Genomic DNA, 144,179 nt, shown 5'->3' with positions numbered 1-144,179 from the left:
TCCAAATTCTTCTCTAGCGCAGAAATGTTATCCATCTCGTCATCACTTTCGTCGTTGGAAGAGGTATCCTAATCAAAGTTAACAATCCTCTCAATATCGTCATCTGACAATCATTTCCCTTTCGGTCGCATAACTACATAAGATACAAAAACATTTATTACCACAATGGTCCAAGGTTGCCCACAAGCAACATTGCAGCTTTGAAAATTACTCACCTGGTTAATATTTTTTACTAATCAAACTTAAATTCAGTTTCGTAAAGATAAATCCTTGGTAAAAAACATGGCATATAAAGGTTTTAAATTTTTTCATTATTATAAAAGTTAATCACTCACTATAAAAACTCTTTTGAATTTCACAACAATATTTTCTGCGCTGCACTTGCTGTTTATGCAACATAACTTCGCTAAATAATCTACATATGATATTTTTTTTTTTTTGATATTTTGAGTAGATACATAAAAGTACCGTTATCATTTATAACGAACAGACAAAAACAAAACGAACGCTTTCCGTAAGCTGTTAAACTGCCGAAGTTGCTCACAGGCAACGTTGGCGTCGAAAGGGTTAATATAGATATATGCATGTACATACAACCGCACCCACAAGGCACTCATTTTATTCCTCTAAATGCGTATGCCGTTCAAAGCTAAAATTCTATGCCAAGCGACTACATGAACAAAATTCATTCATAGGCGCAGCCGTAGCGGCCATCAGTCTAGTTGTCATGGCGCTGAACAGTCTAAAATAGTCGCGGTGGCACTGAACAGTTTAAACTATTGTACACAACAAAAACTCATCATCAAAAAATCCATTGATAAATTCGAGCTCATAGTTCTAAGAGCAAAGTTATTACATTCATAAAACGAGCCGCTCATATGGTCCTCCTTCTGTGTTAATCTCGTATCTACAAAATCATAATTTTCAGTAAATCGATAAAAATGTTTGAGTTACTTAACTTCTATCAGAAGTTATAACTTATTTTATAAGATACTTATAGTAGATACGAGGTTTTTGAATTCGAACATGTAGATACGAGAAAAATCTAAACGCTCTGAAAAAAATTCAATAATCATTATGAACATTGTACGTTTTGTTTTAAGTAACAGGAGTGCTAAGGAGTGTATTTCACTAAAAATCTCAATTTCGAAAAAAATGAAGTTACAAGGTTAACACAGAAAGGGGACGATATGCCACACATGACAAAAATTTACATCTATGATTGAGCATATCAAATCAAAATATTTGCCAATATTTGGTAAATCGTAATTTTTTGTCTTGTCGAGTGGTTGCGGCTCCGTATATATCGCACCCTAAATACAAAAGGGTCACAACTCAAAATGTACTTCTGCTCAAATATGAACGAGACGTTATCAATAAAACGGTCCGCGGATGACATATGGCAAAAATAAATTGTTTGTTTTTTGGTAGGACTGTTACAAGCAAATTTCAGCGTGATATGTCACATAGTTTGTTTTCTGTGTTACTGTAAACAAGTCAAGCTCGAGTGTGGAAAATTTTGAGTTGTGCCCCTTTTGTATTTAGGGTGCGATATGTTTGCGAATATGTCTTCTAAATGCTCGACGACCGCAGCTGTGCAGCGCCTATGAATGATGTGCCTGTGAATGTGCTCTGGATTTCTTGAGAAGTTTTACCGTAATATTTTTTGCTGTGGCTAGTACACATACATACACACAGCATATATATAGGTTTTTAACTTAAAATTAAAATTTTTGAATTTACAGTTTAATTTTTTTTAAATAAAGTTAAAGATTTTTAATTTCAAATTAAAGTTTATTAATGTAGTATTGAATATTTACAATAAAAAAAGGAATACTAACGCGAATAAGAATCAAGAAAAGTTAAATAAAGCAATTTGGACAAAGCATTTAATGCAACGGTTGTTCAGCTACAGCCAGCGGTAGTTTCCTAAACATGTCAAATAGTTATAATCAGTAGAAGTAACAGTAGTCATTGATTCTTTAATAATCTGTACCAAATTTTGATAATTTTGTGGATCGGCCAGCAAATTTCTTACAGACAATTTTATTTTTTACCTTTTCTATAGGATTTAACATGGGGGAATATGGTGATAGAAAAATTAACGTATAATTAGTCTCACTAATCTTTTCGCGTACTTCCTGAGTTTTATGGATGCGGGCTTTGTCCAGAACCAACCATGCTTCTATGAATTTACTTTCAGCAAGTTTATCAAAGAATCCATTAAGAAATGTAATAAAAACATTTGAATTTACTGTTGAGTTAGAAATTACTTGAGAATGTATAATACCATTTAAATTCATGGTCAAAATTAATGAAACATTTCTTCCTCTTGTTGCTAGAACTATTACATGGGCTGACATATTTATCATCGGTCGAGCTTTATTTCTGCGAAGAACCCTTTGAACCCGCATTTATCAACAAAAATTATTTTCTCATGTGTTTGTGGAGCATTTTGTGAAAAATTGAGTGCATAATTTTTGCGTTGTTCAGTTGTTAATTTGGAGTCCAGGTCCAGGTAGATTATAGCGGTTTTTAATGTTATTTTTAAAGCTTTTAATGCATTAAATAACGTATATTAGTAACAAAGTAATTGATGGATTTTCTTCAATTAACTTCTCCACATAGTTTAAAATCTCATCACTTAGTTTAACATTTCTTTTTCCACCACGATTTCGTCTAATAATCTCACATCCATCCTTCTTACAGGTATACCTTCTAATTATAGAAGTGGCTCTGTTTTTATTTATTCGAGCTAATTCTACTGACTCTGCAATAGCTTTATCTTCTTCATAGCATTTTATCAAAATCTCCGTTTTAACATAATTTCCCCTGCGGTTTCTGCAACAAGGAATAGGTAAGTTCTCTTCGTTTTCTAAATTGCTATCATCAGATCTTCTGTGGCCTGCATTATTCGCCGATAATGGCGTTTATTTACCGAACTTCCTCTATTATCTTCAACAGCTACTTCAGGTGATGTGTTGCTGTTCATTATCATAAACTTATTTAAGGGTTTTAAGGATTTTGAATTTCAAATATTTATTTTAAAATAAATAATAATTACACAACAAGAAAAGAAAAGTTTTATTTTGCGTTTACTGCGATTTCAAAAACAAGTTTTACTTTGTGATTACTGCAATTGCTAAGCTTTAAACGAGTGTTTAACCTTATTATCAGCAAAGTAAATATATTTGGAAAATGATAATTAGTTATCATATCTTTTTTCATAAACTTTAATTTAAAATTAAAAATCTTTAATTTGAATTAAAAAACAATTTAATTTGAAATAAAAAAACTTTAATTTGAATTAAAAGAAATTTAATTTGAAATTAAAAAACTTTAACTTGAAGTTGAAAACCTACATATGCGCATACCTATGTTCATATATAAATTCACATATTTAAATTTGCATATGCCATCTTCCTGTGTGCCTGGTAATGAAGCGTTTTCTATAAAGGATTTTGAAAACTTTAATTTGAATTAAAAGAAATTTAATTTGAAATTAAAAAACTTTAACTTGAAGTTGAAAACCTACATACGCGCATAGGTATGTTCATATATAAATTCACATATTTAAATTTGCATATGCCATCTTCCTGTGTGCCTGGTAATGAAGCGTTTTCTATAAAGGATTTTGATTTGGTTGAAGTGAATTCAACTAAATTTAGCAGACACAATATATGTATATGTTTTGAATTTAGCATACTTGTTTTAGAAAAATTTTAAATACAATACATATGTCATAGCTAGCCTACATCGCTAACATTCTTTGTTTCTAATCACCAACAAATTCTAATCTAATTGGAAATCAGACGTTCGCCAAAAATTTCACGCAGCAGGGCCATAGATTACCTAGCAGTATGCGCAGTTGTTCCATCTTGTTGAAACCACAAATTAGGATACTGCTCCGCCATTGGCCGCAAAAAGTTTTCAATCAATGTTCTGTAAGAAGCTCCAGAAATCGATTCCGGCGTTTCATCCTCATTTTCGAAGAGATATGGACCGATTACTCTAGTAGCCATAACACCGCACCAAACAGTACATTTAGATGGGTGAAACTGATTTTGGTGTGTTGCCCTTGGATTTTCAGAGCCCCAATCTACAGTTTTGTTTGTTGACATAACCTTTTAAATGGAAATGCGCTTCATCAGACACCAAAACTTTATTTAAAAAATCAATTTGTGTGGCTAATTGAATAAATCGAAAAACAATTATAACCTACAGAAAGAGAAAAATAAATATGTCAAGAAATAAAAAAGTTATTTGTGCTTAACATTAGAAGGTCTTATTTGGCCCACCCTGTACATTGACCCTGCACAGTTTTTGGCTTCTGTATGTAATCAAATTGCCGACGACATTTGAATATGCATTTATTTGTTCCTTTGGCAAACGAAATTTTATTCAATTTACATATTATTATAGGGAATAATATATGTGGAATTGACAGACGAACGAAGGACTACCAGAAGTGGGCATAACTTTTAGATTATTAGTAAATGTGTCTCTGCATATCGAACGAACTTAATTGTAATGGGCATCACTGACCGAACGAAAAGGTCTCGGAACTAAAACGTTAGAAAAACGGGAATTCTTTTCAAATAGAAGCACAGGACTGGTCGGACGCGTTTGTAAAATTAAATTATATAAAGATTGTAAACTTGATCCCATTTTTATTTGAATAACGGAAACGAGTCCCACATATATGTATGCATTTTCTAGATAATGTAAAACTTTGAAATTAAAAAAAAAGAAAGAATTGAAGAAAAATTAAAAGAAACTTTTTAGCATATGTATATGTATGCATTGAAGCAACCATGACCTACTTTACGAGGCCTTAACATATTTAAATACAATAATCAGGGAATAAATACCCGAATGATGGAATTCCTGCCTAACACATACTAAAACAATTCTCTTTTGCTAATGCATGTCGTCCTCTAAATGCATAAGTCGTCCAAAGCTAAAATTCTATGCCTAGCGACTACAAGAACAAAATACATTCATAGGCGGAACCGAAGCAGCCTTAATTCTAGTTGCCATGGCGCTGAACAGTTTCAAATATTGTTCAGCACAAAAAACAAAAAAACAAATTCATCGATAAGAAGCAAAATACTTTCATTCGTAAAACTAGCCGCCGATATGCCAATTTTTCTGAAGGATGAAAAAAATTTATATCTAAGATTAAAGAAATTAAATCAAAATAGTCAATACTGGAAAATTTCTTACAGAAATGTTTGCCAATATTTGGAGAATCGTGAATTTTCGTCATGTCGAATGGTCGCGGCTCCGTATATATGTTTGCACCCACATATATACAGTAGTCAACAATTTATTCATACCCCCTGTGTAGTACGTAAAAAAAAATGGTCCGCTATGAGTCCATTGCGGTATACCAAACCATGCATTGACTATGACTTTATACACAATGTGTCCAATTTTCACTAATAGTCTTCTACCTTTTAAGAAACTGGCGAAAAAATTCAAGAGACTTCCTCCACTCCCATTTTGTTCCAACTTATACAAAAGTATTGAGTGGTCCACCTTGTCAAAGGCCTTCGAAAAGTCTGTATAAATTACGTCTAATTGGGAACAGTTTTTAAATGCACTTATTTTTTCATTTGTGGCTAAAACAAGATTAGAGCAGGTAGATCTGCCGGGGAAAAATCCATGCTGGGAATGTGATATAACCTGATTTATATGATCAAATAACTTTATTTGTATTATTTGATCGAATAACTTTGTAATAGTGCTCTGCTAGACAATAGGCCTATAGTTACAGACGTCATTCCTATCACCTGATTTATAGACTGGTTCAATCCAGCAAAGTTTACATGAGTCGATAAAAGCTCCACTATATGAACACATTTTGAATATCAATAAAATAGGACGAGCTAGTAAATCAGCGCAAGTTTTAAGGAGATGTGGTAAGAATCCTTCACTATCTGACCTAGCGCTGGGCTTAAGTTTAGAAATCGCTAGAAGCACATCATCGAGACTAATCTCAAAGGAGCTGATAGTTTGCAAAGGTGAAGCTGATAGGGTAGGAAAAAGCGTGGTGCTATATCTATCATACTCTTTCTGAAAAAATTGAGCAAATAAGTCACATGAACTTTGGGTATTATCAGAAACAATTCCATCATATTCTAAACTAGCAAGAAACCCCGTAGTTTTTCTTTTGGTTTTAATGTAATGCCAGAAACTCGAGGGATTGGATTTTAGCCTAGTTTCAATAGAAAGCCTATGTTGCGTGAATAAAAGATTGTGCAAGGAGTTGAACTCCTTCCTCAAGATAGTTGTCTTTTGAATTACTAGCCTTAGACTTTTTAAAAGCTTTGCTTTTTCTGAATTTCAAGTTCAATAAACAATGGTGGCTTATTGTTGGTTACTGATTTCTTTAAAGAAACAAATTTTGAAACTGCATTTGTAAGATTTCGACATAAAATCTCATAGGAATCAGCAGGAGCACTTGCTGAATCCAAACAGCTCCAGTCGGTTTCATCAAAGAAACTCTTAATGCCTTTACAATCGGCCTTTAAATAATTGTATTCTGCCACATCAACAGCTGTTTGAGTATCAAAATTATAAAATTTAAAATTAATACATAAAGCTTTGTGATGCAAAGTATTCTTTGAAATTGGAGTGACACACTCCATGAAAGTGATCTTCAAGTCATTGGAAGCAAACACAAGGTCTAAAACTTTACCGTTGTTGTTTAAAATAGAGTTATATTACATTAGAATTTGGGAAAGTAATGTACTTATAACTAAAATATCGACATCCGCTTTGATATTAATTGGTAACAAACGTTTACTATGGTAAGACCAAGTTATAGTACTTAAATTAAAATCTTCAAAGTGCATTACTTCATCGTATTTAACAACATCCAAAATATTAATTAAATTATCTAAGTCTTTCCGATAAGTAATTATGTCATTATAATCAGGCATACAAGGCAACATAAATATAATTGACTTATTATTAGAAAATACACTCACGCAGATTTGATCAATTGTGGCTCCAAAACTATCCAGTTCTACAATTTACTGCATAAGTCCGCTCGAATCGCAAGTAGCACTCCACCACCTTTTTAAAGACCAGTAGCGGTCATCTCATTATACGTGATAGTAACTATCAAAATATTCGGCTGAGCAATAGTTGTCATTCAGCCCAGTCTCAGTTTTGGCAATAATGTCATAATCGTGTAAAGACGCAATACGATAAAACTGCGATTTAGTACGCATTCCACTCACATTTTGATAGCACAAATAGAATAGCTTGTTAACAAATCATTTGCAGGAGACAGAACGTAAGTTACCTCATCTTACTGTTTTAGGTACACGACTTGTATATTAGTTTCTTTGTTTGCTGTTTAGGAAAAACATGTTTATCTCTTGTTATTCTTAAAATACATATGTTTATCTTTTGTTTTTCTTAAAACATGTTTATCTTTTGGTATTCTTAAAATATGTTTGGATTTGCTCAGCCCTGCATGATTATATGTACTTAGAATTTACTTAACTATTTTTATTTATTATTTGTGAATGAAATCATTCTTCAACTAGCTCTGACTTAAGCTGTCATAATGATTTGAGGAGACCTAGTTTAAAGTTCAGGAGGATGGTTCCATGTGTAGAAGTCCACGCAAGTGGGGAAAGTTACTGATCGCCATTCACTTGGGAGTGGCCAGGACGATTCTTCTACATATGGTTCAAGCAGCTCACAATGGCCGGGATTAGCCCACGTATCCTCTGGGTAGCTTCCGAACACCCGTTTGGGAGTGAGCTAACGTGAGAAGGCGAAGCATTTCAGGATAGCTGGTTGTGCGCTGGGTTTGGGACCCGCCACTTAAAAATCGCCCCCAATGAAAGCATATACAAAGCCTCGGATGAGAACTTCCGACACTGATGACGACCCCTGCAAACGAACTAAGGATTATGATTTGAGGGCATGCACCTGGAATGTCCGGTCCCTTAATGGGGAAGGTGCCTCTGCCCGGCTGGTTGATGTTCTCGTGAGAGTAAAGGCTGACATCACTGCCATCCAAGAGATGCGATGGACGGGGCAAGGTAAGAAAACCATAGGACCTTGCGACGTCTACTACAGCTGCCATGTAAAGGAGCGCAAATTCGGTGTCGGATTTGTTGTGGGAGAGAGACTTCGTCGCCAAGTACTGTCGTTCACTCCGGTGGACGAGCGTCTCGCAATAATCCGCATCAAAGCGCGATTTTTTAACATCTCGCTAATTTGCGCCCACGCCCCGACGGAAGAGAAGGACGATGCGACCAAAGATTCCTTCTATGAGCGCTTGGAACGTTCCTATGAGCGCTGCTCCCCCCACGACATAAAAATTGTGCTTGGCTACTTCAACGCCAGGGTGGGCAAGGAGGGAATTTTTGGTCCCACAGTCGGAAAATTCAGCCTGCACAACGATACATCCGGTAATGGACAGAGGCTGATCGACTTCGCCGGGGCTCGAAACATGGTAGTCTGCAGCACCAGATTCCAGCATAAAAAGATACACCAAGCTACCTGGCTGTCTCCTGATCGAAAAACGCGAAACCAAATCGATCATGTTGTGATAGATGGAAGACACGCTTCTAGTGTATTAGATGTACGTACGATCCGAGGACCCAACATCGACTCGGATCATTACCTTGTTGCAGCCAAACTGCGCACCCGCCTCTGTGCAGCAAAAAATGTATATCTGCTTACGCAAAGAAAAGCTGCAATCACAACAGACAGCCAGAAGATTCGCCACTCGACTCTCACTCCTGCTCTCGGAGAGCACTGCCCAACAAACCGGCATGCGCGAGCAATGGAGCAACATTTCTCGTTCCCTACGTACCGCCGCCGAAGAAGAAATCGGATTCCGGCGAGCCCGAAAAAACAATTGGTACGACGAGGAATGTCATGCTGCCGCGGAAAGAAAGGATTCCGCCTATAGAGCCACGCTGCGATCGGGCGCAACGCGAGCCATGTGGGATCGCTACAGAGAGCTGAAAAAGGAAGAGAGACGTATTATCCGACAGAAGAAATGAGAGGCCGAAATACCTGAGTGCGAGGAGCTTGAGATGCTGGCCAATAGGAACAACGCCCGAAAATTCTACCAGAAAGTTCGGCGGCTTACAGAAGGTTTTAAGACCGGGGCGTTTTCCTGTAAGAACAAAGGTGGTGGTGACTGACGTACAGAGCAATCTTAAATTATGGAGGGAACACTTCTCGAGCCTGTTAAACGGTGACAGCTGCGCATGTCACCGAGAATGTGAAGATCCCGATACCCCAATCGTTGACGACGGAATTGTCGTTCCGTTACCCGACCATGACGAGGTGAGAATAGCAATATCACGGCTAAAGAACAACAAAGCCGCGGGCGCCGACGGACTGCCGGCTGAGCTATTCAAACATGGCGGCGAGGAGCTGGTAAGGTGCATGCATCAGCTCCTATGCAAAATATGGTCGGATGAAAGCATGCCTGCCGATTGGAATTTAAGTGTGCTCTGCCCAATCCATAAGAAGAGCGATCCTGCAATTTGTGCCAATTACCGCGGGATTAGTCTTCTAAATATCGCCTATAAGGTTCTAGCGAGCGTATTGTGTGAAATGCTGAAGCCCACCGTCAACCAACTGATTGGACTTTATCAGTGTAGCTTCAGACCTGGAAAGTCTACCATCGACCAAATATTCTCAATACGCCAAATCTTGGAAAAGACCCATGAAAGGAGAATCGACACACACCATCTTTTCGTCGACTTCAAAGCTGCATTCGACAGTACGGAAAGGAGTTACCTGTATGCCGCGATGTCTGAATTTGGTATCCCCGCAAAACTAATACGGCTATGTAAGGTGACGTTGCTCAACACCAGCAGCGCCGTCAGAATTGGGAAGGACCTCTTCAGACAGGGTGACTCGCTGTCATGTGACTTCTTTAACCTGATGTTGGAGAGCATCCTACGAGCCGCAGAACTTAATCGCTCAGGCACAATTTTTTATAAGAGCGTACAATTGTTGGCGTATGCCGATGATATTGACATCATCGGCCTTAACAACCGCGCTGTTAGTTCTGCCTTCTCCAAACTGGACAAAGAGCCAAAGCGAATGGGTCTGGTGGTGAACGAGGACAAAACGAAGTACCTCCTGTCTTCAAACAAACAGTCGGCGCACTCGCGTATCGGCACCCACGTCACTGTAGACAGTTATAATTTCGAGGTTGTAAAAGACTTCGTCTATTTAGGAACCAGCATTAACACCGATAACAATGTCAGCCTTGAAATCCAACGTAGAATCTCTCTTGCCAACAAGTGCTACTTTGGACTAAGTAGGCAACTGAGCAGTAAATTCCTCTCTCGACGAACAAAACTAACACTCTACAAGACTCTCATCATGCCCGTCCTAACGTATGGCGCAGAAGCTTGGCCGATGACAACATCCGATGAAGCGACGCTTGGAGTGTTCGAGAGAAAGATTCTGCGTAAGATTTTTGGACCTTTGCACGTTGGCAACGGCGAATATCGCCATCGTCTGCGATGAGCTGTATGAGCTTTACGACGACATAGACATAGCGCAGCGAATAAAGATCCAGCGGCTTCGTTGGCTGGGCCATGTCGTCCGAATGGATACAAACGCTCCGGCTTTGAAAGTATTCGATGCGGTACCAGCTGGTGGTAGCAGAGGAAGAGGAAGGCCTCCTCTGCGTTGGAAAGATCAGGTGGAGAAGGACTTAGCTTCACTTGGTGTGTCCAATTGACGCCGGTTAGCACGAGAAAGAAATGACTGGCGCGCTTTGTTAATCTCGGCCAAAATCGCGTAAGCGGTTATCGCGCCAATTAAGAAGAAGAAGAAGTTTAAAGTTCACTCGCTTTAGCTTGCACTTTTGATTTATTCGAAGTACCTATAGCATGAGCAGACGCAGTGTTGGTAGCAGAATCAGAGATATCTGCTGCATATGCATTTTGTTCGGCATGTGAAATTAATTTGACTACGTCGGCGTAGGATGCAGTCACAGACGCAGCAGAGTCCACCACCGTTGGTGCGCACGACACTTTGTTAGAATTGCGTTGCTCGACTGGCTGAGCTGTTTGTAAGAGATGATTAGATTTATTTCCCTCTTCGACAGCTGGTAGAGGATTTATTTGAAGAGAAAGCGAAGAAGCGGTACAAATGGCAGATACCACATTTTCGGCGTATGATTTTTTCAACTAAGAGCTGCTTTTCTGTTTGTAAAATATTTAGCATTGTCACCCCGCTCTTGTATTCTATTTTAAGGGCAAAAATTCAATTAGGAAGGTTAACAAAGAAACTTGCTGGTTATGCTGAAAACAGTAAACGACGTAAACCCTGTCAGCTGAGCTCTATCACCATACACTGTTGCCAGTACATTTCGAAATCATTTACAAAATAAACTTAGAAAAATTATAATTTTTATTAAAATAACTTAAAAGCACTGTTGAATAAAGTTAATTATAAATAAATGAACTATTTGCATTTGTTGGTTTTTGGTTTTGGCTTATTAAACAATGAAAAATTGTAACTGATAACGCGGATGTGTGAAAAAGTGTGTAAGCAAAAGTATCAATGGCAACATTGTGTAGACACAATCAAACACATACACACACAAACCGATGTATTGTGTAAATATGTAACTAAAAGAACGCAGTTGTTCTCACGGGATGAGTTTTTGTGCTCGTTAGGGGCTGCGGTAAGGGACTGCGTACGGCGTTCACTGTTTTCAGCATTATTGTCGGCAACGTTTGCTGATTTGAGATATGCACATTTTGATTTTGTGTATTAGATAAACACCAACTTTTCATTTTATTCATTATGCCCTCAGTTGGGGAAGGGCATAGGGGAGCTGAGCGTATAGACGCCCGACGAGTAGCCTGACAGTCCTTGCACAAATGTTCGCTGTTAGAGCTAAGCAAAAACTCTAAGCCGGATAGCAAAATCCCAATACAATCCAAATGGAAAAATTCGCCGCACTTAGCGCATTGAACTTTGGCATTAACTATGTTGCGATCAACTCTCTGCCCAGAAACACACGGCATTTTACAGCAAATATGCAATTTATGTTTTATATTTTAATAAAGGAGTCACTGTCTCTATAACATTGGTTTATATATTTAGATTACTTATTTTTAAACAAAGTATATTAGATAATAAAGAAACTACCATAAGAAGCACGGAGCTCGATGAAAACACGTCAATACCGCATGAACGTTGATTTTTTTTAACAAATAAAAAATAGTTTAAAAAAACTAAAAAACACGCTTTTATTGCTAATCGAACTAAAAAGTAGAAAATAAATTTTAATGACAAAGGGACCTATAATGAAGTAATAGCAAATCGAACGATCAGTCATTGTCAACTACCTCAGAACAGAATTATAACAAAAATTAAGATACAAATAGAATAATTCAAATTAGAGTTAAAAGCGTGGGATGCATTTTGCTTCACTTTCATAACCCACTGTACATAGGTAGTTGCCAATAGAATGATTGTAATATTTACTATATCAAGCATCCCACGCTTTTAACTCTAATTTGAATTATTATATTTGTATCTTAATTTTTGTTATAATTCTGTTCTGAGGTAGTTGACTATGACTGATCGTTCGATTTGCTATTACTTCATTATAGGTCCCTTTGTCATTAAAATTTATTTTCTACTTCTTAGTTCGATTAGCAATAAAAGCGTGTTTTTTAGTTTTTTTAAACTATTTTTTATTTTCTACTTTTTAGTTCGATTAGCAATCAAAGCGTGTTTTTTAGTTTTTTTTTAACTATTTTTTATTTTCTAATTTTTTAGTTTGATTAGCAGTAACAACGTGCTTTTTTAGTTTTTTTACACTATTATGTATTTAGTTTGATTTATCAATCCGTCTTATGGTGGACATGTGGTATTGAAATGTCTTACGAATCATTTCGTAAACTAATCATTTCATTTAAAGCCTCACTGTTGCATGGAGTTTTTCCAGTTAGCTTAGAGCAATCAAGTTCTTCGATCCGCATACCGTCTAAAGATCTTACACGACTAAGTGCTACATAGGCCTGTCCAGCAGCAAACAGTCGCGAGCCTAGATAAATGACTGCATGATCAACTGTAAAATCTTGCATCTTGTGAACGGTCGAAGCCCAACTCAGGATTAAGGGCAACATCCGTCTCTCAGCAGTTCCATAGCTATATTTCGCTGGGAACTGTATCGATATCGGTTTAATCATGTGCACACCATCAGAACCGAAGTCGATACGGACTGACGGGATGTCTTCCGCGTATAGTTGGTCTCTGCGAAAATTTGGCCAGATAATTTCAATGATAAAACCCATATTGCCATTCACTAAACCTTTTGACACGTCAATGTTCGACCTCAACATCACTTTAGCCCCTACGAATATTTTCAGTACTTTCGGAAGACCTCCTGTTTTATTAATATCATTAGGTATCACAGAATTTAAGTCCTTGTTATCTAAATTACGAGTGGCATCAATAAGTTGGTCTTGTGCTTTTATTGTATAAATAACTGTCCCTTTATTCTCAAAACTCTGGAGAACTTTTTCGTTGTGTCTAGCAACTTGATCATTCGTTGGATAAATTCTTAATGCTTTCTCAATCGAAAATTCATTAGTCGCATCCGTTGAAACTTTTTCAAGAAGGATTTCAACTTGTCTAGACGTCATTTCTCCAACTCGTAGGGCATTAAGTACATCTATAAATGTTGTGTCTCCTTGTTGACGCATGTTTTGTTTAAGTTCAACCAGACCGAACTGTCACCACAAATGTATAGCTGGCTTCATATGATCTGGTTGTTGAAAAACTTGATGTCCTCTAACAGGTGGTAACTGCATTAGATCACCAAAGAGTATCACGTTTATGCCACCAAAACAAGCGTCTGGGATTTTCAGTTGTCGCAAACGAGAGTCGATCATACAAAGCATCTCATAGGGTATCATAGAAATTTCATCTATGAATAGAAACTCAATATTTTGCCATAATTGACGCATTCCTCTCAAATAATTACCGTTAAGAAGTGGCATGCTTACAATTACTCCATCTTTTTGTACTGGTAGATTTAACTGCCGGTGTAGCGTTGTACCACCGATTAACCGTGCTGCAACTCCAGTGAGAGCACCGACTTTTACCACCGGTTTTCCATAACATCGGTTGACAAGGTTTTTCAATAGATTAAAGAGGAATGTTTTCCCGGTGCCTGCTCCACCAGTTACGAAAATTTTCTCCCGTTTCATATCACCATTGAGTTGCTTCTTAATACTCTCTGTGACAAGAACAACTAATTGTCTTTGATCAATATTCATCGCATTTGGCCCTCTTTGGAATTGATCATTGCTCATTTCTTTCTCTGGTAACTCTTCCTCTTCAAGTACAGGATTTATAATCTCTGGCTGCTCCAAAATTTCGAAAGCATGTATCTGATTGAATGCATTTTCAAGCTGTTGGTCCCGCTCTCGATGTTGGCACATATGTCTACTTGTTTCCCTTAAACGACTCTCTCGAGCTACAAAAGCTTCTTTGGCATTATCGAAGCCTTCAAGTATTTCAGTTTCCGAACGATAAGGCATATATTGAAGAAGTAAGCTGTAGGAAAAGTTTTCTGGATCCGAAGCTGCTATAAAATATGGCACTCTGACAACTGCAGGAACATTTCTCACAACCATTTTGCTTTTATCCAACAGAGTAATGAGTGGGCGACGCATGTTTGTTTGTTCCTCATAGGCATCATGGTCTACGCTTTCCTCGGTATCGCTTAACTTTTTCGGAAAGTGTGGTTCAAACAACATAGCAAACTCTGTAAGGCTCATGTTCGCAAAATCTTAGTCAGGATGTTGTAATGGACGTTTTTCATATCGTTCAAAGATATTGCTGTAGTAACCAATTGCGTGTCCGCTTCTATCGAATTGCAATACTCTGTAACGCTGTTCTGGCTTTCTTGTGTTTAGGAAGACACAATGTCGCGAACTCTTTCGTAATGGGATATGACAAAGCCGATATGCACATTCGGCAGCTGATACTTGTCGTTCATGAAGAATCTTCATACATATCTTGAGGAGTTTGCGTGAAAGGTCAGTCTCTTCGCGTTGGATTTGTTGTATTGCCTGTGCAATTCCAGCATCGACACCCTCTGGTTCTGCTTTCGACAGATACTTTGCAATATAGTATGCTATCGCTTCGTTCGATCCGCACGGTTGAATATCGATATTACCTGTCCACAGTCTCAATAACTCTGGGTGGTAATTATTTACCCAAGCATCTTCTTTACGACGCTTAAGTAAGGAAATTCTGCCCCCATTGCGGAGAAAATCGTCTGAAGAATGTGATATTATTCGTGTCTCATGCCATTCTTGACGTGGAAAATTGAATCGACATCTTACAGAGGTAATATTCTTCATACAAGTTTGTGTATGTCAATGAATTTGACATTTTTTCACAAGCTCGAAGAGCTCTGGATCTTCTTCTTCTGTTGGAATTTTACACCAGCAGTTACGATCAAGTAGAAGTATTCCTTCTTCTGTATCAAATGCTGGATGATTCTCTATCCAAACTACCATATGAAGGTGAGGACTACCACGATTCTGAAACTCAATACGCCACCAGAAGTCTTTTACTTTTCCTCCAAATACTGCATCATTATTTTAAATGAATTTCATTAGAGCATTGACTCTGATCATAAAATGTCGACTCAAAATCACTGGGTACTTTTCGATAAGACGTTGGGTCTCATAAATGTCAATTGTACTTGGATCAACATCAAGTCTACCGTCGGCTATTAATAAAGCCTTTCGTTGGTCTAACAAGTGGAGATCATTTGAGCTAAATGTCACAAAATAGGTTGGAGCTCCTATACATCTAATTTGGGCCAATAGTTCATTTAAAGCTGATCTCCAATAGGCTGCAGAACCTCTCAAATTTGTGAGATAAAGGTGGACATCTTCAACAGCACTTTCTTGATTTACAATTTTCGTGCCACATGCTGATATCGTGCTTTTGATTCGATAATATTCGAAGAACGATAAAGCGTAAAAAAGATAATCGTTACGTTGGAATCTTGTGTCACTTCCCAAAATTCTAGACTGATAGTAGTCTAATGCTGTAATTTTAACAGGCCTCTCTTCTGCGAAACCATTCTTCCCATAGGGAAACAAAAAGTACCAGGCAAATTCTTCTGCTTTAAGTTCATGGCCCACATTGACGATGTTATCTTTAGTCTTGCGGGTAATTTCATTAAGGTTTCGTGAGACCTGTATCTCATCTTCGACATTAGGAGGCATTACATCAATCGGTGCCATCATTGATGTCGGCAGCGGAATAGTTTGTTCAGTTAAATTCTGATGAAAAGTGATTATTTGGGATACTGCTGCTACCATCTCACTACTCTCACGGGTTTCTACCTCTTTAGAATCATCATGTATATCCAAGACTTCAACATTGATGTAATCAAGAGTAAACTGTACATTTTTGCTGCCTGTTGTGCGTTTACATATCGAATTCGTCCAAATTATCACATTCAATAACGCAAGCTTTTCCATTATTGCCCTTTGCTTTAGCTCCCTTTTGGCCACAAGAATGTGAGTTGCTGAAGTAATATTTGTTATTATAATGCATTACTCCAAATGAATAACCCTCTGTTATTAGTATGCCTGCGTTATATACAATGAACATATCCTCCAAACCTTGGCGAAGAGCACTTCCAAGATTTCTTTCATTTCATTTGTCATTCAAGCTTCCAAATATACCTGGTTCTTCGTCAAAAGTGATCTGAAATCTTTTGCCGAATGGACCAAGTCATTTTGGATGACTGTGAAGTTTCTTACTAATAGGTAGCCATCATTTTCTATAGGATGCGCCGCAAATTTTCTCTCCGTTTGAAATCTTATATTGCTATAGATTTGGTCACCTGTTATCATATTTAAATTAAGAATGTTTGTAGACCAATGTTGTGGTGAAAGAATGCGAGCCCGGAGAATGTTAGCTAATGCCATCGCACAACATTGAATTCCTGCGAATCCTGATGTGAATATGAGATCGTTGCTTTGATGCCATGATGCACGTACAATTCTCGAAGAGTCACTAATTTCCATGTAAGCACTAGCATCCTCAGTAGGTTCATCATTGGTCTCTACAGCAATCTCGGCAGGTGCTTCTTCTACTCTTATAATATCATTTTCTTCAATTACGACGTTCTGATCGACTGTAACATCTTTGTAAAGTGGATTGTTCAAAATTAGCCAATTGAGTGCATCGTATACTTTTTGTTTAGATATCGAAAACTGTCGTGTTATGTTAATATTCTCTAAACGCTCAGTAATGACGACTATTCCAGCATTATTTGCGGCTCTGGCTAACATGTTTGCAAGGTTTTCGGTAACCTCAAAAACATCTTGTGCGAACAATACCGCTTGGCCACGAAAACTATATTTCCCGAATACGCCACTTAGCTTGATAATTTTTACAAATGGAATAATGCGTGAAATCAGCCGTTGTTCGGCGTGTGATAATTCCGCTATTACATTTGGAACGGATCCTGGGTCCAAATTGTTCCAATAAGATCTGGACGGTGCAAAATTTTTCTTTGAACTCAAATGAGTCCTACACCGTTTACAAACCATCAAGCAATTTGTTTGTTTTAATTCGCTAGGCAAATATGGTGCTGATTTGGTGTCTACCATCCACTTAGAGATCTGATTTGGATAGCACCGTTTCGTGCAAATCTCACAGATCTTGTCACAAAACGTGTTAATTGACTGCATGAAGCCGGTTATGCTGGCTCTATTTAATCTCCTCGCCTCTGCGTTTCGTTGACGCATTTGCAGCAAACGAATTAATTTGTCTCTTTCTGACTGTGAGGCTCGATATTCAGCGCTATGTTGCCGCATGTGCTGTAGTCGAGCCGCTCTGTCCTCTTCAGACTGTGCGGCTCGATATTCAGCGCTATGTTGCCTCATTTGCTGTAATCGGGCAACTCTGTCCTCTTCTGACTGTGAGGCTCTATATTGTTTCATATATAGTCGCCTTTTGGTTTTCCTCTCGACGATTTCGTCATTCGTCCATCCTGAACATTTTTCTTTCAATTTTTGTCTCTTTTTCGCTAATCTCCTCTTTCTTTGTGTTGCAGTTTCAAGTGTTCTTTTTTCCGCCAATCTCCTCTTATTTTGTGTTGTAGTTTCAAGCGTCATTTTTATTCCCACAAATAGGTGTTGAGTCGTTAAGCATAGATGACTAGATGTGAAACTCTTTTTCTCGTGAGAGCGCTGAAAAATGTGCATTTTTTATAACATTTTCCAATATTGCCACACCGGTAGAAACATGAATTGGATATTTTTGAACCAAAGGTCTGGAATTTTTAGTTTCCATACCACCATTGAGGTTAGTATTTAGTGTGCGGTTGCCCAATAGCCTTATATCACTCGTAACCCCCAACATATACTAAAAATAAGCACAGTCCGTATGAAATATGTACATAAATAAGCAAAAAATTTAAAAATTTATATGTAAATGAAATTATTTAAAACTGATATTCATAAGTAATTTAATAATAATAAAGTTATGAACCCGAAAAACATAAGTTATAATTAAAAACATGACTTATTGCGATTTTTTAATATAACACAGAAAGTGGGTAACAAAAAACAAAAATTCTCAAACAACGAACAGAATAAGTTAAAGCAGATTACTTTTAATCTTCGTAAAATATCTCAAACTCAAATTAAATTCCCTTACCTACGCTTTTCACTCATAGAATATTTACGTATATACCAATTTACAGACATAAACCAACATACAGATTTCAATAAATGTACATGTATGTATGAGTAAAATGTATTCATATGCATATGTGCATAAGACTAATTAAAGTAGAAGTTGAAAAGGATATAAAAGGCTTTGAAAAATTCTAAAACTCCCTTCAATTTAAATTATTACGTTTCAATTGAATTAATTTTAAGACAAATAATTATATACATTTCAACACGTCATTTCTCCATTAAGCAAAAACGAACTGTTTTCGTCAGTTATTTTCGGCGCGTTTCTTCTGGCAGTCTGCCATTTCGCCTATCAGCTGTTCAAAATCCCATAATGTGTGAGTGCTGCCAAGTTTGGAAACGTCCTCATGGGCGCGCTCTCTCTCAAAATGAATAAGTTTCACATCTAGTTATCTATGTCGTTAAGCGCAAAAGATCGAATATCACGTGAAATCTGTATTGCATAGATAATAAGATGTGAAACTCTTACATTTTTAGAAAGAGCGCGCCCATGAGGACGTTTCAAAACTTGGCAGCACTCACACATTATGGGATTTTGAACAGCTGATAGGCGAAATGGCAGGCCGCCAGAAGAAACGCGCTAAAAATAACTGACGAAAACAGTTCGTTTTTGCTTAATGGAGAAATGACGTGTTGAATTGTTTATAACTATTTGTCTTAAAATTAATTCAATTGAAATGTTATAATTTGAATTGAAGTGAGTTTGTAGAATCCAAAGCTCGTTATATCCTTTTCGACTTCTACTTTTAATTAGTCTTATGTACATAATGTAATTTTATTTAAATCTGTGTAAATTTGTATATATGTAAATATTCTATGGTTGAAAAGTGTAGGTAAGGGAACTGAATTTGTGTTTGAGATATTTTACAAAAATTAAAGGTAATCTGCTTTAACTTATTCTGTTCGTTGTTTGCGAATTTTGTTTTTTTTGTTACCCACTTTCTGTGTTACATTAAAAAATCGCAATAAGTCATGTTTTTATGGGTTCATAACTTTATTATTATTAAATTACTTATGTATATCAGTTTTAAATAATTTCATTTACATATAATGGTGTGGAAACTATTAATTCCAGACCTTTGTTTAAAAAATACCCAATTCATGTTTCTACCGGTGGGGCAATATTGGCGAATGTTATAAAAAATGAACATTTTTCAGCGCTCTCACGAGAAAAAGAGGTTCACATCTTGTCATCTATGCTGTATTATGTGTCATAGACAATAAAATGTGAAACTCTTACATTTTGAGAGAGAGAGCGCTCATGAGGACGTTTCAAAACTTGGCAACACATTATGGGATTTTGAACAGCTGATAGGCGAAATGGCAGGCTGCCAGAAGAAACGCGCCAAAAATAACTGACGAAAACAGTTCCTTTTTGCTTAATGGAGTAATGACGTGTTGAAATGTTTATAAATATTTGTCTGAAAATTAATTCAATTGAAATGTAATAATTAGAATTGAAGTGAGTTTGTAGAATCCAAAGCTCGTTATATCCTTTTCGACTTCCACTTTTAATTAGTCTTATGTACATAATGCAATTGTATTGAAAACTGTGTGTTGGTTTATTTAAATTTGTATAAGTTAAGGCATGATACCGAAACCTAATATAGCAACAGCATTTCGTTGCACATACCCTACCGTTTTTTCTGTCAGCCCAGTGCTGACATCTAAGCTCAGTCGATGCAGCCTGACAACAGACTAGTATGATGTGATCACTTGCCTACAAAAACCCCATTGCCAAAAGCCCCAATATGCTCGCCACCTGCCTAACAAAATTCATTGTGATATTGTTGCCTTTTATAATAACAACAAATTATAACAGCATAGCAACATCAATGCTCGAGTTTGATATGCAGCCCAACACCAACATACATGATGATCACTACCTGCGCTTACCTTAGCAACAGCATGCTGGGCAGGCAGCGCAAATAGAAAGACTCTCGCCTGTCCTCACAAAACAACCCACTGCATAACAACAAACAGTGATCACTGCTTGCGCTTGGCTTGGCAACAGCATGTTAGGCAGGCAGACCAAAACACAACAATTGTTGTCTGGCCCAACTAACCACCCTCTGCATAGCAACACATGGTTGACATGCTTGGTAGGCAGGCCAACGGTACCACACAATTGTCTATACTGGACTATTTGGCATGTTTCGGGGATTGGAAAAATCGTTGGCATAAGTGTATTTCATCGAGAGGGGATTATTTTGAAGAGGATGAAATTGATTTACAAGAATAAATAAAGATTTTTCATTTTACAACCAAATTCACCTTACTTTTTGCCCACAGGTAAAAAAAGAAAATATTTATCCTGGCAATCCTAATAAGGATAATGGAAAACTTTTATCAAATTATTGCGTTGTTATCGGTCCTTGATAGGTGTGCAAAATTCCAAGTCGATCAGATTTTTAGAAGCCAGTGAAAATTAAGCTCAAAGATTCCGTTACATACATACATACAACCCGAGCTAATAAAAGTGTGTTAAAAATAGAGATTAGAGTTCGCCAAGCGCTATATCAATGAGCCAGATTATTTTAAGGAAAACGTCATATTCAACGAGAAGTCGAAATTTAATGTTTTCGGATCAGATGACCCTCCAAAAGTTTGACGAAAAGAAAATACAGAACTGGACTTAAAAAATCCTACTCCTACCGTTAAGCATGGAAGAGGAAATACAGTGGTTTGGGGGTGCATAGTTGCATCTGGAGTAGGAAAAACGGTTTTTATGAATGATAAAATGGACAAACATCTGTACTTAAACATTTTGAAAAATAATTTGCATGCTAGTGCCGTTAAACTCGGATTGGATGCTAAAGGGTTCTTGTTTCAATAAGACAATGGCCTTCTCAATGGCACTCATCTTATCTCGTTCAAGAACGGCTTATTTACCACTATAAGCACCTTAAAACTCCATCTTAATTACTGGACGTGAACTCAATTGAGGAGGTATTTAAAGGCGGCCCAACAAAGTACTGAATACTCTTTTTTTTCTATAATTTTTTTAATAAAATATTCTTTATATGGCTATGTACGAATAATATTTTTGCATAAAATTGTGCCTTATTTCGTTATTGCCTTAAGTTCTCTAGTTCCAGAAATGAATTTAGAGGGTTTTAATCCTTAAATATTGAATAAAAATTTTTTTTACGAATATATTAAAATTGTGTATAAATTGTGTTAAGTATCAGGTGTATCTGTTTACAAACTATAGGTGTATGTATGTTTGTAAATATATCTTCTTGATGCTGGACAGTCGCAGCTGCTGTTCGTCAAGTACGCGCATGAGAAAGCAGAAAGCAGCAACAAGTAACTTATAAAAAAGTTCTGTCCCGGACATTTTGATACTAGAGAGAATTTCGAAACAAATATTTCTTGTTCCAGCCTTCGGATGAAGCCAAAGTGCTATTGAAGCTTCTGTGAGCTGTGCAGCGCTGTTCATGACAACAGGGACTAAAGCCGCAAATTTTTAAACTAATATTTTTCAATCAATATGTATTTTTTTTGTCTAAAATGTACTACATACTTCTTCTCTTGCACATTAAAATTCACATTTCGAATAATAATGTACTACTTCATGGTAAAGACCTAAAATGTTGTTTAAGTAGATTACGAAGCAATATTGTTGACGTTTCATAATTCATAATTTTTGGCACAATGCTGTGCCTAAGAATGTACGCTGGATTCCTTGGGCTTTTTTCGCGAATCGTAATATTCTTGTTGTGCCAAGTGCGCACAGTCACATACATATATATATGAATTTACACATTTGAATTTGCACATGCCATCTTCCTGAGTGCCTGGTAATGAAGCGTTTCTCCATAAAGGACTTTGAGAGGAAAGTTTTCTACAGAACACCTTAGACAGACTTAATATATGAATATAATTAGGATGATTTGGAAAAAATTCAAATACATATAAAAATAGGATATATTTAAGCTAACCTTCTTTGCTTCTAATAAATTCCAATCGACTGCTGCTAAAATTAAATAATTCAGTCCCTTACTGTTAAGTTTTGGTGAAAAATGTATCCTTACGTTCCTGTCATTGAGACTTCTCTATACATTAATGTTCTCTGGTTTTCGTTTTCTTAATATGTTCCTTGTTCTCTCCAGTAACTTCGGACTGATCTTTTACTATTGCCGCTTCTTGTGTAACAACAACTGGTGCAGTAAAAGTTTCGCTATCACAAGGCTGAGATAACTTGTTTTTGAAAACTTCATCAAACTCAAGCATCTTGTGATATTACTATGCTTCTTCGCTCATTGTCATACAACCTGTATGCTTTGCTTCCATTCGCATATCCAACGAAAACTAATTTACGACTCTTTGGCATAAACTTTGACTGATTTTGTTGCTTTTGTAGTGGTACGGTATCGCATCCAAACGTTTTTAAGTGTGAAACCAATGATTTTCTACCAAACCAGCATTCGTATGACGTTTTACCGTGAAGAACTTTTGTGAGTGCACGATTTCGTAAATAAATCCATATTTACAGCTTCAGACCACAAATTGTTTGCCACTTTCGACTCCTTTAGCATACAAGGTCTCATTTCGACCATCATGCTATTTGCTCTTTCAGCAGTTCCATTTTGCTGAGGTGTGTAAGCTACTGACGTTTGATGGACTATTCCATTTTTTTTCAAAAATAAATAAAATTCAGGTATTTTCCACCATTGTCGCTGCGCAAAACTTTTATGAAAGATCCGGCCTCTCTTTCGGCTTTAGCTTTTAATTCTTAAATGCATTTCATGCTTCAGACTTGTGTTTCAAACAAAAATGTTGACATATATATCTTGTATAGTCGTCAATAAAAGTTATGAAATATAGAGATCCACTTTTCGAAGCGTTTTTAATGGCCAAATCGCCGATGCCACAAATTAAAGTTTGTCATCTTCTCACAATTCATTAACGCATATTCTTCGATATATAAAATTCGCAAAAAATATAGCACAGCTTTTATCACCTACAAAAATGAAAGCACCATATTTCGTGTAAGCGAAAGCTTTATTCTCTGTGAATTTCACGGAATTTCCATTTCTAATAATTTTTCCCACGAACAAGAAATTGGATTTCAATTCAGGCACAAAGAGTACATCCGATAGTATAATGTCAGCTTTCGCTGATTTAACTTTCACATTTTTTCTAAAGCGGTCACCCTCGGCAGGCAATGGCAAACCTCCGAGTGAATTTCTGCTATGAAAAAGCTTCTCATAAAAATATCTGCCGTTCGGAGTCGGCTTGAAACTGTAGGTCACTCCATTTGTTGAACAACATCAAGATATGTATATATATGCTCTCTGTATGACGTGAATATATTTTTGTTCTTGCAGATATGTGACGATGTTCCGCTGTCCAAAATCCACCTGTTGTTGTTGACCGTTAATCCATTGTCATACGAACCAAACACGACCTCAGAATTTGCTGTTTTTCTGCATTGGGCTCGTACATGTCCCCTCTTTCCACATGCATAACACTTAATGTAGTTTTTACTACGTCTGTCCCATGCATTCGCATTGGTATGCCCATTGTGTTTCCCATCGTTTATGCAACCTGTTCACCTTCATTGACCTTGCCTTTTTGTCATTCTTCTTCTACAAAAATCTTGATCTTTAAAGTTTCGATCTTTGGTTAGTCATCGCGACTTTCAATCGCAGACTACAAAGTATATCGTCAGGAATTGATACGACAATTTCCTTGAGGCTTTCCGCGATGGAACAAAAATGGCTAACTTGCATACTGTAATTTACGCTCCGTTGAAATTGAAAACGCATCATTTTCTTGAATACGTTCATATTCAGGGCCTCTAGCTCGATACCTGTCAGATAACTTAATCCAAACACCTCTCGCTGAAATGCAATTTTTTATGTGCAATAATTCTGATGGCCTGACACAGACCGTTATGGTCGCAAGTTCCTTCCGGTCGCTTTCTGTTCTGCGGTTAGGGACACGATATCGAATGTGAAGTATCGGTCATGTACCCATGAGTAGTATCAGAAGAAAAGCATCGTACTCATTAAAATATCGGAACTTAAGTATCGATGTTGCAAGGTATCGAGTATTTATTTATTTGCGCTAAATCTATTTTTTACATTATTTTTAAATATCCCACTCCTCCTCCGTACAATCCCCTAGAAACAGCAGCTTGTCAAGCCTTTTCGGTGAAAGTCGGTTGCGAGTTTTTGTCACAGTACTCCGAGCTCGTCGCTGTTGTTACAGGCAAAACTGCCATCACGCGAAACATCTGGTTAACATTTGGAAACGCATCTTCATTACAAATATCGAGTGCTTCAAGTGAGTTTTTTATTTCCTTTCCGGCAATGAGCTTCCGCGAAAGTTGTACTTCGTTCACCCAGATTTCACGGGAATCGTCGTGCAAAATTGAACAGTATGGTTGGAATAGTTGAGCGCAGGACTCTTCCTCGAAAATTTGCATTTTGTTGGGAAAAAGGCAAGCGAAATTTGATAAAATATTGCGGTGATTTAAGAATCGAGATTGCAATTGTACCAGAAACGATAAATAGAGCATAAATTAGCTTTTAGCGTATCAACGCTTGGAATTTTAAATGATGGGCAGGCTTTCTTCATCAATTTGTTAAATCCACGCCCTTTTTACGATATCAAATGGTCTTTTGTCGGCGCAAATAAAGTAAAGCAACAACTTGCAGAGTTTTGAATGATCTTTTCCGCCATCCGAATACGAAAATTTGCGTTCCATTGATTGTGTAATGGACAGTTGCCTCTTTTTTTTAGGTGACTCACATATTTTTTCCGCATAGATGTCATTTTCGGCATCAAGTGGTGTATGAGCTTTTACAAATTTTTCCAAAGCAGATTTTTTGATAAAATTATTGATGGTTGCGGCTCAGTTTCATGTCTTGATGGACTCAGCAGATCAAGATCTCTTGTAAAAGTGGTTTGTTGTTTTCCAGTTACTGTTGGACTAAAAAAAATATAAAACATAACATAATTTGTTTTGTGCACATGAGGCAACAATATACATACATCCCATCGGGGTGGCTCTTTATATGCTTATGCATGTTTGAGGTGTTTCCTGATGATTTGATAGATTTAAGGCAAGTCTTGCACCTCACCTCGCCGTTGGATAATTTGGTAAAATATCCCGAAACATTGCTTCGGCTTGGCATTATTCTTCTAACGACACAAATTTCAATAAAGTGCACATAATAATAGCTTTAACACTTACTTTAACTTTAAATCAAGTTTACTTAAATGATAATTCACTTTTTTCCTGTCGTTTATGAAGTGGCGTCGCAAATTGAGTGGCGTGGTTCACGTAGTCCCGCGTAATTTTTTTACTCGATACCGCTCCAGAGATACTTGTTAAGTACAAATATTGAAACAAAAGTATCAAGTATAAAATATCGGTATCAATAACGAATATACTTGATACCAATAAGTATCGATATTTTTTTCGTGTCTCTATCTGCGGTTGCAGTACTGCTACAACATACTGTCTCAACTGCGTGCCAATAATGCAATGCCATCATTTGGATAGACAAAACTGCATAGTTTTCACCATTCAATTTTTCTATATGTGAAAATAAATTCGACCAACGATAAAAACTTTTAATCAGCGATATAACTTCTAATTTCGAGACCACGTGTATTTTATGATGGCACCTAACACTGGATCCACAATCAATATTAGCGAAATAAAGTTTCCAAGGAATAAAACACACGACCGTCTTGTTTAAGCAAGTTTAACTGAATGAACGGAATGTGTTAAATGACAATATGCAATAGCTGTACTTGAAGAGAACATTTGGAAGCAACAGTTATGCAGTTGTTCAATGAAAATATACAATAACAATTCTTGAAGAGGACATTAGGAAAAGAACAGTTATGTAGTTAAGTTGTAATACAGGGTAACAAGGCGTATCTATACAAGGTGATAGCAGTTGTACAAAAGCAAAAAGTAACATATATTTTGTTTTTGCTTTTTTGGCACAAGTGTCAAAATAATTATTTGCAAGGCGAATTGGATTGTGAATAGTAAATAAACGCAAACAAAATTTTTGAGTGCATTTGTGTTATTAATAGCAAAAATAATTAACAACTAGGACTATTATTTACTCCTGAGCAAAAAGTTACAGCATTCATAATAACAAAGAGTTCAATTTTGTTATTAAATGAAAATGGAGAGCGGTAAAACGAAATTTGCGGAGACATATGTAGGTATAAAAGTACATTTTGAATTTTATTAATATCTTGCAGACACAGATTATATATAACCAACATTTGTGGGTCTGCGTTGTGGTGATGTGCATGTAAATGCAAGTAAGCAAGGGAATACTTTCCTCTGCATTCATTTAGATAGTATTTTTACCTAGGAAGGAGGATTTCAAAACTCCAAATTAAAAAGCTGCCGAAAGCTAGTGAATAAAAGGACGCTATAGAAATTCCTGACAAATGTTATTCATATAAATTAAAGACTAAAAATTAAATAGATTTTGTTTTTTATATCAGCTGTGAAATTCGTTATTATGTCATACAATGTCATTAAACCCATAATTTATTACATACTATGTAATATATATGAAAAAGAAAAGACGAAATAAAATGGTATTATCAAGCAAATAATTTCTTTCTGAACGGTTAGTAAAAAGGATATAATTAATATGTCAAATTAGCAAGTTTTATTTAAGCTTAAAGGTTTACAAACTACTTTTGTCTTTTTATTTCAATTTCTTTACTTAGCTTATAGACTTGATGTTGACTATGACTATGAAGTTGTCGGATAACTAATATCTTTATACCTATATAAAAATTAATGTTTGTCTGTATGTCCTCGATGAACTCAAAAACTACTGGACCAATTATTATAAAGGTTGGTACATATATGTATGTATGTATTTTTCCACGGAGAATGTTTGTAGGATATGCTCATTGATGCCACTCGCCACCAGGTGGCGCTACAGAGTAGCAACTTCTGTCCCGTTCAACGGATTGTCATTGTCCATGTATTTTTACACAGAGGAAATGATTAAAAAAAATTTTACTGATTAATACTGATAATAATATTGCCAAGCCCGTGCAATCAAAAATAAAACCAAGCTATTTCGAAAACTTTTGTGCCGCCCTTTAACTGACGATTACAAAATAACCGTTAAATACAAAAATCGGTTGCTCAAATATCTTAAAACGGGAAGCTTAAAGTTTCAAATTCCTTTTTTTCGAGACTCCGTGCGAACATTTTTCACCGAGGTATAGCTTTTCAAAAATCACTAAGAAATTAAGGAACAGTAATTCCCTTAATTTTTGTGAGAAGTTTATTATTGCTTATCAATAATCAGTTTACCATCTATTTAAGTTACAGCTCTTCTTCTTCTTGAAGATAACCGCTTAAACGATTTTAGCCGAGTTTAACAAAGTGCACCAGTCATTTCTTACTCGTGTTAATCGGTGCCAGTTGGACCAACCAAGTGAAGCCAAGTCCTTCTCCACCTGATCTTTCCAACACAGAGGAGATCTTCCTATTCCTTTGCTACCACCAGCTGGTACCGCATCGAATACTTTCAAAGCCGGAGCGTTTGCATCCATTCGGACGACATGGCCCAGGCAGCGTAGCCGCTGGGTCTTTATTCGCTGCGCTATGTCTATGTCGTCACAAGGCTCATACAGTTTATCGTTCCATCGCCTGTGATATTCGCCGTTGCCAACGTGCAGAGGTCCAAAAAGCATGTAATCCAAAAATCCAGAATCTCACACACTCCAAGCGTCGCTTCATCGGATGTTGTCATCGTCTACGCTTCTGCGATATACGTTAGGACGGGTATGATGACAGCCTTGTAGAGTATTAGTTTTGTTCATCGAGAGAGATGTTTAACTACCCATTTGTCTACTTAGTCAAAGTAGCACTTGTTGGCAAGAGAGAATGTATGTTCGATTTCCAGGCTGACATTGTTATGGATGTTAATGCTGGTTCCTAAATAAACGAAATCTTTTACAACCTCGACATCACAGTGACATGGGTGCCGATACGCGGGTGCACAGGCTGTTTCACCACCAGATCAATTGGCTTTGTTTTTTGTTCAGTTTGAAAAAAAAACAGAACTAACAGTTCAGTTATTAACATCGATGATATCAATATAAGCCAACTATTCCACGCTCTTATAAAAAATTGTGACAGAGCTTAATCTGTGGCTAATACGATATTTGCAGCATCAGGTTAAAGATGTCTCACGACAGTAAGTACCGTTTCTGAAACCTCGTTTGGTATTAAACCGCGTGGAGAGGTCCTTCCCAATTCTGTCGGCGTTGCTAATATTGAGTAACGTCATCTTGCATAGTCGGATTAGAAATAGCGAGGATACCAAATTCAGACATCGCGGTATACAGGCAACTTCTTTTCGTCCTGCCGAATGTAGCTTTGAAGTCGACGAAAAGATGGTGTGTGTCGATTCTCCTTTCATGGGTCTTTTCCAAGACTCGGCGTATTGCGAATATCTGGTCGATGGCGGATATTCCAAGTGTAAAGCCACACTGATAAGGTCCAATGCGCTCGCTAGAAGCTTTTAGGCGATATTTAGAAGACTAATCCCGTGGCACAGATTGCAGTATGACTCTTCTTATGGATTGGGCAGAGCACACTTAAATTCCATTCGGTTGGCATGCGATCCATATCCATTTCCATTTCATTCGACCATATTTTGCATGGAAGCTATTGCAAGCATATTACCAGCTCCTCGGAGTCATGTTTCAATATCTGAGTAACCTGTCCGAAATGTTTTTCCATTGCTCGTACCATCCAGATTGTTGGGTAGTACTCTTCGAGGGCAAGATTGAGAGTCGAGCGGCGAATGTTTTGGGGCAGTAGCACCTTCCCCATTAAGGGACCGGACATTCCAGGTGCATGGCCTCAAATCGTAGTAATTAGTTCGTTTGCAGGGATCGTCATCAGTATAGGAAGTTCTCTTCCGAGGCTTTGTGCATCTTTTCATTGGGGAGGATTTTTAAGTTGCTATTCCCAAAACCAGCGCACAACCAGCTATCCTGGGATGTCTCGCCTTCTCACGTTTGCTACCCAGAGGATACTTAGAGTAATTCCGGAGGTTGTGAGCTGCTTGAACCAAATGTAAATCAAATCCTGGCCAGTTCCAAGTGAATGGCGATCGGTAACTTTTTCCACATGCGTTGACTACAGCTCTAGTTTCATAATATGTCCAAATGAATTTAATTTTCGAACTCAATTATATCATTTTTTTTGGAAAAGTTTAAATACTAAAATTTCCATTACGTCTGGAGTCGCCATCGTACCGTGCTGGTAGTGGGTGATATGTTCTAATTCATCAAAATGTAAAATAGTCGGATTTAGAATTCCTATTTTCTAGAATGTAATCGTATTTATCATGTTCTGCAGCTCATGCATAATGAACTGATTTCTTTTCTTTGTTATTGTTTTAGCTAGTGTGTCTCCTTTAATATTTTATATTGTACTATTTAGTTCTGCTATTGTTTTTAAAATTTCTGAATTTGTTGTAAGCTCCTTATTGTTATTTGTAACTTATTCATCTAATTTACCCTTAAAGTGTTGCTCGTCAAAGGCTTTGCAACCGCCTCATAATCTTTAATGAATTTGTGATTCCCAAAACACCTCTTAATTCCCTTAAATTTTTAGGTCGCGCATAATTAAACAGTAATTCAATTTTATGGGGCTCTGTTTTGATTGTATTTCGGGCTTTAATGTAGTCCAGAAATTCTGTTTCGGTTCTGAAAAATTTTGATTTTTCAAGAGAGATTTTCATATTAACTTTTCTCAATATTTCTATTACTATCTCTAGATCTTCTATGTGTTGTTCTAAATTATATCTATATATCCGTCCATATAAGCATGGCATACTTTTTGTCAAAACAGTACTGGGAATTGTTCAATAAAACGCAAAATAGTTGTTTAATCATCAAAATATATTTTGTCGCCTTCAAAAAGGGCTCCATTCGAAGCAATTCACATATGCCAACGATTAGTCCAGTCATCAAAGCACCTTTTAAACGTGTTTGAGGAGATCTTCTTCAGCTCTTTCAGCGAATTCTCCTTAATGGCTTCTTTCGACTCAAAGCGGCGTCCACGGAGTGGCAATTTAAGATTTGCGGAAAGGAAAAAATCACAGAGGGCTAAATCCGGCGAATACAATGGTTGTTCCATAATATTTGTTGTAAAATTGAAATTTGAAAAGGTCGAGCCAAAGAGCACCAGGAGATTTGGTGGCTCCTAAAACACTCAGGCTAAAAAACCCATTGCATGTAAAGCTCTGGAAAGATGGTTGATAGTCAAGGCGGGAAGGAGAAAAGTATCAGTGAAAGAGATAGGAAAGAATAGAGACAAAGATAGTTAGTCCTGTGAGAATTTTCCAGATTTTTTGGCAAATCTGTAAATATCCTCCAGTTTTAGAGAACAAATATTACTCATTCCCATGGCATCGGAACCCAAAACTCGTAGCCGTGCTCTAGCAAAGGCAGGAGACTCACAGAGAAAGTGCTCAGCGCTATGCGCCTCCTCCGACCATCAACCGAATGTCTTTCCTTCTAAGTTTTAGTAGAAAGTGTGACAGTTTTCTGTCCGGACTTGTCACAAAACACTAGTTCTAGACCGGACCATCGTTCTTTATGTAGATTCCCTACATAATCGCTGATCCAATTGATTCCGATTATTGGCTCTGGCCCCTGAGGGGGCACCGCTGATCCACGCTTGGCCAACGCGTCGGCGATTTTATTTCCTTGAACACCGGAGTGTCCCGGAACCCATATAAGTACAAGCCTGATTTGTCTTGCGACAGAATTGAGCTTCTTCTTACATTCTTGAACAATCTTTGAGGTTTACTTCGCGTTCTCTAGGGTCTTCAATGCAGCCTGACAGTCACTGAAAACCCCAATCTGTTTCTCGCTCCATCTCCTCTCGATTATCCATTCGGCTACTTTCAGAATGGCAAAAACTTCTGTTTGGAAAACAGTTTCCATTTCCCCCATAGCATGGGGATACTTATTACTATCGTTTAAGTACCATCCGGCTCCAGACCCTATTTCATTCTTGGACCCATCGGTAAAGAAAATATCCGTCAAACCTCCCTGCATGCATTCTGGATTGCACTATTCATCACGCAATGGAAATCTGACATCAAATTTCCTTCCAAATGAAACTGTGGGTATCAGGTCGTCTTCAGGTGCCAAAAACAGTGGATACTGCTCAAAGAACAACTTAAAGATTCCTCTGTGTCCCGAAGTTCCGTCTTCGTGCCAGAAACCATATTTATGGAGTCTACACATTGCTTCCTGTTGTATCTTAAGATACAGGGGGAGCCAATCAAGCATAGCACTTAGGGCATCACCAGAGGTTGTACTCATGGCACCCGGGATGCATGAATATACACTTCCTTGCAGCCTGTATAGTTCCCGGATTGTGGACTTAACCATGCTCCGTCGCCACCAGACCACAGAAGCGTAAGTGATGATTGGCCTGACAAGTGCTGTGTTTATCCATAGGACCGCAGCAGGTTTCAGACCCCAGGTTTTACCAAAGGCTCTACGGCATTGCTGAAAAAACCTCAATGCGCGATTCACCTTCAGTGAAACGTGTGTCTCCTCTCCCTAGTCAGCTTCTTATCCAAGATTACTCCTAGATATTGAACTTCATTGGAAAGACCAAGTGTCACACCTTTCAGTGTTGGAAGACTGAGTCCATCCAATTTTCATTTTCTCGCAAACATGACTATGGTTGTTTTGTTCGGATTAACAGAAGGACCTTGTCTAATGCACCAGTCATCGATTTTGTCAGACAATGTCCGGATATGCTTGGACATTAAAACCGAGTTCCTGCATCTCCGCTAGTCGAGAGTCTATGACGAAGCACCACAGCAGCGGAGAACCCTTGGGGACATACTTGCCTGGCCCTGACTGTAATTTGCTCGTCACCGCTCCCACCAGCGGTTAACAGCCTCTCAGAGAGCATGGAATTGATCTATTTTACTGTGGCTTGTTTAACTCCGTGTCGTTCGGCAGAAGAATATACCGAGCCGAAAGTGGCATTATCAAAAGCCCCCTCAATGTCCACGGACACGCCCATTGTGTATTCGTCAGCTTCCAGCCTGGCTACAATCTTGCTAACAAGATCGTGTAAGGCTGATTCACATGACTTTCCACTCTGGTAAGCGAGTTGGTTTCTACTAAGTGGACTTTTCGGCAATACCCCCACTCGTTCTAGACCTTTCAACACGAATAATGTCAAACTGATTGGTCTAAAACTCTTTGCTAGGGAATAGTCATCTTTTCCTGGTTTCGGAATAAATAATACTCTGACGCGTCGCCATTGGGATGGTATATAACCAAATGCAAGACAGGCTGTGAAGATCCTTTTCAGGGCCTCAATCAGCCTGTCTCCTCCTTTTTTAAGCATTGCTGGATATATTCCGTCAGGTCCAGGGGACTTAAGTACTCAAAGGAAGTTAAGGAAAACATTATATATTCTTTTGTCACTATCCGACTAGCAATATACCTGCTGTACCTAAAGTTCCTATTGTTCATGCGACTCTCTTCTTCAGAGAGAGTTCTACTGCTCAGAAACTGGGTTTCGAGTAGAGCATTAAACGTTTCCGATTTGGAAATGGTGTATGAACCATCAGGTTTTAGAATGGAATCCAGCCTTACTGAGTGGTCTAGATGAAAGACCTTATAAAGTCTCGCTGTTTCCCTCACTCCCTCCCTTACTGCAGAAATTTCTATAGGACTCAAGTTTGGCTTTCCGTACTTTTTTCTTATATTCTCTCTGTGTAAGTCGATGATTAGCCCAGTCCTCTTCTGTTTGGGTCTTTAAGGCCTTATTAAGAAGTTTTCTGAACCGTAGACGAAGCTTCGACAGTTCAGGGTTCCACCAGGGAACCGCTTTCCCCTGTCTACTTTGCCTGAGTGGGCACAGTTCTTCAAAGCATTTGATTAAAGTACCTTTTAATTTCCTAGTAGCATCTTCAATCATTTCTACTGACTTGAGTTTTTTCAGGTTTGGTAGTGGCTCTGTTACAAGCTCACCATACCTGTTCCAGCCCACATTTCGAGAATTCCTACCGGAAGGTATTGATATTGTATCAATTCCCAGTCGGAATTCGATAAGATGATGATCAGAAAGAGAGTCCTCTTCCAAAACTCGCCATCGGTTGATTTGATTTCCAACTGACCTATTGGTAAGTGTTAAATCAATCACCTGTTGTCTCCTCTTGGTCACAAAAGTTGGTTTGTTACCAGTGTTTTGAATGACCAAATTGGATGACAGGATAAAATCCAGTAACTTGAGACCTCTGGGGTTGCATTTGCTGCTTCCCCATACAATGTTCTGTGAATTTGCATCACAGCCCACTATTAGCCCCAGATTATTGGATTCTGCATACTTGACAACTTCTCTTAGCTCCCTCGAAGGAGGTGGCTGTTAAGAGACGTAGGGTAGGTAGGCCGAAACTATGATAGCTTCGACACTGTTCCCACTTTTCCAGTACTTTATTTTTGCAGCAACGATATCTCCGGAGTATAGCTCTTTTAACATCGTGTGTTCCATCAACCTCGGCATGGTAATACATGCTCGCGGTCTCACATTCCCTTCACAATGAAGTGTTTGTCCCCACGACATAGCATTTAGACCACAGATGCGCTTGTGACATACCCATGGCTCTTGTATTAGTATTATGAGTGGGTTTGTTTGCAGTTTTGCATGCCTATGACACAGGAGAACTGTAGACGGTTTGCTATGCTGCAGATTTATCAGTGTAAATATTACTTCAGTCATGAGACTGAGTATATTTACGCTTTGTCCTCTACCTTATCCTGGACACGGAAATGGATTCGCCCCAGATGTAAGTGAGGACGGCACCCGTACTTCGACTTCAGCAGCTTGAGGGACACTCGCTTGTACCAGCCTTTCTTTGCTACTCTCAACAAGAATGAACTTGCTGTTTGCACAGGCTGGAACTTTTGCTATCTCCTTTTTCAGCCATTATAGTGAAAAAACATTGGGAAAGTGCACTTTTACAATGCCGTCCACCGACGGCGCGTCTTTTGACTCACCGATAGCTTTCCAAAGATAGATGTCAAAATAGTCTTGTTTCCCTTTGGAGAATAGACCGTCTTGTTTGTCGGTATGTATCTCTACCGTCTTTGCCTTTGCTGACATTCTCGCGAATGATTCGCCAGGCATTGACGGGAGAGTGTCATTCGACATTTGAGGTCCCCTAGCCTTTGCCTTGTCAGGTAAAGGTTTATCTGCCTTGGGTTGGGTCGAGGATGCAGGCATTTCCGAACTCTCTCGACTTTCCTCTTCTTTGCCTTTCTTCTGCAACGTTACAGAGGAATCCTCTATTCTGCCACGCTTTCCCGTCTCCATTACAAGTGTCGAAGTTGACGGAGCTTGAGTATTTACCTTAGCTGATGCTTCAACTTTCTTCGCCTTCAGTCTTCTTCGTTTGATCTGCCTTGCGGATAGACCAACACCTGCTTTCGTATCTCCAATGACTTAAGGCTTTTTACCGTTACTTACCCGATTCGCACCAGGTTTAACCGTTGTCAAAGACTTACCATGGCAGCCGGTTCTACGTTACCGGAATGACTCGGGTTTTTCCCGACCAAGGGCTGCCGCACCAGTATACTAGCCCTGTCTAGTGTATTGCATATCGGAGCAACACAACTCCCCTTCAACCCCTCCCCTCCCTCCCAGCCCCAACCCCAGTGCGGGGACAAAGCAGCAGCTCCTGCTCCCCCGTACAGTCTGTTCCGTGTGTCAGACCGTAATACCTCGGAGTCTGGTATCAGTCCAGTGCAATTCCTGCAATGGCTGGTGCCATTTTCGGAGATGTTCCGGCCTGCGCACCATCCGTGAGTGGACAACTGCCTACGTTGCCCCCTGCTGCAGAGCTCTGCCCCCACTACCGCCCCCGGAGGCGCGGCCGCCTATTACCATTAGGCCACAACAACCACAGTGGATTGTGCAGCAGGTCCAACGTAGACAACCCCACGCGTCCCTCACCACCCGAATTACACAGACCTCACCGAGAAGCTTCAAGCTTCTCCAGTTTAACTGCAACGGACTTACGAGTAAGGTCGACGAGATAGTTGACTTTATGAGCCGGCACAGTATTAAAATAGCTGCGGTACAAGAAACAAAGTTGCACGCTAGGTCATCTCTGATCACCAGGGATGGTTATAACGTGCACAGACACGATCGCGAGCGAGACAATGGTGGTGGCCTAGCGTTTATAGTCCACCACACAGTGCAGTATCGTCTCATCGATGAAGGAATCGACCACAGGGACAGCACCTTAGAATGTCAAGGCAAAGCTGTCCGGTCAGGCGATTCCGAGGTCGAAATATTTAACATATATATACGCCCTGTCACCTGCTGCCCGGCAGGATGTCACCCTGATATAGGTGCGCTCATCAGAGGGGAAACCCGATTGGTTGTAGGTGACTTCGATGCGCATCACGATCTTTGGCATTCAAGCCTGCCAAATGATCGTAGGGGACAGCAACTGGCAGATCAGATAGACGACTCGACATTCAACACTGTGAACGACGACGCCCCCACCAGGATAGTGGGCAATTGCAGCAGCTCGCCTGACCTAACAATAGCTAGCGCGGGTCTGATAAATAGCATAACGTGGCGACCTATGCTATCGCTCGCATCAGACCACTTGCCCATTATCGTCTCGATTGAGAGACCTGCCGACTTCGTTTCTGCGAATCACCGGTCCTATTTTAACTTTAAAAAGCTAATTGGGCCGGCTTCACGGAATTCACCGAGGACACCTTCGCCGCTCTTCCCATCCCCACTGATGTGCGCGTGGGCGAACGCGCATTCCGCAAGGTGCTCACAGCTGCTGCTGCTCGCTTCTTTCCAGCTGGAAGTTATAAGGACATTCGTCCCCATTTCCCAGCCGAAGCAGCCAGCTTAGCAAACGAGCGTGGCCACCTACGCCAGGCCGATCCCGGGGATCCCCGCATAAGGGATCTCAATTTGGAGATCCGGCAACTGGTAAATCAACATAAGCGGACCAAATGGATTGAGCACCTGAAGACCTGCAACCTCACCTCTGGGGTGAGTAAGCTCTGGTTCACCGTTAGGTCCCTGTCGAACCCGACGAAGCACAACGACAATGTGGCTATCACCTTCAACGGTTGCACTTCGTCGGACCCGAAGAGATGCGCGAGCTATTTTAGCCGGCTTTTCATATTGCATCCTCCGGGCGAGAGAACCAAACGTCGTGTTACTAGAAGGCTGCACAAACTGACGAACGACAGTGCGCCACTTACTTCCTCCGGTGATGAGGTTCAGGGGGCCATCAACAAGTCGAAATCATCGAAAGCCATTGGCCCTGACGGATTAAACGCGCTGATGCCGAAGCATCTGGGACTCCTGGGAGTAGGATTCCTCACAAGGGTCTTCAATTTGTCCTTGGCCACTCTCATCATCCCTGACAAGTGGAAAGCAGGGAGAGTGGTCCCACTACTGAAACCTGGGAAACCCGCCAACCAAGGGGAATCATATTGGCCGATAACTCTCCTTTCCTCAGTAGTGAAGACACTTGAAGCCCTCCTACTCCCACTCTTCATGAAACACCTGACCCCAGCCCCACATCAGCACGGATTCCGACGAGTGCATAGCACCACCACTGCACTCACCGCCATAAACGCCCAGATAAATCGCGGGCTTAACCAAAGCCGCCCCTGCGAGAGGACTGTCCTAGTAGCGTTGGACCTAAAGAAGACTTTCGATACAGTCAGCCATTCCACGCTACTAGATGACATTTATCAGTCGACACTCCCGCCAAGGCTGAAGAGGTGGTCCGCGAACTAGCGGTCGGCACTCGTCAGTGATTTTTCGAGATCAAATATCAAAGCAGAGGAAGATTAAGTAAGGTGTACCGCAGGGTGGTTTCCTTTCTCCCTTGCTTTTTAACTTCTACATCTCGAAGCTCCCCCAACCACCAGCGGGAGTTTTCCTGATCTCATACGCTGTCGACTGCACGATAATGGCGTCGGGCAATGACATCGATGGCCTGTGTTCCAAAGTGAACAACTACCTCACCGACCTTTCTCGCTTTTTCACTGCGAGGAATCTCCAACTCTGGCCCACCAAGTCCACGGCGACCCTTTTCACCACCTGGACAAAGGAGGTCAAGCTGTCCCTTAAGGTAAAAGTCGACGACACACCAATTCCGACTGTAAATAACCTCAAAATTTTGGGTGTAACCAGCTTGCTCTCCTTCTCTGCGCATACAACCGCAATTGCCACTAAGTCCAAAATCGCAACAAGGTCCTCAAATCGCTAGCCGGCAGCACTTGGGGCAAAGACAAAGAACTGCTGCTTTCGACAGGCCGGTTCTAAACTATGCTGTGCCTGTCTGGTCGCCTGGAACTAGTGACACGCAGTGGATAAAGCTACAGACATGTCAAAATACTGTCATTCGGACAGCGACCGGTTGCCTCCTGATGTCTCCCATTCAACACCTACATAACGAGGAACAAATGCTCCCAGTAGTGGAGCATAACAAACTGCTCAGCAAGCAGTTCCTGCTGGCATGTTACCTCAGGTTTCACCCCTGCAGACACCTGCTTGAGCCTGAGCCGCCTCCCAGGCACGTCAGGAAACACCTCTTAGACTACGCTGACGAAATCCAGGACAAAACTGACCGCAACCTACTGGACCGGACAGTATTAGACAGTCAGTAAACGACATCCACCGGGAGACCGTCACCACCTTCATGAACTCCCGTCCTGTGAATGCCGTAATCGGAGTCCAACCACCACCTATCGCAGATGAAGAGCTCCAGATTCCCCGTGAGACCCGTGTAACACTGGCACAATTACGTTCTGGATACTGTAGCAGGTTAAACTCCTACATATCCAGAATCGACCCCGACATTCCAAACACACGTCCGGCATGTGAAGGTACCCCGCACGACACTAACCACCTCTTCACAGGCCCCCTCAAACCGACTCATCTAACCCCCCTCTCCCAACAGCATGTTTTCTAGGCCTACCCCTAGATGAACTAGACGAAGACGACCGATGATATGCTTACACAGACAGGGCTACCAATGCTGTTAAAACAACAACAACTTACTCGGTACCAGAGATCCATCTGAGTCTACTGAAAGATTGTCCGCTATCTCCGGTCAGACAGTTACTGTGAATAGTGTTCGCTATCGAGAGATGATAACGAACTTCTTATGGCCCGAATTGGAAGATGTGGATGTGGACGATATGTGGTTTCAACAGGACGGTGCCACTTGTCACACAGCTAACGAAACAATGGCTCTTTTGCGCGAAAAACTTGATGGTCGAATAATCTCACGTCGCGGCGATGTCAATTGGCCGCCAAGATCATGTAATTTGACACCGTTGGACTTCTTTCTTTGGCGTTATTTGAAAGAAAAGGCGTGCGTCGATAAGCCAGCAACAATTCAAGAGCTAAAGGAAGAGATAATTCGGCACATTAACGGCATAGAACCTCAATTACGCCTCAGCGTCATCGAAAATTGGGACCATCGGATGGAGATGTGCCGCCGAAGCCGCGGCAGCCATTCGGCCAATATTTTATTCTATACGTAAATATTATCATAATAAAAAGAAATGATAATCATTTTCTAAAAAAATTGTATCTGATTCAAAATCAACATCGGCGCTTGAAACTTAACCACCCTTTAAAATGTACATAACAATTCCCGATATTTTTTTGACAGACATACATAGGTATGTATGTAAACATTCATGCGATCTTTTTGAAACATCTAATTTTATTGTTTTATGTATGGAGTATTACACGAATGCATTATTAGTTATTTTGGAGCTATTACTTACCTGCGAGGTGTGTTCAAAAAGTATCCCAATTTTTGAATTTTTGCAGGTTACATTTATTCGAACTTCGATTTTTTTGTGCCGATATGTTGGTACTCATGTCTCTCACTCATGCTGACGAGTTCGGCCATTTTGAACATTCAGTTAATTGTTGACAGCTGCTTTGCTTGCACGTGCTTCCGCTCGTCTCTAATTTTTACCTATTCAAAAAGATGGATCAAAGAACCTGTAGCAAATTGTGTGTGAAAAACGAAATTAAGTGCGCGGATGCATTCCGAATGTTGACTGTGTCATACGGAGAACCTACTTTGGACCAAAGCAACGTTTATCGGTGGTACAAAATGTTCTCAGAAGACCGAGAAGATGTGAAGGATGAAAAGTGTGCCGGACGCCCGAGCACTTCAACAACAGACGAAAAAATTGATGAAGTGAAGAAAATGGTATTGGCCAATCGTCGAATCACCGTTAGAGAAGTTGCTGAGGACCTAGGCATATCGATTGGCTCGTGCCATTCGATTTTTTTTCACGATTTGGGCATGAGACGGGTCGCCGCAAAATTCGTACCAAAATTGCTCAATTTCGACCAAAAGCAGCATCGCATGAACATTGCTAAGAGATGTTGGGCTCTGTCCGCGACGACCCAAACTTGCTCCAGAGGGTCATAACTGGGGTCGAATCGTGGGTTTATGGTTATGACGTGGAGACCAAAGCTCAATCATCTCAATGGAAGCTGCCGCTCGAGCCAAGACCGAAAAAACCGCGCCTAGTTCGGTCGAATGTAAAAGGTTTGCTTTCCGTTTTCTTCGACTGCAGGGGCGTTGTGAATCATGAGTTCTTGCCATAGGGTAAAACGTGAGAAGCCGAAACACTCCAGGATAGCTGGTTGTGCGTTGGGTTTGGGACCCGCCACTTAAAAATCGCCCCCAATGAAAAGTTTAAAGAAGCCTCGGATGAGACCTCCCTATACTGATGACGACCCCTGCAAACGAAATAAGGAATACGATTTGAGGGCATGCACCCGGAATGTCCGGTCCCTTAATGGGGAAGGTGCCTCTGCCCGGCTGGTTGATGTCCTCGTGAGAGTAAAGGCTGACATCACTGCCATCCAAGAGATGCGATGGACGGGGCAAGGAAAGAAAACCATGGGACCTTGCGACGTCTACTACAGCTGCCATGTAAAGGAGCGCAAATTCGGTGTCGGATTTGTTGTGGGAGAGAGACTTCGTCGCCAAGTACTGTCGTTCACTCCGGTGGACGAGCGTCTCGCAACAATCCGCATCAAAGCCCGTTTTTTCAACATATCGCTAATTTGCGCCCACGCCCCGACGAAAGAGAAGGACGATGCGACCAAAGATTCCTTCTATGAGCGGCTGGAACGTTCCTATGAGCGCTGCCCCCGCCACGACATAAAAATCGTGCTTGGCGACTTCAACGCCAGGGTGGGCAAGGAGGGAATTTTTGGTCCCACAGTCGGAAAATTCAGCCTGCACAACGAAACATCCGGCAACGGACAGAGGCTGATCGACTTCGCCGGGGCCCGAAACATGGTAGTCTGTAGCACCAGATTCCAGCATAAGAAGATTCACCAAGCCACCTGGCTGTCTCCTGATCGAAAAACACGAAACCAGATCGATCATGTTGTGATAGATGGAAGACACGCTTCTAGTGTATTATATGTACGTACGATCCGAGGACCCAACATCGACTCGGATCACTACCTTGTTGCAGCCAAACTGCGCACACGCCTCTGTGCAGCAAAAAACGTACATCTACCTACGCAAAGAATGTTCGACATCGAAAAGCTGCAATCACAACAGACAGTCAGAAGATTCGCCACTCGACTCTCACTCCTGCTCTCAGAGAGCACTGCCCAACAAACCGGCATGCATGAGCAATGGAGCAACATTTCTCGTTCTCTACGTACCGCCGCCGAAGAAGAAATCGGATTCCGGCGAGCCCGAAAAAACAATTGGTACAACGAGGAATGTCATGCTGCCGCAGAAAGAAAGGATGCCGCCTATAGAGCCACGCTGCGATCGGGCGCAACGCGAGCCATGTGGGATCGCTACAGAGAGCTGAAAAAGGAAGAGAGACGTATTACCCGAAAGAAAAAACGAGAGGCCGAAATACGTGAGTGCGAAGAGCTTGAGATGCTGGCCAACAGGAACAACGCCCGAAAATTCTACCAGAAAGTTCGGTGACTTACAGAAGGTTTCAAGACCGAGGCGTTTTCCTGTAAGAACAAAGACGGCGAACTGGTGACTGACGTACAGAGCAATCTTAAATTATGGAGGGAACACTTCTCGAACCTATTAAACAGTGACAGCTGCGCATGTCACCGAGAAAGTGAAGATCCCGATACCCCAATCGTTGACGACGGAATTGTCGTTCCGCTACCCGATCATGGCGAGGTGAGAATAGCCATAACGCGGCTAAAGAACAACTAATTCGCGGGCGCCGACGGACTGGCGGCTGAGCTATTCAAACATGGCGGCGAGGATCTGGTAAGGTGCATGCATCAGCTCCTATGCAAAATATGGTCGGATGAAAGCATGCCTGCCGATTGGAATTTAAGTGTGCTCTGCCCAATCCATAAGAAGAGCGATCCTGCAATTTGTGCCAATTACCGCGGGATTAGTCTTCTAAATATCGCCTATAAGGTTCCAGCGAGCGTATTGTGTGAAAGGCTGAAGCCCACCGTCAACCAACTGATTGGACCTTATCAGTGTGGCTTCAGACCTGGAAAGTCCACCATCGACCAAATATTCTCAATACGCCAAATCTTGGAAAAGACCCATGAAAGGAGAATCGACACACACCATCTTTTCGTCGACTTCAAAGCTGCATTCGACAGTACGGAAAGGAGTTACCTGTATGCCGCGATGTCTGAATTTGGTATCCCCGCAAAACTAATACGGCTATGTAAGATGACGATGCTCAACACCAGCAGCGCCATCAGAATTGGGAAGGACCTCTCCGAGCCGTTTGATACCAAACGAGGTTTCAGACAGGGTGACTCGCTGTCGTGTGACTTCTTTAACCTGATATTGGAGAGCATTGTACGAGTCGCAGAACTTAATCGCTCAGGCACAATTTTTTATAAGAGCGTACAATTGTTGGCGTATGCCGATGATATTGACATCATCGGCCTTAACAACCGCGCTGCTAGTTCTGCCTTCTCCAAACTGGATAAAGAGGCAAAGCGAATGGGTCTGGAGCTGAACGAGGACAAAACGAAGTAACTCCTGTCTTCAAACAAACAGTCGGCGCACTCGCGTATCGGCACCCACGTCACTGTTGACAGTTATAATTTCGAGGTTGTAAAAGACTTCGTTTATTTAGGAACCAGCATTAACACCGATAACAATGCCAGCCTTGAAATCCAACGTAGAATCTCTCTTGCCAACAAGTGCTTGGAGTGCTCGAGAGAAATATTATGCGTAAGATTTTTGGACCTTTGCACGTTGGCAACGGCGAATATCGCAGACGATGGAAAGATGAGCTGTATGAGCTTTACGACGACATAGACATAGCGCAGCGAATAAAGATCCAGCGGCTACGTTGGCTGGGTCATGTCGTCCGAATGGATACAAACGCTTCGGCTTTGAAAGTATTCGATGCGGTACCAGCTGGTGGTAGCAGAGGAAGAGGGCTCTGCGTTGGAAAGATCAGGTGGAGAAGGACTTGGCTTCACTTGGTGTGTCCAACTGGCGCCGGTTAGCACGAGAAAGAAACGACTGGCGCGCTTTGTTAAACTCGGCCAAAATCGCGTAAGCGGTTATAGCGCCAATTAAGAAGAGAAGAATCCTCCAGAAACACCCGAAATCGAAGAAGAACAAAAATTGCCTCTTGCATCATGATAACGCCTCTGCTCACACTTCGTTGCTCGGGCGCGACTGTTTGGCCAAAAGAAAAACACCACCGTATGCCCCTGATCTGGCCCCCTGAGAATTTTTCTTGTTCCCGTAACTTAAGACGCCCATGAAAGGACGACGCTACGCTACGATTGACGAGATAAAGACGGCATCGAAGGAGGAGCCGAACAAGATAAAAAAAATGAGATCTTGAAGTACTTCGAAGATTTGAAAAAGGGTTATTAATGAATAAATGAATAATTTTTGAAAAAACACAGAATTCGCGATACTTTTTGAACACACTTCGTATCTAACGAATATTTCGACTATTGAAAAGGTGCTATGAAAAATTGATCTATTACAAACTGATCTTTTAACATATTGTATTCGACTGGAAGAACTTTTCATTAACAGAAAGGATGATGAAATGGGTATTATTTGAGCAAATTCTAGCTAAGCATGTTAGAGAAGGCTACTTGTCGACTGAAAATATATCTACATATATGCATCATTTCTCCGGGATATGTAGGAATAGAAGTTTTTCCAATTTCTGGTCTAACTTAATGTCTTTTATAATTGTTTCCTTAACAGATTATGAAGTTTTTTGCAATGGTTTCAATACTTTTGTAATATCCGGAAAGTAGTATTCGCCTATTAACTGTTTATAATATTTATGTATAGAACGGTGCGCTCTATTCTGTCTGGTAATCGTGGCTTGAATTTGACCATATTTATTGGTTGAATCTGTTGCTAATTTTTATGTAAGAATGAATTTTGTGCCATGAAAATGAAATACAATCAGTGACTGGATTTTCCCCAAAATTTCAAGAGTACAGCATATTCAGTTAACAATATTTGGTTCACTCCATTTATGGTTTTCGAAAGGAAAATTTTGCTATGAGCTGTCCCTCCACTGTATCTAGACTCTTCAACATTAAGAATATACTGTCGAGATAAAGCGTCGGCTACTTTACAGGCTTATAAAAGTATTTTGGGTCATAAGAATTAATAAATGCTGTCCACTTCTTAATTTTTGAGCCTGTATTTTTTTCAGAAATAGCAAAGGTTGGTCGTTAGTGTTTATGTGAACATTTTTAATGGCCTAAAGATTATGTCGGAATTTTTGAAATGCCCAAACTATCACGAGGAGCTCACACTCCTTGGTTGCATACTTCTTTCCAGTTTTCGAGATAGTACGTGAAACTATTGTGATAAGCTTAACATTTTGCCAAAGGACAGCACCTAATGCGACGGAGGAAGCGTCAATTGTCAACTCGAATTCCTTTGCATCCTTCTCGGAAGTCAGAATGGCCTTCAGTTTACGAAATGCTTCTCTCGCTTGATCACCGAGTCTGACTTTTACATTTCTAGGTCGCCTTGTATGGCCATTATTGCCCCTTAAGTATTTGGTAAGAGATTTAGATATACATAGATAGATTATAAAACCGTCTATTCTAACCCGATAGATCCAAGAATGCGCGTAAAGATTAAGTTATTTAGGTTCCTGACAGTTAACGCTTGCCTCTACCTTGTCACTATATGTGGGTATGCCTTTCTCTGATTTCACAAAACCTAAAAACTGAATCTTATCTTAAAAAAATCGATTTTTCTAAAACGCGCTTTCCTGCTTTCGTCATTTTCTTTAGTAGAAAGTCGACATTGAAAGTGAGGGTGAAAACATAATATATGATAGAAATACCGTATATCATACATAGATATGGAATATCTTGTCAATACATGTGGGCTTTTCAGTGCATTTATTTTAACACGTCATCGAAGAAATTACTCTCATATCATAGGTTTGCGAAGACCATCCGGGATCTCCAGAATATGTAAACTGCATTCTTAAAATATTTTAATTAATAGGAGTAAGCGAGATTTAATCGCTCAGACTCAATTTTTTATAAGAGCGCCCAATTGCTGGCGTATGCCGATGATATTGACATTATCGGTTTTAACAACCGAGCTGCCTTTTCCAAACTGGATAAAGAGGCAAAGAGAATGGGTCTGGGGGTGAACGAGGACAAAACGAAGTACCTCCTGTCTTCAAACAAACAGTCGGTGCACTGGCGTATCGGCACCCACTTCACTGTTGACAGTTATGATTTCGAGGTTGTAAGAGATTTCGTATTTCGGTGTGATAACAATGTCAGCCTGGAAATACAACGTAAAATCTCTCCTGCCAGCTAGTGCTACTTTGGACTAAGTAAGAAATTGAGTAGTAAAGTTCTCTTCCGACGAACAAAACTAACACTCTACAAGGCTCTCATCATACCCGTCTTAACGTATGGCGTAGAAGTGTGGACGATGACAACATCTGTTGAGGCGTCACTTCAAGTGTTTGAGAGAAATATTCTGCGGAAGATTTTTGGACGTCAGTGACGGCGAGTATCGTAGGCGATGGAACAATAAGCTCTATGAGCTTTACGACAACATAGACGTAGTGCAGCGAATAAGAATCGAGCGTTATCGTTGGCTGTGTCATGTCGTACGAATAGATATAAACGTTTCGGCCCTGAAAGTATTCGATGCAGCACCAACTTATGGTAGCAGAGGAAAAGGAAGGCCTCCGCTGCATTGGAAAGATCAGGTGGAAAAGGATTTTGCTTCACTTGATGTTTCCAACTGGCACCGATTAACACGAGTAAGAAATGACTGGCGCGCTTTGTTAAACTCGGCTAAAATCGCTTAAGCGGTTATCGCGTCAATCAAGAAGAAGAAAAGAGTTTGCGCAAGCTTACAAATATTAGAGTAATAATATTATATTGTAAATATATATAATATTGGATATGGGTATAAGTTCCCGCCGTCGCTGCTGATACTATTTTTGTGCTCGGTCTAGTAATATAATGGTTATTAGAAGGTGTATACAGAGAAAGCTAATGATATAGAGAAGTCTCACAAGCTAAGATCTGTGTAAATTGTCAAAAATGAAGTGAAACCACGAAAACTTATTCACCTCGCCCAACTCGACAGCGGGGAAGTTCTTAACAGAGCTGATTACAGTGAATTCTGTAAAAGTACATTGACCCTGCACAGTTTTTGGTTCCGTATGAAATCAAATTGCCGACGGCAGTTGAATATGCATTTATTTATTGCTTAAGCAAACGATATTTTATTCAATTTACATTTAATTACAGGTAACAATACGAGGGGTGCCTTTTATATGTCGGAATTAGAGAACAAAAACAAATTTTAATCATCGAAAATCACTTTATTGTTTTTCAAAATATTCTCCATTAAGATCTATACACTTTTGCATGCTTTTGAACCAATTGTCGAAGCACTTTTGCCACTCTGAATGAGGTACCTCCAAAACATGCATTCTGAATGCCGCAACCGCTTCTTCAGGTGTCGAAAAACTTTGACCTCTCAGTTTGTTGTTTACGTACGGGAATAAAAAGAAGTCATTCGGTGCCAAGTCAGGACTATACGGCGGATGACCCATTAATTCGATGTTTTGGGTGCTCAAAAATGCAGTTGTTTGAGCCGATGTGTGAGAGCTCGCATTGTCCTGGTGAAGAGTACTCCGTCTTTGGCGATTGGTTTTCCTAATTTCTTGGAAGACAACTGGCAAACAAATGGTTGTGTACCACTCAGAATTTACTGTTCTGCGTTGTTCTAGTGGTACGGTTGCGACATGTCCAGTTTTTCCGATAAAACAGGCGACCATACAGTCGACTGCTATTTACTTTCGGGCTCATACGCGTAAATCCATGGTTCATCACCTGTCACGATGTCATACACGTGTTTCGAAGCCCCTCGATCGTATTTTTTGAGCATTTCCTTCGACCAATCGACACGAGCCTTTTTTTGAGCGATTGACAAATTGTGTGGGATCCAACGCGATCAAATTTTTTGACAGTCAAATGTTTATGCAATATTGAATGTATGCTGGTCCCACTAATGCCTAAGATTGTCTCAATCTCTCGATAGGTCACATGACGATCTTGCAACATCAGTTCGCGCACAGCATCAATGGTTTTCGGAACAACAACTGATTTTGGACGATCTTCACGAAATTCGTCTTGGAGTGAACTACGACCACGATTGAATTCACCATACCATCGATAAACACTGGTCCTTGATGGAGGTTCATCGCCAAAAAATGAATCAAGTTCATCCATGCAATGTCGCTGAGTTAATCCCGTCGAAAGTTGTAAAAAATAATCGCACTAAAATGTTCACGATTTAACTCCATCTTTTAAGTTACTGTAAACAACACAAATAGCGCTGGTATTTCAAAACTAGGTAAAAGCCAAAAAATGTCAAACTTTGTGATACAGCTGTGAGTTGCCAGATTGCAACACCAGGGTTGCCAAATCCCAAAATATAAAAGAATCCTAAGATAAAAACTTACAACTCTCTTTTGTTGTCTTGTAGTTGCAAGAACGATTCTGGAATAATCTCTTTGTTAGAATGAATACCGACGTAAAAATGAATTGTGAATAAAATTCATAATGAAATCAGTGTGACCACAACGATAGGTGTGTTCCCGTACGATACTTTTAGCTGTGTTCCCACACAACTCCTCCAAATGCGAACCTTATCTGGGGACCCATAAGGTTGAATTTAATGCTCATGACTAGCTCGTGTAGCGAATTTCCCTCTAGTGTTATACGGGTAGGCTCGTTGAGGTGCAAGGCTCCCGCGGGTTCCCTGGTCTGATGAGAACGCATCTATGGGATGTAGAGTCGAAAACTTTGCTACTGGCTAGATGGGATGGTTTCAGTCGTTCGATGTTTACGTTCTTTGCCATTCACTTCTATGGTGAAAATCCGTTCATCCAACTTCTTGATGACTTTGTGCGGACCTGAGTACGGTTGCTCGAGAGGTCGTTTGTTTGCATCGACTTTCAAAAATACATGCATGCATGCAGTCAACTCTTTGAAATAAAACGTTTTCTGTCGCCCGTGGTGCGTTGTAAGAGCTGGTCTGATTCTTCTCATATGTGGGCAGAAATCGAGGAAAAGCTGAAAATCTACTGGCGGGTTTCCGTCTGAAAATAACTTACCTGGAACTCGGAGGGTTGTTCCGTAGAGGTACTGTACGGGTGAAGCCGTAAAGTCTTCCTTATAGCAGGCCCTTAGCCCCAAAAGTACCGATGGCAGAACCTGAGTCCACTGTGGAATTTGGTGGCACATGATTGGCGCTTTAAGAGTACGGTGCTATATTTCCACCTGCCCGTTTGCTGCAGGGTGAAATGCCGTTGTACGAATCCGTTTTCCACCCGCTAAGCGAGATAGGGCCATTGTGTGCCCTGATCAGTCGAGAGCAGTTTGGGACAACCGTATCGAGTGATCCAGGTAGCGTAGAACGTATTGGCAACCGTGTTTGCCGTGATGTCTCTATTGGGTACTGCTTCGGGCCATTTTGTTGATCGGTCGACCATAATTATGCAGTATCTGTACCCCCGAGATTCCGGCAACGGTCCAACCAAATCCAGATGGACGTGGTCGAATCTTTCGTCTGGGCTAGGGAATTCGGCCGGAGTTGGGTGTACGTGGCGACCTACTTTGGAGCGCCGGCATGGAACACGCTCGCGAGCCCACTAATTCCTTTATTCATGCACGGTCACACATACCGTTGATTTTGACTGTTACCCTGCCGTTGGGGTGTGCGAGGTTGTATAAGGTTTGAAAGATCTGATGGGGTAGCGTTGCTGGCACAAATGGTCTGATGTTGTTGGTTGAGGCGTCACAGTCTGACAATTAGGGCCAAAAGTCAGTGTTAGGAGTTTAAGCGATGTTTCAGTGTGAGCTAGCAGGCGTTGCAGTTTTTCGCCCGATACCTGGGCGCGATAGTTCGTCGTAGTCATTAACTCCTGACAAGTGCATAGTCTTCCCGCGAGAAAACGTGTCTGCTACATTGTCGTCTGAACTGGAAATGTACTCGAAGTTGGTGGCGAATTCGGTTATGAATCCCAGCTGTCTGATTTGTCGTGGGGATGACTTGTTTGATTACTGTCGGAGGGCGAAAATGAGAGGTTTGTGATCCGTTCTCACAGCGAACTTGCAGTCTTCGACCCAGTGCACAGTGGTTCCGCCATAGGACATTGGATGAATATAGTCATGTTAAAATTATGCAACAATATTTAGCTAAATGTTAGTTCATTAGTCATAGTAACTTAGAGTATAAAAGAAATTTCAACTACACAAACAATTCACTTATAATTGTGCCTCCATAGTAAGAGAATTTGAAAAGTGATAGTTAGCGTGGTCTCCGTTCCGTACTTACGCAGTTCCGGGAAGTGTTATTTTTCTAAGCATTACTGTGTTTATGACTTGTTGTACAATTGAAATTGAAGTTGAAGGTATGTACGACATGTTAAACGTTTTGTTATCTTTTTTAATTATTATTTAATAGGTTTTCAGACCGTACGAAACACGTACTTTAAAATTTGCCGTTTATTTTTTTTTTTGTAAGAAGTTTGTAAAGTTTTAACTACAATAAGTTCGCACGAATTTGCACAAATGAAACATACATTAAAATATTCTTACGTATGTCCTCTTTAAGAAAAAGTATTTTCTAGCTGCGATGACCTGCGACTGCGCTTGATATAGGGTCTAATCTGTACCTATGTGTAGGATTTTGAAAAATGTGATTCTACCAAGATTGCTAATAAAGATTTTTTTTGTTTTAGGTGTAAATTTGAAATGTTCATCTACGCGCATTTATATTCTAGACACGTGGTTATGTTACAATAGCATTAACAATGATGTTGATAGATGTCGCCACCTACTGAAGAACATAATATAGGTAATTCAAGCTTTACCAAACTCTGAGAATTTAACCTTAGAAGACGTTGAAAATCGTGTTTCTTTGATCTGTTCACGGATTTCTCGATACTGGAAAAAAGTGCAAAGATCAAAAACAAGGCTGATTGCCAAGTACAGTAATTGGTCAACTGAAACCGAATTATGTGTGTTGAAAAAGCGGGAGTCGGGCGAGGTGACAAACTCTACGAATCCTTCTCCGAGCGAACACAGGCAGGGGCACAGAAAAGATTTTGAGGATTGCAGCAAGAGGACAAAGCGTCGCAGGTTATCCGATCTAGCTAATGTTGATAGTTCCGCTATTCATGCAATACTAAGTAATTCAAAGCAATCAAATTCAAATTCTTTAGAATTCAATACGGACTAAGTTTTGTCTCTATTTAATGCGGCAAAACTCACCAAACATCAGTATTTGTTATTAAGAGACTTTATTCATACAAAATTGCCTAACGCTTTCCCATCTTATAGAAAAGTTCTTGACGCAAAAAAACGGTGTTACCCAACAGGAATTGGCGTTACAGAATCATCTGCCAAAATTAATTTACAATGATTGTTGGACCACATATGCTCTCGAATTCTCGAATCTCAAAAACCAGTATTGGTAAATATATCTGAATCAAGTTGCACTGAGTATGAATTAGTAGGTAAATGGGGTTTCGATGGCAGCACTGGACAGAGCGAATACAAGCAAATTAATTTGTAAATCGATTACCTCTGACCCAGATAAGATAATTTGGAAAAACCCTCGCCCATCCTCCACAAGGTTTTGTCGGCCTATACGTTTTCAATTTGCTAAAGAAACTAAAGCTCTTTGTGTTCAAGAAGAAGAGTATTTTAAAAAAGCTATTAGTGACTTGAATCCGACTGTTGTTAAAATCGATAACCATAGTTATAAAGTAAGTCATTCTTTACTATGGTTGATGGTAAAGTGTGCTGTGCTCTTAGTGACTCATCTACGAGTAAATGTTATATTTGTGGGGCGACACCTAAAGAAATGAATGACTTAGAAAAGTGTAGAAACTAACAAGTAAACTCCAGTATATTTGAATTTGGTTTATCACCCCTGCATTCTTGGATTAGATTTTTTGAATACTTTATTCATAGAATCGAATTTAAATGGTGGCAAGCACGTTCATCTGAGGAAAAAGCACTTTTAGCTAAGAGAAAGGAATTTGTTCAGAGGGAGTTTAGAGAACAATTAGGCTTGATAGGTGACAAACCGCGAAGTGGAGGAAGTGGCACCTCTAATGATGGAAATACAACACGAAAATTTTTCCTTCATTCAACCATATCATCCGAAATCACAGGAATAGACAAACACGTTATAGACAGATGTAGTTATCTCCTAAAATGTTTTTCATCTGGTTTTAAAATTAATTCGAATAAATTAACAAATATACGCACTAGACACTGCTAAAATTCTAGTTAGTAAATATTCATGGTATAACTTACCTGCATCAGTTCATAAAGTGCTCATTCATAGGTCAGAGGTGATCGATCATTGTTTATTATCAATTGGAGAATTATCAGAGGAGGCAGCTGAATCATGTAATAAATTAGTGAAACAATTCAGACGTGACAATACCAGAAAGTACTCAAGAACTGCAACTAACACGGATCTTTTGCACGGATCTTTATTCCGATCCATTTATATCCAGTCTACGAAAATTACCATGTAAAAAGAAATCTATGATGTCAAGAGAAGTGTTAGATTTATTGAGTTAAAAGTTTTGTATTTCTAAGTACATTAACTTTTTGGGAAGTGAATATTTTATTGTTTTCATAAATAAGAATAAGTTAACTGGCATCAAAGTATACTTTATGTTCATCCTTTCGGAATTTAATGTTTTTTTTTTATTATTGTTTATAATTTAAGATTTATGCAAAACTTTAAACGAAACAAAAAAATTGTATATAAAAAATGTGTGTACCTAATTTTCCTTTGACTTTTTATATTAATTATATATTACTTTATTATATATTATAATTATTATATCTTATATATATTCTTATTATATATATATTACTTTTTATATGTCTTAATGTTTTTTTAACAAATAAAAATATTTGTCAACTTAAAAACGTACTAAAAAGTCATTTATCACCTCAAAAGTTCTTATGACCGCTCTTCCTACGCGGCGGGACCACTGTGCAGTGGCGACAATTTTTAATGGCCGAGTTTATAATAGGCCGTAAACTCCCTATTATACGTTCTGTAGTTAATCTGCATGGGTGATAGATTCTTAGAGAAAAATCCAAGCGACTGACAAACGTTATTATTATTTTGTTCCAACACCGCAGCAGATGGTGAAGGGTGTGCCAGTAAAGTTGCGGTTGCGACTTTTTTCTTGATGGAAGCGAACGCTTTGTCTGCTTTGCTGTCCATGGTACTGGCTTCCCATCATTCTTCTTTGAGTCTTTCAAAAATTCGTAGAGAGACGCCTGCGTTGTAGTTGATAGCTAGAGAGACGCCTGTGTTTTAGGCTTGGGAAAGTCACCTAGTGCCTGGGCTCGGCTAGGAAGTGGTGCTGACCCGAGCGCTGTTACCCGATAGCCCAAAAAGTCGACTTCAGCTGCTCCCAAAACACACTTCTCCGCATTAATGCAAAGGCCGTATTTACTGAGCCGTTGAAACACGAATCGGAGGTGTTGTTGTTCGTCACTCGATGCTACGAGAAAGTCGCCGACATAAGCATAGACAAAGTCGAGCCCAGTAAATGCTTCGTTGATGAAACGTTGAAATGATTGTGTGCGTTGCGTAGTCTGAAAGGCATACCAACGAATTCGAACAAACCAAACGGGGTTATTATAGCTGTTTTTGGTATCTTCCTCAGCCACTGGGATGTGGAATAGTCATTGAGGAGCGCTATCGGGTACCGGCCGGGAATGGTTTTCTCGCTAAGCCTACAGTAGTTCCCGCATAGTCTCCAATCCTCGTTCTTCTTTTTTGCCATGTGCAGTGTGTTTTTTGACGGTCTGGCGTATCGCAACACGTCCATTAGCTCAAATTCCTTCTTGGCTACTTTGAGGCGCTCCGGGCATAAGTGACGGATGCCGTGGAGTTGGAGGGACTACCCAGAAATTTCGGAAAGCCTTGAGGATAGCTGTGAATTTGTTGGTTTGAATAAGTGCTGTGATGGCTGTGACCGGAGCAGTAGCGTACGATCCTATGCTCTCTGAGTCTAAGTTGGTGTCCATTAAGTGAACGCGCTTAAGCTCTACTATTATCCCAAGAGCGTGGATGAGATCTGCACCTATCATTGGATAAGGCACTTTAGCGATGCGAAGATCCAACGGATCGGTCGCTGTAAGCCCATGTTGAGCAGGACGACTTTTTCACCATACGTTTATAATTTGCTGCCGTTTGCAGCTTGAAGCCGAAACCGTGGTGGTGTTGCTTGGTCTTGATGCGAGGGTGGGGTGACCGAAATATCCGCGCCGGTATCGACAAGGAATTTCGTACCTCTTGTACGGTCGGATACAAATAGTCGACGAGAAATTGTCTTGCCATCAGTATCCGCCGTGTCTACTGGGGGCGATTCACGTTTCCCTAGAAAGCACAAAGTTGCGTGCACTTGTTTGCACGTGCGCCATATCGACGATGATAGTAGCACGTGGATGTTGGGGTATTGCTGGTGGTGCTGCGAGATACGTTCTTCGAATTGTTGAGTTGTTTTTGACAGTCTTCGCCCAATACTGATCCGTGAAGCTTCTGTGACAGTTTCTCGACCTGCTTAGCTAGCTCGTCTAGTTGTTTCTGCAAACCACTGCTGGTTGCAGTCTCGCGGGCGATTGGGATTACGCAGTGGTTTTCGGAGTCACGCTTAATTGCCATAAGCCGGTTTGCTGTTTGTGCAAGTTTAGCATTGTCCTGCCAACCAGTGGCGGTGAGAGCTAACGGACGAATGATGGGTCTAGATGGTTTCCTCCTAGACGATTGATTTCTGCCAAAAGCTCAGTAGGGCGTCGTTACTGTAACTCGTTTCCAGACAGCACCATTTTGAAGCGGCGCTCCTGGGGAATTTCAAAATGGTTGACCAGAGCCTCCTCTAACGCAGTATACTTATCTGTTACGGGTGGGTGTGCAACGATGTTCTTAACAATCATGAGCGCGTCTTGGTCAAGGAGGCCGGCTACTGCGGAGTATTCCGTTGCATCCGCTGTGATCCTCCTGAGCTGGATCGAGGCACAAATTGCGGCAAACCATAACTGGATTTATTAGCACCAAAACGGTGGTAGCTCCAATCGTTCCAACCAGTCGATGTGTGCGGCCAAGGGAGGTTGAAGCTGAGAGGTATTACTTGCTTCGAAAAATTCTTCGTTGGACGCTCCGTTGTGTACGACAGGCTCAGTATCGCCAGTTTGTCCGATGTCTGTTTCCATGATGCGTGTTGGTAAATTGTAGGGGTCACCAATTATAGGTGGAATAAAACTCCACATATATTTCATACTAAACTCAACACGCTTTATTTCTTATAAATTTCAGAATCCTAAGATAAGAAACTTATAACTTAAAAGGATCTATCTTTTGTTATCTTGTAGTTACAAGAACGATTCTCGAATAATCTCTTTGTTAGAATGAATAATGGCGTTAAATTGAATAGTGAATAAAATTGTATGCCTAGCGACTACAAGAACAAACGGCGAAGTCGTAGCAGCCATGATTCTAAATATAACCGCACACACTCACTTTATGACTCTATAGGCATATGTTTCCAAAACCAAAATTCTAAGACAGCGACTACAAGAAGAAAATGCATTCATAAGCGCAGCTGTAGCGGCCATGATTATTTACCTGCGACGGCGCTGAACAGTTTCAAATATGAAAAAGCACAACAAAACAAATTCATTGATAAGTTCCAACTCATACAACTCCGGAAAACTTCCAGGAAACTTCTTAACAGAGCTCTTAAAACTCAGTTGGAATAAGATTTGACTGCCTACCGAAAGCTGAGGAAGGAATATAAAAAGAAAATTAGATCATCTAAATTGGACTCGTATAGAACCTTCTGCAGTAAACTGGAGGAACGGAAGAGTTCAGCGGGGTTATGCAAAGCCCTCCAAAGAGACCGGACGGCTAGGCTAGACCCACCGCTCAAACCAGATGGTACTTATACGGACTCAAAATCAGAAGTGTACGATGTTCTCTTTTCAACACTTTTCCCTGGCTCCAGGAATGTTGTTGGTTAAAGCTCTATCGATCAATCTGATCATGACGTGATTGGTTCATTGCATCCAGGATAGTTAACGAGGAAACGATAAGGTTCGCCTTCTCGTCATTCGAAAACTTTAAGTCCCCAGGACCCGATGGCATTTAACCAATCATGCTCAAGCGCGGCGGAGAACAACTAATAAAGGTTTTGAAAAAAATCTTTACGGCATGTCTTGCGCACGCTTATGTTCCACAATTGTGGCGTTTGGTGAAAGTTGTATTTGTTTCAGAGTTGTATAAGTTTCAGACCTATAAGCCTGACATCGTTTATGCTTAAGGGTTGGTGGAGAAGCACATTAGGACGAGGGTTCTAAGTCGAGAACCTCTCAGCGTCAGACAACACGCTTATCAAAGTGGAAAATCTTGCGAATCGGCTCTGCATGAGTGTGTTAGCATAATCGAAAAAGGGCTGGAAACAAGAGAGTACACTCTTGTGTGTTTGTGGACATTGAAGGAGCTTTCGACAATGCTACCTTTGACTCTATGCGCTCTTCTATCAGAAGTCATGAAGTAGAAGAAATCATTTTCAAATGGATCCACTCTATGCTATCCAAAAAACTGCTTACCATGGATAGAGAAAGCGATGAAGGAGTCAAGGTTGAGGTTAAAAAGGGTTGCTCACAAGGCGGTGTACTCTCTCCCCTTCTCTGGTGCTTCGTGGTGGACTCTCTTCTTAATGACCTGCATCAAATTGCACACATCCAAGCCTATGCAGACGATGTGTGCGTATTAATCTCAGGACGATCACTTGAAGTTATGTGCAATAAAATGCAGGTAGCTCTAAATAAGATTGAGTATTGGTGCGAATTGCATGGTCTTTCGGTGAATCCTACAAAAAGTACCTTAGTGCTTTTCTCTAGGAAACGCAATATGGAAGGCCTGTTACTACCCACTACAAAGGGGTAACACTGCAACTGTCTTCTGAGGTTAAACATCTAGGAGTAATCCCTGATAGTAAATTTACCTGGAAGAAGTACGTCGAGCAGAAGGTCTCTCGAACACTAAAAGTCTTTTATCAGTGTAAGAAAACCTTTGGCAAGACATGTGGTCTGAGGCCGGCGATAAAACACTGGCTGTACATCACCCTGATTAGACCCATTATTACATACGCCTCTGTAGTATGGTGGAAAGCCACAAAGGTTAATTCCAGAGTAAAACCCCTAAACAGGCTACAGAGAAGTGGTATCACAGGTGCCATGAGCACAACATCTGGTGATGCCCTTAATGCCATTCTGAACTTGCAACCTCTAGATCTTTAAATTCGAAAGGAAGCACTGAAGGCGGCGTACAGGCTCAAGTTAAACGGAGTCTGGGGAAATGAAGTAAGACTGGCCACTGTCAGATATACCACCAGTTGTTGGAGCGGTGCACACTGTTCTCGATGGTGAATGTAAGACAAAACTGAGCAGTGTTTCAAAACACAATAAAGTTAGTCTTATTTGGGTGCCTTGACATTGTGGTATTGCAGGGAACGAGTTAGCTGATAAATTGGCAAATGAAGGGTCTGCATGTATGCCACTAGGCCCTGAACCCTTTCTAGGTGTCAATTCCGCATCTATTCAACTATGGATTGACGACTTCATGAGGTCTACTCACAGAGGTAGTTGGTCTGAGTTAAACTCGTGCAGAGTAGCCAAGTGCTTTGTGAAAGAACCAAATAGGAAAACAGCCACCTTCCTCCTAAAACTCAGCAGGAAGGACCTGAGAGTACTGGTGGGTGTAATCACATGGCACAACGTCTGTGGTCAGCATATGGCTACCATGGGGTCATGGACAGCCCGATATGCCTATCGTGTCTTGAGAATCACGACACTGCAGAACATTTTCTCTGTAGCTGTCTTGCATTTTCCAGAATCAGACTTAGGATATTGGGTTGCGATACACTGAGTATTGACAAAGTTCATACTCTTCCTCTTCCGGATCTCTTAAAATTCATCAATGAATCCAAGAGATTTGTGGAAGAGTGACCTCAAACTAATTTATCCGTTTTTACCATCCACCTTTTATATTTCATATCTCTATTCTTTCTACTGATTTCTATCCGAGTGTAGTACAATGGTCTACTGACTGAGTGCTTGGACTTGGGTTTGACAAATCTAATCTAATCTAATCGAGCTCATATGTCTTAAGGGTTTTCCAGTAAGAGGTGTTATTTTGATATTCAAAGAAAAATGCTATTTTTTAATGTAAATGATTGGATGTTTATTTCATTATAAAGAGGAAGGGATGCCATTATAAATGGAAAATAACATAAGGGAAATAACAACCACGACCACGGTTACAGCACAATATCTTTTTCATGAACTTTTCCATAACCGAATGCAAAGTGGATGCCCTACGTCCTCGATAGCCTCACCAATTCCATCTTTGAGGTCCTGAATCGACCCTGGACTGTTGGCGTAGGTCTTCTCTTTCACGTGGCCCCAAAGGAAAAAGTCTCAAGGTGATAAATCACAAGATCTCGGTGGCCAATTGTGATCACCTCTTCGAAAGATAACACGTTCCGCAAACTTTTCCCGTAAAATATGAATGGTTTCGTTGCTTGAGGGGCACGTAGCGCCTTCTTGTTGAAAATATACGTTGTCCAGATCAATAGCATCATCATCAAATCGTGAATTTTTGTCATATCGAATAGTCACGGCTCTGTATATATGCACCCATATATGTATGTAAATATGTCTTTTAAGTGAAGTCTGCTGTTCTTGAAGTGCGCGAATGAGCGTACAGTAAAATGCAGAAGACAGCAACAAGTACCTTATAAAAATTGACATATCGAATAATAATGTATCTCTTCATAGTTAAGACATAAAAAGTTTTTTAAAGACCTTAAAAGTTATAAATTATGGACAATTTCATTGACACTTTCAAATTCATAATTTTTGGCACAATGCTGTCCCTATGAATGTGCGCTGGATTTCTTGAGACATTTTATCGAAATATTTCTTGCTGTGGCAAGTGCACGCAGGATATATACATATATATATACATATACATATATACATACAGCATATATATATCTGTATATGAAAATTCTTCACTGTTTTGTGAAGATATATTAATTTTTATAATAATAATGATATTAATTTTTAAAAACACTTTACTTAGGGAAGCGCGAAATTAATTGCCTGTGGATTCGAATTCAAAGAATAACACCGTACACGTCCGATTACAATTCCAAAGTGACTTTATTTTCCATGTTCTGTCCTTATATCAGGCCTAAAACTAAGATAAAAGAAATAACGGAAATGGAAGAACAGTATGTGGAGAGTTAGAGAGAGTATGCAGTTAAGTAAATAGAAATAGGAAGAACGGAAAGTATAGCTGTAGAAATAGAGTCAATGCTCGGAAGTAAATAGAAACAGGTAAAGAAATAGCGACAGCGAGAGACAGTAAAGTATACTATATACTTATAAATAAAAAATATAAAATAACTTAATATTAAGCTTGAATACATTTTCATTATTTAAATTCAATACTATATTAATTTATTATATTCTATTATTATTACATTATTCTATTAGAATGGTTTGCCAGAATCTGGCTTAACACCGGCCACCTTGAAGGAATCCAACAGCCTTCAATTCTTGTTTTCCACCGGCAGCACGGCGAGTTTGTGGATAGGGCGTCGTACTTCACTCGACCTAGTAGCAATGTCTGCGACTCGAATTTTGCCGTCTGCTCCGGGAATGGTTGCGGTTACTCGGCCGAGCACCCAATGCTGCGGTGGTACGTTGCCTTCGTGGACGACAAAGAGTTGGCCTGGTTGGACGTTGGGCTGCGGGTGCATCCACTTGTTGCGCTGCTGAAGTTCCAGAAGGTAGCTCTTCGACCACGAGCGCCAAAATTGTTGCTTAAGAGAGCAAACAAGCTGCCATCTCTCTAAGCAGCGGCTGAGGTTGGCGGGTACCTTCTCCGGTGGCAAAGCTCGCAAGGGGCAACCGATTAGTAGATGCGCCGGCGTTAGCGCCTCGCCGTCGTTGGGGTCGTTGCTGAGTGGTGCGAGCGATCGGGAGTTCAGTACCGCTTCTACTTCGACGAGAAGCGTTGCGGTTTCTTCGGTGGTTAACAGCGCGTTGCCTACGGCGCGCACCAGCAGATGTTTGGCCGACTTCACTGCTGCTTCCCACAGGCCGCCGAAGTGGGGTGCTCTCGGTGGTATGAAGGAGAAGATGAATCCTTCGTCGGCGGCGTATTGGAGAATCTCCTCTTTCTGTGCCAGAAAGGATTCCCGGAGCTCCCTCAGCTTGCTCTCTGCTCCCACAAAGTTCGTCGCGTTGTCGCAGTATATTTTGGCTGGCATCCCTCGGCGCCCAATGAACCTTTTGAGAGCGAAAATAAATTTATCAGCAGTTAAATCAGTAACAAGTTCTAGATGAACTGCCTTTGAAGCGAAACACACGAAAATGGCAATATACATTTTCACGGGAGGGCATTTACCAGCCATATTTTTTCTCGCAGCGCACCAATGCATTTGGACCGGCATGGTGATTACGAAAATGTATGCTTTCACAAAGTGCGAGTCTTTGCGTAATAGCAAAGGGAACTTAGCATCATAGGGGATTGGCGCGTTTAATAAACGGCCACCTACTCGAATCAATTTAAACGATAATGATAATTTATTAATTTCATCGCTAAATTCAAAATGTTGAATTATTTCGACAGTTTTAAGGAAACTCAATTGTCATTCCTTTGCCGTGGGTATAATTTCAGATTCTGCTTTTCGCTCTCGTATTTTTCGAAGCCATCTGAGTATACATACCTATAAGCGAAAATCCGAAGCACTTTTCTGTGAGATGAGAACCTGTCAATTATTTCGAGAAGTGGATTTGTTGTGGCATTGATTGCGGTTAACGTAATTGCGTTCTTCTTCTTCTCGAGTGCTTCTTGTTCTGGAGAGAGACTGAAGTTGACATTTTTTGGCCGTGTAGGAGGGTCTTCTAGGAGGAACTGTGGACCACTAAACCATATTGAATTACCCAATTCGTCCTCGTTACAACCCCGAGACACTTGATTCGCTGAATTTTGTTTTGTGGGCACCTGACGCCACGACACATTCTGGGTCCACTCTTGGATCTCGGACACTCTATTTGCGACGAAAGTTTGCAACGACGATGGATGCGATTTAGTCCAATGCAGAACTACTTTGGAGTCTGTCCAGAAAATTGTTTGTTCTATTGGTCGACTAAACATTGGTGAAATTCTTGACCATAATTTGGCAAGAAGATGGGCGGCCAAGAGCTCTAAATGCGGAAGAGATTTAGTCCTCAGCGGAGCTACTCTAGACTTTGAAGTAAGCAGAGTGCATTTCGTACCACTAGCGGATTGGCTACGTATATATATGCAGCAGCCATATGTTCTTATTGAAGCGTCGGAAAAACCATGAATACCATGAATTTGGCAGCTGGCACTCGACTCTGTATTTACATACCGAGGAACGCTAATTGATGGAAGCTGCAACAAATTGGCTTTAAAGTTTTGCCAGCTAGTGTCAAGCCGCAATGGAATCCACTCATCCCAGTTTAGCTTTTGAATCCAAAGCTCTTGTAATCAGATTTGAGCTTTGGTAACTAGCGGGGCTAATAAACCAAGAGGGTCAAAGAGGCGAGCGGAAACTGATAAAATATTACGTTTAGTTGCTCGCAGCGCGCTAAAATTATCTTCCAGAATGAAGCGAAAAATGTCATATTTCGGCTACCAGTGGATTCCCAGCGTTTTGGTGGAGTCGGTATCGCTGAGCTGCAATCATTTTTGGAGACTCTCACTATCCGATGACCTTGTATGATTGGAAAGCCACTTTGCTAATTTCAAGCCTGCCGATTCTAAAATTGTATTTACTTCCTGTTGTATCTTGGTGAGACCTTCTATACTGTCGGATCCTGTTAATAGGTCGTCGACGTAAAAGTCATTCCGAATGACTTTGGAACCGAGTGGATATTTGGCTTTATTTTTGTCGCTTAGCATTTGCAGACACCGTGTGATGAGAAATGGTGCAGGCGCTGTGCCGTATGTTACGGTGTTTAATCGAAAAATTTGCAAATACTCCGATGGATCCTGTCTCCACACTATGAGCTGGAAGTTCCGGTCGTCTTCGTGTACCAATATTTGACGATACATCTTCGTGATGTCGGCAGTCATGGCATATTTGTGCAATCGGAAGCGAAAGGGGGTCGAAAAAAGCTGTTGATGTGTGACTCGAAGCATCAAAAACTACGCGCAACTTGGTAGTTGTGCTCTGCGGTCTTAACACACACAGGTGCGGAATGAAATAGTGCGGCTCACTCGGAAGTCGATTATTTGTTGGACTCATATGCCCCAATTCGAGATACTCTTGCATGAAGTCCAGGTACATTTTACGAAGTACTGGATCTTTCAGCGTCCTTCTCTCCAGCGCCTGAAACCGCCGAGCTGCGGTTTCATACGAATGGCCGAGTAATTTACGGTCGGTTTTGAAAGGTAGTCTCACTTGAAGCCTTCCACATGGTAAAATCTGTCTGGTTTTAGAAAAAAATTCTTCACATTTTGCCTGCTCTGAAGTCAGTCGTGTGGAATTTATTTGTGATGGTATTTCTTCCAATTCCCAGAATTCTCGGATTGTAGTATCAATGCTAGCAACGCTTTCTTCAAATTGACATAATGTGCTACTTACTTGGGCACTGGAGCTATTATTTGTGGCATACTTGCCTGAAATTATCCGGCCTTACACAGTTTTTTGCAGCGCTGGCTGCCTTGGGCTGGTTCTGATCTGACCTACCGATAACAGATCAAATAATATTTCAGCTCCTTGGGTCTGCTAGTTCAATATTTTGTGGGGTTTTCCAGCCATTTGTGTTTACAGTCCGATCTGGATGATTGACTGATATTGAACGCATTACCCAAAAGTCTGCCGAAAACTCAAAATTGTTGATCCCCGATTTTATATAGATTTTTAGTTTGCCTTGGACCTTTTTATTTGAATTGCCAATTCCAACTATATTTAGAACGAATTTTTCTTTTCGGATTCGCAATTTCTGCATAAACTATTCGGTCATAAAGTTGACTTGAGAACCGGAGTCAAGTAGAGCTCGCGCTTGCACGTAAACACCAGAGCTGGCCTTCACATTAACTACGTCTGTAGCTAACATGACTCGGTCAGGCAGGCTGCTAATATGCATGGCCTGTGACGTCGAAGGTTGCGGCTCGGTCTCAAAGGAGATCGGATATTGATGCAACATGGTGTGATGCGAACGGTTGCATACACCACAGCGATCTGCTTTGCACTTTGAGACCGTATGTCCCTTGCGCACGCAATTTATGCACAGGGAAATAGATTTTGCTAATTCAAATCTTTTAAGTGCAGTAAGCGCTTGGAATTTTGGACAAGCTGTCAAATAATGATCCTTAAAACCAGAGTGAAGGCAAGTCGGCAGTTTGGAATTTGTCGCAATAAATGTTGTCTATGTGTGTCGCAGTTGTTGATTTTTTGTTTTCTGCCGCGTATCTTTATTGTTTGGCCTTTGTTGGGATGAGGAAGCTTCTTCAGCTGATAAATGCTGGTATCTCTTGTTTAGCATAGCTTCACACTCAGCCCAAAGCGGCAGCTAATCATAGTCAAGTTGCTCTTCCCCCTTTGACTGAGTAGTGGGATCCACCTTCGACATGACTACGTGAATCAACATCGCATTTGAAATAATCTTATCGTCACACAGCGATAAAAGGGAGTCATATACTGCAGATACTGTATCAATCATTGATCGCAAAGACGACGCACAAGGCCTTTGGATTTTTGACAATTCAAAAAGTTTAGACACTGTATTAAAGAATATCAGCATTTATTGTCATACACCTTTCTCAAACTTGCCAACGCCTTTGGATAATTTTCTTCCGACATTTGGAAGGACTTCACTGTGCCTAAGGCATCACCGGATAGACATGATACTAAATGATTAATTTTTTCAATATCCGGTATTGTGGGATCATTGTGCACGAAACTCTCGAACAGACTCATAAAGTTTTTAAACTCGGAATATTCTCCTTTGAACGTAGGTAACGACATTTTTGGTAGTTGCGAGTTGTGAGGTGCAATAAAAGATGATTCGGCAATTGGCGATTTATTTCTCGCCAGAATGGACTTTATAATGGACTTTGTTTCTACAATTAAGTCCTCTAACTATCCACGGGCAATGTCTTCTTCGTCGATTTCCTCAATTTTCGACTGACATTTCATAAGTTTTTCGCTGTGGGAGCTCAATATGTCGAGTCGGCACTCCAATTCGATTGGATCTAGCGACATGGTCTTTTCAAGGAGACCCGTTTTTATGCGCACTATGCTGGTTTTTGCAACAGTTCTCTGGCGCTTTAAAGACTTTAAGTCCATCATCTCCTTACTTGGAGAGAGACTTGAAATAGCCGACTTTGGCTTACTCATATTTTGAGATTAAAGTTCGCTGCTTTAGCCTGTGGCTTTTGTAAAATGAAAACGGTTCTGGAAGTTTGTCAGCACGAAAACGAAAACGAAAGCGATAAATATTGAAATATATAATAGCTGAAACTTGACCAGAACCGACGAAACGAGACGAAAATAAGCAGCGAACAATTGAGTCTTTGGTCAAACAAAATTTGTATTATCGAAAAAAAAATTTTTTTTTTGAAAATATTGCGGCTGATTAAAAAACCGCAATTTCGTTTGATTATTTGAAAAAATCCCGAAAATAAACCGAAAAATAGTACTCGCAAATTATTTGGCGACAAATAAGTTCCTCTACCTCGGGTCCCACTGTATCCTTCACTTCATAGGCAGTATATGTATATGTATATAGATATGTATGTATATAAGTGTATAAGTCTATTTGCATAAAAGAAGTGGATACACGAGGTGCCAATAATTGAAGCCCTTGTATTGTGAGACGATTATTAGCAACTGTAATAATCTCGGTCAATCACAAAGCCTATTTCTAGCTTCAATTTTTCGCACTCAATACCTGTTTATCGTGGACTGGTTTGTTTCCAGCTTCAACTTCCCTTTGGCAGGCCACGCAGTTGCAGATCATTCCTCCCTCGATGTCCTATGTAACGGTGGATATTGGTGGTGAACAGTTGGTGAACCGGTGAATATGACGTACACACAGTTTCACTCCCCTTCGTTGGCGATGTTCTATATGTTTTTTTTTTTTTAACTTTTTTGAATATAAATATTTTATTTTATTTATATTTTATGTGTATAAGTATTTTATTTCAATTTCAAACAATTTTTTTTTTTTTTTTTGATAGATATATAATTTTGTTTTGAGCCCCAAGGCTCACTGTCACTGCACTTTTTCAGTTACTGCACTTTCCAAGTCACTGCAATAGTTTTTATATATGCATATATGCATATGTATATTAGTTAAGTTGTCTGTTTTGTTTTTTTTTTTTTGGTTTTGCGAGACGACTTTTGTTTTTGTTTGTCACGGACCGCGCAGGCAATATTTTTTCATTTATTCGGCTGGTTATTTAATTTAATTATTAAATATTTTCCGTGCAGCTTACACAAATAACCAACTTGTAATCTTTTGTCACTATCAATGTGTTTCATTTAAATAACTTCCGAATTTTAGTTCACAAATTATGTACGCAAAATTATTGTTTATTTCTCGAACTATTATTTAAATCTGTAATTATTTTTTCACTTTCGCACTCAGTCCCTGCTCGGGCGCAATGAAAATTCTTCACTGTTTTGTGAAGATATATTAATTTTTATAATAATAATGATATTAATTTTTAAAAACACTTTACTTAGGGAAGCGCGAAATTAATTGCCTGTGGATTCGAATTCAAAGAATAACGACGTACACGTCCGATTACAATTCAAAAGTGACTTTATTTTCCATGTTCTGTCCTTATATTAGGCCTAAAACTAAGATAAAAGAAATAGCAGAAATGGAAGAACGGTATGTGGAGAGTTAGAGAGAGTATGCAGTTAAGTAAATAGAAATAGGAAGAACGGAACGTATAGCTGTAGAAATAGAGTCAATGCTCGGAAGTAAATAGAAACAGGTAAAGAAATAGCGACAGCGAGAAACAGTAAGGTATACTATATACTTATGGTATAAATAAAAAATAACTTAATATTAAGCTTGCATACATTTTCATTATTTAAATTCAATATTATATTAATTTATTATATTCTATTATTATTACATTATTCTATTAGAATAGTTTGCCAGAATCTGGCTTAACAGTATATGTATATAAATTCTCATATTTCAATTTGCATATGCTATCTTCCTGTGTGCGTGGTAATGAAGCGTTTTCTATAAAGAATTTTGATTTAGTTGAAGGGGGTAATTTAAACAGATAGGCATAATATATGATACATACATATATACTCGAACATATGGATATAATTTCCGATGATTTGCAAAAACATCAACCTACGGCGTTAACATTCTTTGTTTCTAATTACCAACAAATTCTAATCGGCTGCTGCTAAATTTACATAATTCAGTCTACTTGCTGTAAGCTTTTGGTAAAACATGCATCTGTGTGAGTAGTCCTCGTGGGACGAGTACCCCTCAAAATTTCATGCGTGCCTGTCATTGTGTCGTATGTTGATCAATATTTACAGTAATCACGCTCCATTAAATACAACTTGTAAATAATGGTTTCGACGCTTCCAAAGTGACAATCTCAACGTGAGTGATAAAGATCGCGAAGGGGCACAGAAAAAATTCGAAGATACTCAACTACAACAATTATTGGATGAAGACGTATGTTGAACCCTTGATGATATGTCTTAAGAGTTGGATGTTGACACATCCACCGTCGGTAAACGTTTGCACGCGATGGGAATGGTCCAGAAAGCAGGTAAGTAGGTGCCACATCAATTGAAGGAGAGGCATATCTAGAGACGGTTGGTGACCTGATGCTTCGTGAACGGCAGAAAAGTAAAGGGTTTCTGCATCGCATCGTCACTGCCGCTGAAAAATGGATCTGTTATGATAACCCTAAGCGTCGAAAATGTTGGAGCTTGCCATTGAACCAGGTCCATCGACAGCGAAAAAAAATATTCATGTTTCAAAGGTTATGTTGTGCATGGTGGGATCAGAAAGGTGCCATCTATTATGAACTCCTTAAACCATCTGAAACCATCACTGGCGATCGTTAACGACTGTAGCTAATGCGTTTGAATCGAGTTCGCAAAGAAAAGCGACCGGAATGGGACGGTAGTCATAACAAACTGATTTTGCTGCATGACAACGCCAGACCACACGTTGCTAAATCGGTCCAAAAATATTTAGAGGGACTGAATTGGGAAATCTTGATCCACTCGCCTTATTCCCCAAATATTGCACTTTCAGATTACCATCTGTTCCGATCAATGCAGTCAGCTCCTATTGGAGAGCGGTTCACTTCATACGAGAGCTTCGCAAACTGGCTCAATGAATGCCTCAATTCAAAAGAACTTGAATTTTTTGTCAGAGGAATCCGTATGCTGCCTGAAAGATGGAGTAAAGTTGTAGCTTTCAATGGCAAAAACTTTACACAACATATTGCATTATTTAATTGTTTAAATAATTTGTAGGATAAATTAAAATAAATATAATAAAGTAAAATGAAAGTTAACTTAAGCCTTAGTGGAAATAATATAAATGAGCTTAATTTTAACCTTTAAATGAACTGTTTACTATTTAAAACTAATGATATTATTATTATTACCATTATACATCAGTGAATAATATACATTTTTTAATGTGGGTCCCGTCGCATACAGTTTTCCAATTGACTGCCGTTTAAAATATGCTTTGAACGTTCTTTAATCCAAAGGGTAGTCGGCAAAATGCATACTTTCCCTTGTTCACGCTGTTTTATGTCTATGTTTTTCCGAAAGACAAATTTGGTGGAAACCCGATTTGATTTCTAATGTGAAGTCAGTGTGTTAAGTGCAGCGAATTTTTTCATCTCTCAGCTGGCAAACATTGAGTACTTGCTGAAAACCAATACGCAATATTGCTGTAAACAATGCACAAAAGCACGTCGTAGTACGATTCTACTGTCCCCTCGCTCAGTTCCTCCGCCAATAGATGCTGACAACTCTAATGCAAGTATTTCTGGGACCGCCAATGGCTCATCGCTTTCAGCTACTTCGATAGCCGAGAGACCGAATCCACCAGCGGAATGCAACAAGCAAGAAATCAACCTACAAGCTGTTTTCGACGAGCTAAACTCTCTTATATATGCACAGGAGAAAATGATAGCTGTAATTAGCTCTTTGCAAAGCAACAAGAGACACTTTATTAAAAAGGCAGAAGAAATACAGTTTGAAGTAAAAGCCGTTCGTCACAAACTTTGCGATCTCGATGTCTCTGCTACAATTCCCGCTTGGGCTAATGAAATAAAGGCCTTCGCAATAATTTACATGTACTTCTTTCTATCTCAACGTCATCTTGCTCTTCTGCTCCAACTACCTCTCATGCTGCCGTTGTTGCAGCCGCTGCCGACTCTCCAGTCAATATCGAACGAATTGCTAAGGTTTGCAATAAGCTATCTCTCGCTGCTAAGCTTAATGCCAAAGTAGCTAATACAAAAACATGATACGCACTCTCCAGCGCTGTTTATGTCGTTGCTATCACAAAGAAATCAAGCAGCAGAACAAAAGACCAAAACGTAAACCGAAAAACACTGCTGTTGCCTGCAATGCAAATCGCGAACTGGATGTAATTGTAGCTATGAAGTGAGTACATTTGTCATATTTCAACCACACAGTGACCGCTGAAAGCATAATGCTGAAAACAGTGAACGACGTGAAATTTCTTCCTTCCGTATCATAGTATCGTTGATTTTATTTCACGATATTTAAAAATTCCCTTAATACCCTGTCAGCTGATTGCTCTCTCACCACACAGTGCTGCCAAGCAGTACATTTCGAAATCATTTACAAAATAAACTTAGAAAAATTATAATTCTTATTAAAATAACTTAAAAACACTGTTGAATAATTTTAATTATAGATAAAGGAACTATTTGCATTTGTTGGTTTTTGGCTGTGGTTTATAAAAGAATGAAAAATTGTAACTCGCGGATGTGTGAAAAAGTGTGTAAGCAAAAATATCAATGGCAACATTATGCAGATACAACCAAACACCACACACAAACCAATGTATTGTGTAAATATGTAATTAAAAGAACGCAGTTGTTCTCAGGGTGTTCAGCAAGTGCGGTCGAGTTTCAATAGTGCGGAAATATAAGTATAAATTAAAAGGCGTTAAGCTTGTCTTTAACTAGCGATAAGCGTATCGCTGTAAAGAGCAGTGAAAGCTCTACGCGTGAACGGTTCAGGTTGCCTGCTATTGTCAACATAAACCAAGAATAAAAGCAAGAAAGAATCAACAAACAAATTCTTTTTTAGGAATTGATTTGTTGCTAAAACAGCTGCTTGCGGCGAAATCATTTGAAGTTAGAGGAACGCAACGAAATTTGGAGCAAACGCTCTGCTGTTGGGTGCGTCGAAGCTTTAACTGAAACAGCCTAAAACTATACTACAAAATCGATCTTTGATGGATTTAGATGCAAGCACGAGCCACATTGGTGGTGAGAATAAACATTTTCTTATTGAAAAAATGTCAGAGTTAGAGACTTTATGCAGGAAACTACAGGCAGAGGTAGCTCTGCTTACGAATGAAAACCAAAAACTAAAATCGCAGATCGAAAATAAGGTGGATTTAAATGCAAACCAAACAATTTCTAAAGTCGCTTATTATACTGATGAAGAAGAATTTGCCAATGAGACAAATTGGATCGTTCAAAAACATAAAAAGAGAAATAGAAATAAAAATAAAAAGCGCAAAGCAGAGTCCTCACCAGAAGTGGACAATAATGATGTTGAAGCAGCCTCAAGTTCTCAAATGAAACAAATTTCTGAGCAAATAGCGAATGAAAGGCCAAAAACAATCAGAAAACCTCCGCCAATTATGATCTCAGGAGTCAAAGAGTACAAGGTACTCCTTCAAACTGTGGCCACACATGCTAAAAAAAGAGTTTTCAATCAAATTACTCAGCAACGAAGTCTATAAAATCAATACTGCCGATAGTACTGACTACAGAAGCTTAACTGCGTTCTTTTTTTCGAGGAAAGCGTAATGGTACACGTACCAAGATAAACAATTGCGTCCCATCAACGTAATAGCTAACAATTTTCATCACTCGAGTATGCCAGAAGTTATTGTTAGTGATCTTAAGAACCAAGGGTTTAAAGTTCTAAACGCAGTTAACAAGCTACAGTAGAAAACAAAAAAGCCTCTCAACCTATTTATGTTGTCGTTCGAGTCTTCTGAAGACGTAAACAAAATCCATGGCATACGAAGCATTCTTAGCTCTATAGTCAAAATTGAGCCGGTAAGAAACAGGGAACTTATACCGCAGTGCAAAAATTGCCAATCATATGGACACACAAAAAATTATTGCGGCAAGGATCCGAGATGCCTCAGATGTGCAGGCAAACACGAAACCAAAAATTGTGAGCGCAATATTCCACAAAAACCGAAATGCTGCAACTGTGGTGAAGAACACCCTGCCAATTACCGTGGTTGTGCTGTCGCCAGAGAGTTGCAGAAAATGTGTGATCAACGTAAGAAAGAACTTAACCAAAACCAAAATAGTCGCCCTACAATACCCCAGCATCCACCCGCAGCACGTAATCTGAGTGAAGGAAGAACATTTGCTTAAGTCGCTAAAGATACAAACGTTTGTTTCACCTGGAAATAAATCCAATATGTTATACTTATTACAAACATTCATGCAAAAACAAGAAGCTTTTAACAAGCGACTAGAGCGCCGACTGGTCGATATTGAAGAAAGTCTGTATTAACAATGACGAAAGCATTACATATCATGACATGGAATGCAAACGGGTTGATAAAACGTAAAAATGAGCATGAAGCTGTTCTAGAAACCGAAAAAATTGACATTTGTCTAATATCCGAAACACATTTTACTAAGAAATCCTACATGAACTTTAAGAATCATCCCAGCAACAACGCAAGGGGAGGAAGCGCAGTTATTATAAGAAAAAGTATCCAACACCATGAGGAAGAGCACATTTGCACTGATAAATTTCAAATAACAAATATAAGTGTAAAAACGAAATAGCAATTTCTTATAGTTGGTGCACTATACAGTCCACCAAGGCACACAGTTACTACAGAAGACTACAAGCAACTTCTTGAACGCTATCGACATCAATGTATTATTGGTGGAGTCTTTAATGCAAAACATACCGACTGGGGCTCCAGATTGATAACTACGAACGGCCGAGCGCTATCTAACGCACTAAAAGAAAAAAAATGGGACGCAATGTCTACAGCAAAATCAACATACTGGCCGACTGATTGTGATAAGACTCCAGATTTATTGGATTTCTTTATAATTAACAAAATATCAGCCAACTTTTTACATATAGAGGAAGGCTTAGATCTAAGCTCGGATCACTCTCAAGTTTATTTAACCTTCAGTGACGATATTATGTAATATACAAAGAAGAAACTCGCTTTCTAACCAACGGCAGCACTGATTGGGAGCACTTTCACTAGAAATTAGATGAGCATATTGAGTCTGAGCCACCGACGACACATGAAATCGAATCGCTTAAGTTTACTAAGACTATACAGAAATCTGAATGGGAGAGCACACCTCAGAGTAGGAGAATATTATTCGGCGTGAATTACCCACGCGAGTTGCGAGATCTAATAGACCAAAAACGTAGATTAAGGAAAAAATGGGGCCTTACCCGATCACCCGCTGACAAACACAACTTCAATAATGCAAGACAAACTTTAAAACGGCCTTAAAGAGCGTTTAAAGATGATTCTATCAATTCGTATGTTACCAGCCTAAGCACGGAGCGGAGCTCCGGATATTCTGTGTGGAAATGCACAAAACGATTGAAAAGGCCAATAAAACATATCCCGACGATTAAAAAACAGATGGCAAGTGGGCTAGAAGTGATTTCGAGAAAGCCAGTGCTTTTGCAGAAACTCTAATGGCATCTTTCTCTACGCATGATCATGATGACGCAATAACGAATCAAGATTCCAATGTGCCTAGCAACGAAATATTGTCTCAAAGTCACAGTGCAAGATATAAAACACATTATACAACGTGAACTTAAAAATAAAAACCAAGCTTTGATAATATCAATGCAGAGGTTCTGAAAAAGCTGACTAACAAAGCTATAAGTAGATTAGCAGACATAATTAATGCTTGCCTTGCACTAAAATATGTACCCACCTGCTGGAAAGTTGCGGTAGTCATAATGATACCTAAACCAGGCAGACCGCCGCACGAATCGACGTCGTACAAGCCAATATCGTTACTACCGACGATTTCAAAAATTTTTGAGAAAGTACTACTGGAACGCTTACAGCTCTCTATTGAAAGATCGAATCTTATCCCGCAACATCAATTTGGCTTTCGCGCTCAACATTCCAACACTGAGAAAATTCATCGAATAACTAGTAAAATGGAAAATCCTTTAAAAACCAACAAGTTTAAAAAATAAATAAATAATTGGCGCGTACACTTCTGTTAGGTGTTTGGCCGAGCTCCTCCTCCTATTTGTGGTGTGCGTCTTGATGTTGTTCCACAAATGGAGGGACCTACAGTTTCAAGCCGCCTCCGAACGGCAGATATTTTTATGAGGAGCTTTTTCATGGCAGAAATACACTCGGAGGTTTGCCATTGCCTGCCGAGGGGCGACCGCTATTAGAAAAATGTTTTTATTAATTTTGCTTTCACCGAGATTCGAACCAACGACCTCTCTATGAATTCCGAATGGTGATCACGCACCAACCCATTCGGCTACGGCGGCCGGCCAACACCGACCAACAAGTTTGTTCTGCTATATTTCTTAACGTAGCTAAGGCTTTTGACAAAGTTTGGCACGCAGGTCTAGTTAAAAAATTAAGAAGCATTCTTCCACCTGACTTCTGTGACATAATACAGTCATACCTACAAGACAGATTTTTTCAAATAAAATATGAAAATGAACTAAAGCCAATCAAAGCAGGGGTTCCACAAGGCAGCATACTTGGACCTGTCCTATACTTACTCTACACATACGACATGCCATCACCTAGAGATTCATTCATAGCCACATTTGCAGTTGACACTGCAATCCTTACTCTTGACAACACAGAAACTTCAAAACGCTGTCGATGAAATAGAGGCTTGGACGACTAAATGGAAAATTGCGTTGAATAACTCAAAATCTACACATATTAACTTTACAACCAAAAAAATTACATGTCCCCCAATAAGCATATTCGGCAATCAAGTACCGTACCCAAATACAGCAAAATACCTCGGTATGACACTGGACGCGAAACTTAAATGGAAGGAGCACATCAAGATGAATTAGAAATGAAATTGCGAAACCACCAATGGCTCCTGAGCAGAAACTCGCAAATGTCTGTTTACTGCAAGCTGACCATATACAATCAAATACTAAAGCCGGTCCGGATGTATGGTGCACAACTATGGGGTTGTGCAAAGAAAAGCAATATAGTAGTCATACAGCGCTTCTAAAATAAAATACTCCGAACTATAGTAAATGCCCCATGGTACATAAGAAACAGTGACCTTCATCGTGACTTAAAAGAACTGACCATCACCGCAGAAATTAATAAATTGGCAGCGTCTCACCAGGAAAGACTTCGCCTACCCCCAAATCAAAAATCTAGCAATTTGCTTAATACTAGCAATCTGAGAAGACGATTGAAGCGTACGAAACCTTTTGGACTGGTAGCTCATGCTCAATAATATTCAATAGAATGTATTGATTTCAACATATTATGTTACTCGATGTAAACAGCTCGTTGGTCAGTCATGACTAGTTGTTGTCTTAAAAAAAAAAAAATAAAAAAACAAGAAAAAAAAAATTAAAAAAAAGCGATCGATAAGAGCGACCTTTCTTCATTCCCATGGCAGCCGGTTCTACGTTACATGGCAGCCGGAATGACTCGGGTTTTTCCCGACCAAGGGCTACCGCCCCAGTATACTAGCCCTGTCTAGTGAACCGTATATCACCCCACCCCTTACGTCACAGGAGCAAATCCTCGCAGTAATCCTGCTCCAAATGCTTCTCCTTAGGGCTGGAATCGAATCCAACCCTGGGCCAGAAGTATTCTATTGCTGCGTTTGCCACAAACGGCTTCACCCGAACTTCAGGCCTTAAGTCACACAGGGAGTGGTCCACACGGTATGTGGCCACGTGTTGCTCCCGCCAGCAGGCGTCTGATGCCTCCACGGCTACTACACCCCCTGATAGGCCGGCACTACCAACCGCCACTACAACCCACACCTCCACGGTGAGGAGCCTATCGGAGCAACACAACTCCCCTTCAACCCCTCCCTTCCTTCCTGCTCTAACCCCAGTGCGGGGACGAACCAGGAGCTCCTGGTCCCCCGCACAGTCTGTTCCGTGTGTCAGACCGTAATACCTCGGAATATGGTATCAGCCCAATGCAATTCTTGCAATGGCTGGTGCCATTTTCGGAAATGTTCCGGCCTGCGCACCACCGGTGAGTGGACAACTGCCTACGTTGCCCCTGCTGTAGAGCTCTGCACCCACTACCGCCCACGGAGGCGCGGCCGCCCACCACCATCAGGCCTCAACAACCACAGTGGACTGCGCTGCAGGTCCAACGTAGACAACCCCACGCGTCCCTCACCACCCGAATTACACAGACCTCACCGAGAAGCTTCAAGCTTCTCCAGTTTAACTGCAACGGACTTACGAGTAAGGTCGACGAGATAGTTGACTTTATGAGCCGGCACAGTATTAAAATAGCTGTGGTACAAGAAACAAAGTTGCACGCTAGGTCAGCTCTGATCACCAGGGATGGCTATAACGTGCACAGACACGATCGCGAGCGAGACAATGGTGTTGGCCTAGCGTTTATAGTCCACCACACAGTGCAGTATCGTCTCATCGATGAAGGAATCGACCACAGGGACAGCACCTTAGAATGTCAAGGCATAGCTTTCCAGTCAGGCGATTCCGAGGTCGAAATATTTAACATATATATACGCCCTATCACCTGCTGCCCGGCAGGATATCACCCTGATATAGGTGCGCTCATCAGCGGGGAAAACCGATTGGTTGTAGGTGACTTCAATGCGCATCACGATCTTTGGCATTCAAGCCTGCCAAATGATCGTAGGGGACAGCAACTGACAGAGCAGATAGACGATTCGACATTCAGCACTGTGAACGACGACGCCCCCACCAGGGTAGTGGGCAACTGCAGCAGCTCGCCTGACCTAACAATAGCTAGCGCGGGTCTGATAAATAGCATAACGTGGCGACCTATGCTATCGCTTGCCTCAGACCACTTGCCCATTATTGTCTCGATTGAGAGACCTGCCGACTTCGTTTCCGCGAATCACCGGTCCTATTTTAACTTTAAAAAAGCTAATTGGGCCGGCTTCACGGAATTCACCGAGGACATCTTCACCGCTCTTCCCATCCCCACTGATGTGCGCGTGGGCGAACGCGCATTCCGCAAGGTGCTCACAGCTGCTGCTGCTCGCTTCTTTCCAGCTGGAAGTTATAAGGACATTCGTCCCCATTTCCCAGCCGAAGCAGCCAGCTTAGCAAACGAGCGTGACCACCTACGCCAGGCCGATCCCGGCGATCCCCGCATAAGGGATCTCATTTTGCAGATCCGGCAACTGGTAAATCAACATAAGCGGACCAAATGGATTGAGCACCTGAAGACCTGCAACCTCACCTCTGGGGTAAGTAAGCTCTGATTCACCGTTAGGTGCCTGTCGAACCCGACGAAGCACAACGACAAGGTGGCTATCACCTTCAACGGTTGTATTTCGTCGGACCCGAAGAGATGCGCGAGCTTTTTTAGCCGACTTTTCATACTGCATCCTCCGGTCGACAGAACTAAACGTCGTGCTACCAGAAGGCTGCACAAACTGACGAACGACATTGCGCCACTTACTTCCTCCGGTGATGAGGTTCAGGGGGCCATCAACAAATCGAAATCATCAAAAGCCACTGGCCCTGACGGATTAAACGCGCTGATGCCGAAGCATCTGGGACCTCTGGGAGTAGGATTCCTCACAAGGGTCTTCAATCTGTCCCTGCCCACTCTCATCATCCCTGACAAGTGGAAAGCAGGGAGAGTGGTCCCACTACTGAAACCTGGGAAACCCGCCAACCAAGGGGAATCATATCGGCCGATAACTCTCCTTTCCTCAGTAGTGAAGACACTTGAAGCCCTCCTACTCCCACTCTTCATGAAACACCTGACCCCAGCCCCACATCAGCATGGATTCCGACGAGTGCATAGCACCACCACTGCACTCACCGTCATAAACGCCCAGATAAACCGGGGGCTTAACCAAAACCGCCCCTGCGAGAGGACTGTCCTAGTAGCGTTGGACCTGAAGAAGACTTTCGATACAGTCAGCCATTCCACGCCACTAGATGATATTCATCAGTCGACACTCCCGCCAGGGCTGAAGAGGTGGTCCGCAAACAACCTGAGCGGTCGGCACTCGTCAGTGATTTTTCGAGATCAAACATTAAAGTAGAGGAAAATTAAGTAAGGTGTACCGCAGGGTGGTGTCCTTTGTCCCTTGCTTTTTAACTTCTACATCTCGAAGCTCCCCCAACCACTAGCAGGAGCTTCCCTGATCTCATACGCTGACGACTGCACGATAATGGCGTCGGGCAATGACATTGATGGCTTGTGTTCCAAAGTGAACAACTACCTCACCGACCTTTCTCGCTTTTTCACTGCGAGGAATCTCAACCTCCAAAGGAGGTCAAGCTGTCCCTTAAGGTAAAAGTCGACGACACACCAATTTCGACGGTAAATAACCCCAAAATTTTGGGTGTAACCTTTGACAGCTTGCTCTCCTTCTCTGCGCATACAACCGCAATGGCCACAAAAGTCCAAAATCGCAACAAGGTCCTCAAATCGCTGGCCGGCAGCAGTTGGGGCAAAGACAAAGAACTGTTGCTTTCGGGATTTAAGGCAATTGGTCGGCCGGTTCTAAGCTATGCTGTGCCTGTCTGGTCGCCTGGAACTAGTGATACGCAGTGGATAAAGCTACAGACATGTCAAAATACCGCCATTCGGACAGCGACCGGGTTCCTCCTGATGTCTCCCATTCAACTCCTACATAACGAGGAACAAATGCTCCCAGTAGTGGAGCATAACAAACTGCTCAGCAAGCAGTTCCTGCTGACATGTTACCGCAGGTTTCACCCCTGCAGACACCTGCTTGAGCCTGAGCCGCCTTCCAGGCACGTCAGGAAACACCTCTTAGACTACGCTGACGAAATCCAGGACAAAACTGACCGCAACCTACTGGACCGGACAGTATTAGACAGTCAATAAACGACATCCGCCGGGAGACCGTCACCACCTTCATGAACTCCCGTCCTGTGAATGCCGTAATCGGAGTCCAACCACCACCTATCGCAGATGAAGAGCTCCAGATTCCCCGTGAGACCCGTGTAACACTGGCACAATTACGTTCTGGATACTGTAGCAGGTTAAACTCCTACATATCCAGAATCGACCCCGACATTCCAAACACATGTCCGGCATGTGAAGGTACCCCGCACGACACTAACCACCTCTTCACAGGCCCCCTCAAACCGACTCATCTAACACTCCTCTCCCTCTGAACCTCTGTTTCCTGGGCCTACCCCTATATGAGCTAGACGAAGACGACCGCTGATAGGGCTACCAATGCTGTTAAAACAACAACAACAGCGACCTTTCTGGTTTTATTTTATTAAAGAACGACGTCGAATTTAAAGGACTGAAGAGAGAATCGTTTATGCTTGGTGTGTCTGAAATAAATTTAATGAGATCTTCGACACTTATCTTGGACAAGAGAACATAAAAGTACGTCCATTTAAGAAAAGAAGAGGAAAAACTGGCGCACACCTAGCGTGTACCGACGCTGTTAATGACTTATCAAATACCGCAGATTTGCTACTGTATTATAAGAAATCATTGCGATTACAAAGCCCAATTAAGACGCTACGTTTGCATCGTCGTTTCGACCAATAAGTCTGCTGCCGACAATATCAAAAATATTTGAGAAGCTACTCTTTGATCGCATAGAGCCCATTATAACAAAAATAAACTTAGTTCACTAACATCAGTTCGGGTTTAGGCGAAAACCTTGGACAATCCAACAAGTGCACAGAATCACTCACAAAATTAATAAAATCTTCAACACTAAACAAGTATGCGGCGCTGGAGGTGTATCTTGACGTAGCTAAAGCCTTTGACAAAGTATGGCAAACTTGATTACTGCACAAACTTCAATCTTGGTTGCCATACGACTACTTTCTAATGCTAAAAAGTTACATCCAAGATAGCAAATTTTGTATTAATGTTATTTTGATATTCAAAGAAAAATACTATTGTATTTTTTAATATGCATAAATGATCGGATGTTTATTTCATTATAAAGAGGAAGGTATGCCGTTAATAGTGGAAAATAACATCAGGCAAATGAAATTTTCCATAACCGAATTGCAAAGAGGCTGCCCTGTGTCTTCGATATATATATATATTAGGCCGGGTCGATTTGTGGGGAGGCAAAAAAATCGCCCATTGCTCTGTGAAAATCATATTCTAGGGATCAAAATAAGAAACTTTGCCGAAGGAACCATACCTCTACAACGAATTCTGATGTCCCCCAATTTGGGTCGAACTTTTAGTGTCTTTTGTGGGGAGGCAAAAAAATCGCCCATTGCTCTGTGAACATAATATTCTAGGAATCAGAATAAGAAACTTTGCCGAAGGAACCATGCCTCTAAAAGGAATTCCGATGTCCCCCAATTTGGATCGAACTTTTTAGTTTCTTTTCTCATGTAAGGGCCAAAAATGGTGATATTTTGAAATGATTGTATGGGGAACCCCATAGGGGAGTTCCAGGGGGTGTGCCACTGGCATGGGTGGATAGGCCGTCTAAAGTTAGTGGGGGTCGGTCATACATTTGGACTCGATTGGAGCACTCTAAATGGGTCAAAGTGGGATTTTTCGTTCGAACCAAATTGGGGGGCATCAGAATGCGTTTTAGAGGTTCCTTCGGCAAAGTTTCTTGTTTTGATCCCTAGAATACGATTTTCACAGAGCAACGAGCGATTTTTAAATCGACCCGCCCTAATATACATACATGGTGGGCCATATAGCGTTTGCTTTTTAACCACCTATTTTTTTGAGAATGGTAACAGAAATGACATGTCAAATATGTTCATAATTTACTTAAAGGTTTGACATTTATGAAATGGGACGCTGTACGCTTGAACAAAATTGGGAAATATTGAAAACCTATTTCCAAAGTGGTGAGTGTTCTTCTTCTTTTCTGATTTTCACATCGGTGGCTACGTCAATAAGCAAAATTGTCGGACTTGGTGCTCAGAAAATCCACACGTTACTGTAGAGAAGCAAATGCATCCACAACGAGTCACTGTTTGAGTCACTGAAAATGAGCGAGGAGCCGCGGTTACAGTAAATGGCGAGCGTTACCGTGACATTCTCAACGAGTTGTTTCCAAAACTTGAAGAGGATGACATGGACGACGTTTGGTTTCAACAGGACGGGGCAACTTGTCACACTGCCAAAGTTGCACTCGAACTTTTGGCTACCGTTTTTGAAAACCGAATAATCAGCCGAAATTCCGATATCAATTGGCCGCCTCGGAGCTGTGATTTAAGCCCGTTGGACTATTTTTTGTGGGAAGCCGTTAAGGACAAATGCTATGCGAACCATTCACAGACGATTGATGCTTTAAAACACGAAATCGAAGTTGCCATTCATGAAATTGGAGCCCAAACAATCGAAAATGTGCTTAAAAATTGGGTTGATCGAATGGCCTACTGTAAAGCCAGTCGTGGCAGTCATTTGAACAATATTATTTTTCATTCATAAATGACAATGTTTAATCTTCATAATAAAAAAAAAAGATGTGTGTGTGTCAGCTCCGACACGCGACTGGAGTTTACTCCTTAAGAACGATTACCGTGATATTTAAAAATATATTTAATATGCAAAAGGAGTAAATGAAGACCTTTTCTATATTACTGGAAAAATATAAATTTATTTATTATCAGCGAATTGCGCAATTAAATTAGCTAATCCTTCTCCTTGTCTTTTCATCATATCGTTAAGATGAAAATAATTAAACAAAGCAAAACCACCGAAATATTCCACCAAAATAATTTCTATGAAGAAAAACCTTTCACAACAGTATTGATAGCTGATTGTCAATTTTGCAGGTATCTGCCATATGTGAACGGGTATATTAATTTTGTTGATTTATTGGTAATTAATGCATATGTGAACGTATTTTAAGCTCTCTGGAACCTTTATTTTTAATTATCACGGTAATCGTTCTTAAGGAGTAAACTCCAGTCGCGTGTCGGAGCTGACACACACACCTCTTTTTTTTTTGAAAATCACAGTGGTGTTCCCCCTTAATGAGATGAGAAGGCGCAAATGTTACTGTTAACTATTTTTAGTAAAATTGAGATTTGAAAGGTTTGTAGCAGCAGATAATGTTAATTATATGCAACAGAATGCAGAATTCTCTTGCATGTTAATTAACATTCTCTGCAGAAACTCATTTAAACCGTGCATTGGGTAAAATTTCCGGTACGTTGTGCTGCTACCTACTCGTCCACTGTTTGATGTGCACTGTAGTAGCGTCTTTGCAAAATGGAACCAGAAATGGTTCGTAGCTTAGCTAACGCAAATTCTTAACCAAGTTTCTATTGGCCTCTGGTAACGCTCCAGCATGCTGCCCAGCAGGTTTATATGTGTGCGTGTCGGGTGCTTGACGCTAATATCTAAAATTTTTGATTTTCATCAAGCAAAAGCCGACAACAAGTATGTGTGACACGAAGCAAGTACGAGTGTCACCCGACACGCACACATATAAGCCTGGTGGACAAGCATGCTGGATCGTCACCAGAGGCCATATTGCTGCTCTGGTGTGGATGCCTTGGCCGGCGGCGTATGAAAAATGGCTGTTCTAAAGTTTAATTTGCTTTACACGGCAACTGCGCAATTAATAATTAACATACACAGTTACTAAAATTTACTTTTATGTAGGATAGCTAACAGAGGCGTTTTATGTTTCCAGCTATGCGATTTTGCTATTAGCAAAATTAGTGAATATACTCTGTAAGCCACACATTTATGATGATGAGCCACAGTTTCATGTCAAATGTAGCAGCGAAACACTCTGAGTAGTTTCTCCATTGTAACAAAACATTCGCAGGCACAATTACACATGCACAGTTTGAGGTGAAATGTAGTAGCAAAAACACTGAGTAGATGCTGTATGGTTTGTTGTTGCACTATTGCGCTGCGTAGATAATATTCAAATATTCAAAGTGGTGGTTTGTGTCTTCGTTGGAAAAATTTAAAATAAACACTTACCAACTAAATAAACCATCAAAAACACAAACCAAAAGAGAAAAGGGGCATAGAGAAAGGGCAATGCGTCACTTCCGTCAGCGTACGCCAGTGATTCACACGATTTTACTACCCATATTTTTTTCATACCGTGGGCCTTATATAATATATCGTTTCTTAAGGAGTAAACTCTAAAAAGTTTGAAAAAATATTGATTAGTTTTTGACGTGATAACGCCTTATAATTCGATTTAACAGGCTGCACGCACGAAAAAATGTGTCGTTACCTTGCTAATTGCCGTTACCTTGCTCATTGCATTGAATGAACTGCGAGCGAAAGCGCGGAACGAACGACAAAGCAAACAAAGCAAACGAACGGCAACGTTCGACATCTTGCTCTCTCCTACTTAAGTGAGCGTATATATGTACGTATATGCGCATATGTACATATATAAATTCACGTATTTGTATTTGCATATGCCTTCTTATTGATTATTATTAATTTGATTCACTTGAAGAATTTAAAATAAAACCATATTTGTTATTAATACCTGTTGTTTTAGTGTTATTATTATTAATTTTTTTATTATATATGAAGGAAAAAATGTATGGTAATATTTACCATATACCTTATAAGATATGTTGTATACTAATATATGTATATAAACATGCAAATACATATACAATTTCGCGCAATTTTCAAAAAGAACAAATCTATATGTAAAGATGCATACAAGTCATATGGACATATCAAATATATGAATCTGTTCCGTACGCAAGCAAATGTAAGCTAATGTGCTTGAACTGCAAGCGAGAGCGCAGAACGAACGACAAAGAGCACAATCGGCCCCCGCGTTCGGCAACGTTCGCCATCTAGCTCTGTCCAACTTGAGTGAGCATATATATGTATGTATATGTGCATTTGTATATATATTCACATAATTGTATTTGCATATGCCTTCTTCCTGTGTGCATGGTAACGAACCAATTCTCTGTTGAGAATAAACGATGATAGGAAAAATAGGAAATGAAAGGGAGTGTTTCAAGTGTAATGTGTCTTGAGAAAGTCAAATCGATGATGATGCCTCTAAGTGTTGTTGACTTATAAACGTCTGATGCACAATCAAAATTGAAGATATCTTTCATGAATTTGATAAATCGCACTTGTTACGTTAAAGCGTAACAACTCAAAATCTGAACATTTTCAGTAGAGACGAAAAACTGTTTCCGTAAATATTAATAATATAGGTATTACAAGGAAAAAAATATGTAATTGCACGAAAATATCATTAAAAACAATATAACGGTTGTTTCATTCTTATTTGTTTAGTAGTTGCGCTAAAATAACAAATTTTTGAGTTGTTACTCTTTTCCTTTTCTTTTTGAGTTGTTACGCTTTAACGTAACAAGTGCGAAATATTTCGTCATTTTCCACATTTGTGTAAATGTAACTTGACCTATTCCATTGCAATTCCATTTACCTCCTCCTCTATATCCATACAAAATATCTATCAAACAAATAAAATTAAAATTTTGTTTTGAAAATTGCAACCATTCCATCAATATTTTCTTATAACGTTGTCACGTTAAACTATCGTCAGTAAACCGACTTTACAGACAACCTCTTTTTTTATAGCCGATTCAAAAAGCAAATTTTACATGGCCCACCCTATATATATATATATATACATAATTGGAGCGTACACCCTTTTTTGGCCGAGCTCCTCCTCCTATTTGTGGTGTGTGTCTTGATGTTATTCCACAAATGGAGGGACCTACAGTTTTAAGCCGACTCCGAACGGCGGATATTTTTATGAGGAGCTTTTTCATGGCAGAAATACACTCGGAGGTTTGCCATTGCCTGGCGAGGGGCGACCGCTATTAGAAAAATAGTCTCACGAACTCAATGTTTGAGGTCTTGAGTCGGCCTTGGGCTGTTGGCGTAGACATTCTCTTTCACGTGGTCTCAAAGAAAAAAGTCACAAGGTGTTAAATCACAAGATCTGGTAGGCCAATTTTGATCACCTCTTCGAGAGATAATTAGGTAGGTAGGTATAGTGGTTGTCGGTTGACACACCTAGGGCTGCTGTAGGCCCATTGTGATACCACCGGGACTGTCCCTTCAACATTGTCCTTACTGAACCAACCTGTGGCTTTAATATATCTAACAAGACTTGTTATTTTTAAGCACCCGAATAGCAAGTGTTCTATATCCTCTTCTTTTTCGATGTCGTTACAACTTTTACAATAGTCGTTATAGTAGCTCCCAGTCTGCTGGCATGCCTGCCAATCAGACAATGCTCTGTTAGGACCCCGAGATGATTTCTCATGTTTTTCCTATTTAGTTTCAACAGTCGGTTTGTGCGGCTCACGTTTCATTCCGGCCACGGGACTGAAACCATAGCCTGTTGGCAGCACTGATAGTGTGTTTATCTATCAGCATCTTACAAGTTGCTAAAGCTGTAGGAATGTTTGCTTTTCTGATTGGATCGGTTATGTGGTACCCAATCTCGCTAGTTCATCTGCTTTGCAGTTGCCTTCTATGTCTCTATGACCCGGCACCCAGAGCAGGCTTACTACAAAATACTGTGATAGTTCTGTCAAAACGTCGATACATTCTTTTACTGTCTTCGAGTTAATATTAGGTAATTTTAGAGCTTTCAGGGCCGATTGGCTCTATGAAAATATACCTATATTTATATCTCCTGTTGTGAGGACACTTTTATTTAGGACTAGCAGGCCTTCCCTGATAGACAAAATTTTAGCTTAAAATACACCGCAGTGATTCGGTAATGAGATGTTGGCATTCATTCCTTCAGAATGAAGGTCTCCGCCTACTTCATCATTCAGCTTGGAACCATCAGTATAGATGCTGATTCCGCTTCTATTGTCCATTGCCTCATTGTTCCATGAAAGTTGTGGAAAATGATGTGTATAAATGCAACTCGACTGAGCTACAAAAGTCTGTCGTTTGATGTAGGAAGGGGTTAGTGGCTAAGTTAGAAGATTCTCTTAACGTAAGTGCCGATTTCGCCGCCAGCTGTTTCCTGTAGGCCTCAATCGGTAAGAAGTGCTGCCGTGGGCGTAGTCTTTAGTGCAGAGACTAGCAACCCTTTGAATACTTTCTAGGCATTTTACTGATCTTCTTTTCTCGAGTGTTGGCCACCAGAGTAAGACACCGTATGTCATGATAGGCCGTACCACTACTGTATACAGCCAGTGTACTATTTTTGGGGTTAGGCTCCATTTTGCCCCCACAACTCTTTTGCATGTATGGAGTGCTGTGACTGCTTTTTTTACTCTATCATTAATAGTATGTTTCAACGAGAGCCTCCTATCTAATACTAGTTCTAGGTAGCTCGCCTCTTCTCTAATTGACAGTGTGATTCCCTCAAGGGTAGGGGGGTTTAGGACAGGTATCCTGTCTTTTCTGGTGAACATGATTATTTTGTTTTGTTAGGATTTATCCCAAGACCACTCGATGCAGCCCACCGGCTTACATCGTTCAAAGCATTTTGCATTATGTTGCAGAGGGTATCTGGGAGTTTCCCTCTTTTTAATATTGCAACATCGTCTGTGAAGGCCACTACGTGTATCCTCCTTTTCTCTAGATTCAACATTTGATTCATTACCAGAATCCACAGCAGAGTAGAAAGTACACCGCCCTGAGGGGTGCCCCTCTTGACGGATCTGCGTATCGTTGAGGGGCCCAACGTCGAAATTACGAATCTGCCTAGTAGTAACTGTTCTATAAGTTTCACAAGGCCCTCGGCGACACCCAAATCAGTCATTGCGCTTGTTATGGTCTCCGGTTGGATGTTGTTGAAAGCGCCCTCTATGTCTTTTACCTGTGAAGTCAGTATTTAGTAATGAGTCTTATGATTCTTCGCTGGATTCTGTCCAGCTGGAGTCTGGCTTCTGAAGATACCCTATGGGTTGAGCAGACATGGTTAGGATTTTTCTCAGTCGAGATGCCTCTACCGTAGTCTCGATCTCCTCACAAAAAGTTCTCTTTGAATACCTTTTTGGTTTCCCGATTTCTTTCTTATATATTTTTAATTTGTCATAATTAAGGTACCATTCGTTTTCGCTTTGGGAGAGTTTGGTTCTGTTGAATTGTCTCCTGCAATTCTTTTGTTGCTTTTTCAGTTCGGGTGACCACTTACTCTTTCCTCTATTCTTAGCTGCTGGAAGAGCTTTATGCAGCAATTCGTCAGTCTATTGACCATGTTATCTATTGTCTCTATGCTGGAAGGTTTGAAAGGGGGATCCGTGGGCAAACGTTTTGCTAGTTCTTGAGAATATCTTAGCCAGTTTGTTTGCCTACGGTTCCTGAAATTTAGTACCTTAGGATGAATGACCTCTTCCTGGAGCGTGTACTCTACATATGTCCAATTCACTATTCTATCTCTAATTAAGTCTGAAACTAACGTAATATCAATATATTCCTGACGATTACGTACAATAAAGGTAGGCTCATTACCGCGATTGCACAGCAATAATTTGGTTCCCATAATAAAATTAAAGAGTGAATCACCTCGCTCGTTAATATTTTAACTACCCCAGGTAGTGTGATGGGCGTTTGCGTCGCCTCCCAATAGTAGTTTCTTGCCGTAAGCTTCGCTGTCCAGTATGAGCTCTTTTAGCAGGTTTGACGATAGCTGGTACTTGTTACCATCTGTCTCCTAGCTTATCGTAATTGTGTCTGTATTGCTATATTTGTGGATCATAAATGTGGTTCGTTCTGTTTTTGCCACAATACAAGACCTTGATTGTGGCCCTCCAAATACGCCCTCCATTCATCCATGGCTCCTGAATGAGGACAAAATTAGGGTTGTCGGCTGCCATGCGATCAATTAGGGCTTGCGATGCTATCTATGATGTAGATTTATTTGAAGGAGACGCATTTTTGCATTCCCGATTTCTTGCGCATCGCTCAAGAGCTCTTTTCTGAGTATGTTGTACTCGAGCCAGCTGTAAGCTCAGTGGCCGTACTCTTACTCATTTTCTTAAGTCTAGCTGAGAGCTCAGACCGTGACGAGCAGTAACCTTCCAGGTCGATGCTCTCGACGTCGCTTGAGGACTCCATAGGAACTTCCTCAGCGTCATTACCTTCGATCTCTGAGGCTAATTGGTCGATAGCATCAGCATCTGTTTATAGGTTCTGACTCTCACTTTGCCAAAACCGTAATTTATGATACCTTCGCTTTTCGCCAAAGGTTCTAGCGAGTCGTTCGTTAGTAACAGCATTACTTGCGTTGTGGCACTTTTCATCCCCCCACCATCTACTGTTTCAATGTTGTCAAAAGCCTTGACAAATTTCCAGCCCGCCGATGGAAGGCCTGGATTGCATGCACTTATTATTTGTATGATTTGCTATGGATCGGAGGGTGTAAGCACCCAAGCTCGTGCCCTCGGTCGAGACGGGATATCTTTTTTGTCTACTACCACGAGCTCCAGGGTAGACTTCCCCGTTATTGCTGCTTTATATAGCTCTAGCGACCTTCCGTCGTCGCAGGCTATAATTTTAATTTGGCCTTGATGCCAGCCAGCGTCAGTACATGATGGTGGTGGACCTGGATTGCTTAGTAGCTATTCTAGCATCACATTATTTAGAGCAGCCTGCACCCATTTCCCTTGGGCCCTGGGAGTTCTTCCTTCAGGATCACCCTCATCCAGGACGCCAATTATGAAGCGAATGTGGGCCACTTCTGCGAACGATTTACTAGGCACTCTGCCTCGATTTTTCGGTCTTTTCGCTGATGGTCTGAGCTCTTCAGTAAACTTATGTCTTTTGGTGGCAGCTGACGATGTGGTTGGCCTTTCGAGGGTGAAGTTAGGTAGTACCTTCTTCGCCCACTTTATCGACTCGTTTACCTGCTTCGTCAGCTCCTCCGTTGTTGGTGGTGTTTCGTGCAGCCTTTTAAGTGTCTTGACGCCATTACGCCTCTAGAATCACCCTGCCTTGGTTGGATCAGTGATCCTTACTGTCAGCCATCTTCCGGCGAGATCACTCGCCTCATTGCTACCTGTGGCATTATCTTCCCCAGTTCTCCGCAAAGCCACAGGATGTCGACTACTTGGTTTGGTTCCAACGACTGTCGCAGGAGGTGCCGATGTAATGGAGCTAGGCTTAACGTCAGTCCCAGTGCCAGCGCTTACCGCCGGCCCACTCTGACTAAGTTTGACTTCAGTCATCGTGGTGGCAGATTGAGAGCTCGTTTTAAACGCTGCTCGTTTCTCGGAGCTTGCTGCCGCTTCTAGTTTGTTTTTTTGTCTTTGTTTTTTTTATTGTTTAAGTTCATAGTTGATCCCAAGAGATGTCCACCTGTGCATAGCTCCGAAATACACAGGCAGGGCTAGCTAATACGGAGGGTGCAAGGTATCCGTAAGCTCACGTTAACGACTGGGCTATATTTGAAAAAGGGCCCCCTGCCAGACTAATCCTCGCCACGGGTCGCTTGACATCTTGCTCCGGCCCTTTACCTCACACCATAGTAAAACTCTATTTAAAATGCTGTACTATTAAGGAGTAACGAACACTTGTTCGTGAATTCTTACCTTAGCTAGCTACCTCTCAACGGAAGCAACAGAGTGAGAACTGCGGCAACTATTACCAGTCGGCACCCTCGGGGAGGGTTCAGTGGAGGGCTTTTTGCCAACCCCTTCGAGAAATAACACGGTCCGGAAATTTTCCCCGTAAAAGATCAATGGATTCGTTACTTGTATGGCAGGTAGCGCCGTCTTGTTGAAAATAAACGTTGTCCAGATCAATACCATTCAATTCCGGCCATAAAAAATCGTTCATCACCTCTCGATGATCTCGGGCTATTCAAAATAACACCTGTTATTGGGAAACCCTTTATAAGGACGCATGTTCATGCATTGAACCTATGAACGCAGGAATTCCCCCCCGCAGATTTACTGGAACCGTCTTCAGGAAATAGCATGACTGCGACGTTTGCAGATGACACTGTACTAATGTCATCTCATAGAGACCCGAAAATAGCACAAACAAATTTACAAAGCGTCCTAAAAAAACACTAGCCTGGTTCAAAAAATGGAATATAGAAATGATTGGAAACAAAACAATTCAAGTCAATTATTGTACAAAAACAGAAAGGTAACCATAGACTTATTAAAGATTGGAAACTCTGACGTGAATAATGAATACTTAGGCATTACAATTGACTCTAAACTAAACTGGAAGAACCGTATAATAAAAAAAAGAAATGAAATTAAAAATTGTTTCCGACAACTATAGTGGCTGCTAGGACCTCAGTTAAAGCTCTCGCAGCAAAACAAGACCTTAATCTATAAAACGACAACTGCACCAATTTGGAAGTATACCATACTAGAAGTTTGGGGCACAGCTTCTAAATACAATTTGACAGTACTGTAACGTGCCCAGTCGAAAATACTTAGGTCAATAACAAATGCGCTTTGGTATATACCAAACTCAGACATTCACCGCGACTTAAACATCGACACAGTTGACGAAGTCATACAAACTGCGAGCAGAAGGCACATAAGCAGATATCTGACGCACACAAATCCGGCGATGAGGAAGCTTCGTGCTGAAAAAAAATTCATTAAGAAGATAATAGATCTTTTGTAACAATAAGAATTATATTTATGAACTTATCTATATTATATAATCGTAGTAAATATTTTACAAATGAATTACACATTCCTAAATGATCCTGAAGAGCAATGGCCTTACAGTATCACATATATATCCAAATATCTTTAAAACAAATTACTTATTGTAAATATAGACAGGTGAAATAAATTTTGGAAGCAATAAAAACAAAATTATCAGAATGCTGGCGGCATACGAAATAAAACGCTACGTTTGTTGTTTTTCTCCTCTTCATCTGTCTATGATATTATAGTTTTAACAGAGACTTGGCTTTCTGAATGCCATTATACTGGAGAAATATTAGACTGTCAACTGTATAATGTATTTCGTAAAGACAGATGCTCCCGCACTACTGGTCTCTCTAAAGGTGGTGGCGTACTTGTTGCTGCAAGTCCGAGATTACCCAGAACACAAATCACTTTGTCACCAAATATAAGTTTTGCCAAGGGATATTTTGATATTGATCAAATAACAAGTAAAGTTAATTTAGGAAAATCGAATGAATTATACATTAGTGTAAGTTATATACCGCCTTCAAACCCGATTGAATTATATAAAAAGCATGTACTTAATTGTTGTACAAAACTGGACAGCCTAAATGGCGGTCAAAACATAATTATTTTGGGTGACTTCAACTTACTCAATGTCAATTGGTCATCTATGACGATTTCGTAAGAAGACTGGAAGTGGCAATTCATATGTTCGTTCCTATATTGACTGCAAAAGAGCAGTCTAAGCCGGCCTGGTAAAAAGCAAGGCTTATTAATCTAGAAAACTATTAATTAATCTATAAAATTAAACTATACAGCAAATCTAAAAATAACGTAAAGCTTTATGAAGCATACAATCGGTTGCAAAAAGAGTTCTATGTTATGAACAAAACTTTTATATTTGACCTACATTTCTAAAGTAAAGAGTGGTGTCAAGGAAAAAAGTAAATCTTTTTGGCAGTTTTCTAACGGTAAAAAGAAAACCACAAAAATGCATTATTTGGGAGAATTGTTGTCGGACATTCAAAAAATTAGTAACCCTTTTGCAGAGTTTTTTCGCTCTGTTTATGTTTGTCAATCTGACAGCGTAATAAAAAATACAAGAGATAACAGCTCACGAACAAATAAAGATTTCCAGCTCTCATTTAATGTTCTACCTGGGGGGCCTTTCGGCCTTAATAAATAGCCCAACTCCTAGAGAAGATTATTTTATTAAAACACTGTGCTACATCGTTAGTAAATCACTAGCTTCTGGTGAATTTTTACATAATTGGAAAAAATCTTTTATCATACCGATACATAAGTGATAAACTGGCTAATGAAGGGCCTGCAAGTATGCCACTAGGCCTTGAACCCTTTCTAGGTGTCAATTCCGCATCGATTCAACTATGGATTGACGACTTCATGAGGTCTACCCATAGAGGACGTTGGTCTGGGTTGAACTCGTGCAGAGTAGCCAAGTGCTTTCTGAAAGAACCAAACAGGAAAATAGCGGCCTTTCCCCTAAACCTTAACAGAAATGACCGGAGAGTACTGGTGGGTGTAATCACAGGGCACAACGCCTGTGGTCAGCATATGGCTGCCATGAGGGTCGTCGACAGCCGGATATGTCTATCCAGTCTTGAGGATGACGACACTGTAGAGCATTTTCTCTGTAGCTGTCCGGCGATTCCGGTTGCGATATATTGAGTATGGATAAAGTTAACATTCTTCCTCTTCCGGATCTCTTAAGATTCATAAATGAATCCCAGAGATGTGTGGAAGAGTGACCTCAAACTCGTTTATCCGTCTTACCACCCACATTTTATCTATCCTATCTCTATTCTTTCTACTGAAATCTATCCGACTGTAGTACAATGGTCTCTGACTGAGTGCTTGGACTTGTCCAACCCCCCCACAAATCTAATCTAAAATGATGCAAAAGTCAGCAAGCAAGTCGTATGTCCAAAATTATCGCCTTATCTGCAAAATTTCTTGCATACCTATACTCTTTGAAAATCTAATTCATGATTTTATTTTCTCCCAAATTTCAGATCTGATATCGCCTTATCAGCACGGCTATGTTAAGGGTATATCTACTGTTACTAATTTAGGTTTATTCGCAAATTTTGTCTTAAACCAATTTGAAACAACTCAACAAGCGATGTCATATTCACCGACTTTTCGAAAGCGTTCAATAAAGTCAGTCGTAGTATCCTACTTAAAAAGCTGCTTCATTTGATCTTCATCCTAGCTTACTTAAGTGGTTTGCATCTTATCTAACAGTCAGATCTCAATTGGTTCGTTTAAACAATATAAAATCTGATGTCATCAAAGTTACTTCAGGCGTAGCTCAAGGTAGCCATCTTGGGCCACTATTGTTTTTAATATTTATTAATGACATTCCAGACGTTTTTCAGACATCACGTTGTCTGATGTATGGAGATGACCTGAAAATTTACACTCGGATAGAGGACGTAACTGACTACAAAAAACATCAAGAAGACTTAACAAGAAGCTTGGTGTGATGATAACTTCTTACCTCTTAATGCTGCTAAATGCCAGCACTTGGCCTTCAGTAGACGCAAAGTTACGATTTATTTAGATTACAAGTTGGGCACTACCACCCTCAAAAATATGTATGAAAAAAAAAGGTTTGGGGGTCATATTTACATCAAAACTGTGGTTTTCTAATCTATAGACGTTATGATTGCCAAGTCAAGATCTATGCTTGTGTTTGTAATAAGGAATTCAAAGGAGTTCCAGGATATTTCTTGAGAATTTGTATTCTTTTCTTGTTAGATCACACCTCGAATATTGCAGCATTATTTGGGATCTATTCTATATGGGTTCATCTTTAAGAATTGAGAAGGTTTAGAAACGTTTCACTAGATTTGCTATTCATTCCGTTCGTTGGCCTTGTAGTTTGCCTGCATATAAAAGAAGATGTATTTTGCTAGCATTGCCAACTTTAGAAATTAAGAGAAAATTTCATTGGTAATGTTTATAAGGGGCATAGTTGCAAACCATATCAAATGCCACTTCTTGCTGGAGCTAATACTTTTTAATTGTCCCACTCGTAACTTTAGACTCAGCAATATGTTCCTTTTACCTTATCTCAAGACCAATTTTAGTCGAAGTGAACCGCTTGCACGTTGTATCATATTAGGCAGTCTACCCAATTATGCAATAATTTAGATATATTCTCTAACTCAAGAGAGACTTTCAAGTCAAAACTTAATATGGCGATACACTTTTTGAATTGTGACCAATGTATCTCACAGTATTGTTTACCATATATTATTTTTAAGCTTTAGTATTAGTAATCTATTTGAGTTGTACTTTAATTGATGAAAGAATGAATAAATAAATAATCTTATCCCTCCTGATCCAACGCCAGGGCGCGGACAAACCAGCTGCTCTTGGTCCCCGCACAGTCTATTCCATGTCAGACCAGTATACCTGGGGACTTGGCATCAGTTAAATGCAATGTTTGCAATGCTTGGTGCCACTTTTGGAGATCCTCTGGCCTACGCACCACTCATGAGCGGGGAACTGACTACGTTGCTCCTTGCTGCAGAGCGCTGCACCTGCAACTGCCCCGTGGTGTGGCCGCCCACCATCCACCTAAGGTCGTAACAACAACAGCGGATTGCACAGCAGGTGGCTGTGGCCCTCACACCCCGAGTTCAAACAGTTTCCCCGAGAAGCTTCAAGCTTCTTGAATCCAACTGTAACGGACTAACGAGCCAGGTAGACGAGATAGTCGACTTTATGAGCCGACACGGGATCCCAATGTCTGCGGTCCAACAGACCAAGCTGATAACCAAGGATGGCTATAACGTGCACAGACAAAATCGCGAGCGAGAAAATTGCGGTGGTCTAGCGTTCATAGTCCACCACACATTGCAGTATTGTCTGATCTACGAAGGTACCGACCGCAGGCACAGCACTTTAGAGTGTCAAGGTTTAGCTGTCCGGTCAGGCGATGCCGAGCCCTGCGCTCTTCAGAGGTGAAAACCGACTGGTTGTAGGTGACTTCAATGCGCATCACGATATTTGCCACTCAAGCCTGCCAACGATCGTAGGGGGCATCGATTGGCAGAGAAGATAGATAATTCGACATTTAGCACTGTGAGGAGGGGCCTCCAGACATGCCTGGGAGGTGGCTCTGGCTCAAGCATATGTCTCCATGGGTGAAACTGGCAGTAGCACCCAAGCAGAAACTGGTTGTGCTCCATTACCGTTAGCATCTGTACCTCGTTCTGAAGGTGTTGAAAAGGGGGCTTCAAGAGGCAACCCGTCGCTGCCCGAATTGCAATGTTTAGGAAGTCTGGAGCTTTATCCACTGCGTGTCACTAGTTCCAGGCAACCAGACATACCAGCGTAGTTTAGAACTGGCCGGCCAATTGCCTTAAATGTCGATAGCAACATTTCTCTGTCTTTGCCCCAAGTGCTACCGGTAAGCGAGTTGAAGACCTTATTGCGATTTTGGGCTTTGTTGGCAATTGCGGTTATGTGCGCAGAGAAGGAGAGCAAACTGTCAAAATTTTGGGGTTGTTAACAGTCGGAATTGGTATGTCCTCGACTTTGACCTTGATTTGCAGTTCGACCTTCTTTGTCCAGGTGTTAAAGAGGGTCGCCGTGTTACATAACCATAACGCCATTAATATTTAGATCGGATCAACATATTGGCAACACTGTTATCGATTACAGATGACATGCAATAATTCCATAGCCATAACCATAACCGTAGAGACCAATTGAATTTTGTTTTTTTGCCGCAACCATAGCTAATTGTATTGTTTTGCATTCTGGTTTACATGTTGTTCTTCTTAATTGGCGCGATAAGTGCTTAAGCGACTTTGGCCGAGTTTAACAAAGCGCACCAGTCGTTTCTTTCTCGTGGTTAACGGTGCCAGTTGGACACACCAAGGGAAGCTCTGCTACCACCAGCCGGTACCGCATAAAATATTTTCCGAGTCGGAGTGCTTGTATCCATTCGGGCGACATGACCCAGCCAACGTAGGTGCCGGATCTTTGTTCGCTGCGCTATGTCCATGTCGTCGTAAAGCTCATAGCATCGTTCCGTCGCCTTCGCTATTCGCCATTGCCGAAGACTTTACTGCTCAATTTCTTACTTAGTCCAAAGTAGCACTTGTTGGTAAGAGAGATTCTACGTTAGATTTCCAGGCTATCATTGTCATCGGTGTTAATTCTGGTTCCTAAATAAACGAAGTCTTTTACTTCATCAACAAAAGTGACATGGGTGCTGATACGCGAGTGCGCCGACTGCTTTTTTGATGACAGGAGGTTCTTCGTTTTGTCCTCGTTCACCACCAAACCCATTCACTTTGCCACTTTGCAGTTTGGAGAAGGCAGCACTAACAGCTCGCGATATTTACATATTGAAATTTTGAAATTTGAATAGGTCGAGCCAAGGAGCTCCAAGAGATTTGGTGGCTTTTAAAACACTCAGGCTAAAATGCCCATTGTATCTAGAGCTCTGGAAAGAGGGTAGATAGTCAATGAGGAAAGGAGAAAAGTATCAGAATAAAGATAGAGATAGTTAGTTCTGTGAGAATTTTCCAGATTCTTTGGCAAATCTGTAAATATCGTCCAGTTTTAGAGAACAAATATTACTCATTCTCATGACATCGGAACCCAAAACTCGTAGCCGTTCTCTAGCAAGGGCCGCACACTCACAGAGAAAGTGCTCAGTGCTATCCGTCTCCTCCGACAGGCACATTGGATCCTCAATGATTCCAATGGTGGTCATATGCTGACCCCATGGGCTGTGTCCTGTATTAATACCGACCATCAACCGAACGTCTTTCCTTCTAAGTTTTAGTAGAGAGTTTGACAGTTTTCTGTTGGAACTTATCACAAAACACTTTGCAGTTCTGCTGCGTTCTAGACCGGACCATCGCTCTTTATGAAAATTGCGTGCATAATCGCTGATCCAATTCATGATTCCTGCGCAACTGATTCCGATTATTCGCTCCGACCCTTGTGCAGGAACTGCTGATCCACGGTTGGCCAATTCATCGGCAATTTCGTTTCCTTGAACTCCGGAATGCCCTGTAACCCATATAAGTGCATGCCTGTTTGTCTTGCAACAGAATTAAGCTTCTTCTTAGATTCTTGAACAATCTTTGAGGTTTGCTTCGCGTTCTCCAGGGTCTTCAGTGCAGTCTGACGGTCAGTAAAAACTCCAATCTGTTTCCCGCTCCATCTTCTCTCTATTATCCATTCGGCTACCTTAGAATGGCAAAAATTTCCGTTTGAAAAACAGCTGCCATTTCCCCATAGCATGGTGATAGTTATTGCTATCGTTTGACTACCATCCGGCTCCAGACACTATTTCCTTCGTGGACCCATCGATAAAGAATATATCCGTCAAACCTCCCTGAATATATTCTGGATTGCTCCATTGCTCACGCAATTTGACACCAAATGAAACTATGGGTATCAGATCGTCTTTAGGTGCCAAAAACAGTGGACACTGCTCAGATAGCAACTTAAAGATTTCCCTGTGTCCCGAAGTTCCGTATTCGTGCTAAAAATCATATTTATGGCTTCCAGCCCGGCTTCCATTTTGCTAACAGGATCGCGTAAGGCCGATTCGCATGATTTTTGACTCTAGCAAGCGTGTTGATTTCCACTCGAATATGTTTCTCCACCACTCGTTCTACACTTTTCAACACGAACGATGTCAAACTGATTGGCGTATAACTTTTTGCTAGTCATCTTTTCCTGGTTTCGGAATAAATACTACTTTTATGCGTCGCCATTGGGATGGTATATTACCAAGTGCAAGACAAGCCGTGAAGATCGTTTTCAGGGCCGCAATCAGAATGTCTATGGAAGTAAGTTAAAGAACAGCTTATCGATTCTTTTGTCATTATCCGACTAGCAATATACCAGCTGTGCATAGAGGTTCCCCCGTCGCTACCGTTATTGTTCATGCCCGTGTCTACTTCAGGGAGGGTTCTACTATCAGGAAAATGGGTTTCGAGTAGAGCATTAAACGTTTCCGGATTTCGAATGGAGTTCAGTCTCACTGAGCGATCTAGATGAAGGACCGTAAAAAGTCTCGTGGTTTCCTTCATTTCTTCGACGTTACTGCAGAAATTATTTACATATACTATCACATATTTGTGCATGTCGAAGTGCGAAACTAAAGAAAAGACAACAACATGTATACTACAATGCAACAAAACGCAACACAATGCAACTGTTATGGTTACGGCAAACACTAAAATTCTATTGGTCTCTATGTTTATGGTTATGACTACGGAATTATGGCATGTTACCTCTAATCGATGACAGTGTTGCTCGTATGTTATATGTTAGGCTTAACATTCCTCACGCGCAACCGAAAAGTTATTAAGGAAATACCAGAGCAGCGCTTGGCGTGCCCGTGGCAAACGCCTACACAGCAAAGTATCGGTCACGTTGCAAGCACACGGGCTTACAAAAAAATATGTGTCCCATTATTTTGACCAGAGAGCAACATATTTGAGTTACATTGAAATCGAAGAACATGTCCCGAATAGCCCGGTTAAATTGAAATGGAAAGCATCTATAAACATTTCAATCGCGTAATTTCTCCGTTAAGCAGAAACGAACTGTTTTCGCTAGTTTTTTTTTTTTGTCCGTTTTCTCTGGCAGTCCCGCCATTTCGCCTATCAGCTGTTCAAAATCCCATAATGTGTGAATGCTGCCAAGGTTTGAACCGAGCTCATGGGCGCGCTCTCTCTCAAAATGAAATAGTTTCACATCTTATTATAGTATGCAGTAAAGGCCGGTCTCGTCCGGAATCATTTTTTTGTTAACTACCCTTGCCGGGTAGCTTAACTTATATAATATTAACTCGAAATTTTTTGAAAACATGATTAATTCCGTTTACTGAAAATCCTGGAAAATGGATTTTAAACTTGTTTTATTCATTTTAAAATTTCATAACTTTGAACGTAATTTTTAGGTGCACCTGTGTCAATGAGAATTCTTAAAACTTGACTATTCTGAAGGGTTCCACTAATGAATGGCAAGTTTGACTTTAGCCCAAAAAGTTAGCTTCATCAAAATATTCATTATTTTTCATATATGGGATTCGTCTTCTGTCTAGTAAGATTCGTTTTCAATTGCGCTAATCTTTTGGATTTTGTGAAAGGGCGATTATGATTTTTGTTATTCGGCTGCGATTGAGTAAGTCTAAGAGGCTGATGATTCTGAATCTGGGATTGATTTAGTGATTTGGGTAATTTGATGAAGGCTGGGCGTTCTGGGGAATATTTGAAGGATTATTTTTAAGATTGGGCTGTCGCATTATGACTCCGTGAAAAAGTGGAATTTTGAGGATTTCAAATAGAGTTAGCAACGACATATGTGTTGGCAAATTCGTTACTTTGTCTATTATGTATTTATATATGTAAATATACGAGTGTAAAAATTGATTAATCAAAAAGGTGTGCCAGACATTTATCAATTATTTCCTTTTATTTTTAAAATTTTCAAGGCAACAGGGGAATTACTGTTTGTGTGCCAAACTCCGAGTGCCAAACTCCTCTGAAAGAGATAAGCAGGAATAAAATTTAAAACGTAGGCTCTCTGATTTCTATATCTGCTGATGTGTTGTTTTGCTGCTATCCTGCGGGGAAGAATACTGGTTGTGCACTAAAAGGACTTTCACAAGTGACGCTTCTTCTTCTTCTTGATTGGTGCGATAACCGCTTACGTGATTTAGGCTGAGTTTAACAAAGCACGCCAGTCGTTTCTCGTGCTAACCGGCGCCAGTTTGAAACACCAAGTGAAACCAAGTCTTTCTCCACCTGACCTTTCTAACGCAGAGGAGGTATTCCTCTTCAGTGACGCCTCATCGGATGTTGACATTGTCCAAACTTCCGCACCATACGTTAGAACGGGCATGAGGAGAACCTAATAGAATCTAAGTTTTGTTCGTCGAGAGGGGACTTTACTACTCAATTGCCTACTTATTCCAAAGTAGCAGTTGTTGGCAAGGGAGATTCTCCGTTGACATTATTATCGGTGTTAATGCTGGCTCATCAAACGGTCTCTGCTCTTGTGCAGCTAATTGCTGAGGTGAAAGACCTTCGTGCTTGTGTTCTTGTTTGTGAGTGTCATGCAGGGAATACTAAAAATGCGAGAACCAAGTCAAACAAACAGGAGCTACTAGTACTAGTGAATGCTATGTCGCCGGTAAACGTGCCTATTGTTAGTGTTCCGCATGGCGAGACTAATTCTTTTTTCTCTGCTTCGCACTCTCAGCTGCTGTTGGCGATGTGCAGTTCTCTTATAGCGGTGCTACTAATACAGTTAAAATGAAGCTGACGCCAATTCCTACTGCCGCGGCTACTACATCCGCTTTTCGATGCCGACTTCTCTTGCACCTACATCTAATCGGATTCAATTGGAAGTGCCAGCCCAATTAACCATGACCGATGTCTCGAATGATCTCTCTAATCGTACAAGTGAATGCAAAACCGTAACTAGAGCTAATAGACGAAAGGTTAAACTACCTTTAATTATCGGCTCAAACCAAGATAATGAATTAAGTGTAGTTCTTAACATGAAGTGGCTGCACATATGATCATTCTCTAACACTATGACAGCAGCCGATATTGTGGACTATGTTGCGAAACATGCAGAAATCGACCACAAATTTCTTTAATGCTATTTGCTAATAAAAAGGGATACTCCCGTAAACGATATAAAAAAGATCACTCCTCCTCTACAAGTACTTCCGTAACTGCCACAGCTAAATCCAGCACTACCAACAAATTATTAAAAGCGTATTTTTAAAAATATATCTGGACTTCGGACTTAATGTTCGATTGTGTATATGAAAAGTTCTTTCTTAGACTTTGATATTTTTGTATTCGTTGGATCTTGGCTGAATGAAAACTTTTTCAACTGACCTCAATTTGAATGATGTTTTCCATAATGATCGTGACCCTGTCAAATCTGGATGTTCCAGAGGATGATGTTCTGTTCGGAGAAAATTTCGGGCATCATTAGTAACAGTTGCCAATTCTGACACACTCATCGACCAGCTTTGTGTACGTGTTTATGGAACCGTTTACGTGTGCGCATCCTACATATCGCCGACAATGTTGTGTCATTAGCATCAAGGACCGGTGGTGACAATCAGCTTTGTTTCCTCGGTGATTTTAATTCATGTCGCTTGAGTTGGTGCAAACTTTGAAACTCGGCTGATTTTGTGGCTTATTACTAACAACACTTTGTCGGAAGATATTGCTCCCATATCCTTTACTGATAAACATTTCCTATTTCTCTTAGGATGGAATTTCAGGAATTTTGATGAGCCTAACATCGAATTCAACTACAAGTCATCCGATTTCTCAACTTTTAACAAAATTCTATTAAGTACTGACTGGGAAATAGCTTTCCATGACAATGATGTGAGCTTTTGTTTTTATTTCTTTAAGACTAAGTTTTCTGAACTGCGCTTGAAGCTCATTCCTATATATCATAAGAAAGTATATAGGACAAATTGGCATACCAAACGACTTATGCATCTAAAGAATCTAAAAAACAAAGTCTTGATCGACGGTGTCAACAAATTTTCTTAGAATAGTAAATCTGCAAATTCTATCATAGAATCTGCCAATTTATTTGTTGACTTTTCTTACTCTAATTTTGAACCCGACTTGCGCTTCGATTGTAGTTTGCCCTGTAAAAGTTTTTCACCTCTTAATTTTGGGTCATTGTGCCTATCTGTTACTGATGTCAAGGGTATTAGGAAGCTCAAGCCCACATCAAAAATTGACTCGGATGGCTTCTCGGCCATCTTGCTGAAGAACTGCTAGTATCTTGCTGAGCCTCTTACAACTGTATATAATAAATAGTTGTCCACTGGAGTCTTTGTTGATGATTTTCAATGATTACTACATTTCAGCCTTTCAGAACAGATTTCAAGTTTATACAGACTTCTCTAAAGCGTTTGACAAAGTATCGCACCGAATACTCTTGTCGAAGCTTGCGTCGATTGGTACACATTCTATGTTTTTGTCGTGGATCAAATCATATTTGTTCAATAGGCACTGCGTTATAGCCGTTAATAATGCGACATCCCGTGCATTTATTGCGTCCTGGTGTCCTGGAGGGAAGTATGTATTCCAGGACCCCTCCTTTTTATTCTCTTTTTTATCGAAATTGGTTCATGCTTTTCATTTGCTGAGCACTTGATGCTTGCTGGTGATCTTAAACTACGAGTATTTGCGATGATTGACAGTGCTAGTGACTCTGAAAAGTTGCAATCCGACTTACACAATGTCCGGAACTGATGCTATTTAAGTCGTCTGTCACTAAATATAAGCAAATGCTTTCACGTAAAATATGCTAAATCTACCAATATTTTGCATGCTTCACATAGTATTGCTGGCTCACCTCTGCAATCAGTTCAAGTAATTAAGGGCTTAGGCATTGTTTTTTTTTTTTTGTCGGAACAACTAGCAAGTGCAGCCCTCAGACATGAATTGGGTCCATTGTACTACACTTGGATTCCCTTTTAATTTTCTTTAAATCTACCCGATCTCCGAAGAAATCTGAGTAGATCTTGTGGTGCCAAGGAGCCAAGATGGTCGCTTCTTAACACATCAGTGCCAAAGACCTCAAACCTGATTCGAGCGAAGGCGCGGCAGACACACAGGAAGTGGTCCGCCGTCTCATCCTCCTCTTCACAAGCTGGGCAGAGTACACTGTCTGAGATGCCCAACCTTTCCATGTGCTTTGCCCACAGAAAGTGGCCTGTCATCAGTCCAACCAGCCGTCTGCACTCCCCTCTGCTTAATGACAGAAGGATTTGCGACAGTCGATCGGACATGACAGGTAACATCAGTTTTATCCAGCTGCAGCCTCTCTCAGCCTGCCAAGCTCGCTTGTGGGTGGTGGTTACCCATTTGCTAACCGTGGCCGTGATGGCCGCAGAAGGGAGTGGCAAAACGGGCTCTGGGCCAAAGAAGTTGTTCTCAGGGCCCATCTTAGCTAAGGAGTCAGAGGTCTCGTTACCTGCGATACCCACGTGTCCCGGGACCCATGTTAGCATCAGGCTATTATAACTACCGACATAGTTCAGCCTGGATTTACAGGACTTCACTACCCCTGATGTGGTTGGAGGGCTGTCTAAGGCCATAATCGCAGCTTGGCTGTCGCTGCAGACACATATAGATCTGCCTCTCCATCGTTTTTCCACAACAAAGCCCATCGGTTCTTGAACCGCATACACCTCCGCTTGAAACACAGATGCATGCATTCCAAGAGCAAAGTGCAGTTTTGTCCTGCTGGACTCCACGTAGACCACAAAGCCGGAACCATGCTCGGTCCTGGAGCCATCGGTAAAAATGCGAAAACAGTGTTTGCCGGCTCATTTTCTGAGTCTCCCCACTACTGAGCCTCTGGTAGCTCTACCCTGTATCTCTTTTCAAGTACGACTCTGGATGGCATGGAGTCAAGGGGCATGGAGAGAATCGTCGGATCGATGTCCATGCCTTCTCCGTGTTCCAATGCCGGACAAGGCCGTACCAGTTCCCACTGTATTTCAGTCTGCAAATGGCCTTCAAGGCCTCTCCTTGGATGAAAGCATCAAGTGCTGGTAAACCACTGTGGAACAAATTCAGGCTAGAAAAAATTAGGTCCATTCTGAAAGTGGCGGGTGAAAATAGAGGCGAAATTAGAAGACCCGTTTGTTTATGTTAGTTCGAATTTTTTTTTAATCGGCCTTCGAAGTTTGCAGTCAAATGCCGATTTTCAGTATATTGTTTATATGGTTTTTTGGCTATAACTCGTCGACTAATTGATATTTTTTCAATCTGTAAAAGCCAAATTATTGCTAGAGACCTGTGCAACAATTACAATTTTTGAAAAAATGGATTTCGAAAATTTGTATGGTTCTTATGAGGCAAAATGTTGGAAAAATTATTTTTTTTTCATGTTTTTTGAAAATATTTTCCACAAAACTAAGTGTTTTTTACTTTTTTTGTGGTCTATAATATGCTTCTCAGTTTCTTTATTGAATTTCATTTGAAAAAAAATTGTCTTAGTCGATAATTTGCGCTTTAGGCATACAGTCATAATACAAAACTTGCGTTTTTTCAGCTTAATATTAATTTATTTCTCATTTTTTATTTACCAATTTTGTTCAGTGTTGGTTTTGAAGAAACATAGAAAAAGAAAATGTAAAAATATGGAAAAAAATATAATTTTGAAATGTTAATAATGAAAATAGAAAAATAAAATAAATTACAATAAATTAATAATTTGGCCAGCTGCCGTTTAGCAGGCGGCTGTGGATCAACATCACTGCTCTCTCTAATGTCTTGGTCATCGTCATCATCATCAGAGAGATCGATTATTTCGTCCAACAGATATTCTGGATTTTCATCTGTGTCTTCCCCTTCTTCCTCTGTTTCCTCGTCTTCCTCTTCTTCAAAGGTGTTTTTATACCACCAACAAATTTCAGCGAGTATCGCATCTGGAGATTTCTTTCCTCTGTACCTGAAACGAAAATAGTTTTCAATCGTTAACATGTTTAAATTGTGCACTCTGACCAAGATATTAGAATAATCTAGGAATTCAAAATATGCACACTCTATAGTTACCTTATTTCAAATGGAAGCGCAGTTTGGTGATGACGTTCGCCTTGCTCATCAGATTCAGTTGGCAACTGTTGAGCGAGTTTTTCAAGATGCTGATGCAAGAGATGAATTTTGTATGACATATTAACCCCAATTTCAGCGAAAGCTGCCAACATGTTTGCAACAGATTGCCTGTAGTTTTCTTCGCGTTCTTTACCCAAAAGTCCTTTGATGACTGCTTTCAATGCGAGCCATGCATTTAATTCTCGGTCTGTCAGAACTTGCTCAAAATCTTGACGACTCATTAGTTTCCGTATGTCGGGACCATTAACAACCCCTTCCTGAATTTTGGCCTTACTTAGTCTTGGGGAAATGTCTTTCAAGCGGTTGAATACTGCTGGTCTTTTTGCGATACATTTCAAAACATTTGTAGCAATGCCAAGTTTAATGTGGAGCAACGGCAACAAAATTTTCATTTCAGGAACAAGACTTTCGTGTAGCCTATTGTCATTCGGCCATTTTCGCCCAATTCGACTACTCCAGTTATGTTGTTTGTACTGGTTTCTTCCTTTAATACCTTCTCCGTATCGTGAATCCCAATCGCACAAAAAACACGGATATTTTGGACGGCCAGATGCTGTTAAGCCTGTAATCAAGGAAACTACTTTGAGGTCGCAGCAAATGCGCCATTGGTGTTCGTTATATTTGACTACTTCCAGAATGTCTTTCAATTTATCGAAAGTTTCACTAGTGTCAGTGCTATACGCAATCGGAACAGAAGGCATTTTCGATATGCTGTTACTTTTGTACCTTTTTGATTTTTGATTTTTTCTGAGTCAAACACAAATTTGCAACAATTCCATCCAGTTGGTTTTGTGTTATTAGGATTGGGTCCTTTGATGTTTTATAGGATGTACCTTCACCAGGGTTGAATTCTGAGGAGAAATCCATGGGTGTAGCAGCGGTGGCTGCAGTACTGATACCTGTTTGAAGATCAGTACTTCGGTATGTTGGTACTGGAACGAATTCTGAATGCGGTAATGGTAATTGGACACTTGACACTGCTACATAAGTTTTATTTTGGGTTTTTTTACATTAGCTTTATGTAATGAATGTGTGTACAGGTATCCCTCGTATAACGCGATAGTTACGTTCCAGAAGAATTGCGCGTTATGTAATTCCGCGTTATCTAAAACATAGTTTTCATATAAATTTGAGGGTTATGTTCCAATAGGTTTTTTTTTTAAATAAAATACATACAAAATAACAGATGCACATATATTTCAACTCAATACTAAAGTTCAGACTTTATAATACAATTAAAAACACAAAACAAAAAATTTGAAAACAAACTAAAACAAATTAAAGGTTTATTAAAAACTTTATTGTTATTCTTCAAACTTCATATGGTAATTAATCTGTTTCACTGTCTTCAAAGATATTTGCACGTGGGCGTTTTGGGGGAGCAATAGCTTCATCAGAAGAGATTTCTTCAACATAGTTTTCGCTATTGGATAAGGAACTCGTTCTGGGACCTTGTGGTTCTTCTACTGGTTTTATAATTGCAAAATCTGTTATCAGTTTTTGGTGGGTGGTTTTTTTAAGCTCCTTTTCAATTTCGTAATAAGGTGCTAGATTAATATCTATTCTATCTATCTAAGGCAAAAAAGGGTAATTCCCGGTTTACATTAAAAATACATTACATATTATAGATATGTGGTACGCAAATTAGTGTTACCAGATTTTATAATTATGTATTTTCCCCTTCGCATTATAATATATAAGCCTAAATTTCCCGTTGTACTGAAACCTAATTTTTCCAAATCGCGTTATATCGAAACCGCGTTGTATAAGACCGCGTTATACAAGGGATACCTGTATATCGCACAAATTTTCGACTGATACTATATTTTTTTCCATGATATTTATGTGATGGATTGAAAACTATATTTTAATAGGTCTATTTATAAGTTCGTGCGGTTTTACAACAGATGGCGTAACTTGATTATTATTCCATCGATCCACATTTCCAAACATTCATTGGAGAGCTACTGTCGTAAGGCACAAACGTCAGTATAAGTTTTTTATTTGAAGCGTAAACAACAATATTTTTACCACACTTGAAAAAGTCGAATTTCGTGCCAAATAATGTGTTTTTGCGGGGAATTCTTCTTCATTATTTTAATATGAAGAAAAAAGCAGCAGAAAGTCATCGTATCTTGGTGGAAGTTTATGGTGAGCATGCTCTATCTGAGCGAACGTGCCAGAAGTGGTTTGCACGCTTTAAAAGTGGTGATTTTGGCTTGGAAGACGAAGAACGCGAGGGTGCGCCGCCAAAGTTCATGGATACCGAATTGGAGGAATTGCTCGATCAAGGTCCGGCTCAAACGCAAGAAGAGGTTGCAAAAACTTTGGGAGTTGATCAATCAACCATTTCCAAACGTTTAAAAGCCATGGGAATGATCCGAAAGGTATGCCATTGGGTGCCGTATGAATTGAAGCCAAGAGACGTTGAACGCCGTTTTATGGCATGCGAACAACTGCTTCAACGGCACAAAAGAAAGGGTTTTTTGCATCGAATTGTGACTGGCGATGAAAAGTGGGTCCATTACGACAATCCAAAACGTCGGGCAACGTATGGATACCCTGGCCATGCTTCAACATCGACGTCGGCGCAGAATATTCATGGCCTGAAGGTTATGCTGTGTATCTGGTGGGACCAGCTGGGTGTTGTGTATTATGAGCTACTGAAACCGAATGAAACGATTACGGGGGATGTCTACCGACGACAATTGATGCGTTTGAGCCGAGCACTGCGAGAAAAACGGCCGCAATACGCCGATAGACACGACAAAGTTATTTTGCAACATGACAATGCTCGGCCACATGTTGCACAAGTGGTCAAAACATACTTAGAAACGCTCAAATGGGATGTCCTACCCCACCCGCCGTATAGTCCAGACCTTGCGCCATCCGATTACTATCTCTTCCGATCGATGCAACATGGCCTGGCTGACCAGCACTTCCGTAATTACGATGAAGTCAAAAAATGGATCGATTCGTGGATTGCGGCAAAACCGACCGAATTTTTCACAAAGGGAATCCGTGAATTGCCAGAAAGATGGGAAAAAGTAGTAGTAAGCGATGGACAATATTTTGAATATTAAATTTGTAACCATTTTACGTCAATAAAGTTTCAAATTTCGAAAAAAAACCGCACGAACTTATTCATAGTCCTATTAGATAAGAAAAAAAGCGAAAAACAATGAGTTGCTTGCCAGATATTAAGAAATAATAATAATAATAAGTAGCTGCCAAAGTATTTAATTCCGTAATTTTCTTTTCAAATTACATTTATTTAAGAAACTGAGAAGCATATTATAGACCACGCAAAATGCATAAAAGACTTAGTTTTGTTGAAAATATTTTCACAAAACATAAAAAAAAAATAATTTTTCCAACATTTTGCTTCATAAGTACCACAAAAATTTTCGAAATCAATTTTTTCAAAAATTGTAATTGTTGCACAGGTCTCTAGCAATAATTTGGCTTTTACAGATTGAAAAAATATCAATTAGTCGACGAGTTATAGCCAAAAAACCATATAAACAATATACTGAAAATCGGCATTTGACTGCAAACTTCGAAGGCCGATTAAAAAAAAATTCGAACTAACATAAACAAACGGGTCTTCTAATTTCGCCTCTATTTTCACCCGCCACTCTCAGAATGGACCTAATTTTTGCTAGCCTGAATTTGTTCCACAGTGCAATCAGAGCATCTAGTGCCGGGCCTGAAGTAGTCGGAAAAGCTCCGGTGCAACAGATGGCCACAGTGCGTTGTAGTCTCGATAAGGTCCTCCTGACTCCCACTAGGGAGAGTCTACTCGTCCACACCACTGATGCATAGGTGATAATGGGTCTTATCATAGCCGTGTAGATCCATAGAACCTTGCTAGGAGAGAAGCCCACTCATTTTCCCAAAGACACCTTTGCACTGCCAGAAAGCTGTCAGTGCTTTGGATGCCTTTGTTTCAACGTGTGATTTCCATAGGAGCTTACTATCGAGGATTACTCCAAGATATTGAATTTCCTTGGATAGCTGGATTGTGGCTCCTTTTAGCTGTGGCAGAACGAGTCCATCAAGCTTCCTCCTTCTGGTAAAGAGGACAATACCAGTCTTGGCGGGATTTTCCGATAGCCCATTCGCACAGCACCAAGTGTCAATCCGATCCAGAGTTTTTTGCACTTTCCTGCAGATGTTCATAAGCGAAGGGCCTGTTACCAAACAACCAACATCGTCCGCATATGATTGTACGTAGACTCCCGAATCGTTTAAGGTGGTGAGTAGAGGATCGATTACCATGCACCAGAGCAATCGAGACAGCACACCGCCTTGGGGGCAGCCTCTATTAACCCCAGATGACACCAGCAGATCTTCCTCTGCTCGCACCGAAACGATTCTTTGGGCCAGCATCGAACGAATCCAATTTACTAGCACCCGGTCTACGCCGTGCCTACTAGCAGAGTTACACATACTATCAAAAGTGGCATTATCAAACGCCCCCTCTATGTATAAAAAGATGCCCATAGCGTAGTCCCTCCTGTCGATGGCCAGCTCTTGCACTTGCTGCTGCCCCAGATTGTATGCTGGGCATTAGCATCGCAACATAGGATGAGGCCCAGACTGCGCCGCTCACAGAACCTCACGAGACTAGTGGCCTTCCCGGGTGGTGGCCCTTCCAGAGCATCGTAAGGAAAATAAGCAAATGCAATCACAAACTTCGACCATCCGCGTCTACCCCTGGAACCCACCTCAGCCGCTACCAGGTCTTGGCAACAGAATTGCTCAAGACCCGTCACAGTGAGATGGGATGATACTATAAGACCGGTCCTAGGTCTGCTAGAACTCCTGTCATATAAAATCGTGGCCCCTTTCAGCGCACCTAAGCCACAGAGACAGCCCCTAAAGACCCAGGGCTCTTGCACTGCTGTTATGTGGGGTAATGTGTGCAGCTGGGAAAGCCTTCTACTTAGTAGTGCAGTAGCGGCTTTGGAATGCTGCAAGTTGATTTGCGTCACCGTCAAGGGACGGTAGCTGCGGGAATCGTCCGAGCCAATCATTTGGGAAAGACATGGAAACTGACCGTCCCAAAGAAGAGACTCAGACGGTTCCCGTACCTTGAGCCCATGACATCAACACTGGCCTCGTCCACTCGCACCACAATGGCTTAGGCATAATATTCAACTCTAAGGTGAACTTCACTAACCATGTTATAAGACTGTCATATTCGATGCTAACATTCGTACACCGAAATTGTGCTGTTGTTAGGTCGAGATTAGAGTATCCTGCTGTTTGGAGACCGTTTGGTTGGTTGGTTGGTTGGTTAAATAATCTACCTAGCGCTTCCGCACCATTTTGCCACAACCTCGTTACCAACCTGCTATTTACAGCATTACTATATCCAGTCTGTGCCGATTAACTCACTTATTATATTGTTGACGTCTAAGTCAGACAGTTGTTCGAGAAACAGCGGTTGGCCCAGGATTAATATTCTGTCCCTCCATAGGGCAGGGCATTCACAGAGGAAATGGAAGATTGTTTCCTTTTTCTCCAGTTGTTTACAACTGTGACAGTATGTGTTGTGAGGGATGCCCATTTTGGTTGCTTGTTCTCCCACAGACCAAAAGGCAGTGATGATTGCGGTTAGTCGCCAGGCGTCCCGTCGTTTCATGTTTATCAATGTTGACGATTGCTTAAGGCTGCAGGTGGGCCATAACGTTCTGCTAATTTTGCATTTCGTCTGGTCTTTCCACCTACAATCCACGATTCGGACGTATTTTCGGGAAATTGTACTCTTCACTGCACCCAATTGTGTGAATACCGATTCTGCACGAGCGTTATGCATGGCGGATCCCCTTCTCGCCAGTTCATCTGCTTTGTCGTTACCTTGAATGTTCCGATGTCCCAGGACCCAGATTAAGGTAACTTTATGGTTTTTACTCAAGGTGGTGAGTCTTTTCCTACTTTGTTGCACCACTTCAGAAGTTTTAGTAGCCGAGCCCAGTGCCTGGATTGCAGCTTGGCTATCCGACAGAATAGCGATACTGCCCTTAAAAGAGAAATCTGTGATTAGTAGCCCACAGACTTCCCCAATCGCCAGTACTTCCGCCTGGAAGACACTGCAGGTATTAGGGAGACGCACAGATTTCTCAATTTTAAGTCTGCGAGGATCTATACCAGCTCCAACACCGCAGTCCATTTTACTGCCATCCGTATAGACTGTAGTGTCGAAGTTGTTTAGAGAGAGTTCCTTATTCTATTCTTCCTTAGATGGAAAGAGAGTGGCAAAATTCGTATTGAATGTTACCGTCGGGACGATGTAGTCAGTTCTCACCGAGATTAACTGAGTTTGTCGCAATAATCGACTAGCATGACCATAAGTTTTTTTCTTTCCAGCGACCCAGTGCATATAACCTAGATGCACTCATGGTTGCCGTCTTCTTAATATGTCGGGGTATTGGTATAAAGTGTGCCAGTGCATTGAGAGTCTCTCTAGGACATAATCTGATTGCACCGACCGTTATTGCACATGCTGATCTTTGTATCCTGCCGAGTAATTTGGTATTGTACTCTTTCCCTAGAGCTTTCCATCAAACTACCGAACCATACGATAAAATGGGTCGGATAACCGTCTTATACAGCCATAATGTATGCTCAGGTTGAAGACCCCATCTTGTTCCAAGCATACGTTTACAGGCATATGAAGCAATTTCTGCCTTCCTTACCCGATCTTCGACATTAATTTCCAGTTTAGTTTGGAGTCCAGAATTACTCCTAAGTACTTTGCGCTGAGTAATAGTGAGAGAGTTTGTCAGTTAATATTTGGTAGGGTAAAAGTTGGTACGTTATATCTGGAGGTGAAAAGCATAAGTTCTGTTTTACGTGGGTTTAAACCTAGGCCACAGCCTGTGGCCCAAGAGTTAAGCTCTCCTAACGCCCTTTGGATGATCCCACTGATCGTATTAGGACACAGTCCTGACGCCATTAACACCACATCATCAGTGTACGCCACCGCTTTTACACCACCTCTATTAAGTTTTGTTAAGACTTTGCTAATAACGCATAACCAGAGAACTGGAAACAACACTCCCCCCTGTGGGGTGCCTCTGTGGACCTTCTTGATTATACTGATATAACCCATATTAGCTTTGATGATCCTGGTTTCTAGCATAGAGATGACCCAATTACTGATGCAATTGTCCACCTCTAAGTCTATCAACGCCCGTTGGATCGCATCTGTACTAACATTGTTAAAGGCGACTTCTATATCCAAGAATGCCGCCATGGTATAATGTTTGTTCTCTAGAGAGCCCTCTATTGTTCGGATTACCTCGTGAACTAAAAGTCTTTCAAAGGTTTTTAACAGGAAAGACGAAAGACTGATTGGCCTATAGTACTTCGCTGATTCATGTCCCCTCGTGCCTATTTTTGGAATGAAGACGACCTTGACTAGTTTCCAACTATCTGGAATGTGACCTAGGCTTAAACACACTTTAAACATTTCCTCTAGGCATAGTAGGATACAGTCCAAGGTTTCCTGTAACATCTTTAAAATGATCCCATCTGGCCCCAGAGATTTAAAAGGTGAAAAAGATATAATTGCCCATGTAACTTTCTCCTTCGTAATTATTTCTTTTGCAAGATGCTGTGGATTATATTGGCTCCACCTGATATTTCCCCTCCCACTTTCGTGCACGCTGCACCCCGGGAAATGCGTGTTTAGCAGAAGTTCTAACGATTCTTCTGTCGTAGCAGTCCAAGTACCACCAGCTTTCTTGGCCCAAGAAGCCATTGAATGATCTTTGGACAGAACACGGCTGAGCCTAGCAGAATTCCTGGTGAATTCGATTGACGAGCAAAATTTCCTCCAGCTCTCTTTCTTGGCGGCCCTAATTGCCTTCTCGTACTGTCTCCGTTTTTATCTGTACAATACCCAATTTCCTGTAGAGCGCCTGAGGTTAAACGTTGATCTAGATTTTTCCCCTGGTTTTAAGAGCTCACTGCTCCACCAAGGAGGGTGAGATTTTTTGTTGGATTTTATGGGGCAGGACGTTTTGTAGGCCCTACTTAAAGCCTTCTCCAGTGTTGTGACCCTACTCTCAAGGTTTTCGGTGAAAGTGATTTGGTGGATGGGAATCTCTCCTATCCTTTTATTTAATATGTTTCTGAACCTCTTCCAGTTGGTCCTTAGTGGCTTTCTATACGGTAAGGGCGTGATCCGAAAAAGATCTTTTATTGGAGACCCTCCAGTTGTCTAACCTTACTGCGCTGTTTTCAGACAGTCGAGTAATATCGGTCACTTCCTCCGCACCCAGGATTCCTGAATTAATGCGATGTCCACGTCCTCCTCCGCCAGGAGAACGGTTAGGTTGTCCGTTGCAGTCTGTGATTGCTGCAGATTAATTTGCACAACCTTTAAACCCATGTTTATTGGTTTCCTTTTTCGGACTCGGTGTCATCTAGCTGCATGCCAGTCAGCAGTTCGTTAGCCCAATCGACCTTATCCTGCTCCTCTTCCGGGTTCGCAGTACGGAATATCTTCAGCTGGGCCTTCCTAATGCCAAACCGAAGTTTGTTTTCCACTTTCTCCAGTGGTCCCAGACTCTCTTCTGTAATTAGAAGGAGGAAAGACATGCTGTGGCTTTGCGGAGCCTCCGCTTTGATGATCGACCAACCTTAACCCATAACATAACCAGATATCCTGGTTTGATTGGTTTTCTGGTGTTAGCCCGCTCTCAAACGGATATTCGGGAGCGATCCAGAGGATACTTAGGTGGAGCCCGCAAGTTTTGAGTTGCGTGGACCGTATGAAGAAGAATCGTCCTGGCAACTCATAAGTAAGTGATAATCAGAAACTTTCTCCACTTGCGTGGGCTTCTACATGGGGAACATATCCGCCTAGATGTCAGTAGTCGTAATTCCTAGACGGTGCCTTTTCATATGTCGTCTTTTACATTTGTCAAGTAGACAAATGTACACTTTTAAATAATAGGGGGAATTAAAATTATTAATACTTATTATGAAAGTGATCGATCTTTAAGAACAACATATGGTGCAATTCCTAATGTTTTTGGTGCAAAAATCGTCCGAGTCGACAATTCAAAGATTGGTGAGAATATTCCTGCTGAACAATCTTCCACACCGATATCTCAACGTTCTCAACAATTAGGTTTCATGAATCAATAGTTTGGCGGACATTTGAATGATGTCACTTTTTACTTATAATTGTTAACAGCCGTATTTTGAATTAAAATAGTGGAACCTGAAACAATGGTCTTTTGAGAGATCCTTAGAATAATTCGAGTGCACTTTCCAGTTCAATCGATTCGTGTTCCATCCTTTTACCATGTTAACAAGAGGTGTTTTTAGCAGGGCGATGCCTTACAAAAAGACAATTGTCCAATATCTTTCCAAAGTAACTAGTTTTAGACCAGTTGAAATATAAAAAAACCATCCATTCCATTCCAACGTTTTAAGATATTCTATTTCATATTAGAAACTTCAAAATCAAACTTCTTTTAGGTACAATAATTGGCTTAACATTAAAAACTTGGTTTGAATTTGTAACACTTAATTTAAGGTATTCACTTTGGGAACATAAATAAAATTAATGATAGTCAAATTTTGAATTCATACTTTATGTGTTCGGTTGCCGCGAGGATTTTTCTGCGGTGACCGTTTTTTGGAAAACGCGATTTCATTTCATTTTATTTCATTTATTAAATCCAAAATGAATTACATATAATATTTAAATAAATCGAGATCGAGACTATTAGAAATTCAATTAATTTCATTAGGAGACCCAGTAATGTTTCCATAATTTAGACAATTTGATTTCAAAGTTTTAATACGCGACGGAAAATAGAAACGCAATAGCGTTAGAGGAATATATGTAGAAGGTTACCTGCTCCAGTAGATCTAGAACTTCAATGCTCCATAGGTAATGCCGTTACTTTTGTTACTCCATTCGGACAGATTGTTTAAATCATTTGGTAATAACGCAATATGTGACAGGTAGATAATTCTGCTAAATATTTTAAAATCATTTGCATAGAGCAGAAATTGGATGTGATTAAAGCTGACATGAATGCCATTAATAAAAAGCACAAGCAATAACGGAACAAAAATGCTACCCCGAGGCATACTAGAGGTGGCAACGCATCGTGTGCTGCCATTTATCAAACGACGGCATAACAAATTTCAGACTGATCTTCATGATTTTCACTTAGATAGAAAAAGAGCAGTATCGTTCGGTAATTCGCTTTCAGATTTTGGATGGGCAGAAATGAGGAGATAAGAACAAGGTTGGATGCCTCTATGAGGACGTTTCGCTATCTATGACCACAGTTATATACATAGGGTTATCCAATGACAGGAGTTATTTTGATATTCAAAGAAAAATGCTATTTTTTAATATTAATAGTCTGATGTTTATTTCATTATAAAGAGGAAGGTATGCCGTTAATAGTGGAAAATAACATCAGGCAAATGACCACCAGGACCACGCTTACAGGGTAATATCCTTTTCATGAAATTTTCTACAACCGAATTGCAAAGTGGCTGCCATAGCCTCATCGAATAGCCTCACGAATTCCATCTTTGAGACCTTGAATTGACTCTGGACTGTTGGCGTAGACCTTCTGTTTCACGTAGCCCTAAAGAAAAAGGTCAAAAGGGGTTAAATCACAAGATGTCGGTGGCCAATGGGACCACCTCTTCGAGAAATAATACGTTCCGTAAACTTTTCCTGTAAAAGATCAATGGTTTCGTTACTTGTGAGACACGTAGCGCCGTCTTGTTGAAAATAAACGTTGTCCAGATCAATACCATCCAATTCCGCCCTTAAAAATTGTTAATCATCTCTCGATGGCGATAGATAACACCTGTTATTGGAAAACCCTTAGGGTTCAACGAATTTAAACGTGAGCGAACATTAGTTTTTGATGGGAAGCCACCAGAATGCTCGGAGGCTACCGAGGAAATCTTTCAAAAAGTCCACGATAGGATTTTCGGTGATCAACGAACGAAAGTGCTTGAAGTAAAAACGTCCATAGGTGTGTCGACCGAAACGGCAACTAACATTTTGCATGATAAGTTGGTGATGAAAGAATTGTCGGCCCGATGGGTGTTCTGATTGCTCACGGTGGACAACAAGTATATGCGGCTCTGATCGCCGAAGCAGTGTTTGGAACAATTTTCAAAAGAGGAAGTCATCGCCGAGATAGAGGTGTATTTTTTCGAGTTCGACAGATCTTAGTTTTGGAAGGGAGAAGGGTATCTTTCTAGAAGAGGACCATGTTGAAAAATAAAAGACAAATTTCTTGAAAAGATGGGGTCTTAATTTCTAGCAAGGATACTTATTGAACCCCCATCGTAGTCCGTTACATCTTACTTGGTAGAGGTGAAAATGGGAGTAATTCAAATTTCCAGCTGTCAATAAATTCGGGTCCTCTGATTGTTGTTGTTGTTGCTGAAGAGGTTGAATATTTCGACTGAAATACTCCTAATTAGTGACCAGCACCGTTTTATTACGACTGTCTCGTGTGATGATGTCTTTTTTTTTGGTTTTTTTTCCAAGTCAGATCTATTTAGAGAGGTCCAAGTATAACAGCAGTTCCTTTATCTCGATGTCTCAGATATCATTAATTTGCTGCAGGAAAAGCTTACCGAAGGAGCGGAGTCTTGCCCTAGCTAGCCGGACATTCAAATAAATAGTGGAAAAGACTTTCCTTCGCCCCTTCCGCTTGACAGTTTCTACAGATGGGATTGAAGGGGAGGTTGAATCTGGCTGCATGCTCCCCTACTTTCCAATGACGTGAGAGGGTTGCAGTGATGCGTGAGATATTTGGCCAAGAAAATCCTAAAAGGTTATTCGTCCTTTGGATTTGGTATGGTACCTTAGAACCATCGGTATAGATTTCAATATCGTATTTTCCAATCACCTTCCCTTTGCTCCATTCGGCTCTCTGTGGAAAACGTACCGTAATTTTTTTTTTTTGAAGTTAAAGGCGGGGACAGTGTAGTCTGATCTATTTTTGAGCAGCGGGGTTCTTGTAGGAGGATCTTACTGTGACCGTACCACTTTAATGTCCAGCTACATATGTCTCTGAGTCTCGCCGCGCTGCAAGTAGCGATTATTTTAATGTGTAAGTCTAATGGTAGCGCTCCTGTAGTTAGGATACACGCTGTTCTTTGTATCTTGTTCAGCTTAGCTATGTTGTATTTCTTTTCTGTTGCAGGCTACCAGACTAGTGCCGATTATGTTAGTATTGGCCTTAAAATGGCTGTGTAGGACCAATTGGTTAGTTTTGGTTGGAGACCCCATTTTTTACCTAACAGTCTCTTACACGTGTAAAGTGCTATATTCGCTTCCTTACCCTGTACTCTAAGTTTTACTTCCAGCTGAGTTTGGGGTCTAGGATAACACCTAGGTATTTTGCCTGTTGGGTTAGCGAGTGACTAGCGCCGTTCAGTTTTGGAAGATTAAAGTTTGGTACCTTGGTTTTCTTGGTGAATAGCATCAGTTCAGCTTTTGTCGGGTTTACACTTAAACCACAGTCTCCTTCCATAATCTCACTGATTGTGGTTGGAAACATTCCTGAAACCATGAGCACTATGTTGTCCGCGTACGCCACTACTTTAATTCACCTTCGGTTGAATTTGGTAAGGATATTGTTGACAACTAGTTACCCCAGCAGACGGGATAAGACTCCTCCCTGAGCGGTTCCCTTGTTGACCGAGCGTTTTACCGTGCTGCTGCCTACCTCACCAATGCTTATTCTAGTTTTAAGCATGTTTTCTATCCTTTTGTTTAGACCTATGTCTGTGCCTAACATTTAATATTAAGAGCCTCAATAATGGATCTTGTGCTGACATTGTTGAACGCTCTCTCTATGTCGAGGAAAGCGACTAGTGAGTATTATTTGTATTCTATGCTCTTCTCAATCGTAGTTAGAACCTCATGAAGAACTGTATCTGTAGATTTTCCTTTGAGGTAGACATGTTGAGATGGTGAAATCGTTGTGTCTGTAATCTTCTCCCTGAGATATACATCAAACAATCGCTCGAGAGTTTTGAGAATAAAGGAGCATAAGCTGATGGGTCTGAAATCTCTCGCGGTATTATGACCGCGTCTACCCGCTTTGGGGATAAAAATCACCTTAACCCTCCTCCAGCTTTTTGGAATATGCCCTAGCATAAGGCTTTTTCTGAAAAAGACCTCCAGCCATGGACTCGTCGTTTCTCGAGTGTTCCACAGCATGGCTGGAAATATCCCATTTGGGCCGGCTGCTTTGTATGGTTCAAAGTTTTTCATGGCCCATAATATTCTATCTTGGGATACGATGTGATTGATTGTAATGGATGAAAGGTTGGATGTTTGAACACGGTTGCTATGCCTGGGAAATGTGTATTTATTAGATATTCTAGTGTGTCGGCCGAGGATTTTGTCCATTCTCCGTTATCTTTCTTCAAGAAGGAAGGGCAGGAGTGTTCTTTGGATAAAAGCTTACCTAGTCTGGCCGTATCTTTGGTTGACTCGATGGAACTACACAAATCTCTCCAAGCCTCTGTCCGAGCCTCTTTGATTGCTTTCTTGTATTCCCTAAGACAATCTTTATGAGGTTTAAAGCGTTTGTGTTTGTAGCAGATATTGAAGATTTCTCTTGCCATTTTCCTGAGTTGACTTAAATCTTCATTCCACCAGGTAGGATAGGTTGTTTTGCCATATGTGGCGGGACGTGAAGCTTCAAGCCCTTTTGTCAACGAAGCTTCGAAAGCTCTTACTTTCTCATCTAAGTCTTCACTTGACGTTATGGTTTTATTTATGTGTTGAAGTTTAGACTGGGTACTCCACGGATCGGTTTCTCAAGTTTAAGATTGATATCGAAGAGAATCCAGCTATGGTCCGAAAAGGATTTCTTGTCGGATACTCTCCGATTTGTGACTATTTGGGAATTATTGTTTGTGCATAGGGTAACGTCTAAGATCTCTTCCCAGCCTGGAAAATTTTCCGTGCTCAGAAAAGAGAAGGTTGGGGTGGTCTCTAAACTGCTCGGTTCTGGCCTTTGTGTCACAGCCCATCCACAGTTTATCTGTTATTTAATGTTGACATGAATCGAGCCACTCCGACTGGCAGCGTCGGTTTCTCATGTGGCATATAAACCGATGCCAGGTATATTGGCGATTTCTGCAGCTCCACTTCCACCACAGTAAAGTCGGGAGTACTAAAATTAGAGCACAGAAAATCTTTTAAGTGTTTTTTAGTGATTATTCATGATCGGGGCTTACCGTCTGCTTTATTGTACAATATGTTGACGTTATTGTTGTCTTGGAACCCTTTAAGCTCATTGTCTCTCACCCAGGGTTCCTGTATAAATCCGATGTCGAGGTCCCTTTCCCTGCAGATTCACCTATGTGGCTCTAGGTATCGGGTTTTTCTAGCTTTTCTAGCTGTGTATTGCTATCGACCTCATCTAGGTCATCCTCATTTTCATTGCTGTCTGCTTTGAAAATTTTCAATTTGGCCTTTCTTAGACCAAACCGCATTTTGTTGTCAGATTGTTTGAGTATTGGCAGGCACTCATTGTTAATCTGCAGAACGAATGACATCCTGCTCTTTTGCGGTTTTTCTGCCTTTACGATTGCCCAGTCGTCCATCGGCACCGCAGGGTTGTGTGACTTTAAGAATTTAAGAACACGAACGCGAGGAGGGCAAGGTATGTCCTTGGCCGGAATGAGCTTAAGCTTTAAGCATTCCAGTGAGCTGCTGATCTCAGCAACGCACTTTTCTAGGACAACCCTTGACCAGTCGTGGTCGCACTTGATCACCCTACAGCCTCGAAATATTCCTGCAGAATCAAAGGAAGGGAGAGCTCCGCCCTGTGCTCCAACCACATGCTTGTCTAGCACGAGCTTGGACAGTTTGGCCTCCACTTGCCCCCACTTCTGCAGAACCACTTTGCTCCTGTTTGTGATCTCGTTGATCAGTGTATAGAGGAGGTTATCCCTAACCATCTCACTGAACGGTCGTTGTTTTGTTTTTTCGATGCTGTTGGACACCTTAGATCTCTTCGGTGCCTGACCGATCACGTCCTCAGACCTGTTTCTCTTCGTCGCATCGCCTTTTTTATTGTTGTCTGCTTTTGATTTTTTGGATAAGAAGTCTTCATACTCCTTTACCACCTGTTGGATTTTTACCTTGTCAGCCCCGTCACGCTCGTCAGTCGCTCCAGCGAGTTCAGTCTTAGCAATCTTGGTTAGAATGAACCGCGCCTACGAGTAACGAGACTTCATGAGGGCACCTTCGGACTTGTGTTTTCTTGCGGCCTGACTCTCTCTCTCTCTGAGTGCCGTCTGTCGCCTTTCGCTATGTTGTTGGTAGAACTGTTTTTTGTTGTTGCTTGCTTGTTATGGGTGTGCTATGGCTGGTACTTCCCCCAATTTTTATTGACTCAGCCGTATCTTGGCTGGAGGCCAGTAGATTATCCACCTCGGAGGATTATATTGTGACGCAGCGTGGTACGAATTTTTGTTTTTTTTTCTGGTGTATTCATCATCTGGTTCTACGAGTATTAAGGGGAAATAATGGGGTCCCCCGCGGCAGTGCCCCTTACCGCGGTAAGGCCACAGCTACTCTCGAAGGCGGCCAGGTATTCGAGAGGGAAGCCCCGTTCGCGATGCACATGTTTTAATTCCCTGCACCATTCAGTCCTCGACACGATTCCAAGCACACGTTGACTTGGGAATGTGTTGGTACGGTACTCTCCGTATAGAGGAGTGGACAACCGACCCCCATACGGAGCTTCCCTCTTAGTTCATGGCGGGCTAAGTTCCTAAATGGAATTTAGCCGCCATTTAAGCCCTATCCCTGTGGCAAGGAGACCAACATGATAAGGCACCCCTCTGATCGTGCATCGATTTGGGTTAGCATTTTTCGATCAGGAGACAGCCAGGAAGCTTGGTGTATTGTCTTCTTATGCTGGAATCTGGTGCTGAGACAATCATGTTTCGGGCCTCGGTGATGTCGATCAGCCTTTGTCCGTTTCCGAATGTTTCGTTGTGCAGGCTGAATTTTCCGACTGTGGGGCCCTTCTTGCCCACCCTAGCGTTGAAGTTACCAATCCCGATTTTTACATCGTAGCGGGGGCAGCGCTCATAGGTACGTTCCAGGCCCTCATAGAAGGATTCTTTGGTCGCATCGTCCTTCTCTTCCATGGCGTGGGCGCAAATTAGCTGTATGTTAAAAAATAGCGCTTTAATGCGGACTATTGCGAGACGCTCGTCTACCGGAGTGAACGACAATACTTGGCGACGAAGTCTCTCTCCCACAACAAATCGGACCCCGAATTCGCGCTCCTTTACGTGGCAGCTGTAGTAGATGTCTCAAGGTCCTATGGTTTTTTTGCCTTGTCCCGTCCATCGCATCTCTTGGATAGCAGTGATGTCAGCATTCACTCTCACGAGGACATCAACCAGCCGAGCAGAGGCACCTTACCCATTAAGGGACCGGACATTCCAGGTGCATGCCTTCAAATCGAAGTCCTTAGTTCTTTTACAGGGGTCGTCATCAGTGTTGGAAGTCCTCATCCAAGGCTTTGTGTACGTTTTCATTGGGTGGGGCGGGGGGTTTGTAAGTGGCGGGCCCCAAACCAAGTGCACAACCAGATATCCTGGAATGTTTCGCCTTCTCACGTTAGCTTACTCCCGAACGGGTGTTCGGAAGCTACCCAGAGGATACTTGGGCTAATCCCGGAAGTTGTGAACTGCTTGAACCACTAGCAGAAGAGCCGCCTGGCCACTCCCAAGTGAATGGGGATCAATAACTTTTCCCACTTGCGTGGACTATTACATATGGAACTATCCTCCTATTTATGGCTATTGCGTTTAAAATGCAAAGCAGCTATCTGTTTTTCACAATAAGCAATATGTATTTTAAATTAAGAATTCATTCATGCATTTTGAAATATTTATTTTAGTTTTTTCGTTAGCATGTTTAATCTTTTTTGTCGTCGGGATGTCTAGTTTGCTGCCACTTTTTTCTAGTCTCACGTTTTTCATTCAGTGTTTCTTTTGCAAGGAAAGACATTCTTGTACATTGTTTGCTTAGAGTGGGTGTAAATTTTCAAGCTGCGTTCAACAGCTGCGATTGTGTCATCACTGTTGTGTCATCACATCGAGTGTTTCAGGTTAAGAGTTGCAGAATATTAATATTGAAGGTTCTGCGATCAGAAGAAATTTTTCAGTCCATATGCTCCTTTTAAGTAAATTATGAAACAATTTTGTTGACACTTCATAATTGATAAATTTTGGCACAATACTGTGCCTATGAATGTGCTTTGAATTCCTTGAGAAATTTTAGCTATTCGTAATATATTTGGTGCGACGGTGCACGCAGCCGCATATGTACTCATATATAAATTCACATATTTAAATTTGAATTAGTCATCTTCCTATGTGCCTGGTAAGGAAGCAATTCTCTACGAAGACATTTGATTTGGTTGACGGAGTTCAGATGCTTAGACAGATGCATAATATTGGATGATTTGCTCCTTCTAAGCCACTATTCAATTTAGCATACTTGTTTTTTATGTAAAAGTCCCTGGAGCTAGCCTACAGCGTTAACATTCTTTTTTCCTACTTACAAACGAATTTTAATCAACTGCTACTTAATTTGACCAGTTGAGCATATTTCCGTTAACTTTTGGTGAAAAATGTGTCTGTGGTGTAAAACGTGGAAAAGAACGTTAATTTTGAGAAGTACTCAGTTTGCGCACAAAAAATACTTGTTTCAAAATTTTCTCTAGTATCGAAATTTCCTAGACAGAACTTTTTGATAAGCTACTTATTGCTGTTTTCTACATCTTACTTTAGACTTCTGTGCGCATTTAGAAAACCTATATGGGTGCAAACATATATAAGGAGCCGAGACCATTCGGTATGACAAAAATTCACGATTCACCAAAAATTGGCAATGTACTTTGCTCTTAAAACTATGAGCTGGAGTTTATCAATGGATTAGTTTTTGTTGTGCTGAACAATATTTGAAACTGTTCAGAGCCGCCGTGACCAAAGTAATCATTGCCGCTACAGCTGGGCCTATAAATGTATTTTGTTCTTGTTGTCGCTAGGCTTAGAGTTTTAGCGCCTTATATTTTGTTATTGTAGTCGCTAGGCTTAGAGTTTTAGCGCCTTATATTTTGTTCTTGTAGCCGCAAGGCTTAGAATTTTAGCATTGGGCGACATGGCATTTAAAGGAATAAAGTGCGTGCTCCGTGTGCGCAGTTCTAAGTACATGCATATGTGTATAGTAATAATCATAGTTTTGCTGGGAGTTAAAAATACAAGTATGTATTATTATGTACTTATTGTATGTAGATATGATAAGGCGATATCTCGTTAGGTAGCTCATGATTACTTCAGTACATACATATGTGAGTGTTACACACATACGAATTAAAGGTGCAATTGAATTGCTTAGTTGTCACATATACGAGATTTGTTAAAAAAATAAGGTAAGTTTTTAAATTTCGCGGGCTCGTACATTCGAATTTCCATTATAATCTTTTTTTGTTTGTGAGAGGCATAAATAAGATAAGTGCGTCAAAAATGAAATGATGACAGTGGCATACGGTGGGTGGACTCTAAGTCAAAAAAATGTTTACAAGTGGTACAAGCTTTTCACAGAAGGTCGAAAAGATGTGAAAGACGACGCTCGCTATGGACACCCCAGCACATCAACAACCGATTCAAATGTTGAGTAAGTGAAGAAAATTGTTATGGAGAATCGTCGAATCACAATTAGAGAAGTTGCTGAGGATGTTGGCATATCGGTAGGCTTATGCCATGCAATCAAGAATTCATAAGTTTTAGGCATGAAGGGTGTGGCAGCGAAATTTGTTCAAAAATTGCTGAATTTTGACCGAAAAACGACGTCGGATGAGCATCGCTCAGGAATTGCTGAATGACGTCAACGATGATCCAGATTTGCCAAAAAGGGTCACAACTGGTGATGAATCATAGGTATATAGTTATGACATCGAAGCCAAAGCCCAATCGTCCTAATGGAAGAGTCCAAGAGTGCCAAGACCGAACAAAGAACGCCAAGTTCGATCAAATGTCAAGGTTATGTTCACTGTTTTCTTCGATTACGATGGCGCACTGCATCAGGAGTTCTTACCACTAGGTCGTACGGTAAACAATGAGTATTATCTTGAAGTTATTCTGAAAAAAAAATTCATGACTTTTGCATAATGATAATGCACCTGCTCATTCATCTTTGCTTGTGAGAGATTATTTGGCCAAAAACAACACCGTTATCATCCCACAGCCACCGTATTCACCAGATTTGGATTCCTGCGACTTTTTCCTGTTCCCAAGATTGAAGAGACCCTGAAAGGACGGGATTTTGCGAGGGTTGAGGAGATAAACACGGAACCGTTCAGAGAGCTCAAGGACATACATACCAAAAAGTGCATATCAGAACTGTTTCGAGGATTGGAAAAAACGCTAGCATAAGTGTATTATATCCGAAGGAGACTATTATATCTGAAGGAGATAAAATAGAAATTGATGAATAAATAAATAGTTTTTGAGAAAAATGAAAATTCACCTTATTTTTTGAACACACCTTGTATGCATATACATTTTTTCCTTGTTCATTCCTCTCGAGAGCATAGGAGCTCGACAAGACTCTTCCATCGTACACGGTTCTATGCTGTGAATTTGCCCGGTCCCATGTGATGTAAGAATCTGTTAGTTCGCGCAACCTTCGACCTTCTCCAAGTGTGTTTTGGTCGACCGCGACAGATGCTCCCTTACGGGTTCCAGTCCAGCGCCATTCTCGTGATGTTACCTGGTGGTTTTCTCAATGTGTGACCTATCTATCACCACTTTCTGCGTTTGTTTTGCCTAAGGTGCGTCGCTACTGATGGTGTTTGCCCAGGATATTCTAAAGATTATGCAGAGGCATTTGTTGGCGAAATATTGTAGCCTCTGTGTGATGGTGTTAGAGACCAGCCATGTTTCGCTTCTCTACAACAGTACGGACCTTCCGCATGAGCCGAATATTCGTAGTTTAGAGCGCCTAGAGATTTGCGAACTCCCCCATACTGTGTGCATTCGCCTGCAGTTAAGATCTTCATCTGCTTCACCATCTGCCGTGATGATGCAACCGCCGAGGTAGCAGAGAGTTTCTGTGTGTGCCCGAGAGTTTGTGAGAAAGTAATGTCATCGAGGAAGTCCAGGTCGTCCGTATGTCTGGTGAAACTCTTTACGATGCCTTTTTTGTGCAGGGTCAGTTGGCTTTTGACGTCATCAAGGACGATGGCGAAGAGAAGGGGCGACAGGGCACAACCTTGTCTTACGCCTGCGTTGATAGTGAATCGATCGCTGATATCGCCATTGTGAAGCACTGCCAGTTCGGAGTTCTCGTAGAGGGCTGTATAGCATTTTCGCTCGCAGCTTTGTTGTGCTTCAGCTTCTTCAATGCATCCTAAATCTCCGCTGAGCTGGGGCAGGATGTTGCTATCTTATTGTTGGTTGTAGTGCTGCTCATTTCAAAGCTAGGTATACTGCTAAGAGTAGTGTTGCTTTAAAGAGATCTTTCCATTTGCGAATCTTCATCATTGGAAGTCAGCAAAGCACCATTCAGATCTCTGATAGGCTGGTTGTATTTCTCTGATGGTTGGTTAGGTGGCCAACTCATGTTGTTTACTTCTGCTGTCGCTTCGGCATCGCTACCAAGATCTTCAACAAACTTTCTCTTATCGTTTCTGGCCGATTTCTTTACTTGATTCATCACCTCTCTGTAGGCTGGTCGAAGGGAGCCATCACTGATAATTTGCCTTTTGAGTTCATTTCTGCGCTGCATGACGCCCCAAGAGGTGTCAGAGATCCATGATTTTGGTGGTCTTTATTGTGTCAAGTTTTTCCCAGTCAGTGTTGTTGTGGTTAGTGAACAGCTTCCCGCGAAAGACGCTAGTTATTTCTTTTTCGGTCGCAGGATCGTGCAGCAGCTGGACGTTGAGTCGCTTATGTGTGCGTAGTGTGTAGCTTTTCTGACGGCATTTCAGCTTGATCCTGACGTCACCAGTAATTAGCTCGTGGTCACTGTCTATGTCAGCTCCCAGTCTATTCCTGACATCAAGTAACGAGCCTCTCCACTTACGACTCACCCAAATATGATCTATCTGGTTACGAGTCGTCCCACTGGGTGAGGTCCAAGTGTATTTAGGGATTTCCTAGTGGGGAAAGATTGAGCCGCCTAGGAAAAGCTGAAACGTCTGGCACACGTCAATTAGTCTACTGCCGTTGTTGTTGCGTGATCCGCAACCATGCGCGGCCATTATTTGTTTTAGGCCAGAGTTGTTGTTGCCTATTTTCGCATTGAAGTCACCCATGAGGAAAGTTATATCGCCTCTGCGGATGGAACTTAGTGTGGCCGTTAGTTGTGCGCAGAACTCATCTTTGGCAGCACAGTCAGCGTCCTCTGTCGGCGCATAACATTGTACGTGCCGATAAGCGTTACTGCAGAAGCGTGCTAGGATTATGCGGGTGAGAGTTTCTTCCAAGAATGCAAGGTGTTACACATTTTCCTAGAAATTATTAAGCCAACGCGGCTTTAACCTCTGTCATCTTTTCGGCTGTGCTGTGTTGCCATACGTGGACGTGCTTTCGTCGCTGCCGTTCAATCTCATTCACTTACGCCGAGTATGTCGATGTTGTAGGTCACCACTTCAAGTTGGGCTTGTCCTGCCTGGATGCTTCCTTGAGACTCCTAACGTTCCATTGTCCTATTAGCGTCCTGGCACATATGCCAAATGTCGTCATCATAGAGGAGATCGTATATCCAAGGTTTTGTCTAGCGTTGGTTACGTCAATCTGTTTGATTTCTGACAGGGTAGGTGATTGGCCTGCCGTGAGGATTGCCAACCTGACGTTGCTTAGGAACAAGGCCTCTTACTGCTTGGGGCGCCATCTGTGTGTACATTTTTCTGCCAGAAAGATCGCACAGATGGTTGAGGGCTTCGCCACAGTTGTTGTGTCTGCGCTATTACCGCGGTTGCCCGGTTCCTCTTGCTGGCGCCACTGATGCAATGTGTAACTGTGTGTTTTTATTTGTTTTTTGCTTGTCACAATGCAAATTATGCGCTGACTATTGTGCAGGAGTGAGGATGGTACGGATAAGTTTGGGTTTGAAGAGTGAGTTTGAAAATATTGTTGGGATGGAACATTTTTATTAGTAACATTGAAAGTAGGTAAATTTGGAAAATTGCGTGAACCGCACTACACGTGGGACTCGAATGCACAATCTCTGGGGTGGCAGGCTAGTGCACTTATGCTAGACTACTGAGGCCGCATAAAGGTTTCTTTAATTTTTTTTATTTTATTTTAAATTTCAAAGTTTCATGCAATCAAGAATTTATACAATCTACAATCTAAATGCATATATTATTTCCTGTAATAAAATATAAATGGAATAAAATTTCGTTTGTCAAAGAAACATAGAAATGCACATTCATATGCCTTGCCAAATTCCATTGCCAATGAATCAAATTGATTTCATCCAGAAGCTTATACAAAATGCTCTGTTAAGAACTTCCCCTCTGTCGAGCTGTTACACTTCGTTTTTGACCATTCACACTAGCGTAAATTCGTGAGACTTCACTACAGAGAACGTTAAAGTATACAGAAGTCTCAATGACAGGAACGTATGGAATTTCGACGGGTACTCGTCTCGGGAAGACTTTTTCACCACAGACACATTTTTCACCAACACATAACAGTAAGGGGCTGAATTATGTAAATTTAGCAGCAGTCGATAAGAATTTGTTGGTGATTAGAAGGAAAGAATATTAGGTAGCTTTTTAATTTGACCTATATACATATATATGTATTTGAATTTTTTCCAAATCACCCAAAATTATATACATACATATGTCTGTCTGGTGTCTGTAAAACTCTGATGAATTCCGTTCAACTGAATCAAAATCCTCTATAGAAAACGCTTCATTACTAGGCGCACAGGAAGAAGGCATATGCAAATGTAAATATGTGAATTTATATAGGTATGTACATCTGCGCATATGTATATGCTGTGTGTATGTATGCTCACTAGCCACAGCTAAAAAAAAACGGTAAAACTTCTCAAGAAATCCAGCGCGCATTCATAGGCGCAGCGCACATTCATAGGCACAGCATTGTACATGTACACATATTTACATACATATATTGATGCATACATATGTACGAAACCGCGGGCACTCGACTTGACAAAAGTTCAAGATTTACCAAATATTGACAAATAATTATACGCGAATATTCCAATATTGATTATTTTCGAACTGTCGGGAAAATTGGCCTATGGGCGGCTCGTTTTACGAATGAAGGTACTTTGCTCATAGAAATATGAGCTCGAATTCATCAATGAATTTTTTGATGATGAGTTTTTGTTGTACAGTACAATAGTTGAAACTGTTCGGCGCGGCCGCGACTACTCAGCGCTATGGCAATTAGAATGATGGCCGCTACGCTTGCGCCTATGACTGCATTTTGTTCTTCTAGTCGCTAGGCATAGAATTTTAGCTTTGAACGACATACGCATTTTGAGGAATAAAGTGAGTGCCCTGTTTTTTTTTTTTTTTTTTTTTTTTTTTTCGGGATGACGCCCATGAAGAGGAAACTCTCATGAGTACTGCTATACCGGCATAGCAGTATGCACGACTTGTAGCCTCACAGCTACACCTACGTACTAAACACCTCTCCACTCTACCACTCTCCCCGCGGAACTGTCCAGGAAGGAATTACCTCACGGGGCTGGTTAGCTCATAGGCTGCTAGTTACTTCGTCTACGAACCTCCGCGCGTCTTAGATCATTGTGGATATACTTTGCATGCGCGCAGATTCGCTTCCAGTTATCGCTCGATTTTAGCATAAAATCTATAATATTTTCTCCGTTTAAAATACCACAAGTTTCGGGAGCATAGCGTGGGCATTGGAACAAGACGTGATCAGCGTCTTCTTCCCTATCCGTGCAGATTGGGCAGTTTGGGGAACTGTCATGGCCGAATCTATGGAGGTATTTTCGAAATACTCCGTGCCCTGAAAGAAATTGGGTTAGGTGGAAGTTTGTTTCCCCATGCTTCCTTTCTAACCACGTCGTAAGGATGGGTATTAACCCATGCGTCCATCTACCTTTCGGTGATCTGTTCCACCGGTCTTGCCAGTGGGCGATCGAACGACGTCTTTCTTCCTCTGCAATAGTTTTACGACTTGCTCTACTGTCGTGTTCAGATAGCCTTATGTACACTCTCTGCATTTCTTTCGCCAAGATGTCCACGGGGACTAGCCCTGCTATAACGAAGGAAGCATCATCCGAAATTGTACGGAAGCCGCAGATAGTTCGCAAAGCGCTTAGCCGAAAGACGGCTGTCAGTTTTTTTGTGAAGCTATTTAAGTTCAGTGCATCAGCCCAGATCGGTGCGGCATACAAAAGAACCGAGCTGACTACCCTGCTATATAGCATTCTTTTGCTGTGGCTAGGTCCGCCATTGTTTGGCATGATTCGCGACAGGCAGACCTGCACACTCGATGCCTTCTTTACAGCGTACTCCAGGTGTGTTTTGAAGTTTAAACGGCTGTCGACCATCACTCCTAGGTATTTTATAGCAGGTTTTGAAGTAATGGTTACAGACCCAACATTTACACTTATAGTTTCTACTATCTTCCTGCTGCTTATTAGAACTACATCGGTCTTATGCTCAGCTAATTCCAGCTTCATAGACCTTAGCCAAGTCTTGATCCTGCTTACTGATTCGCTTGCGATCCTCTCAATTTCGTGGATATGTTTTGCTACCATTACCACCGCGATGTCATCCGCGAATCCAATGACTTTAGTTCTGGGGGGCATATTCAGTCTTAGAACCCCGTCGTACATTAGGTTCCATAGCAGTGGGCCCAGAACTGATCCTTGAGGAACCCCTGCTGATACGATATACTCCTCAACGCCTTTGTCACTTCTATACCTCAGTTTACGGTCCCTGAAATAGCTCTCAATTATTTTGATTATATAACTAGGCGACCCTATTTTTGCGAGGGTTTCTAGTATACGCTGCCAACTAGCTGTGTTAAAAGCATTTCTAACGTCCAGAGTTACCACAGCGCAATATTCTTTTTTCCCGCCGCGCCATCTCTTGCCTTCAATGGCTTCTGTTGCTAAATCTACCACGCATTTGATAGCATCCACTGTTGAGCGGGATTTTCTGAAGCCAAACTGGTAAGTGGATAGAATACCTTTGTCTTCAGCGAAAGACGACAGCCTGTCGCAAATAATTCTCTCCAGGATTTTCCCCATTGTGTCTAGTAGACATATTGGTCGGTAAGACTCGGGCTCGCCAGGCTTTTTGTTGCCCTTGGGTAAAAGCACAAGTGTTTGCTTCTTCCACCTCTTTGGGAAAGTGCCTTCGTTAAGGCAGGTTTGGAAGACTGCTTGAAATATGTCCGGACGTTTGGAAATTGCTAATTTCAGGGCTCTATTTGGTATGCCATCTGGGCCTGGAGCTTTCTTAGGCTTTATTTTATTACACGCCGCCTGGAGTTCTTGCTCGGTGACACGAGGGATGTCGCTTGCTTCGTGTTGTATGCAGGATGGCAAAATGTTTTCGGATCTTTGAGGAAAAAGAGTAGTAACAATTTTGCGCAGCCTAATTGGGCAAGTAATTTGGGGTGTGTGTACGCTTTTCGCTTTGGATAATACCACCCGGTACGCGGTGCCCCAGGGGTTGATATCAGCTTCCTCACAAAGCTTCTTGAAACTTTCTTGCTTGCTAGTTTTAATGGCTTTTTTAGCGCCTGCCTGGCTGATCTAAGGTTTTGAACATTTTCAACAAAGTCAGGTCTCCCTCTACTGCGCTGCATCTTGCGTCTAGCGCGGAGGCATTGAGATCTTAGTGATTTGATATTTTCGTTCCACCAGTAGCATGGGTATATGTGTTGGTGCATTACTCGCCTGGGCATGGAGGCGTCGCAAGCTTCTCTTAGTCCTTCTACTAGGAGTTTCGTCCTATTCTCAGCACAACCAGCAGGGGTTTGTAGTTGCTCAATCATATATGTTAGGGCTTCGCTATCAAGCATCGCGTCCTTCCACTTTGGACCTGTCGGCTTGGGTGCAATTTTAAGCCTCCTTTCATTGATGTCCATTATGATAGCTTGATGGTCACTGTGCGTGTAGCCCTCACTCACCCTCCATTTGATCTTTTGAGCAAGGGAATCATTTGCCAGGGTAATATCTATGACTGACCCTATTCCCATCTTACGGTAGGTGAAAGTTGACCCGCTATTTAGAACAGTAATGTGGAGAGGAGCGAATGCTTCAAGAAGCATCTCTCCTCTTTTGTTTGTGCGCCGGCTACCCCATTCGGTTGCCCAGGCGTTGAAATCGCCCGCTATTATTAAAGGCGATTTTCCACTAGCTTCCAGAACAATGTTTTGAAGAAGCTGTTCGTACTGCACTGTAGTCAAACTGGGTCTTGCGTAGCAACTGACGAAATTGATTCCATTTATTTTGGATCGCACGAACCCTTCGCCAGCGCTATTATTCTCTTGGAAAGCGAGCTCTCCACAAAGCCAGATGGCCGCGCAGTTTTTGCTGTCAGAGGCCCAAGTGCTGTGGTTTTCACACCTGTAGGGCTCACTTATAATGGCAATATCCGCTTTAATTTCTTTAACTCTTTGTGATAATAGGTCTTGGGCGGCCTCACAGTGGTTAAGATTTATCTGAACAATTCTCATTTGCTTTTATTTGTTAGAGCTCTCCTGAATGCAGGGCACCTATAGCTCCCGGTAATATGGTTGATGTTCTCCCTTCTGTCAGTCTCGCAGAGCACACATTTCGGGCTATTTTGACAATCCTTAGCGAAGTAACCGTCAGCACCACATTTCCTGCACTGCTTAGATCTATCGAAAGAACTAGCACAGGTGCGCGACATGTGGCCGTATTCTAGGCATCTATAGCATCTTTGTAAAGAGACACGTTCTCGTAAGCGACAGACGACCCATCCAATTTTGACTTTGCCAATCTCCATTAGCTTTTTGGCTTTTAGAGCTGGCAGGCTAATGGTGGCCGTTTGAGTGCCCGCATAGGCTGCTCGGAGTCCAGTTATATCTTCCAACTCCACGTCGTCAAAACCAGGCAAAGATTTGATCGCGTTATGCACCTCTTCCTTGGAGGTCACTTCATCGATATCCTTGCATTCTATTGTGATGCGATGAGTAAGCGCCTTCACTGTTGCTTCGCTACCTAGGGTGGCACCCACGATAGTTTTGAAATCAGTAGATTTTTTACACGATTTCGTCAGTTCGATTAAGAGATCGCCTTTTTGGGTTCTCCTTATTTTCGAAACTGATTCAGCGAAATTCTTGAATTTTTCGTCGCTTTTCACTTTCTTTAAAATATCAGCGTAAGAACAGTTACCCGTTTTTTCAATTATTATGGCATCGGGTCTTACTCTTCCCGTACTTTTACTAATACCTTGTTTGGCCTTTTTTGGGTTTTTGTTTTTTACCAGTGTCCACTCATTTGTTGGCTTCTGCTGGACTGGGTGAGAAGAAGCTGGTACATGAACTTTCACCACCGATTGCGTTCTTCTCACTGCTTCTGCTTTTTCCGTTTTACCTCTCGGAGAATCCTCAGTGCTAGCCTTTTGGCGTTTAGTTCCTGTTGCATTTCTTGGCCTGGGTGACGTTTGTGTACTATTCTCATGGCAGGGCATCCCCCTTGAGTTGCAACGACATTTTTCTGCGGCAGCCCGTTGGTAGAGGGATTTTATGCTAAATATAACGTCCCTCATAGGTTGATGGATGGTACGGCGCTTTCCTTCGTTTTCGTTTAGCATGTTCACGAGGGCTATTACTTGTTCCCCCAGCTTGCTAAACGAGTTTTTCGTTTCCAGATCTTGTTTCTGTGCTGATCTGTTAGTGGGTGAGCCAGCACCCGTAATGCTCTGTGGCTCTTCGACTCGGCAAGTCCGGTCCGTAGGAGATCTTGCCGGTGAATGAGCCAGGCGTGAGCTTTTCTTGAAGGGATCTATGTCCTCCGAGGCAAGCTTGTTTTGTTTTTCTTTGTTGTTTTGATCTTTCTTGTTTAGATCAATGGTTTCGTTTGCTTTTTTTGTGTTTAATTGCTCCATATTTTAGTTTTTGGGTCCCCACTCAGAGCCGTTATCTTTACTCGTATGCGTAGTTACCTATTTGATCCCATGGTTATCTATGTAAACAGGGAGGCCATGCGAGGGTTGACACAATCTCTTATGAAGAATTGTGTTCAGAGCCAGATCGGTATTAGTCAGGATTAAATCAACTGAGCCTACGCGGCCAACTTAATGACAACGAATAGAGAGCGTTTTCTGAGTCCTGCCATGGTTTTAACGGGACGGGGGCAAACTTGGCATTAGCCTGAAAGCCATTTCTGCAGATTGTCACACCTGCATACTCAGGTAACAGAATACCAAACTCACCAGCTCAAAGCGAACATTTCAAAAGTGGGTTTCCAGTATACCATTAAGTTAAAACCTTACTGGGCTCGGTTCTAACATGTTAAAATAAGCTTGTGGCAACTTTGGTTATTAGTTGAATGTATTATAATATTTTACTAATAACATATCTATCTTCTTTAGGTAACAGTTTAGCTAATTGCAACTTCTTCTACTTTTCCTACTGGGTTGTCGTGCACGATTCCTAGTGGGTTACATTTAATAGTATGTACGTGTATGTGTACCAAGCAATAAAGAGGATACAAATTTGTATTAGGTTCTCGTGCCGTTTAAGAGCGAGCATAGCGATTAAACATATGATAACGCCATCAGCCGGCATCGATTGTGTATGGTATTTCTACCTACAACAACTTCAGCGACTTAAGCAGTATACATGCCCGCTATGTACGCGCATGAACACAATCGAGTGTTAGGAGTAACAAACTAGTGCTACTAAACTTAACGTGAGGAATTTACGTAGAAAACCCAACAAACCCAACCTTGACCACTAAATAAGAACTGTGATGACGTTAACACACACTACCCTTTTTTTCACCCTTTTTTTTTTTTTTTTTTTTTTTTTTTTTTATCCAACGACAGCTGCAGTAACTGAAGCGGTATACAGGCAGACGTGTAGAGTATATACTACTTTATCTACTTTTCCTACCGGGATGATGTGCACGATTCCTACTGGGTTACTCGGACAACGGTTCGTCATTGTATATAAACATATTTATGTACGTGTGGGTGTACGAGACAAACAAATTTTAAAACAATAATACAAGCTCTCTTTGATTATCATGCTATTTGAGAGCATATGTATGAGGATGCGAACAAGGAGGAGGCAGACTAAGCCTAATCGTGAGGTATTGACTTAACGAGCACAACATTGACTACACAGTAACAACAATAGTATTACTGACCGCTCAATAAGAACAGAAATGACTTTGAAGCATACAATAGCAAATTGCTACTGCCAGGTTCAGCGTGAGGAGTGAACTTAGAAAGAAAGAGATGCTTAATTGGCTCTTTTTTTTTTTTTTTTTTTTTTTTTTTTTTTTGTGTTTTTGTTTGCCGCCTTTGTTTACCACCGTTATGCATTCTCTCAGCACTGAGAGGCTTTGTGAAGGCTTTGACGAATTGAAATAGGTTATATTTCAATACAAAAACAAATCACAGGAAACAAATGGCAAAATATTATTAAACTGATATTTATAATACTTAGCTTATTTTTGTTTCCATATTTCAGCAGGCTCACTAAAGCACACTTAGATACACATTCCCACACTTATTTTCTTAATTTCAGCGTTTCGCACCACTGATATTTTAAAAATTAAGCACCACTTTCTAACTCACGTCCACTCGCGACCACCTCACACGCATGGCCACCACCTCACACGGAGGCATAGGTGTCCCAAGATGATTGGTGGTCTCGTCAGTGCCCTGAGTGCCCTGTGTGTGCGGTTGTATGTCCATGCATATGTGTATATTAACCCTTTGCACTCCAGCCTAGTAATGCATAGAGGCTACCAGCAACTCCAGCACTATATTAGTTCCAAGTACATACCTATGATGTAGAAGAAAAATAGAGTCGTTTCAATAAAACAAAATTTTTATTTCTTAGCTATTTTATAAACAAAACATATTCTAACTTATATTATAAAAGAAAAACATAAATTTTAGGACTTAAAATTTCTTAAAGTGTGATATCTTTCGAAACAATTGCCCATATGCATTCGCGGTTTACCGGGACAAGTATCACAGTATTCCGAAGTTTCGCGTCTTTGTCCTTTTTCCTGTCTATTAGAACAAACAATACAATCTCTTTTCTTGCCTTTTCGCAATATGTGCAGTTTTTTGTCCAGTCTTGTTTCAGTTGCTGAAGTGGAAGGTCTTGATCGATCTTCGCGGAATTCACCTACAAGTTGATCGACTAATCTCTTGACGAACTTCAAATGGGACAGTGGTTTTTCGTTCTTACTTTTTTTTACACACTTATATAAAATGTATGCATTTATTGCAGACATCTCCATTCCCCAAAAGAACAGCTTCCTCCACCACTTAAGAGATTTTCTTAGAAAACAATATGATGATGCGTATTGATCAGCGCGATCAACACCACCCATTGAAGCCGTGTAGTTAACAACAATTTTTGGCTTTTCCACATTTTGTTGTTCACCTCCTCTTACAAATCTGGTTTTTGTAATGAATCCAGCGCTATCACTGGTGCTTATCAGCGTAACCACCCTTTTATCTTTCCAAGACAATATCATCGTTCTTCCCTTTTTGTAAGCGATCGATTTATTTTCACCGAATTTGGGTTTCTTTATTGGATCAGGTATGCCCTTGCGATTGATTTTTATTGTACCTGTTAGATGGCATTTCATTTGTAATAATTCTTCCGCCAGGACAATGCTAGTGTAATACCTATCTGTATACATATGGTAACCTTGTGCATCTGGTACGTTCGACAATAAATTGTTATACAGGTGCAATGGAATTCTAGTACTGACAGGCAATTGAGGTTTTATAAGATTATCGGAGGTAATACTACCATAATATGGGAGAATATTGTACATATACCCAGTTTCTGAGTCAGCCAAAACGTATATGCGTATGCCCCATTTTGTAGGCTTATTTGGATTGTAGGTTATAAAACTAATTTTACCTTTGAATTTTATTACCGATTCGTCGACACATATATCTTGTCCTGGTATAAAATATTCCGCAAATTTTGAATTGATATATTCCATAAAATTACTGACCCGTTGAATCCGTGTTCTGATGTCTGTTTGTTGCTGATTAACTGTTTTTAAATGTAGCATCCAAAATAATTGGTTAAATCTGCTTCTAGTGAACAAATCAGAAAAAAATGGTATTTTGGTATTTGCACTAGTAGACCAATAATCTTGAACATTTGGCAAAACCACAGTTCCCATATTCAAAATTACACCGATAAAGGCCCAAAATTCCTCCTTACTTGTGTCGCGCCATGTATGCCATATAGAATCTTTGGAAAGAGTTTTATTTTTCAATTTGTTCTTGGCGTAACTATTTGTTTCTGACACTATTTCGTCCACTAACTCTTCCGTGAAATACAGTTTAAAAAATTGTAATGGTTCCTCGATGTTGAAAACTTGTGGCCCTGGTATTTTATTTCCTGTTGAAAAATTGATTTTTTCCAAAGGAATGTCGCTTCCCGTAATATTACTCCATACATCGCCGTCTACAGATGGTGTATCTTCGTCCTCTAAATCTGATTCAATAATTGCAATTCTTCTTTTTTTTCTAACTACTATTACGTCACTATCGTCACTATCTGTCTCTAAATGATCTTCTAATTCTATTTCACTTAAATCGTCGGCAAGCAACGCAAAATCGAGTTCATCTTCCACATCACTTATTTCACAACTATCGTCAAAATTTTCGCCTTCCATCTTCACTAGGGTTATAACGTTATGAGTGTAACGAAATAAACTTATATTAAATAGAGCACTTTTTACTCTTATTACAATGTAAGCATAATAAACGTATCATAAACACTATAAGATAAGCACAGACTATTTTGCTTACCTAACTGTTAAGGGCACCAAGGCAGCAAAACAACCATGTCGCCGCTACGGCGACAGCGGATTTATTGTTAGCTTTTTAATGTCGCAAATACGGCGACAACGGAGTGCAAAGGGTTAATATAATAAGCATTGTTTTGCTTGAATTCATTTCACATACAGTAGGTTCTGTTTTTATGCGGTAGATACGTTCCACAAGAAACAGCATAAAAAAAAACAGCATAAAAAAAGCTGCTAGTTCTATAGTAAAACTATAGATACGTTTCAAATGCTAAAACCGCATAAATCTGAAATAATCGCATAAAAAAGGGCACTAGTCCCATATTATTACTATAGATACGTTCCATAGACCGCATGAATCTGAAATAATTAAATAAAATCGCATAAACAAAATATTGTATCTTTGAAAATTATATCTTTATATATCTTCCATACTTGTAGGGTTAGCATTTCTGATGTAATCTGTGATGAGTTTTTGCTTAGCTGGTTTAGAATCTTGTTTATATGTACAATTCCCGATAGGTCGACATGCATTTTGTAATTTAAAAAAAAACCGCACTATTTCAAAACCGCATAAAAACAGAACCTACTGTATTTATATTTGCATATGCCATCTTCCTGTGTGCCTGGTGATGAAGCGTTTTCTATAAAGAATTTTTTGATTTGATCAAATTGAACGTACATATTTAGTTAGGGATCAAGTGTGATACATACACACATATACATATATACGCACATGGATATACGTCGATGCATATGCAGAAGAAATTGTTTTAGCATTTGCAGGAACTCGATCATTCGAATATTTACTCCCTAATTATTGCATAAAATATGATAAGGCGATGCTCGTGAGGTAGGCCATGTTGCTTCAGTGCATAGATATGTATGCGTGCAACACTATATTTATTAAAGATGCAATAGAACTTAGTTGTCCCATATATGTATGCAAATACGTTTCTTTGAAGTTTTCTTTTATTTATTTTAAATTTCAAAGTTTTATACTATCCATAAAATGCATACATATATGTATGAATTGTTCCCTGTAATATACATACATATGTAAATTGAAAAAAATTTCGTTTGGCAAAGGAACAAAAAATGCATATTCAAATGTACATAAATATGATGAGGCAATGCATCGTGAGATAGGTCATTGTTGCTGCAGTGCGTGTGCACATGCATTTGTAACACTATAAGAATTGAAGATGCAATTCAACTTTTGCAGAAATATAACTAACATAATATATCTGATATATATACATATATTGATATACATATATATTCATCAATATACCAATATGCTCTTTGAATTCTTGTCTAAAATTAATTTCGACTCGAAAAATTAGTAAACATGTTCATCAAATTTGTATGAAGTTTTAAATTTACTAAAACCAACACAACAAAATGTGAGGACGTTTTATACTGTATTTTGTTTAAGTTCTTCTTTTTAGATTAAATCAACAAACAAAAAGTGATGAATGTTGGCGCGTTATTTCATAATTGTATTTGTTTGAAAATATAAAGGAAATAAAATTACGTTTCTCAAGGGAACATAGAAATGCACAAGGAAATTTTTTTGCAAAATGCCGTCGGCATTCGGCGGTTTGATTTCATACAGAAACCAATAACTGAGCGGAGCCAATGTACTTGTATATAATTAACTGAAATCAGTTCTGTTAAGAACTTCCCCGCTGTCGAGTTCAGCGAGGTGAAAAAGTCTTCGCGGTCAGACTTCATTTTTGACAATTCACACTATTCGTAGCTCGTGAGAAATCTCTAACGCTTTAGTTCCGAGCCCTTCTCGTTCAGTCAGGGATGCCCATTACAATTAAATTCGTCCAGTTACAATTAAATTCGTCCAGTATGCAGGGATGCATTTACTTATACTGTAATCTAAAAGTCATGTTCGCTTATGTAGTCCTTTGTTCGTCTGTCAATCCCATGCAGAGATGCATTTACCTATATTGTAATCTAAAAGTCATGTTATCTTATGTCCTTTGTTCGTCTGCCAATCCCACATGTATGTATATAATTTTGGATGATTTGGAAAAAATTCAAATACATATGTATGTATATAGGTCAAATTAAAAAGCTACCTAATATTCTTTCCTTCTAATCACCAACAAATTCTTATCGACTGCTGCTAAATTTACATAATTCAGCCCCTTACTGTTATGTGTTGGTGAAAAATGTGTCTGTGGTGAAAAAGTCTTCCCGAGACGAGTACCCCTCGAAATTCCATACGTTCCTGTCATTGAGACTTCTCTATACATTAACGCTCTGAACAGTACTTACGCGGAACATGAGATGTTTGCTGTACAGGTTTCTATTGATCGAAATTTTTAGAGAATTTGTTTTTCAATATACATTTGTATGCATGTAGGTAACCATTTTAGCAGGCAGCACACACAAATTTAGAATTTTAAAATATAAGGGCCACTCCTTGCACTTAAACTTTCGCAATATACGATTCTTGTTCAATTATGTTGCTATTTATATATATCTAATTTTTTACAGGATTCCAAAATTAGTATTTATCAAAAAATGTGGCAGTATATGGAAAATCGTAGAGCATCAGTTTTTGTCAAGACTTACGAGGATGGTATAAAACGTGTTATAGATGGAAATTACGCTTTTCTTATGGAGTCAACCATGCTCGATTATGTAGTACAACGGGACTGTAATTTAACACAAATTGGTGGGCTTCTAGACTCTAAAGGTTACGGTATTGCAACTCCAAAAGGTTCATCTTGGCGTGATCCTATGTCTTTGGCTATCTTGGAACTACAGGAAAAGGGTATCATACAAATATTATATGACAAATGGTGGAAAAATACGGGCGATGTCTGCAATCGGGATGAAAAAAGTAAGGAATCGAAAGCAAATGCATTGGGCGTAGAAAACATAGGTACAAGTTAAATAAATCGCCATATTTCTACTGCTAATAATGTATTTAAAAAGGTGGTGTTTTCGTCGTACTGCTTTGTGGCTTAGCTTTAGCAGTTGTCGTTGCTATTTTAGAATTTTGTTGGAATTCCAAGAAAACGATACAGCACACCGAAAACCAATCTTTGTGTTCTGAAATGGCTGAAGAGCTGAGGTTTGCCATGCATTGCCATACATCGAAGCAACGTCCGTCTCTAAAGCGTAACTGTGTCAAATGTGCACCGGATTCTACGTACGTGCCTGTCGACTTGGGAAGTGGTATACCAAATATTAGTGGAGTGCATTACAATTATTTTAATTAGGATTTAATAAATTTTGATGAAAAATAATGGTATTTCATTGTAATATTTCACATATGTACGTATATAGAAATGTAAATTTAAGTGTTCGTTAATTTATTTAGGCTAAGCAATGAATTTTAAGAATCCTTCACAAAGGTAATCGTATAAAAATGGAATATGTAAAAGGTGTTTTTAAAAATAATGAGAACTTAAAATGATATACAGTTATATTTCTGTTAAGCAAATTTGACTTTATTTATTTTATTTTGAGATTTAACGTAAAAATGAAAGTCTCCAATTGCTCGATTATTTGAAAGAGCTTTGGGCATTCGAGAAAGAGTTTGCTCAAAAGATTTATAAGCAATATCGGATGTAGTTCAAATACATATACATACTCGAAGTTCTTAAATTGTCCGATAAATTGACTGCTGGGGAGTCCTCTGCGTTGGAAAACCTTTATCGCCTTATTTTATTCAAACATTAGCAACCCGGACCTTGTTTTTCACATGTTTATCGTGAAATAAGCGTTATAAATTAATTATATTTAATGAATTATACTTAAAAGTAATGTTTTGGAATATTTCGATGCGATGGTCCAAACGGTGCAAATGAATAAAATATCACCCAATTAAATGAACTCAAATAAGTATTTATACACCTGTACATATGTATATTTAAATTGCGTTCTATTAAATTTAGTATAAAGTCTCAATGTATACAATATTCGCAGCTTTTACACCAGGAGTCAAACGTATAAACTTTCTTTATTTGAAATTGAAATTAAAAAACGTGAGCCAAGAAGCACCGAGAGATTTATAACTCCTAAAACACTTAGTCTAAAAACCCCATAGTACTTAAAGCTCTGAAAAGTAAAAGGGTAAATAGTCAAGGAGGAAAGGAGAGAAAACACAAAGGAGCCAGAGAATTTCCCAGATTCTTTGGCAAATCTGAAAATATCCAGTCCTCTACCAAAGGCAGGACACTCATAAAGAAAATACTCAGTGCTATCCACCTCCTCTAAGGAAAACAGGCAAATCGGGTCCTCAATGATTCCAATGGTGGTCATATGCTGACCCCATGGGTTGTGTCCTGTAAGAATACCGACCATCAACCGAACGTCATTTCTTCCAAGTTTGAGAAGAAAGCTCGACAGTTTTCTGTTAGGGCTCGTCACAAACACTCTGGTTTATCTGTGTGAATAAGTCTGAGTTTTACACCCTATCATCCACCTTATCCTGGACTCGATAGTGAATTTGCCGCAGATGTAGGTGTACACAAATATAATTGGCCATGTATAGAAATTGTGATTTCAGGTCCAACCCGGTAACATTAAATGTTTATCTTTGAGCTTTATTTATTATCACTGCTAAGCTTAATTTGACTGGGAACTGGATTTATTTAAATTAAAATATAACATTTCATTGTAAGTGTGAAACGACGTGTTTTTTAATTCGCTCTGCGAAATAATATCTAAAATTAATAACTAGTGCGAACACTTGATCTGAGATAGTGACTCTAAATATCAAAAGTGCCAACTGACTCATTAAGTTTTGGTTTACGATTGTGTAGTTTTAATATTATATATAAAAATCAAAACAAAAATAAACATAAAAAGGATTTTTGCTTGAAGTTAGCATATGAGTGTAGAAGCTCGCACATTGAATCCGATATAATATCAACAATACCAACAATTAATAATTCTCTCTGAAACCAACCGCTTTCGTTACGATCAAGAGGCATTATGTCCTCGCGCGCGAACTAAGGAACAAAAGCAAAAGAAATAAACAGTGTAAATTCTTATGCTCTGACTGCAGTTTCTCTCTTAACAGTCACAACAAACACCAGCACCACAACGACAGCAGTAAGTTCAACAACAACAACAACAGCATCATCAGTATCAAACCCAATTTGTATAATGTCAACGACAGTATGTAAACACACGCTCTAATGCAATAGGCAGCAACGCGCAAAATTCAAATAAAAGAGCAAAACAACATCCCACCAAACAGCAGCAACTAACTTACTGGTTGAGTCGACCGCCAACTGATTCGAGATAGATTCGACATACTTGCTCAAGAAAGCGATTTGGAAGAATCTACCAACAAAGAGCAACAAAGGCCGCTACCATCGAAGGTGGTCGACCAAAAGAAAATACCAAAACCACCACCAATATATGTGCAGAATGTGCAATACTTAAGCACATTAATCAATGCTTTGAATGAGCATTTATCATAGTAAATATTTTGCAAATGAATTATATATTCCTAAATGATCGTGAAGAGCAATACCTTACAGTATCACTTATATATCCAAATATCTTTAAAACAAATTTGTTATTGTTAATATATACAGGTGTAATATTTTTTGGAAGCAATACAAAAACAAACAAAAATGAAAATGAAAGATCCGCCGATATCATCGGGTTTCTTGGAATCAAAACGTGTTCTCCCGCTTCCCACCCAGTCAAAATTGAGCACTAATCAAATGCGTTTAGTGCGGCCTATGGGCTGGAGGAATCAGGCGCCAATATTTTTCCAATGTAACAATAAATGGCGAACGTTATCGCGCTATAATAAACTTCTTTTTGAAGCCGGAATTCGAAGCCAGTGATCTCCACAACAAGAGGGCGCTACTTGCCATACAGCCGGTGAATCAATGAACCCATGAATCAATGTCGGTGGGCAATTAGAATTGCATCAGAAGAAGCATGCTTGGGAGATGGAATCCCTCAAAGTGCATGTCTGTGAGGGAAGCAGAAATTGGGAACACAAAAATTGCGCTTGATTTATACAGAAAGTCAGGTAGGTAGGCTAAAAATGGGGGAACAAGAACAAAATGGTCTGAAAAGAACATTGCCAAGTTAGTTACTTTCTACAGAGAACGTTAATGAATAGAGAAGTCTCACGGGCTACGAAGAGTATGACTCGTCAAAATGAAGTGAAACCGCGAAGCCTTTTTCACCTCGTCCAACTCGACAGCGGGGAAGTTCTTAACAAAGCTGATTACAGTGAATTCGGTATAAGTACATTACCTCTGCACAGTTTTTGGCTTCTGTATGAAATCAAATTGCCGATGGCATTTGAATATGCATTTATTTGTGCCTTTGGCAAACGAAATTTATTAAATTAACATTTTGTTACAGGGAAAACTATATGCATGCATATGGCAGAAAACTTTGAAATACAATATAAATAAAAGAAGAATTCAAAAAAAACGTATTTGCAAATGTGGGACAACTAAGTTGAATTGCATCTTTAATAAATATATGTGGTGTTGCACGCATATGTATGCACTGAAGCAACCATGACGAATATTGGAGGACCAATACAGCAGACAAGACAGGTCCTGGCTGGAGTAGTGAGATCTATTCTTTTATATGGCGCGACAGTTTGGCGTGATGCCTTCAAACACGCTTCATACGTACGAAGTAGTAACTCCACGTACCGCTGGTGTGCTCTTAGAGTCTGCTCTGCCTTCAGGACAGCCTCAGAAGATGCGGCGCTCATCATAGCTGGTCTATGCCCACTCGACTTGATAGCGCAGGGTATATACGATATGAAAAGTATGAGAAACAACCAAGCCCAATGCGATCAGCTGGCATTGAGAAAATTCATAAACAACCACTGCGTGGACTGGTAGCAGACGTGATGGGACAGTGCAAACAAAGGCACCGTCTCATCCCCAATGTTGAAGCTTAGTCCCAGAGAAATCACGGAGAAGTAGACTACTTTCTCTGCCAAATCCTAAGTACGCTGCTTTAAAGCGTACCTTCACCGCTTTGGGCACGAAGAAAGTCTATACTGCGAGCAGTGCACACCAGCAGTTGAAGAGGACGCAGAACATGTGCTTTTCACGCGTCCCCGCTTCAGAAAGGTAAGGGCTAAACCGGAAGACAGCCTTGGCAGCAGCATCACGCCCGCGAATTTAGTGCCACTGATGCCGAAAAGCCAGGACAAATGGAACAAAGTTCAACATATGGCTGCTGAATTAATGCAGCAACTCCGACATGGCGAGCAGGGAAGGTGGATGCGCGAACGCCAAATAAGAACGTGAAGCAGCACACCTATCCAGAGATGAAGATGCAGATAAACTGACGATACCACTGTTAGAAACTAACTTTTGTATGGTAGCGAATACGGACATGAGGGGAGGGGGCGTATAGATCCAACAGGGGTGACTCTTTTCAGATATGACTTAACAGTGGGTGATAAAAGGTAGATGCAGCTTGTGACATTTTGCATCAGAACAGTAACTGACGTTGAGTGCAACGCTCAAACCGCCTCCATCCGAAATACTTGACGGTAGTAATGGGGGGATCGGTACTTTGACCGTAGGAGGTTTAGTTCGGGTTAAAGTCCCACACTGACGGGATGGGGCCTTCGATGCTTCCTCCTCATAAAAAAAGCAGCCATGACCTACCTCACGAGCATTGTCATATCATATTTACATTCAATAATTAGGGAATAGTAGCCTGAATGATCACATTCCTGCCTTACAAATAGTAAAACAATTCTGTTGAGCAAAGTACTTTTATTCATAAAACGACCCGCCCATGGGACGAGTACCCCTCAACTTTTTTTTTCATAAAATCCTTTAAGAATATGGGAAAAAAATTTTAGAACCTAAATTTAAGTATTTCTTATATGCTACAATCTTATGCTACAATGCACGCTGATTGAGAAGCCCCGCTGCGACCTTCCTGAAAGAATTAAGTGTTCTTTCGCCATTTTAAAATGAATAAAATAAAAAAAAAATATTATTTTAGTGTATAAATAAACTGTATGCCAATTTTGAAAAAATATATTGACTTCTTCATTTTAAATAATTTTAATGAAAATCAGGGAAAATATGGCCGTTTACAGGTATCTTAATATAAATGATCCGATGTTTATTTCATTATAAAGGGGAAGGTGTGCTGTTAATTGTCGAAAATAGCATCGGGAAAATGGCCACCAGGACCACGGTTACAACACAATATCCTTTTCATGAAATTTTCCATAACCGAATCGCAAAGTGGATGCCCTAAGTTCTCGATAGCCTCACGAATTCCACTTTTGAAGTCTTCAATCGACGCTGGGCAGGGTGTTAAATCACAAGATCTCGGTGGCCAATTGTAATCACCTCTTCGAGAAATACCACGGTCCGGAGACTTTTCCGATAAAAGATCAATGGTTTCGTTGCTTGTGTGACACGTAGCGCCGTCTTGTTGAAAATAAACGTTGTCCAGATCAATACCATCCAATTCTGGCCATAAAAAATCGTTACCCATCTCTCGATAGCGCAATCCATTGGCATGTAACACCTGCTATTGGAAAACCGTATACAAATAATCATAGCTTTGCTGGAGCTTAGAGAACAAATAGGTACATACTTGACGGCCGCCGTAGCCGAATGGGAATTCGGAATTCACAGAGAGAACGTGAAACACCAAAATTAAGAAAAACATTTTTCTAATAGCGGTCGCCCCTCGGCAGGCAATGGGAAACCTCCGAGTGTATTTCTGCCATGAAAAAGCTCCTCATAAAAATATCTGCCGTTCGGAGTCGGCTTCAAACTGTAGGTCCCTCCATTTGTGGAATAACATCAAGACGCACACCACAAATTGGAGGAGGAGCTCGGCTAAACACCCAAAAAAGGGTGTACGCGCCAATTATATGTATATATATACGTACATATAGTAGACTAGGGCATCAAGTGCGCATACGCACATACAAATATGTGTACTCATATTCCCTAATTATTGTGTGTAAATATGATAAGGCGATGCTCGTGAGGTAGGTCATGGTTGATTCAGTGCATACATACATATGTGTACAACAGTATATTTATTAAAGATGCAATTCAACTTTGTTGTCCCACATACATATGCCAAAAAGTTTCTTTAAATTTTTCTTTTATTTATTTTAAACTAGCTGACCCGGCGATCTTTGTTCCACCCTAGAGGCAATAAAAAATCAGATTTTTGATTTTATTGAGTTATTTTTTTATTAATCAAATATTTCAATGAAGCTTTAATAGATTGCACTCTTCAGTTAATCACCTTGTAATACACGACATTTTATGTTTTATTATAAGGTGCAAGAACAAACAACGCAGATGGTTTTCCGACCCGTGAACATGCCACATATAATTGACCATGTGAGGAATATTGATTTTCTTGATTCAGACCACAAACTTTCAAGGATTGGCCTTGTGTTTTGTTAATGGTTATGACAAATGGAAGACTCAAAACTCAAACGGAAGATCGGTTGGGATCATCGGTATTCTCGGAATGAGAACTTCTTCACCTTCGAATTTTCCTTTGAGTATCGTCGCGTAAATCATATGGTTCATCAATTTATTTACCACCAAACGCGTACCGTTGCAAAGTTTTGGTGGGCTTATGTTTCGAAGCATGATTACTACGGAGCCAAATTTAAGGCATAAATTGTGCGGTGGTAAGCCAGGCACATCCAAGAAGTTTTAAAAATCAATTGGGTAGTTGGTGGCTTCATCTTCATTTGTTACACAGTCAATAGATTTGAATGAATGTATTGTTCCAATGATGTCATTTTGAATTATGCAGTTTAGGTCATCTACATCTTTATTCTTAGCCGCTAAAATTGCTCGCTCACTCAACCATTCATTTTTTTTTTGATCTTGGAATTACTGGCAGTGTTTGACGGAAGTCGCCAGACAGTAAAATCATTTC

General features: G+C 40.6%; 2 protein-coding genes across 3 annotated transcripts; one reads left to right on the top strand and one right to left on the bottom strand.

The window, feature by feature from the left end:
- Positions 1–13,760: 13,760 nt before the first annotated feature.
- Positions 13,761–14,810, bottom strand: LOC128870052 (uncharacterized). Its single transcript, XM_054112649.1, has one exon. The coding sequence runs from the start codon at positions 14,808–14,810 to the stop codon at positions 13,761–13,763; it is 1,050 nt and encodes a 349-aa protein (XP_053968624.1).
- A 35,330-nt stretch (positions 14,811–50,140) lies between these two features.
- LOC128869515 (glutamate receptor ionotropic, kainate 2-like) lies at positions 50,141–138,940 on the top strand. 2 transcript variants are annotated; one of them, XM_054112084.1, is made up of 3 exons: positions 50,141–50,230; positions 136,779–137,169; positions 137,223–138,940. In XM_054112084.1, the coding sequence occupies exons 2-3, from the start codon at positions 136,806–136,808 to the stop codon at positions 137,507–137,509; spliced, it is 651 nt and encodes a 216-aa protein (XP_053968059.1). In that variant the 5' UTR covers positions 50,141–50,230; positions 136,779–136,805; the 3' UTR covers positions 137,510–138,940. The 2 variants fall into 2 exon arrangements, with proteins under 2 accessions (XP_053968059.1, XP_053968058.1); XM_054112083.1 differs by lacking the exon at positions 50,141–50,230 and adding an exon at positions 136,563–136,640.
- The last annotated feature ends 5,239 nt before the right edge of the window (positions 138,941–144,179 follow it).

The sequence above is a fragment of the Anastrepha ludens genome, chromosome X, assembly GCF_028408465.1.
Source record: "Anastrepha ludens isolate Willacy chromosome X, idAnaLude1.1, whole genome shotgun sequence".
NCBI lineage: Eukaryota > Metazoa > Arthropoda > Insecta > Diptera > Tephritidae > Anastrepha > Anastrepha ludens.
This window is presented reverse-complemented; position numbering and strand designations above follow the sequence as displayed.

Coding starts and splice junctions, on each gene's coding strand:
- LOC128870052 (XM_054112649.1), bottom strand. CDS start 14,810: ATGAGCCTTACAGAGTTTGCTATGTTGTTTGAACCACACTTTCCGAAA.
- LOC128869515 (XM_054112083.1), top strand. Junction 137,170..137,222: donor ATTGGGCGTAGAAAACATAG/GTACAAGTTAAA, acceptor GTATTTAAAAAG/GTGGTGTTTTCGTCGTACTG.